This window comes from Ambystoma mexicanum, chromosome 5q (assembly GCF_040938575.1).
Source record: "Ambystoma mexicanum isolate Mex_15411 chromosome 5q, UKY_AmexF1_1, whole genome shotgun sequence".
Lineage (NCBI taxonomy): Eukaryota > Metazoa > Chordata > Amphibia > Caudata > Ambystomatidae > Ambystoma > Ambystoma mexicanum.
Genome location: NC_090933.1, coordinates 1,326,291,529 through 1,326,435,707, shown reverse-complemented (window position 1 = coordinate 1,326,435,707; position 144,179 = coordinate 1,326,291,529). Strand labels below are relative to the sequence as shown.

Below are 144,179 nucleotides of genomic sequence, written 5' to 3'. Positions count from 1 at the left end.
GGCCGTATCAGATAACCAAAAATCTGGGCCCGATGAACTATGAGGTGGAACAACCGGACCAGAAAAATAGATTTCAGAATTACCACATTAACTTGCTCAAGCTGTGGAAAGAAGGAACACTGGCTGTATCATGTGCAAAACTCTCAAATATGTCAGTCTCAGAGCAAATGGTCCCTTATAGCCGTAGTAGCCTGCAATATGTGGAAATGGGGGAACAGTTGAGTGAGACCCAAAAGACCGAATTATTGGATACCTTGAAACCGTGGGCCGAAATTTTTGCAGGAATACCAGGACGAACACATATGGCTACCCATTCAATACCCACGGAAGAAGGGAAAATTGTACGTCTCAAACCTTACAGGATTCCGGAGTCCAAACGAGGGGAAATAGCCAAAGAAATAGATAACATGCTTGAATTGGGGACCATTGTGCCATCTAAAAGCGCATGGTGTTCGCCCGTGGTCCTATACCTGAACCTGATGGTACTACCAGGTTCTGTATGGATTTTAGGCAGTTGAACGCCATATCCCAATGTGAAGCTTACCCCATGCCCAGAATTGATGAACTGATAGAAAATCTGGGGTCAGCCGCATTCCTGAGCACCCTGGATTTAGCAAAAGGATATTGGCAGATTACTAATAGCAAATGAGGCAGAATTAGCTATGACGGAAGTGGAAAACACCATGTGTCACTAGAAAGAAGATACAGAAGACTTTACTGTACTACAATCAAAACTTAACAAAGACCAGCTCACCATTTTTGAAGGAGTAACAAAAGAAATTGCACATGGTGTAGAACACGAAAATAAAGAATGTACCTGCCAAAATTACAAACCTATAGTGCTGTACATCAGTGGTGAAGCTGGTTCAGGCAAAACATTCTTAATCAAAAGCATCAGCAAGTTCCTTCAACAATTGACAAACAACAAACTGTCAGCTGTTGTAACTTCCCCCACAGATTTAGCTGCCTACAACATAGGTGGTGTCACTTTACACTGAATACGACTCCTTCCAGTAGAACACCAAAACAAATTAGACTATTACAAACTTTCTACAGAAGCTGCAATGGAACTACGCAGAGTATTAAAACAAATGAAAATGCTACTAATAGATGAGGTGAGCATGGTCTCCAACCTAATGTTGGCTTTGATTCACCTCAGATTGCAAGAAGTACTTAAAACAAACTACGAAGAACTCTTTGCAGGAAAACACATTATCGTTTTCAGAGATCTTCTACAATTGACACCAGTGAAAGCTGAACCTATTTTTAAAACCATAGGACACAAACTCTGCCATAAAACTGTTGGCAGCATAGGAAATGTCAACCTTTGGCAACATTTCCAATACAGAGAATTAACAGAAAACATGCGTCAATCTGCAGACCTCACTTACGGCAACATTTTAAAAAGTATTAGAATTGGTGTACTATCTGAAGAAGCACAAGCAATATTGAAAAACCGGCACATCCATGCACTTTATGGTGATAACTCATGTGCTACTGATGTTATGGAACAATTAGTGCACAAAAATGTCAAGTGTATGGCCTTAATGCCAACTCTTGCAAGCTGTTCCAAATTCAATGAAACAATGTTAAAAAAAGAAATGCAACCAATAATTGAAATTTGCTCGACAGACAAATTGGACATACATGGTATGACACTGCCCATGTGTGAGCAAGCCACAACAAGACTAAATACCTTAGAAAATTCAATCTCCAACACAGCTGGGTTAGAAAAAATATTAAAATTAATTGTAAAGTAATGCTTAAACGTAACCTTGACGTGGAGCAAGGACTAGTTAACCCTATTAGTGCCCATTGGAAAACACTCAGTGCCATGCTATTTTCTCTGATTCTTAGCTGTTTCATCTGAAATTGCTGTAGCTCACTAGAAATCGATTATAATACTATAGGATAACCATACATTTTTTGTTTCAGTATATTTTTCTCTATAAAATGAGCCAAAAAGCACACGTTTGTGTCACACCCTGAGGTCACATGACATGATTCAATATGGTGGACAAATATCACTGTAAAGCTGTAAAGAGTATATATCACTGACGACAAAGGTAGCAGTTTCAGAAAACTATTTTTTTCAGTAGGTAGATGGGCAAATTTCAAGTATATTATGTTTGCAGCTCAGACAAAAAACTGAAGTTTCATGTTTTATTTTATTTATTTATTTTTGGGGGCTTAGCGTAAGTGCATCCCATGAGTGTCAAATGTGAACTTTTTTTCCAATCCACAAATATAATGAAAAAAGTGAAAGGAAAAGACCAATAATTTAGAAGCATCATTAGGGAAATCAGGTTTACTTAGTAGCAATATGATGCAAAGGAAAATAAATATTCTCAGAGGTTCTGGGTAGTCTTACATACATTTCAAAATGGCCGACATTGTTCATTTCCCTTGCTGTTTTCCCTGTAAGAATCTCTATTTCAGAACTGGAACTCAATAAAGTCTAGTAAATGGTTTGTTCTGTTATGTATGTTTAGTCAGCAGACAATTTTCGAACGTGTTATATCTGTATGTGAGCCAATGGCTCACAGAGTCTTTGTATCTGACCTTTGACATTAAAATGCACTACATTCAATGTTTTTGTCATCATATCTTTGTAACCCTAGATCTGTTTGTCTTAATTGCGGTGTCTTTTGAAAGTTAATGACATGTTCTCCATAATCCATTGTCTAATATGTAGAGAGGTTATAACATTTTACCTTTGACCTCACAATAATCAAGTGCAAAGTGCTTTTTTTGTTAATTGTTATACAACCGTGGTACCAATTTTGACAAATGAGGTGTCTTTTCGAAAGTCCTGATTTGTGCTTTTTAATTTATGGATCAGAAAGGGCCTCTGGTTTTGTTATTTGACCTTTGACCTTAGAATCTCCCACCCAAAAGTGTTTTTGTTGTTGCTCTGCTACCATTTAGCACATTTATATAAAAGAGGTGTTATTGGAACAGTCATGTCTTGGAGGCATCAAGTGGATTGTAGGCGGTATGACAATTGACCTTTGACCTTAGAACGAGCACTTCCAAAGTGTTTTTAATTTCTCAGCAACCATTCATTTGATTTAGATGTGTCGGGTATCACTGCAATGGACATGGTATGTGCTACTCATCAATGGGGCAGATAGTCAAAGTGGCCTTTTTGTTTGACCTTTGACTTCAGAAAAAAGGATTGTAAATATGATGTATTTGTTATGTTTTGACAATTTTTGAACAGTTTTAGAAAAGGGTGAAGCCAACAATAACGTATTTGTATGTACTATCACATCTATTGGATACATAAGTCAAGTGGAAATTATCATTGACCTTTGACCCCTAGAACAATTATTCTCAATGCGCGTTTTGCTATTGCTTTGGAACTGGGTTCGATAGAGACAAATGTGGTGTCATCTCAAACCCATGGTACATTCTTTCGTATAAAAAGGTACAGAAGTTTGAGATGCTTTGGGATTTGACCTTTGACCTCTAAATCATTCAACTAAACTTTTTTGTTTGGCTACGATGTAGAACGTTTACACATGAGGTGTTGTTAGAATGGTCATGTACTTCGTCTTCTATGCGTCAAGTAGGGCATGCGGTGGTAGGAAATATGACCTTTGACCTTAAAATTAGCATTTGTTTCCTTGCAATGTTATTTGCTATTTCAATTAGATCAGTAGGATCACCTGAGAACAAACATTCACATTTGGTAAATAAATAATCAATTCTATCTTTGGGATCACCTGAAAACAAGTGCTTGCACATGTGGTAGATAAATACTCAATTGTGTCAGTGGGGTCGCCTGAGAACAAGTGCTTGCACATGTGGTAGATAAATACTCAATTGTGTCAGTGGGGTCGCCTGAGAACAAGTGCTTACACATGTGGAGAATAAATACTCAATTGTGTCAGTGGGGTCGCCTGAGAACAAGTGCTTACACATGTGGTAGATAAATACTCAATTGTGTCAGTGGGGTCGCCTGAGAACAAGTGCTTACACATGTGGTAGATAAATACTCAATTGTGTCAGTGGGGTCGCCTGAGAACAAGTGCTTACACATGTGGTAAATAAATACTCAATTGTGTCAGTGGGGTCGCCTGAGAACAAGTGCTTACACATGTGGTAAATAAATACTCAATTGTGTCAGTGGGGTCGCCTGAGAACAAGTGCTTGCACATGTGGTAGACAAATACTCAATTGTGTCAGTGGGGTCGCCTGAGAACAAGTGCTTACACATGTGGTAAATAAATACTCAATTGTGTCAGTGGGGTCGCCTGAGAACAAGTGCTTACACATGTGGTGAATAAATACTCAATTGTGTCAGTGGGGTCGCCTGAGAACAAGTGCTTACACATGTGGTAAATAAATACTCAATTGTGTCAGTGGGGTCGCCTGAGAACAAGTGCTTACACATGTGGTAAATAAATACTCAATTGTGTCAGTGGGGTCGCCTGAGAACAAGTGCTTACACATGTGGTAGATAAATACTCAATTGTGTCAGTGGGGTCGCCTGAGAACAAGTGCTTACACATGTGGTAAATAAATACTCAATTGTGTCAGTGGGGTCGCCTGAGAACAAGTGCTTACACATGTGGTAAATAAATAATCCATTCTGTCAGTGGGGTCACCTGAGAACAAACACATTCACATTCAGTAAATAATCAATTCTATCATTGGGCCCACCTGGAAACAAATGCATTCACTTTTGGTAAATAAATAATTGATTCTGTCAGACTAGCGTCCCCTCGATACTGGTAGCTGTTTACCTAGCTCAGGGGCATACAACCTTATGACACCAAACCTCACGTTGAGAACACCGGAGCTCGTTAACAACCTCTGAATGATCCTCAGGTCCTGTTTCTTGAGGGTCTATGGATGCGGGTGGTCCATCCCTAGTCACCGAGTCTGGCCTTGGCAGGTTTTCCTCTTGGGTTTGGGAGCCCCGTATCGGCATCCCCAAACCCTGATATTTCTCTCCATATCCCAGATTGTTCGGCGGGACCAGTATTTGTATCCTTGCTTCCATACCAGTAGCCCAAGGCTAAACCTTCAGCACTTTCATCCCCTTCCTTGTCCTCGGTACTGGCCGAAATGTCTGAGGGCCTTGGGGCTACTTCAGTGGTTGTAAGCTCTATATCTTCGGCATCTCTCTTCTCTCTTGACTTGTAGGCTACAGACGGTACAATACATGGGCCTGCGGGTTGGAGGATTTCTCCATGCAGTGGCTCCTGTTGAAGACTTCTGGTGCTCCTCTCACTTGGGAAAAAAGGAACTTCAGCAACAGTCGGATCCATTTCCACACCATCCCCATATGGGCAGGAGATGATTTCTGTGGAGGGTCTTCACATCCCTCGGGGGCCCTTCCCTTCTCAGTCTGAACACAGGCAACCATGTCAGCTGTTGCCCAATCAGATAAGGCTGCGAGTCCCAGCGATTTCCCAGTTTGTTTTGCCCTCTCTTCCCTAAATTCCTGATGAGCACCCGATCCCCGAGTTGCAGGTTGGGGAACCAGACCTTATTATCATACCTCTTTTTCTTCATTTACTCATCCAATTTGGCGTACTTGAGGATGTATGTGAGTGGGTTGTTGTCTGTTCTTACTGTGAAAGTAGCCCCATACAGGTAGTCATACAGTTTCTCAGACACAGCCCACTTCAGGGACAAAAACTCCAGCCTATGGGTGGGGTAATTCAATTCAGAGGGGTTCAGCCGGCGGCTGGCGAATGCCACGTGCCTGACAGTTCCCTGTTGCTCTTGATAAGAGTATGGCACCCAAGCCATCAGAACTGGCTTCACATGTACGATATAGGGCAGGTGCAGATCAGTGTTTGCCAGTACCGGTGCTTCAGTGAGAGTTTTCTTTTTTTAAAAGGCTTGTTCACACTTCTCACTCCAGGGCAGAACAAATTCCTCTTTAGGATGATACAGGGACATGGACTGCTTCCCCCGGATAGCCGTCTTCTTCTGTGGGGCTGGATAACCCTTAGTCAATTCCGTGAGCAGTCGGGCTATGTTGTTGAAGCCAGGCACGAACCTTCGGTAATAATTGCAGAATCCCAGGAAACTTCTCATCTCTCGCCCGGTTCTGTGGGCGGGGCCAAGTCTTGATGGCTTCCATCTTGGTGGGGTCCACACTCACTCCCTCAGCGGACACCACAAGGCTAATATACTTCACACTGGTGTGGCAAAACTGGCATTTTTCTAGGGATACTTTTAGCCCTTGCTGTTGAAGATGATCCAAAACCGTCAGCAACATTTGGTGATGTTTTTCCAGGGTCCTCCCAAACACGATCACAATGTTTAGATAAACCAGCACCTCAAGTAAGTTCATGTCTCCCCACTGTTCGTTCCATCAAGCGTTGAAAATGTGGCTGGCGCTCCCGATATCCCCTGTGGAATTCGGGTAAACTGGTAAAATCCTAACGGGCAGATGAAGACTGTCTTCTCCTTTTGGTAACATGGGAATCTGGTAATACCCACTCTGGAGATCTAAGACAGAAAACCAATTGCTCCCAACCAAACAGTCCAGGGCCTCATCCACTCGGGGGGTGATATATTGATCTGGCACATTTCTGCTGTGTAGCCGCCGGTAGTCGATGCACAGCTGCACATCTTGGTTCTCCATCAGGCCTCCAGGCAGTTCTTCACCTTCAGGAGCATCCATCACCAATCTCCTGGAGCAGTGTTGACTTTGGAGACGTACACGGCAAGGCACCATGATTGTCTGACCAGGCGGTATGTCAAGCTGACTGTGGTTAGTGGTGTTCACTTCTCCCACAGGACTGTCAGGGTGCACGACGTTCTCCATGCTTTTCTTGGCATGCTGGGTGCATTATCAGAGAATGTGCGAACTGCGGACCTGCCATCTCCATACACTTTCTGGCTAAGGTACCAAACAGGGCGGAGTTGGTCCCCATGACCAGGTTTACCTCTGGATACTGGTTCTTGGTGGTGCATACTAATGCTGGGGCGGTCAACGTGGTGCTTACTCCAGCCACCTCTTAATTTAGATGGATCTTTACGCAGATTAACCATAGATATCAGCAAGCGGCATCGCCGACTCCCATCAGATTTAACCCCTACAGCGGTTCTGACATATGTTTGCGATGATAGGGCTCATAAACAATATTGATCTGGGAGCCACTGTCCAGTAGTGCTGTAGTGCTTCGCCCCTCAATCTCAACTGGGATTGTCATGGGTGGCCCAATCAAGCCCTCAGGAATGGTTCTGGATAAATTGGCCTGAGTTCGTAGTCTGTTGCATGTCGCTGGTGACATTTTCTTGGAGTTGCAGAGCTCATGGACTAAATGAAGATGGTGAGGTGTCGGACCCTCCTGAGCCGTAATTTGGTGCTTTGTAGTACATCAGAATTTTGTGCCTGTATTGATGTATGGGAGTTATTGCCAGTGGGGCTTACTCCTGTACTCGAGGTTCTAGCTGCTCCTCGGCTACAACCACCTGAGCGTTTCCCGGCAATGCTCGTGCTGGAGTTGGTTTAAATGCAGTAAAGCGAGCAGCTACTCGGGCATAGTCTTCTTCGCACAGACGAGTAGAGTTGCTGTCATCCCCACATCGATAGCAAAATCTCCATGGTGGTAAAGTGGCTGATGATTGTGTAACATATTCTCGAGGCTCTTCATCTTGTCTAAATACTTGGTGTTCTCTTTCACGTGATGAGTGAAAAAGGTCTCTGCCTCGCTGTTGAGTTACATTCAGTTTTCCCTGGGTAGTAGCTGGGTCTGTATTTACCTCACCAGTTGTTGCAGCTCCTCAATCTGTTTCTGCTGAGAGAGGGCATAGTTGGGAGCTGGGATCTTGATTTGGACAGGATGACTCTGGGCATTGACATTGCCAGTTTCTTCTTCCAAAGCTCTTAATGACCTAAGTAGATCTTCATAAGATGGAGGTGTGTCCAGTTTTACACGCAGTCTTAGTTGGAGGATGGGTGTGTTAGCGTCTTTGGCCCCTTTTAGTATATGCTTCAAATGACACTGATTCAATTGGGAAGTCTCTATTCCTCCTCTATGGTGTGCCAGGTGCAAAATATGTTCAATCCTCACCAGGAATTCAGATATCTTCCCTGGGTTCAGTAGTGCTGAACGCTCCTTCCAGTGCATCCATTACTTGCAGGGAAGTCGGATGAGTGTGCGCAGGGACTGAACCGTCTGTAGTGCAGGTCCTCGCAACACCTCTATCACACGCCTCCTTTTTTCTTGATCTGACACTGTACAATCATGTAGCGTAAGTTGAGTGAGGTCAACCAACACTTCATACCCCTCTTCTCCTTTAGGCACCAGTTTTTTGCCTGAAAAGGGGCGCAACCGGGTGTATGCTCCATGTTCATTTATCAAGGGCAACAGTGATTGTCGCTACATAGTTACTCTAACTGCTTCAGCCACCGCAGCAGCAATAACAATGGCATCCTTGGTGGTCGTAGCTTCTGGGTGGAGAGCCCAGCCGTGGGGACCACTTGACGCTGTGCCGCCGACGACCGAAGCCGCCCGCTCCTTGCCTAAGAACATTTGAATCGAAGGACTCCCTCGTCCGCATCGTCGACCGCTTCATCCTGCCGGAGAAAGTCGAGGACGACCAACGCGCCGAGGAGAAATCCGCCGGTGGGTTTCCCGCCACCCGAAGACCACAAAGACTCGAACGACTCGACGCCCTTGCTGGGCCACAGTTCTTCACACTCTTTGCGGTCCAGAACTATTGTCACCGAGCTGCCCCGCACGCCTCTTCCTTGCAGTACGCCAACGCTCCGTTGTCGACGAGCACCGCTCGGATGGAAGCTGCCACCTCATCTACGCTGTTCTACCCCGTTCACTGTCGGACTGTCGATTCCCCGACGCCGAACGCCGAGTTCCTCTACGCCTCTCGACGCCTCTCAACGATCCGTGGCTCCTGCTTTAAAGGGAGTCACTCAAGCAGGATCTGTTGACGCCTCTTCGAAGAACGCTACTCCACCAGGTACATTGGGGGGGTAAAAACATTATAGAAGGAAATAAGACTTATAGAACAATATATGGACTGGGCTTGTGTTATATATTTATTTTACAGGTTGCCCAGGTGGGGGGATCTCCACACAGAAATGTGTCTAGTGTTAGGGGCCAGTATTCTGCCTATTGTTTCAACCATCTTGCTTTCCTTCCACTCTATTGCTGGTTTCACTTTTATTGATCTGTGTGACATTGTTACAGTATTGTTGATGCACTTTAATGAGATCTAATACAAAGGGTGGTACCACTTTAGAATTGTATATATGTGCCATTGTTGATTTTCCTGAGTACAAAGTGAGTTATTGTGATAGTGTACATAACCTTGAATATTGATTATATAAAGACTGTGTTCTAACCAAAACAGTGTGTGGACATTCCTTTGTGGATGCTTGGGGACTACACTGTACTTAAGAACCAGCCTGCATCACCTCCTGAGAAGCTAGGCCTTGATTGCTCGACCACGTTTACCAATAATAGAGAATCTTGGCTGGGGTCCTCTGTACCTCTCCTCTACCATATAGAGAGCAGAAGTACAGACCCCCCTACCAGTCTTTACAAAGGGTTCCAGGGGAGTACACATTTGTAAACTGCAGATCTTGTGGGCTGCAAAATCCTTCCACCATAATTCCACCATGACACGCATTGATTACAGTGAGGAATCATGGGAGTTGTAGTAAGATAAGTAAGATCTGCAAGGCAATATGTTGCAGATCCCTGCTCTGGGCTTAGTTACCGCCTAATTTTAAACACATTTCATACTTTTAAATGCATTCCATTTCTGTCATAAGCACCACAAACAATCATTGTGAGAGTGGACGGCCAATCTTAGACACAGCTGGGATCACGGAAGCAGGCAAAACCCCCTAAGGAGGTAATTTACACTTCTCTAACTTCAACAGTTAAAGCATCTTATTGACCAAACATGTTGGGAAGATCATTATGCACATTTTGCCCACAGAAAATATAAACGAGAATAAAAAGGTATGCACTTGCTCCTTTGATGCTATATACATATATATATATATATATATATATATATATATATATATATATATATATATATATATATATATATATATATATATATATATATTAATTTACCTACAACAACAAAAACAGAGCAATAGAGAACCAAGACCAATAGTGTTGGCAACATGTCAGGCCGCTCAAACTAGTACAGTGTAAAGTCTCCTAAAACAGGATGACTTTCCTCTTGAGAGCACAGCGTCTCAGGTCGGAAAGGGGGAGGAGCTGGTTGGTGCAGTGCTCACTCCTATGCTGCAAGGAAAACACACAAAGAATTGGTCGTCACCCACAATAAGGCTAAATTACTACCACACAAACTTATCAATAGAAGATCGCGATGTTCACACAATCCATGAGAAAACAACAAAATACAATACCAAGTTACTAGTCGGGAAGTCAATCTGAAAGCAGAAGACAGGCGAAACTAAGTCACAAAGAAACAGGATTTATGGGGAGTTTGCCAGTGCCAGGAAGGATTATTCAGAAGCAGGTCCTAGATGGAAACCAGGTCATGAAGCAAGAGAAACAGAAAGGCTTGAAAAAGCCAGAACGCTAGATTCAAGAGCTGGTCTCGGAATGAAGGTGAGTTAGGAAGCGATGAGGTATTTTAGCGCATATTTACCTGTGGTTTAAAATGGTACACAAATTCATAGTGCTCTATTGACTCCTTGGTGACCGCGAACGTGTTGTACACACCATACCCAACAACCCCAGTTTATATGAAATAAAAACACACTCTCTACAGAAGACCACCCTGCCTTTCCATCACACTCATCAAATGGGGGTGAAAGTAGGGAAAGATCCTTTTGTGAAGCTTAACCACAGCACATTGGAAGACCAGTGGGTGACTGTATATGTTGTTCTAGTCTCTAGAGGAGTATGCACACAGTAAGTAATTGTGTATGGTAAAACAAGCGAGAAACTGAGTAATTAGCCCTCAGACACCCATCAATCCCCCACACCCATTCCCACCCACCTCCCTCAACTCCCCACACCCATGCCATCCCACTTCACGCATGCCCTCCCACCTCCCTCAAACCAACACCAAACTATTTTAAGAAATTACAAATTGAAACATAGATTCTGAAAATCAAACTAAGATTACTGCGAGCAACCAGTAGATTACAGATATATTTAGAAATGCATTAATTAAAATACTGCTGAGGCCTAGTGTAGTGGTGAGCCCTGGTCTGTGGTGTTGGATGTAGAGGAGACGATGCCCGGTTCTACCTGCAAGGGGAAAAACAGCTGCAAATATTTTTCTGTGGACCAGCTGTCCAGGGGAGTGCAAGCAGCAAATGTACTGCCCCATTAGGCGCTCTGATGGGATGGTTGGATAGATGCAAACTGCATGGGCCTAATCTAGTGGCAATCCCTGGTCTACTGTGTTGGGTGTAGAGAAGACGATGCCCGAGTCCACCTGCAAAAAAAAAGACGGATGCAGAGATTTTGCCGTCAACCAGCTGCCCAGGGGAGCGCAAAGTGGGAGAACTCTCTGCCCATCAGGCACTCCGATGGGCAGGTTGGATAGATGCAAACTGCATGCCCTAATATAGTGGCAATTCCTGGTCTACTGTGTTGGGTGTAGAGAAGACGATGCCCTGGTCCACCTGCAAAAAAAAAGACGGATGCAGAGATTTTGCCGTCAACCAGCTGCCCAGGGGAGCGCAAAGTGGGAGAACTCTCTGCCCATCAGGCACTCCGATGGGCAGGTTGGATAGATGCAAAATGCATGCCCTAATATAGTGGCAATCCCTGGTCTACTGTGTTGGGTGTAGAGAAGACGATGCCCTGGTCCACCTGCAAAAAAAAGACGAATGCTGAGATTTTGCCGTCAACCAGCTGCCCTGGGGAATGCAAGTGGGGAAAAGTCACTGTGCCATCAGGCGCTCCAACGGGCATGCTGGATAGATGCAAACGGCATGGTCCTACTCTAGTGGCAAGCCCTCATGTAAATGATAATTTTACAACGAGCAGACAAACCGGAGAACATTCATCACATTCATAGAGCAAGAAGAGTGCAGGTAATAAACTCGGATTCCCAGTAAGTATACCATGCTGCATCAAAAGTCCCCACATGGTGCCCACAACGTAGGTATACCCATCTAGTCACCGACTTACCTGGGAGTTGATTTCAATGATCTTCAACTCTTGCCTGCAAATTGATCTGGTAGTGTGCGTAGACATCCGCAGCCACCATTCTCGGTGAAGTAATTCCATAAACATAGAGAGATGAAAAGTCAGTCTTACAAGAGTGGCACAATCCCTCCCCCCACCCACTTCAGCTGATTTCAGTTCTCCACACTCAGCAGGCTAACAGTTCAACCAATTGCATATACACCAACAAGGAGTCCTCACTACTCCCAAACCCTCACTTCACCCCAAACAATTACCTTACACTACACACAGCTAGAGGCCACCAATCACTTGGTAATTTTATACCTTCCAGTACACGATTAAACTTGGCAGACTTAACTTGGAGAAGGATAGATGGTGGAGGCACAACCATATTGCAAAGTGTCAAGTATACACTTGATGGAAGACAGTGGAAATGGGGCGTGCAAAAGGTTCCCTTGGGTACCTATAGCTTTCATGATCAAGTGAAAAAAAACAACATACACTTTCTGGGGCTGGTAGCCTGAAAGTAGCACCATATGTGTTATTGTATGATATCATATGGCATTTATAACACGCCTATACATAAGTGGTTAAAGGCGTGAAAGTGTGCAAAGTGTATATACACCGATTGCCCTCAGACATCAAAACAACTCTACCCTGTAAGATATTCGCAGTCTAATAAGCTGACACTTTAAGACCAATCCAGTAATGAGAATTGTTGTGGATGGAGTGAGAGGAGCAGCCTTGGCACAGGTAATAAGCCAGGACCACCTCTAAGTATTTTTAAGACGTAGGCACATTCGTCCTTCTTAGAACCGCAACATAAATGCAACAAAAATAGAAATATCCCACGAGCCGTAGCATGCCATGTATTGATCAAATAAAGCATGGGTATTCCCAGAAGATCCTCTGGTCCACCCGTTTAATTTAGTAACAGGATGCCAGCATTTAGGTTGCAAGCTGCTAGCCAGCCATAAAAAGGTAAATTGCTTCCTTCATCAACACCGTTACAGTAAGTGCTCGGAAGCCTAATTTGCATGAGCACAATCAGTGTTTTACCCATGCAATGTCCTTGATGCTGCTAACCTTTAGGTACATAACCCACCTGCCAAATGAAAGCATGGGTGGGTGCCACCATTCTAAGCCCTGTTACTGCTGAGGTTGAAGTCCTGTGAGTTGGCTCAAATATTAGCATCCCCTCACACATGACCCCTACTCCAGGGTCACTCGCAATGTCTCCACGACACAACTGGCTGGTGCAGTGTACAGATGTTCCTTATCTGGAAGAGTTGATGACTGCCCAACGGGATGGAGGCAAACCCAGTGAGGACGATCTGTGAACCCCAAACATGTAAAGTTTGAGTGGTTGACAACGTCCAATATTGGGAGAGGTTGAGCAAAGGCAATCCTTTGCTTTATGTTTTTAGTCTGCCTTCCTAAAAGGGATGGTATACCCAAACATGAGTTGACTGCACACTGCGCCACAGGCAACCAAATGCTGCACCCATAAATACAGTTGTAACACTCAACTTGAAAAACATGAGGAATCGAACACTCGATCTCAGGTTTAAAACCTGCAAGGTTGAAGGTCAAGTCATTCTTACAAACTCCACAAAGAATGCACGCAGCACTACATTCATGCACTGGTTACACTCAGCTCTGCCTAAAACATGTTATGTTATATTAACGGTACTTATATAGCGCACCGTCACCAACGGAATTGGTCCCCAGGCGCTCTGGAGGATCTGTAAATGAGAAGGTGGGATGGGTTAGTAAGGTGAAGAGGGAGTAGGATAGTGAGACGAGTGGTGTACTGTTGGCAGCTTCAACTCGGTAGACACCGGGTGCTGAGCTTTGGTGCAAGTATTGGATCGGTGTCAGTCCACGTGTGCTGTTGGTGCGACTTATGTGTTGTTGCAGTGTGGTGAAGTGCGTGCAGCGTGTTGTGCGAGAGATGGTTGTGTGAGTTTTTTTTTAAAGTATGCAGAGAGTTTGAGTTTATATTGGTTAGTGGGTTATTTGACATTTAACCTGCAAGCATTCACAGTTCTGTCTAAGGGCCTCATTACGACCCAGGCGGTAAGTTACCGCCTGGGTCGTACCTTTACCACCATGGCGTAAACTATGTTTACGCCATGGTGGTTGGCGGACTTACCGCCCCATTCCGAGGTGAGTGGGGCGGTAAGTCCCTATTTACCCATTTACCCTTCCCCATTCCCATTTTTGCCCCATAGGGCATAATGGGAGTGGGGAAGGCGTTAATTACGCCACCGTAAATTACGTTGGCGTAATTAACAACAAGGTCCCTTAGCGCCATGGATTTTAACACCTGCTAAAAGCAGGTGTTAAAACCTCCATGGCGCTAAGGGACCTCGGAATCAGGCGGTAAGGGTCGGCGCTGTTTATGCCGCCGTAAACCCCTTACCGCCTGGGTCCTAATGAGGCCCTAAGTGTAGCACCCACTGACCTACACAATTCAGTCTGAGTGTGGCACTCACCAATCTTCACAATATTATTCAGGTACCGCACAGGCCAATGTTCACAACTCTATCCAAGTGTGGGACATGCTAACATTCTCATTTCCATTTAAGTGTTGTGCTTGGTAATCTTCATTATTCCGTCTAGGTGTGGCACTCGCCAACCTTCACAATATTATCTAGATGCGGCGCAGGGCGAAGTTAGGAAATCCGTCTAGGCTAATGTTCTCAATTATAAGTGTGGCACATGCTAACATTCAGGTTCCATCTAGGTGTGGCACATGCTAACATTCACAATCCTGTCTAGATGCGACGCAGCCCCAAGTTAGGAATTACGTCTAAATGTGGCGCATGCTAACAATCAACAATCCTGTCCAGATACGGCGCTGGCCAATGTTCTCAATTCTAAGTGTGGCACATGCTAAGATTCAAGTTCCATCTAGGTGCGGCATCTAACATTCACAATCCTGTCTAGATGCGACGCAGGCTAATGTTCTCAATTCTAAGTGTGGCACATGTTAACATTCAAGTTCCATCTAGGTGTGGCATATGCTAACATTCACAATCCTGTCTAGATATGACGCAGGCTAATGTTCTCAATTCTAAGTGTGGCACATGCTAACATTCACAATCCCGTCTAGATGCGACGCAGGCTAATGTTCTCAATTCTAAGTGTGGCACATGCTAGCATTCGAGTTCCATCTAGGTGTGGCATATGCTAACATTCGCAAACCTGTCTAGATGCGACGCAGGCCCAAGTTAGGAATTACGTTTACGTGTTGCACATGCTAACATTTACAGTTTCATCCAAGTATGTTGCTTGCTAATACTCATAATCCCAGCTAGATGTGAGGCAGAGCTAGGAATTCTAACTAAGTGCGGCGCATGCCGACATTCACAATTCTAACATTTCAATTGGAGTTCTATCAAGTGTGGTGTATGCTAAGCCTTCCTAATTCCATCCAAGTCGGCAGATGCCGACATACACAAACCTATCCAGATGCGACGCAGGCCAGCGTCCACAATTCCCTCCAGGTGTGACACTTGTTAATATTGACTTATATGTTAGGATGCAGTGCAAGGCAACATTTCAAACACTGTCATGGTTGATATACGGCTGGTGGTCACACAACGTTCTAAGTATGCATGGGCTAAGTCTATGGCAGTCTATGTTATGGGAAAGGTAAGGTAGAGTGGCGGGGGCTTTCTGGTGTAGAGTAATTGCTCTACACCCCCACCATGCCACACTTACAGTTTTTGTTGGTGTCTGTTAGCTGCCGGCTTCCTTGGCTTCCCCTGCAGACACTTCTTGGAGCCACCTCTGTCGCTGCCGCCCTTTGCCTTGGGGCCCTTAGCCGCAAGGGCTGCCGGGCAGAGGGCTGCTCTGGGGTGTCCTTGATGAGGGTGCGGAGAGCCAATCAGGGCGCTTGGGAGGCGGGGAAAAGTGAGTCCAGGAAGCGGGGAGGCCCGGCAAAGACCACGCTACGGCCTCGCACTACGTGCTTTTAGAAGCACTGGGCATTATTTTTTTTTGTGCACATGGGGTGGTGCACTCATGGTGTCACAATGGTACGCTAATGATCCAATATTGTGCACATGATGTGACACTGTTCTCATGAAGAGATGACGTTGTGCTTATGATATAGTGAGGAACATGAGGAAACAAACCCTGCATGCTGCAATCCAAACCGACCCTGACAAGGCCCAGTTCTTGGAAGTGAAACACTTCATGTAGGGTGGCACATGACTATGTTAAAATAAAAATCCCAAACAAACCTTTGGGGGTGCCTGCTCCCCAAATGAAAACATGGGTGGGTGCCACCATTCAAAGCCTCGTAACTGCTGAGGTTGAAGTCCTCAGAGTGGGATCAAATACTAGCATTACCTCACACATGCCCCCTACACCAGGGTCACCTGTGAAGGCTACACGTCCGTAAAATTCCCTAACACATGTCACTTGCTCAAGGACACACCCGAATGAAGGTGGATCAGGGAATGACATCCAAAAGCACAGTTCGTCCCACCCCCAATCACCCTAATGCATGCACCGGCCTACCTGGTGCATACCCCCCACCCACAGCAGGTCTCTGCTGCCACCTTCCACCCCACTCTCCATGGCACACTGCAGTCACCACACTGGTCTTTCAGGGAATCTCTTACCTGGCTGTACTTGGACTCCTGGTCCAGGGAGTCTTCTCGAGGCCATGGAGGTGCTGCAAGTGGCTCCTGCCCAGGGTGTTCCACTCATCCGGCTTTGGACTTAGATAGGGGGAATCCTTGTTCACTGCGGGAAGAGAGACAAGACAAAGGTAAGTGGTTTAGAGGATTGGGTGAAGCCTCTAAAAGACCCCCCTGCACACTGCCACATGCTTTGGTCACCCACCCTTGCAGGTTTATCTAACCCTCGCTCTGTTGCATGCCTCTGAACTCATGCATGCATGCCCCCCAGTCAAGATTGCATGTCAGGAGAGTGATTAGAGGGGTAGGTGTAGGGGCTACAAGTCAGAACACAGCTTACTCCTGCAGCCATCCGGATTCAGTCATGACTGAGAGAGTTAACTGCTTTTAACATTAAAGCTTCACCAGAATAGCCTCATTAGAATGTTTCAAGAAGTTAGATGCCCCTGCACAAGTAGGTTTGCCCCTCCTCCCACAGTCTCTGAGGTTAGCCCTGCTCCCAACATTTGAAGGGGTTACCTCCATCTCCCCTCCTGAAATGTTTTGCAGAACAAGTAGTACTTGATTAAAAACTGCCTTGCAACATGTTTTGGATTTGATGTGGTCGTGGCAGGGGATAACTCACAGAAAGGTGCCATGATACAAGTGCTTAAAAATCGGCAAATCATTAACAAACCTACCTCACATTGATGTCAGTGGCAGGATCCCAGCCGCTTCTATACAGTTACTTGGATGGGTCGCTGGTGTGATGCAGTTGAACTCCTAAGCAGCAAAAGGGACCATCGGAGAGAATCAGAAATCATATAATTGGCAATGCTAAAAAAAGAAACAATACATTAGTCCCTTTCCCACCGCATTGTACTACTACACTAAGTGTTCTTCAAGCAATAACCCATTGTCATAACTGTTTTACAATCTTCAAAGACCACCTGGGTATAAACCACTCTCGTATGCTAGCCTAAAGGGTATTACAAACAAAAATGAAACAAACAAGCATTGGCAATGCCAACAGTTTGGGCTGTTGTGTAGGAATGGGAATGGCACTTGCAAGGCACTGCCGTAGTGGAATTAACTGACCATTGATGGTAGCAGGTGCAAAATGGTGCAGGTACCAGGGCATCTAATGGCAGTGCCTGGCAAATGCATAATACTTATACACAAGCCAACATGTTGACTTTGACAATGCTTGTTTTTAACAGAACTTCAATGAAGGACAAGCTTAAGGGAGGTGGACCAGGGGTAAAAGGGACAGGTGACACAGATGGTGGAATGATGGTGACATGGAGAGGAGGCGCAAATGACATGGAGAGGAGGCGCAAATGACACTGAGGAGAAGGGAAAGTGAAAAAGAGGTTGAACATGGGGAGGAAAGGGACAGGTAACATGGGCAGGATGAGAGGCTGTGGCATAAGGGACAAGGAACAGGGGACAAGAAGCTGAATATGTGGCAGGTGACAGGGGCAGAAGGGGCTGGTGACATGGGCAGAAGAGGCATGGGAAAACAGTGTGCTTGTGACATGGTGAGGAAGGGGCTGGCAAATAAAATGGGGACATGGGCTTAGGCCATGGGTAGGGTGAAAGGCTGGTTATAACGGGTGTGATGGAGCAGATGGCATGGGGGAAGGAAGGTAGGTTATAAGAGGGAGAAGGGGAAGGTGACAGGGAGGAGAAGGGGCAGGTGACAGAGGACGAAGCAGCAGAGGTGTATGGGAGAAGGGAATGGGCACATATCAATAGGAGAGCTGACACAGGTGAGAGAAAGGATGCTGGCATGAGAGAGAAGAGACTGGGAAAGAAGAGGCTGGAGTCATGGGGAGAAGGGATGGGTATAATGGGTGGGGGAGAAGCTGAGACACAGCGAAGAAAAAAGAGGTGACAGGAAAATGGAGAAGAAGTGGCAGGTGACAGGGGAATAAGGAGCTGATGACATGGGTGTGAGTGAAGGCTGACACATGGGAGAAGAGGCAGATGATACAGAGGGATACAAGAGGGAAGGGGCAGGTGACAGGAAGAAGGGGTACAGGGAAAAAAGGATACAGGGAATAGGGGGAGGGTGACCTGCAGAAGGAGGGTCTGGTGACAAGGGGGGATGGGTAGATGACATTGTGAGGAGCTGATGGAGCGGTATAACGGCGGTGAGGGGTGGACGGAGAGGAGCAGTGCCAAATGGGGGCTGTGAGGGACTGATGGAGAAGTGTGGGGCAGCTTGGGACTGAAGAAGATTTGCTGTGGCAAATGGGGGCAGTCAGGGACTGATGAGAGGTGTGGGGAAGCTTGGGACTCAGGGTGAGGTGCTGGGGCAAATGGTGACAGTCAGGATGTGATGGAGAGGTGCTGGGGCAGCTTGGGACTGAAGGAGAGGTGCTGGGTAGGTGGGGGCAGTCAGGGGCTGATGGACAGGTGCTAGGACAAATTAGGGAAGTCAGAGGCTGATGGAGAGGTGTGGGCAACGAGGGACTGAAAAAGAGGTGCTGGGGAAATGGGGGCAGTCAGGGGCTGATGGGGGGCAGCTTGGGACTGTAGGGGAGGTGCTGGGGCAAATGGTGGCAGTCAGAGGATGATGCAGAAGTGCTGGGGCAAATGAGGGAAGTCAGGGGCTGATGGAGAGGTGTGGGGCAGCTTGTGACTGTAGAGAGGAGCTACGACAGGTGGGTGCAGCGAGGACCTGATGGGAAGCAGCTGGGCGATGGATGTTGGGCCAGTGAGGGGCTGAGAAAATGTTGATGGAGAAGATTGGGGCACTGAGGGACAGTGAGAGACTGATGGTGTAATGCTGGGGCTGGTGGAGACAGCAAAGGCCTGATGGAAAGCTGTGCTGCAGGTGTGGGCAGTGAAGGGCTAATAGAAAAGTGTTAGGGCATGGGGAGGGCGGTAAGAGGCTTATAGCGAGGTGCAGGGGTAGGTAGACGGGCAGAGCATTGACTGCAGAAGACAAGAGAAAAGGGCATTGGGGTATTAGAAACTCAGACAGGTTTGGGCCTTATTCACAGAAGTGTTCTATAGTGGCGCAATCCCATTGACAAATGCTCTGTGAATCCGGCCCATATGTGTTCTTAGAAATCATGGTAGCAGGGGCACGGTGGTTCTAGAAAGCAGCCTGCATTGCAGTGAGATATTAAGTGATACCAAGTAGTGTGCACGTGAAAATAAACGAAAAGAAATCATGCTTCGCCAGTCGTTGCACAGATGTGCAGCATCCAGACAAACCAGCAGCATATCAGTGCAGTCTTTATCTGTAGTGCGCCTTGTGTTGCTTTCTTTCCATGGGCCTGCTCACAGTGCACCACCTTTAGGCACGGGCCATTTTGACACACCGCTGTGTCCCCAGAGCCCCCTTCGGAGCGGCAACAGTGGAGCAACAAAAATCTTGCCCCAGCTCATTTGGCGCGACGGCTATTTTGGCGCAGCGGTCCAATACTGAAATTAGCGGCTGCTCCCAAATAGCCCTTGCAGCAAATTAGACCCGTTTTGAAGAATACAAAATCAAATCCTAAGTGTGACACAAACATCAGCAGCACTTTCCGCCATAAAATATTGCAATGTGTTGTTAACTGGCAGCATCACAGTTTGCTCGAAGGAGAAAAGGGAACACGTGGAACACGTGCACAAGCAAGCTCATCCCCGGGCAGGTGAAACTAACAACTTCCAGCGTAAAATGCACAGATCTTCTCTGGCACACGTGTACTGTGCACTTCAAACGGACATCCCTGAATTTAAAAGTGGGGTGCTATAAAAACATACTTGCCAACCCTACAGATTTGGGCAGTAGGCTACTGCTTTTGAAGCAGCCCTACCGCCTACAGATTTCAGTGACAGATCCTACTGCTTTTTACAGTGGCGAGTAATTTATGTGATTCTAATGCAGGCTCGAGGACAGAGCATGCAACACATTCCTTAGTCTGTCTATACAGTGGACTGGTAGGTGATTACTTTGATTGCACTCAGACCAATCCACTGACCTGACAGCTGCGTGGCTCTGTCCTGCACTCTTGCCGGTACAACCCTTAGGTGAACCAGCAGTGAAAGCAAATGGCAGAGTGTAACACCATCACACAGCATCTACCGACAATTTGGTGTTAGCATTCAGAATCATACATTTTTAACATTTCAACATCTTTCCGTGTTGTGCTGTTTGTATGTTTTGTATTTTCCCGTGATGTCATTGTTATGGGAATTAGTATTTTTCGAACTTGAAAAATCCTACATCTTTTTGGTCACAGAATGTTGGCAAGTATGTAAAAAAAACAGGGTAGTGACACACACCGGGCAATGGATAAGAAACCCCCATAAACAGGGAGACACCCACACAACATAGAAGCAAGAACAGAGAGGACCTCGACATGTGTTTCCGACATTTATTTTTTTAAACTGCAAAATACATGTCCCTTCCAAATACTACTGACCTCTCAAGTGCACTTGTATTGCACCCCTGCTCAGGAGGCTGTCTGGGTTGTGCCTAAATGTCCTGCTGCAGCCTGCACACGTTGTTAGCAGAAGCTTTGAGCGATGCAGTGGTCAGTTCCTGCCTTTCAGATTGAAAAGCAAAGTTCACATGGGTCACATGAAAAAGCTGCAAAGGCTGCAGCCTGGGAAGTGAAATCGGCGAGAAAATAACTCAGAGATCAATTCTCAGACGGCATTTGCAGAATCGATGAAAGCGTGAAATCACTTGCCGTTGATGACATTATAAATGAATAAGTAATCTCACTTACCTAAACATGTAAAATAACGAGATGGCAGTACACACGCAGCAAAAACAATAGCGGCTCCAGTCTTGGTCTGTGCACGTGCAGGAAAGCAGGCCTGAAAGGGAGGGGCTGGGGTGCGGCTGTGAAAGGGCAAAACTATCTCTGGCCCGTTTCGGGGGAAGCAACAAAGTACTGCGAAGCCAACAAGGGTTTTCGTTGTTGTCATTAGTTTCACAGAACATGTACATTTTATTTCTGAGTGGGTCTGTGGTTTTGCAGTTGTGGAGCTGCAATAGCCCTGATCTGCAGGGACACATTTAAAATGGACACAAATGGTAGCGTCCACAGGGACCTGGAGGAGTGCTGGAACAATAGTACCTCCCACTCCCAAATACAGAATATTAATCAAAGGGGCGTGTATTTGTATTTGAGGGGCACACATTGGTTTAGGAGACGAGGAAACTGTAAAATACAACTCCCACTGAAGGGTGGTGCTTCTCTCTAATCACGGCAGAAGCAGCTTGAATGAGGCGCCCTTTGCACCTGCATTTCCCTCCCCCAATTACATATTATGTGAAATTGTGGTAGAGGGTGGGGTTATAAAGTATGCTGAACTGCTCTGCATTGGATAGGAGAGATGGGGAAAACAGAAATCTCCTCCCATTTGGAGATGAATCATTCGGCCAACGCTATCGGCCCAGCACTTAGATTAGCATGCCTGGGCCGATAGAAACGGCCCGTGGCACTTATAAGGTTAATGGGGCACTGGGTACAATTGTTGGCTTTCAAACATACCCACGTGACAACAACATTCAGTTTGTCAATATTCTCTTTGACAAACTTTCAGAAGTGAAAAGGATAGGACGCTCAACAGCTCGATTTGTTCTCTTCAAAGACATGTATGTACATAGAGAACAATTTTCTCTAACTCTTGCATATGCAGTCACTATTCATAAATCCCAAGGTCTTACCCTAGACAAAGCATTGATAGATATAGGAAACACAGTCTTTAAAGAAGGCATGAGCTACGTAGCACTATCACGCTTATGTACACTTGACAGTCTTTTTCTAATCAACTTTGATGCAAGTAAAGTGAACGCTGATATTCCTTGCATTTTAGAATACAATAGACAACGTTCACTGTACACCCCCCCATCTGAAATCATATCCTGTTCCAGAAAACGGAAAACGTTGTAAAAGAAAACTAATTCAAACAGAAATGCAACAGGATCTGACTGCAAATCCTTCAAAGAGAGTAAAAGAAGCTAATACTTCATCAATTACCACAACCAAAGAAAAACCTATTAGTGAAAGTAAATCAGGTACTTCTTCAAAGAAGAAACATAAACTTCGAAAAAAATCACTCGGACACAGAACTATCTGGTCCATTCAAATTTTCAAATGAAACTGGTGTAAGTTGCTATGCAAATGTAGCAATAAATATTCTATTTCAATTGCCACCAATTGTAAACAACATTTACTTACACAGTACAGACCAATTGTGTTTGCAAATGTTAGTCCTTCATAGAAACGCAACAAACAATCCTGACAGCACGTATAGTGTTTACGGAATAAGACAAGAATTGGACGACTCTGCTGGAATGGTGAGGTTCACTATAAACTCACAAGAAGATCCACAAGAATTTCTAATGTACTTACTACAAGTACTCGAAAACAAAAACATACCTATAAATGAAATGTTCCAGATTTCATACATGTGGAAACATACATGCACTCTATGCAACAATGTGACAAAGGAACAAATCCCTAAATAGCGATTTTTGTATGTATCCATACCTTATTGTGAATCCATGCCATTTCAGCAACTTGTACAAAATCCAAACCATGGCAGATTATGTACTATCTGCAATTCAGATAATCGCTCCACCTTACTGATACAAACACATAGTAACTACATAATACTAATGCTTCTACGTTACAATGCAGATGGTATCAAAAACAACTGCAAGCTGACTGGATTCACAAACGGTCAAGTGTCACTTGGTAAGAAAACCTTCACAACAATAGGTATAATCTACCACGCAGGAGCCACAACCAATGCAGGTCACTAGACTGCATATATATTTAAAAAATGTGGATGGTTCGAATGTATTGATAGTAGCATTACTCTAAAGCAGAGTTTACCAGCAAATCTTACAAACGCTTATTTAATCTTCTTAAAGCCAAAACTTAATAACTAATCTGTACTTCAACATTAACAAAAATGTAATTAAAATACTATAAACAGTTATAATACCCCAACAGGTATCTAACTGCCCAAGATTGTACAACAACCACACAGATAAATGAATACCACTGAATTGTAACAAAAATACAGAGTTAGAATATGCCAACAGGTATCTAACTGTTTCAAAAATAGAACATTAACCAGAAACAAAAAGTGAACACTCAAAGGAAACAAAGAAATAGTTTGTAGCATAGCAAAGAAAGTTTTATTATTTTTTTTTATGCGACAAGGATTTTTTTTTTTCCCCCAGACCCAATGATTTGAAAAACAAACACAGAAACTGAGCAAAAGGCATAGTACACTGGTTTGTAAAGTAAATATGAGGGTAAAAAAAGCTCAAATGTCTATTACACAATGTAATAAGTCTTTATAAAATACAAACACTAACGTGCTCTTTTCTTTTATCACAGAAATTGAAAAAGAATATTTTCACCAAGTACTAAAGTCACGTAAGAAATATATTGAATCTCAACAAATGAAACAGTAAGTATAATTTCACACATTTCATACCTATTCGAATCAATACGTGTGATCTATGGCTGTAATATGGTGCAGTGGCTGTGGGCAGGGCCTAGAGTCTTGGATGTATAACCTACGGCCTACGGCCTGCGGCCATGCACCCAAGACTGTAGGTCCTACCCACAACCACCGCAGCATATCACACCCATTGTGGCTTATAACTTCAGTACTTACAACTTTGGTCTTGGGCGATGCCTACGGCCATGCACCCAAGACTCTACATCCTGCCCACAACCATCACATTATATGAAACCCACACTGGCTTGTAACTTCACAGCTTATAACTTTGGTCTTGGGTGCATGGCATGCGGCCATGCACCTAAAACTCTAGGTCTGACTTATAACTTCAGTGCTTATAACTTCAGACTTATAACTTCAGTGCTTATAACTTCAGACTTGGGTGCATGGCCTCTGGCCATGCACCGAAGACTCTAGGTCCTGGACACAACCAGTGCAGTATATGAAATCCATGGTAGCTTATAACTTCAGGGCTTATAGCTTTGGTCTTGTATGCATGCCCTTTGGCTATGCATCGAAGACTGTAGGTCCTGGCCAAACCCACCACAAGATATCACACCCATTGTGGCTTATAACTTTAGTACTTCGGCCATGCACCCTACACTCTAGGCCCTGCCCACAACCACCTGATAGATATTCAATTCTATGGCTGTATCTATGGGTGTGGTATGCTGTGGTGGTTGTGGCCAGGGCCTAGAGTCTTGGGTATATGGCCTACGGCCTACGGCTATGCACCCAAGACTCTAGGCCCTGGCCACAACCACTGCAGCATATCAGAACCATGGTGGCTTATAACTCATTGTCACACCCATACAATGAACCATTTTAAATGCGGCATATACTCAATTTGCACCCAAGCCTCTAGGCCCTGCCCACAACCACCTCATAGATATTTGATTCTATGGGTGTAATGTATGGGTGTGATATGCTGTGGTGATTGTTGCCAGGGCCTAGAGTCTTGGGTGTATGGCCTACTGCCTATGGCCTGCGGCCATGCACCCAAGACTCTAGGCCCTGGCCACAACCACCGCAGCATTTCACACCCATGGTGGCTTATAAGTCATTAGCACACCCATACAATGAAACATTTTAACTGCAGCATATACTGAATTTGCACCCAGGACTCTAGGCCCTGCCCACACCTACCAGATACATATTCGATTGTTTGGGTGTGATATGCTGCGGTGGATGTTGGCAGGGCCTAGAGTCTTGGGTGTATAGCCTACGGCCTACGGCCATGCACCCAAGACTCTACGTCCTGCCTACAACCACTGCACTATATAAAAACCATGATGGCATATAACTTCAGTGCTTATAACTTTGTTCTTGGGTGCATGGCCTTTGGCCATGCACCCAAGACTCTAGGTCCTCCCCACAACCACCTGATTGATGTTCGATACTACGGGTGTATGTATTGCTATGATATGCTGCGGTGGTTGTGGCCAGGGCCTAGAGTCTTGAGTGTATGGCCATAGATATTTGAATCTATGGCCGTGCAGTATATAAAACCCATAGTAGCTTATAACTTCACTACATATAATTTTGGTCTTGCCCTCCCCACAACCACCTGATCGATATTCGATACTACGGGTATATCTATTGCTGTGATATGCTGCGGTGGTTGTGGCCAGGGCCTAGAGTCTTGGGCGTATGGCCTACGGCCTACGGCCTACGGCCATGCACCCAAGACTCTAGGCCCTGGCCACAACCACTGCAGCATATCACACCCATGGCGGCTTATAAGTCAGTACCACACCCATAGAAACAAAAAATTTAACTGCAGCATGTACTCAATATCAATATTCCCTAACACCACGCGAGTCCTTAGAACAGTTTCAATGTGCCTGCGCACAGCACGGATGGAAATATTATCCTTTCGAGACCCCTCATTTACAGTAATCACAAACATCCCGGACAGTGCGGGCATGGCAAATACATCATTAGCACCTGCCGCCTAAACAAATACAGTATTTCACACATCTCTTACTCTCTAAACCTCCCCAAGCACTCTGACACACCAAGACACTCTCCAAAACAGCATTTCACCTCTTGTCGACGACGCGCTGTCGGCGGATCCAAGATGTCGGGCGCATCCAAACAATCTGAAGCACATCACGCCTCACTGTAGCCAATCGAAGGACACGTCACGTGTCTGCGGTCATGACGCGAGCCCCTTAGCCAATCGTTATCTTGTCCGCGGAGCGAACAGGGAAGTGTGACCGCGGTGCGGACATAGATATCACTAATTTTTTGAGACATACATTTTGGTGGTTTTAAGTGAAACCACTGGACGGATTCTCAACAAATTTACAAAAGCATGCTTTTGGGACCAAGCTGCTGCTCCTGTGGCAAATTTGGTGACAATCCGTCCAGCGGTTTGGGCTGTAAGCATGCGCAAAGTTTTTGCCCCATTCAGTCAATGGGAAAAAAATACGTTTTGGGACCCCCTCTATAACTTTTCCCCCCTGGACCAAACCTCACCAAACTTTGCAAATAAATTCAGAGTGGGCCATATACCTTTTTTGCAAAGTTTGCCATGTTTTGGTGCTTCAACGTATAAGCGGACATTGCACTGACTATACTTTGCAGCAGACATGCATTTTGACAATTCTCTCTCATGCACAGTGTTATCATCCCGTGATATTTATATCCTAGTTGGAGATCAAATATATTAATGTTGCATATCTGCAGGTGGAAAAAATAAAGGACATGACGGTCTAGTGTTTGGGAATGTAGCAGACACGTAATCACGTAGCGGAAACCAGCGCGATAACAGCCGGACAACTGTGCTGGGAGTTCTAAAGGTAGACGTTCGCTGCGAGAGTGTTGCGATCAAGTTAAGGCAGTTACGGTGAATGAACTGGTCCTCGTATTCGGGTTACATTAAGGGAGTGCTTGGGTCTTGGGCCATGAGCCAATATTTGGCTTTGTTCTTGAAGACTGAGAATGAGGGTTCTAATCTAAGTGAGGTAGGTATAGAGTTGCATAGTTTGGAAGTGAGCACCGGGAAACTGGCCCCACCAGATTTTTGTAATTTGAATCTGGGTATGTTGTAAAGCACAATGTTGCAGGGTGCAGTGGAGGACAGGAAGGACCCATGAGTATGGGGGAGTGGGCAGAAATGGAGGCAGGGTGCGGGAACATACTTCCACACATTTTTTATAAACATTTTGACCACTGAATCCCTCACAATCTTTTAAGGAATAATTGGGGAATAATTAGCTGTAGGTGAGTGACAGCAAGTCACTGCTGTTTCTGTACCTCTGCGCATATGAAGGGAGAAATGCATTCTACTGTGACCCATTATGTGTTGTGCTCAAATAGTACATGCATGCACGCACAGCAGCAATATGAAGGAACTGAGCTGAATAGCTGATAAATGACTACCTTGTAATGTCGGCATGCAGCGCATGTTTAGTGACTAGAAAAGCAAGCTGACAAGAGGAAGATAGTGCCCGCACTCGCCCTTATTACCCTTTGTCTCTGCAAATGCTCCAGTGAGTAGTGTGTCAGCGGTTTGCATGTTTAACACCTCTCCGCAGGAAGCAGATCATGGAACACGTTCTGAGATGTCTTCATGCGCGTCTCATGGTCCTTTTCCTGCGCATACTTTGGGGATTCTTTCTCAGTCTCAGCATTGTTACAGAGTAATGAGCATGTGCGCATGCGTGAGCCTCGTTTGGGCTCACGCATGCACGTTTATAATAAATGCGTCCGGAACGGTAGTTGCCGCCGGGACCTCGCAAACCCCAGACGTGTCCAAGAATGAGTGAACAAGAAGGTGAAGCAGCGGCACCTGCGCAAGTGTCACGTCGACAGCATGGCACTCTGGCACTGATGCTGGAATTCTACACATCCGGTCCTCCCTCCCAAGATGGGGCCCAAGTGGCTCATATGGATCAAGAAACTGGACATGTTCTTCAGAACGACTGGGCAAGACGACGACGACGCCAAAGTGGCGACGCTGCTGTACTCAGTGGGGACCGAGGTGCTCCGCATCTATGAGTCATTGAACATTCAGGTGGTAACATATGACGCCATTAAGATTGCTCTTCAGAATCATTTCATACCGCTTTTGAATGTGGACCGATTCGTGATGTGTAGTGAAAAGCAACATGACGATGAGTCCTTGGACGATGAGTCCCTGGACCAATTCTGTGCGTGACTGCGCCAACCGCCAACTGTCAGGCACGTGTAGATGGGACAATGATGAAGCGATGATAAGAAACCAGCTAATACAAGGGTGCAATTTGAGTAAGCTGCGAAGGCAGATCTTGCAGGAGCCTGGGATGACGTTGGCTCAAATCCTAGACAATGGCAGGGTATATGAACTAGTGGAAAGCAGAAGGGCAAGAATGGACGCGGCCGTACGGCCAAGCAAAGGGGAAGAGGCTTTTGCCCTAGGAAAGGCCACTCCATCGAGGTCTCGGTGGAGCCAAAAACGTCAGGACACATCCCCCGCCCAGGGCACCCCAGCAGTGTGTCAGTACTGTGGTTACGATCTACCACACGCAGTGGACTGCCCTGCAAGGATGTGCAGAGCTGCAGCACCAGTGATGACCCACAGGGGCCCTGCGAGACCGAGCAGTGGAAATTTCAGGAGGCCACGGAGCATAGCCACGCTGGAACAAGACATGCAGAGACTCAACATAGCTGAAGAGGAAGAAGAGGACGAAGAAATATTCGAATTTACAAATTCGGGGGGCGACACACCGCTGCTAATCCAAGGGTCTTTGTCGCAGAGTTACCCATGGCCCTAAAGCGATCAAAGCCAGGTTTTATGTGACGGATGTCAGCCCACTTTTGCTCCTAAGCTGCGCAGCGTTCAAGGCCCTGAACAATGTTCATTTCACGTTAGCAGTGTACCAGTCAGACATTGAACAGCTCCTAAGCAAGTTTGGAAGCATCTTCCATGGGGTGGGCAAATTAAAAGCAAAGCCGATTCGCTTGCACATTGACGAGACTGTAAGGCCCACTGCCCACTGTAAGACTGTAAGGCTCACTGCCCTCAAGCACAGGAGGATACCCTTCCATTTGAGAACGCAAGTGGAGAAAGAGCTGCAGACTCTAATTGAGATGGACATTATCGAGAAAGTTGAAGGGCCCACGCCGTGGGTATCGCCAATTGTAGTAGCGCCAAAACCCAAGCAACCAGGTGCTGTCCGCATCTGCGTGGACATGAGGCTGCCAAATGCGGCCATAAAAAGGGAGCACCACATTACCCCAACGTTGGATGATATTGTCAGTGAGCTGCAAGGGGCCAAAGTGTTTTCAAAGTTGGACCTACGTTCCGGGTACCATCAGCTTGAACTTCACCCAGAATCACAGTACATCACGACCTTCACGACCCATGAGGGGTTATATCAATTTAAGAGACTCAGCTTTGGCGTATCCTCCGCCGCCAAAGTGTTTCAAAACACCATTAGGGGAGCACTGGCCGGCTTGCGTGGGCTCCTCAACATGAGCAACGATATTTTAGTGTTTGCGTTGTCGGAAATGGAACACATGAAGAGGCTAGAACTGACCCTGCAGAGATTGAGCAAACTTGGTCTGACGTTACACCGAAGTAAATGCAAATTCTTCAGAGACCGCATAGAATTTTTCGGATTTATCTTTCACGCAGGGGGAATATCACCCGACCCGGAAAAGGTTTGCGGCATTCGCGAGGCTGCAGCACCAGAATCACCAGCAGAAGTCTGCAGCTTCCTTGGAATGGTGAATTATTGCGGCCGATTCATCAAGGGACTAGCGTCGCTCTCTGAACCCCTCCGAGCCCTGACAAAGATTGACGTGCCATGGACATGGGACAAAAGGGAACAAAAAGCGTTCCAGGACATCAAACTGCACTGTCAGACCAAGACACCATGGCATACTTTGATCCAGCGATTGAATCGGAAATTGTGGTGGATGCCAACCCCGTAGGCACGGGGGCTATACTGCTGCAGGCAGGCGCACAAGGGAACATGTGTCCAATCGCATACGCGAGCAAGGCGCTATCTGAGACAGAGAAAAGATACTCTCAAATTGAGAGAGAAGCGCTGGCAATTTTATGGGGCTGCCGACACTTTCGCCTCTAGATCCTTGGGAAGCCTGTGGTCGTGGTCACAGACCACAAACTCCTGATCCCCATCATGGCCGGGGCGTCCTCGAAACCTCCCCCACGCATTGAACGCTGGATGCTGTCACTCATAGAATATGGGGTGAAACTTCAGTACAGGCCAGGGACAAACAACCCTGCGGTCTACCTGTCCCGCCATCCTAACAGCAGACAGGAGCAAGGCCAGGGAGAGGTTGTGGCATGGCAGGAATTAATTTACAATGTCGTGAGGTGGCCATGCCGGTTGCACTGTCGAGAGAAAGTGGCGATAGAGCATCAGACGAAGATGAAATATTCAAGGTCATCCAGTCAGCCATCAGGAGCAGGGAGTGGAAGGAGATCCTGAACAACAATGCAAGGCGAGAGGTGAGAGCGCATGGGATTTGCAAGTGCTGTGGAAGGTGAGGCACGAACTGTCGATTTCAGAGGAAGGCCTGCTCCTGCGCGGCCGACAGATAGTGATCCCATGTGCACTCGTGCCTAAGGTGCTTGAAATTGCGCATACAGGCCACCAGGGGTCCACCAAAACCAAAGCAAGGTTGAGGCCAAAAGTGTGGTTTCCAGACCTAGAAGAGAGAGTGGATGAACATGTGCAGAGAAGCCTGCCGTGTCAGGCCGCAAGTCCAGCAGAAAGGGCACCCCCCATAAATTCCATGGACCGGAGCGAACACCCGTGGGGGACAGTACACGTAGATTTTGGCTCAACAGGCAGAGGAATGTACTTCTTGGCTGTCATAGACCAGTGGTCAAGATATCCCGAAGTAAAGCTGGTAGAATCCACCGTGTGCGACAACACAATCTTAGCCCTAGAGAAAATGTTTGCGACCCACAGGTTTCCGACCGTCCTATGCTCAGACAATGGGCCACCATTTATGGGGAGTCAGTTTGCAAAGTATATGGAGGAGAGGGCAATACAACACAGAAAGGTGACAACCTTATGGGCCAGGGCGAATGGAGAATTGGAGAGATTCATGAGGACTTTAAACAAGACATTTCGGATCTCTGCAAATGGAGGGGGGAACTAAGGAGAAACTTGATTGAGTTCTTGCGTGAGTACAGAACAACCCCCCATCAGTCCACTGGGGTTTCCCCAGCGGAGGTCCTGTTCAGGCGATGCCCAAGAGGTCTCCTCCCTGAACTTGAGGGGAGAGCACCAGGAGTGATCGATGACACAAGGGTAAGACAAGAAAGAATGGCCAGGAATGAGGAGAGCGAGAGGAGACACCTACAGGAGAAGGAAGTGTCGGTGGGCGATACCGTGCTGGTGATGAACTGCCATCCCGAGGAGAAACTGTCGCTCACATACGAGCCTCAACCCTGGAGAGTGACACACGTGAGAGGTTCAATGGTAACCGCTGCCAATGGGAGAGGGGCGGTAACCAGGAACAAGTCGTTCTTCAAACAGGTGGACTCTGGTCAGGAGGAAAGGCCGCCGGAAGAGGCACCTGAGCCGGGAGCAAGGGAAGAGCCGCCAGAGGCAGAGAGAGCAGGGGAACCTGGACCCAGTGAGGACCACCGCCACTGCCGACCTTCGGGAGTAGCAGTCGGTAGCCGGCCAGACATGGTCGACAACCTCCAGCTCCATTCAAAGACTACATCATGGACTCAGGTGACTGAGACGGCCCCAGCCAGAGTTAGGCGACTCACGTTGCGTCTGTATTGTTTGGTTTCTGTTTAAAGAAAAGGAGGGATGTTACGGAGTAATGAACATGTGCGCATGCGCGAGCCTCGTTTCGGCTCACGCATGAGCATTTATAATAAATGCGTCCGGAATGACAGTTGCTGCCGGGACCTTATCGGTAGGCGTGTGTGTGATTGCGAGACAGCCCAAGGTGCTCCTACTGGTTAACAAGCATGTGCCATGGCTGATCATTAAGTATGAGCAGTTTGTTCCCTTTCCTGCCTATACTTTGGGGATTCTCTCTCAGTCCCAGCATGTGCCATGGAAGATCATTGAGCATGCGCAGTGTGTTCCTTTTCATGCGTTTACTCTGGTGCTTCTCTCTCAGCGCTCAGCACATGGTTTTGCTGTCTCAGAGCCAGGCATGTTGACACCTCTGCGTAAGACATTAATCCTTGAGCATGCGCAGTTTGATCCACGAGTCACGTGTGCCCAGCTCATCGTGCTTTTACTGCGCTTGCTTTGGGGATTGTATTTCAGCACTGCGCATGCTCCGGGAATCAGTATCTGAGCAGTGCGCATGTTTTTCTTCGGCTTTGCCGATGCAGATCTTTATCTCGGCCAATCAGCAGTCGCTCTCCGAGGTGGTCCCGAGCGGGGGATGGGCTTCATTTCGTCTTCCTGGGACATCAAATACTACGTTTTCAATGTGAAATACATCCAGCAGTGGAAGTGGGCTGGAACCAAAGAGTACGACGTTCCTTTTTTTTTTAAAGAGTACTTTCTTTTTAAATGCATCCCTACTGGCGACTCGAACTTGGGCCTTCCCGATATCAAGCCAGTGTAGCCTTGCACTGCTTTATAATCTCTCACGTGTTTGAAAGGGATAATTTATTTCAATAGACTGGGATGTAAAGCCCGGTTTGACAGGGATCTGGGTCTGCCAATGAATGCTTGTAGGATCCTGTTTAAGAGGTGTGACCAGTGAAGGGGAGGCTGCATGAAGGTGCAGGCTGAATGGGATAATGACACACTAATGTGGTCATTTAAATCCATTTTCTTCAGTTTTACTAGAACTGTTGTAAAACACAATGTTGCAGGGTGCAGTGGAGGACAGGAAGGACCCATGAGTATTGGGGAGTGGGCAGAAATGGAGACAGGGTGAGGGAACATAATCCTCTTGGTGAGAAAGCAATCCTCTTTTTTGGCCACGTGTTAAGTTGTCTCTGCTTGTTCTTCATAAACCTCCAGTTAATCCTGTCTGTGTACGTGATGGAGGATGCATTACTGGTGGGGAGAGCAGATGTCTTGTGTTTGTAGTATTTAATTAATAACGTAAGAATGTCTTCCATTTCTAGATCTACACACACTATTGTGTCATCCTACTCTGCACAACGTAAGAAGCAGAGGCACCGAAAGGTAAATAACTGCTGTAGTTTGTTTCTCTGCACAGGTTGCTCTATGCTTCTGAGATAGCCTGTCTCCCGCCCTGCGTTCCTGGACCATTCATGTCCCCATCTCTCCTGTCTTGTCTCCATTTCTCTCTGCTGCCTCATCCTGGAGGTGGTGTCCAGATCCAGGTTTAGGGTCCATGTGTGTGGCCCAGTGGACTAATACATTATCTAGAAGGATCCATGTGTGTGTCCTCATAGTCACTGGTCCACCCAGCCCTGCATCCATCCAAGATTAACAGAATGAGTACCGCTGAGTTGTGTAACAATGAACATCTGTTAGCTTCTGTCTATAACACCAAAATGCACCAGTGGGAGGCGGGGGGCTGCACTCTACAAATACACCTATTATTTTATGTTAATACATTCCCCTGTGCCTTCCTATTAATTAATAATTTGCTATTGGACCTGTATGGTGGATCACAGCACTTTGCTATAGGGGTGGAGGAGTGGAGTTCTACAAGTGAATTAAATAGGCACATTGGTAGCTACAAGTCGTGTTTGGTTGTTCTCCTTCCAGATCACCTGGGGAGCAACAGAACACCGGATATGCACTTGGACATCTATCTAGGTGTTGTTTCGTGTCTAGACATGAATGAGGGAGCATTCTGGAGTGGAATTGAGAGCATGAGGTAGAGTCGATGGAAAGGATGGTATGGAGTGCGGAAGTATGACCGACCCACCCTCCCCTTGCCTGTCCACCCGCTAGAGGGGCATCAGCAAGAGGTGACTGAAAAGGAAGCCCGATTTTCACGCTTGTGAAGGGAGGTGAGTCAAGGACAGTGACATGCTCGCTTACACGTTCAGGTGATCAGAGTATTACAGGCTCCTGAAATCATCTGTATCCCTTATTTATTAACTTATTGTCACCAGTTATTGGAAATAATGATCCACTGGCATTGTTAGACACCCAAATAGTGGAATCCTAAACAAACGGTAACTTGTTAAATTCCATTTGGCAATTTTGCACGATATTGGTGTGGTGTTGGAACCATTTTGTGCTCACCAGTTTGAATTGGTATCAGGCCCGGTTTGTGATGGCTCCAATTCCTGGTCACCCCGCTCCCACTCCTCCTCCTCACCTGATTCAGATTCCGGTTTTGCTCCGAACCTCTTTCACCATAAAGTTTTTTCTTTGCTGTGCAGATAAGGTCGGCCGCGAGAGGAAGCCACCCTGACCCTTTGAAAGGAGGTCCAGGAGGGGCACTCCTTCCGCAGCAGACCGGTCCGGGGAAAAAGCCTTACGGCATAAAAAACCCCTGTCTTGATGGATTGTAGAGGAGATCCGGAGGAATACGTATGTTCCGATGTAGGAGACCCCTGGTCGTTCCAGCAAACGTGCACAAGGCGGTGGGAGGTAAGTTGGAGGAATACAGGTAAGCAAATACGGAGAAAAAATGGGGTAGCAGGCAGAAGGAGAGAGGGGAGCACTAGGACAGAGCAGAAGCAAGTCGAAAACAGGAAGGAAAAACAAGCAAGAGCACGAGGAAAAACAGCGTGTTAACCCGAAAGCCTAAACGCGAAGGGTTGCAATGCGTCGGCTTCCGGGTTGAACGTAAGGAAAAAGGCTTGCGACGGCGTAACCAGAAAGGCTAGACCATCACACTACGGTGCATGGGAACGTGGCGGCATACTCAATGGCGGCTCATACGCCAACGGGGCCACAACCGCCAGCTTCCACGGTTTGTGACAGTATACCCCCCTCCCATACCTATACCACCAGGTTTACCCGGATGGAGTCTATGGAAGCGTCGGGTGAGAATAGGGGCATGAATGTGGGAGACAGGCTCCCAAGAATCCTCGGAACGAGGATAACCTTTCCAGGATACTAAATACTCCAGCCGGCCCCTTCTGTATCTGGAATCTACTATGGCCGATACCTCATACTCCTCTGGGGAGGATGGCACAAAATCCGGTATCCCTTTCTTACTAATAGAAGGGGTGTCTGGATCCACCGGACGAAGGAGGGAGGAATGAAAAACCGGGTGTATGCGATGCATACTCTTGGGAAGCAGCAATTTATATGACACGGGATTAACCCTCCTAGAAATCTTGAAAGGTCCCAAATACCTAGGAGATAATTTGGATGGATGGAGCCACCGAGGTAGGAACTTAGTAGATAGCCATACCCGATCCCCTTCCTTCCAATCGGGACAGGGGGTTCGAGATCGATCAGCCTGTCCCTTGTATCTCCTTCTAGACAAAAGTAAGTTCTGCTGAGCAACCTTGTGGGCTAAGGCTATGTCTGCCAAAGTGGATTCTATGGTAGGGATTGTGGAAGGGGGATTACAAACAGGAAGAATGCCACGAGGATGCATTCCGTAAGTGCAGAAAAAAGGGCCAAGGCCCGTGGCAGTATGTATGGCATTGTTATATGCGAATTCTGCTGTCGATAATAATGCAACCCAGTTGTCCTGCAAGCTATTGGTATAACACCCAAGATACTGCTCAAGGGAGGCATTGAGTCTTTCGGTTTGGCCATTAGTTTGAGGGTGGAAACCAGAGGAGAGTGCCCGCTCGATACCTAACCGCTGACATAAGGCCCCCCAGAAATGGGAAGTAAACTGGCTACCTCGATCGGATATTATTTTATCAGGCAGACCGTGTAACCTAAATATCTCCTTAAGAAATACCTCTGCCATCTCCGATGCGGATGGGACTCCTGGAAGCGGAGTGAAGTGAGCCAGTTTCGAGAAAGAATCCACCGTAACCATCAAACAAGAGAACCCTTGGGACGGAGGTAAGTCGACTATGAAGTCTGTCGAAATCTGAGACCAGGGACGAACAGGTGCCTCTGATTGCACTAGCAAGCCATAAGGTTTATGAGTGGGATTTTTACTCTTGGCACAAACCTGACAGGTGCGGCAATACCTCTTAACGTCTTGAGTGAGAGAGGGCCAGAAGAAAGAACGGGATATCAAGTCAAAAGTACCTCGTATGCCTCTATGCCCAGAAGTAACGTGGTCATGACCCCATTTCAGGATCCTTTGTTGTAAAGGCTCGGAAGGGATGCATAGCCTCCGGTCAATGAATAAAAGACCTTCAGACCATCTAACCCGTCTCCGCAGGTTGAGGGGCACCCTATTTTCCAGCTCCGGGGTGGTAACAGATCTGACATCCTGGAGGAAGGAGGCAATAACCCCCACCACCCGGTTACGGGGAAACATGTACTCTAATGGCGGAGCCAACTGAGCGGCATGTGAGTCTCGCCTGGACAACGCATCTGCTAGACTGTTTTGGGTGCCAGGAATGTACGTGATAGAAAAATCATATTGGCTGAAAAAATGGGCCCAGCGTGCCTGTCTGGAATTGACACATTCCATGTTCCTGAGCACCTGCAAGTTCTTATGGTCAGTGCGCAGTATAACCGGATGGGCACTTCCTTGTAACAGATGTCTCCATTCTTCACACGCAGTCTTAAGGGCCAACAATTCCTTTTCAATTACTGAGTAATTTCTTTGGCTTGCTGACAGGGTCTTGGAGAGATAGGCCACAGGGTGTTCTTCTCCGTCCTTAGATTGTAAGAGTACGGCTCCCAAAGCACTTGCAGAGGCATCAGCTTCAACTATAAAAGTTCGGGTCTGGTCTGGCTGATGCAGGACAGGAGCAGTACAGAACATCTTCTTTAAACTCTGGAAAGCTTGGTTGGCTTGGTCAGTCCAGACAAAGTTTCTGGAAGTTTACTCTTTCTTGAGTAAAGCTGTGATAGGTAGAACAATTCGGGAAAATTGTCTGATGAATTTCCTGTAAAAATTAGCCAGACCCAAAAACCTTTGTACATCCTTCTGGGAGGATGGAGCGGGCCATTCCAAGATGGCCGTCACCTTCCTGGGATCCATCGATATGCCTTCTTGGGAGAGGATGTAACCTAAGTAAGGAACAGAGGAGGTCTTAAAGACACACTTCTCGGGTTTGACCAGGAGGTGTTGAGATTGAAGACGAAGGAGAACAATCTTCAGATGCTGGGCATGTTCTTGGGGAGAAGACGAAAATACCAAGATGTCATCGAGGTAGACAATAGTGTTCACATACAACAGATCAGAAAACAGGCGGTCCATAAACCGTTGAAAAATCGCCGGGGTGTTGACTAACCCGAATGGCATGACTTTGTACTCAAACAAACCAAAAGGAGTTCTGAATGCGGTTTTCCATTCATCCCCTGCTCTTATGCGTAGAAGATGGTAGGCACTCCGTAGATCTAATTTCGAAAAGATGGTAGCTCCTTGAACGGCCTCCAAAATGTCGGAGATCAGGGGCATAGGATAGCGATCACGAACGGTGACCCTATTAAGGCCCCTATAATCGATACAAGGCCGTAGCTCAGATGAATCACGTTTCTGTATGAAAAAAAGAGGGGCTCCAGCTGGGGATCTTGAAGGCTGGATGAGCCCATTGGTTAGATGGGAATCCAGGTAGGTGCGTAGGACCTTCTTTTCTGTGATGGATAACGGAAACATGCGCCCGAAAGGCACTAAGGCATCTGGTACCAACTCTATGGCACAATCCTCCGGATGATGAGGGGGTAATTCCAAAATTGGATTATCTCTAAAGACTTCCCGGAAGTCAGCCAAATCAGGGGGTATACTACAAATGTCACATACTTCTTTGCGTTCGGGAGTCAGGATCTGCACAGTCTCTTTAGGTATCCGCGACAAACAATTTTGTCTACAGTATTCAGACTCAAAGGCCATAGTGTTCCGGGTCCAATCGATGGCTGGATTGTGTTTCCTAAACCAGGGGATACCCAGGATGATGGGGAAATGGGCGGCCCGGATAAGATCAAACTGTAATTGTTCCATGTGTTGAAGTATAAGTACCTTGAGAAGTTCAGTAGAGTGGGTTATGGGACCTGAAGACAAGGGTGATCCGTCTACACCTTCCACCTTTTGGATGTCTTCCCGCTTCAGCAGGGTGAGCCCTTGTTGGTGTGCCCACTGGGTGTCCATAAAAATTCCCGCGGCACCGCTATCCAAAAGTGCCATGGTATGGAGTACTGAGGTTGGAGTTTCCAGTCGGATAGCCACCACCATGAGACGCGAGTCCATGGTGTCAGTGGGCGAGGATATGGTTACCGTGACATAGGGACTTGGAGTTAGACCTCGGAGACTCGTCCCCATTAGTTCCGAGGTAGATCGTTTCCCGGTCTCCTAGGGGGTACATCCGGACTGCTACGAAGCAGGTGAGAATTTGACCCACAATACATACAGAGGCCCAACTCTCTCCGTCTTCTTCTCTCATCTGAAGTTAAGGGCGCTCGGGCCACCCCTATCTGCATTGGTTCTTCCATTTTACTTCGGGATGGCAACGTAGGCAGGGAGGAGGCACCAGGAGTGTGGGGCACGGGGGGCTTATGCTTCCTTCGTTCTACCCTTCGTTCATTCAGCCGGTAATCAATCTGGAGCACAAGAGACATCAAATCCGATAAGGTGGTAGGTCGGGCTATGCGGGCTAGTTCGTCCTTGATTTCTTCCTTGAGACCACGACGAAATATGGTATATTGAGCCCGTTCTGGCCAACCTGCTTCGGTGGCAAGTCTCTTGAAAGTTGAAATGTACGTGAGTAAATCACTAGAGCCTTGCTGAACGTCTAGGAGTTCTTCGGCTGCTACATGCGTGATTTCGGTCTGCTCAAAGGTTTGCCTAAGCCGGTTCAAAAAAGCCCCATAATCGTGGGTGACGGGATCATTGTTTAGGACTTGCGGTGTTGCCCAGGCTAGGGCATTTCCAGTCATGTTGGATACCATAAATCCGACCTTGGTATGATCAGAAGAAAAGGTCTGGGGGCGAAATGCGAAATAAATGGAGCATGCTTCCATAAATTCTTTCAACTTCTTGGGGCTCCCGTCAAATTTGCCTGAAGACAAGGTCATAGGAGATAAGTCGATCTCACGAGTCTCTCGGGTAGCGATCAGCTGTCTTAGAGCGGTGTTGTCAGCTTTAACATTCTGTAGTTCTACGTTCATAGCCTGAACTGCAGTAACAAGTTCTTGGATCTGTTCGGGGGTGGCCATTGGTACACTTTGGCGTTGCAATCTATCAGGCCCGGTTTGTGATGGCTCCAATTCCTGGTCACCCCGCTCCCACTCCTCCTCCTCACCTGATTCAGATTCCGGTTTTGCTCCGAACCTCTTTCGCCATAAAGTTTTTTCTTTGCTGTGCAGATAAGGTCGGCCGCGAGAGGAAGCCACCCTGACCCTTTGAAAGGAGGTCCAGGAGGGGCACTCCTTCCGCAGCAGACCGGTCCGGGGAAAAAGCCTTACGGCATAAAAAACCCCTGTCTTGATGGATTGTAGAGGAGATCCGGAGGAATACATATGTTCCGATGTAGGAGACCCCTGGTCGTTCCAGCAAACGTGCACAAGGCGGTGGGAGGTAAGTTGGAGGAATACAGGTAAGCAAATACGGAGAAAAAATGGGGTAGCAGGCAGAAGGAGAGAGGGGAGCACTAGGACAGAGCAGAAGCAAGTCGAAAACAGGAAGGAAAAACAAGCAAGAGCACGAGGAAAAACAGCGTGTTAATCCGAAAGCCTAAACGCGAAGGGTTGCAACGCGTCGGCTTCCGGGTTGAACGTAAGGAAAAAGGCTTGCGACGGCGTAACCAGAAAGGCTAGACCGTCACACTACGGTGCATGGGAACATGGCGGCATACTCAATGGCGGCTCATACGCCAACGGGGCCACAACCGCCAGCTTCCACGGTTTGTGACAATTGGTTCTACATTGATATTTCAGAGGTCACTTTGACACAGTTATAAGTTTTGACCCACTGGGTTTGGTGAAAGGTGCTGAATGGTGACTTTTGGCCCCTGGCAGTGGCACGCACAAATTGAATTATAGAATAGATAGCCATTGCAAATAGTGCATGGAGATCTCCGTACACATCATATTCACTTTATGTGGGATAGTGCTGATATAGGTGACACACGATTCTGGCAGCACATTTATTGTACAAGTTGTGTATCTTTTGAGTTTGTAATGTTGTAATATGTTATTTTTATTATATTTTTTTCATTATTTTATTATGTTTTCCATGTGCTGCCGATGACATGTTGATTTACCAATTCTTCTGGTAATGTATACCCCCATATTTCAACATTCTTGTTTGTTGTGTTTTCTGTATTTCATGTGTCCTGGTTTATAAATGGGGACTCTTATATGCACTGAAAAATTGTACACAATAACTGTTGAACAGAGTTTTGCCTTGAAGAAGACCGAGAGAGGTCGAAACACATGTTGGCACATCACTCTGTCATGTGATATCACAAACTGGATGTGAAGAACATTACATTTCGCAATTTTTCATTCACGTGTTATTAGTAACATATATTGCACATTGATTGTGCATGAGGGCTTTTTACTATCAAGTTGTTCTAACTAATTGTTTTGGCAGCGCATCCAAAATGTTGGAATACCCAGTGTTCTATTCGTTTTGTTAAGTGGTTTTGAGGTGCCCGCTTGTTCCCTCAGGGTGCAGCAGCCTGTCCTTTGAGTTTAAACAGGGTCAATTTTTCCAATAACAATTGCTCAAGCGCTTACAGTTACCTGGCACACCTCAGTCTTCCTGTTCTGTTTTCCTAATTTAGATCAAAAGCTCAATACCTTACAAGGGCGACTACTAAAATCTGCTCTTCATCTTTCTGCTTCCATCCCCAACTGTTATTTTTCGCCATGAGCTGGGAATAATATCACTCTCATGCAGATGAGATTGGAGAGCACTTTCTAATTACAGTAGAATTCTTGTTCCATCTGGAAATTCCCTTTATCACGACTTACACCAAATGTCAAAGTGCTGTAGTTCACATTATTTTATGGCCATTAATGCAAGGATGCTACTAACATTGGATGATATTGGGGTCAAAACGTCCGATGTACAGTTGCGTCCTGGTTAGGTTAAAAAAAAAAACGTTTTGAACGCGATTGGTCCAGGATTTTGGATTAACTCACCAAGTTTAGCACTTATAAAGAATACGCTAAGTTTACCCGAAAAAGGGATGGTGGTTGTTCTTATTTAGCAATTTTTCCATGTAACATCTCACACATGCATTTTATGCGCTTTAAAATGAATCAACTGCATACGTGGGAAAGGACATTACACTGGGGTGAACCTAAGGACAGCAGTAAAACTATGACTTGCAGATTTCCAAATTGTGTTGAACCAGAGGAAACGCTAAAACGTCTCATATTGGAATGTCCTTACTTTAGAGAATCAAGAACCACCCAGTTGAAGCGATTTGTCGATATTGACTATGTTGATTGTATGGATTCCCTGTGGAATCGGATGATGCTTGGTCAAGGGAGAGCCTTAATTGCATTAGTTGAATTCTTAAAGCTGATTGAAAATGAAATATCAATTTTGTAATCATTGGTATCTTTGTGCACTTTACATCTGGAAATACTAGTGATATGTTTTAGTATCTGTTAATGTTCCTTGTAACGTTGTGATAAAGGATGCATTCACTCAAATTATCTCATTTCACATCTGATATTCTCCATATTGTGAACGTTGTATTGTGAAGTGTGTGTGTTTTTTTTATTTATCTTAATGAACTTTACATTTTTATCTGTAAGTCATTTTGTAAAGGTTTATATTAACCACAAACAAATAAAAAAGAAAAAAAGGCTTTATGTGAAATATAGCATTAAGGGTCTTGGTTTTAGGCTAGAGCAGGGGTCTCCAACCTTTCCGTTTTCTAGAGCTACTTGTAGTGGAGGCCAACAGTGGAGAGCTACTAGCGTGCGATATCGGGTGGGGATATTTATAAACCTCTGAATTTTTACCAATATTTTTTGGGCCCAATTATTTCCTCTCTATAAACAGATGGAATAACATATGCCCTCACAATTATATTAAGAACTTCAAAAACCTCTTTGTTGCATTATTATTTATTAGTAGCTGTCTCAAAAAGACAGATATTTGTTGGACTACCACACAAATATCCTGTAATTTTTGTGCCCTTCCTTTGCGTTTTATGCAGGCTTTCTACATGCTAGGCACACTATTGTTTTCCAAATGTGCATTTCACACTTCCATAAAAAAACAAAAGTAATTTCCAAATTGTAAAAATGCTGCTTGCGTTCACTAGTTTTCTTTTAAATGTTTTTTTTGTCAGACACCACACATACTCTGTTATTTGTGTGTCCCTCTGTGTTTTAGCACAGGTTATATTTATAAAGATGTTATATGCTTGTCAAACTGGTTAATCACAAATAAATGCTTCTGTTGTGCTGACAGCAGTTTTTAGGAAATTAAACTGTGGGTTCATGGGTGCCAACTTTTGATTTTCACTACAGGGGCAGAAATATCCCCACCTCCATCCTGAATATAAGCAAGCAACCAGCCCAACCCATACCCTGGCCAAACACATTTTATAGCACTTTTTCTATGATTCCAGTGTTATGCGGATGACACTCAGCTCATTTTCAGGCTACCCTCAGCCACCTCTTCTCCCTCCCTCATCTCTGACTGCCTCTCCGCCACCCAGGAGTGATGTGCCGCCAATGATCTCTGCCTTAATGCAAGTAAGACCAAGATTCTCCTCATTGGAACACCTGCTCCCTCCTTTCCTGTCACTCTCTGGCTGGCCTCCCTTGGCCCTCCTCCTGCTCCCACCTGTGAGGCTAAAAACCTCGGGTCATCTTCGACTCCACACTCTCCTTCTCTCCTCACATCTCTGACATCTCTAAGAAGTCACACTACAAGCTGCACCTCCTCAGAGACATTCTTCCTTTCCTCTCCTTCCCCCAGGTGCTCAATGTCTCCAGAGCTCTGGTTCTCTCTAGGCTGGACTATTGTAACAGCCTCTTTCTAAATCTGCCTGCTTCTACTCTCCGCCCTCTGCAACTCATCCAGAACAGGACTGCAAGACTTGTCCTTGGCCTCAAGCCCAAGGATCGTATCCCTCCAGGACAGAAATCTCTGCACTGGCTCCCAGTGGTTGCGAGAATTAAGTTCACAACCCTCTGTATGGTCCACAAGGCCTTCTGGGGCCTGGGGCCTCAATACCTTCAGCTCTCTCTTCCAAAATATCTTCCTTCTCGAGCTCTTCTCTCATCCGCCTCCAACTCCCTCAGGTTCAGTCGCTTCTCCAAGCAACGAGTTGGTGGTAGATCTCTTTCCTCGGCTGGGGCCTCCCTCTGAAACAGCCTCCTTGTCTCCCTGAAACTTGAGAAGAATCATCTCTGGTTCCGGAAGCACCTCAAAACCTTTCTCTTTGCTTCTGCCTTTTCTCCTCCTCTCCCCTGCTGACTTCCTGGCCGATACTGAAACTGCACTGGTCACCTGCACTGGTCACCTGGCAACCCCCCTGCTCTCAAGCCCAGCCCCCCTCCCCTCAGTCACACACCTGCACTGCCTTCCTGGCAACCTCCCACACTTAGGGACTGTTTTGTACCCCAACAGTTCCACCACTAACACCTGATGTCTGCACTACCCTTGCACTTGCCACCAGCTGGCCAGATGCTACTGATTATTTATTATCCCATGTACTGCACTGTCCCCTTCCCCTCGCCCCTGCACTTTCCTCCTTCCCCCTTCCCATGCACTTGCGCGATCTGAATGACACCCGGCCTAGTAGGATCATTGTCTGTCTTCTCTCTATTTCCCCCTCCCTTGCCTCGTCGCGCCTTGAACCACTTATGATATGATATGGTACCGCATTTAGTTTTGTATATATAACATCTCAGCATCGGTCTGTCAACCTGCTGAGCTACCCTGGTAAGCTCCTACTGTACAGCATGTCTATGGTTCGCTTAATGTACTAAAAGTGGGTGTACCTGTGTCATGGAAGTGATTTAAAGTGGAAATGTACAGTGTGGAGTTTGGAAAGAAGCCACATGAAAGAAATTGCACCATTTTAAAAATATTATTTTGAACATTTCCAGGAGAGCAGCAGTGCTACTGTGATATTTTCATTGCGTGGTCACAATGATTCTGATCCTGCCCCAACCCCTCTGACATCTCTGGCAAACAAAAGCAGCTTGCTTAAGCAAGACAGTGTCAGGAGTGCACAAGCCCAACTCTGTTACTGCAGGCGGCCTGCAGAAGCGGAATGTGATACTGACATCTGTCAGGTATTTACAAGCAGCTCCATGTGGCACAGCATTCAAGCTCCCCGCCTGCAATTGGGACGTCCAGGGTTCGGATCCTGGTTAAGGAAAATAACTGCAAAAACACAGCATTGAAATATTTAACTTAAAAACGTGTTTCTTTTTCAGTATTTCCAGCGCGGGCGACTGAAGAGGCTCAGGCGAGCTACTAGTCACCCGCGATCGACCGATTGGCGACCCCTGGGCTAGAGTAACCTGACCTTGTTGTTATGGTACCAGCTGCTGCGGGGAACTTGGATATTTTGGAACCAATATATTTTGTTTTCAGGAATAATCTCTCTCTTTTACACATACCCACACTCGCCTCACTGTAAATCATATGCCGTCAATTACATGTGAAATTGGGCAGCAAAGATAGGTAACCCTACTTGTTTGCCCTTGTGAAAAATAGTATATAAAATAGTCCCAATGCACTGTTGAGGTAGGAAGGTAGAGAGAATAGTATGTTATAGATGGTCGTTCTTGTGAACAATAGTCCTCAGCAGCAGCAGAAATTAGTGTTGTATGTGGTAGAATGTATACCAGCAGACCTATATATGTAGCAGCGCTAGATTTAACTAGTGCGTTTGACTCCATAATCAGAGAAATGTTATGGACGAAAATGCTTAATTTGGGGGTTCCTCCACGAATTGTGCAATTGCTTGCGATGCTGCATCTTGACACCACTTTTCAGGTTAGAGTCACCAAAGCTGAGGCTCTTACTTCTCCAATTACTACTGCAATAGGAGTGAAGCAAGGGTGCAATCTTGCTGCAACCTTATTCAATCTTTATCTTTGTGATATGGAGCAAATATGGGATGATTACAAAATGTACCCTGCAAAATTGGCTGGCTTGAAAATACATGGGCTATGCTTTGCAGACGATATTGTCCTGTTTGATACTACCCCTTATGTGTTAGAAAACAAGTCAAATGCATTTATTGAATATGCAAGTGAGCATAACTTGGTGGCAAACTCTTTGAAGTCCCAGATTATATCTTTTATTGTGGCTTGATCACGTTTTCTAGCTTGCATTGAACAAAAACGTACCCAAAAAAATTCCAATGAACATCGAAGGATTTAAGAAAGAGTCAAAAGGATAGAAAAGTCCTTGGCTACTGTGTATGAAGAACTATGAGATGAAGTATGATTTTAAGTTATATGAAAAAGAGATAGGGAAGGTGGTGAAAACTGTCATAAATCACCAATGTATCAACTGAAAAGGATACGGTAACCAAAAAAGGATACAATTTGGTAGGGCTCTTCCGGATCCTATTTTCACACGACTTGATTGTAGGCAGGTCAAATTAGACCTTCCAAATGATACAACTCTCTGACTGGATGAAACAGGCAGAGAGATGGATCACTGGAAAAGGCGTGGGAATTGTGTAGGAAGTATGCCTAGGATAGATAAAGTATCATAAGAAACTGCCCCAATCGAATTACTAAGATAACACAGTATTAGCATTAATTCAGAACTGACCTTATGGCAAAAACTGAAGTAATCCACAAAAGTTCCTTGAAGAAAACCAGGAGTTGAACAAACGACAAAGGAAGGGAAGATTAGTAAGGGACACTTATCCCGAACGGCACGAGGCTCTCGCTAGATACCGGGTTGGTGCACCACAGGATAGCGTCCAAAGTACTGTGCACAATAACCTTCCAATAGTTCATGAAATACTTCCTTTCCCACGATGAACAAAAATTAGAATTTCACCTGTTAACTGTCACAGGTACCAAAGGTTCAAAAATAGTCCAGAAAACCACGTGCAGGATAGCACGCGATAGAATACACGCAGCCAGGCCAGCCGCGCTTGAAAACAGCGTCCGCGTGTAGATATTTAGCACGCGAACAGGATACACGGAGCTCAGGACAGCCACGTTTGCAGACAGTGTCCGCGTGGAGATTTGGCACGCGAACAGGATTCACGCAGCTCAGGACAGCCGCGTTTGCAGATAGCTTCCGCGTGGAGATTTGGCACGCGAACAGGATTCACGCAGCTCAGGACAGCCGCGCTTGCAGACAGCATCCGCGTGGAGACTTGGCATGTGAACAGGATTCACGCAGCTCAGAACAGCCGCGCTTGCAGACAGCGTCCACGTGGAGACTTGGCACGCGAACAGGATTCACGCAGCTCAGAACAGCCGTGCTTGCAGACAGCGTCCGCGTGGAGATTTGGCACGCGAACAGGATTCACGCAGCTCAAGACAGCCGCGCTTGCAGACAACGTCCGCAGGGAGACTTGGCATGCGAACAGGATACCCGCAGCTCCGGAATTAGCGTGTGTAGGAAACACGCTCAAAATAGGCCAAAGAAGTTGCTGAATTGAATGTGAGAACGCAGGTCCGGAGTTCAGCTACCAAAACGCCAAAATTGACTTAATCAGAAGCAGCGATCAGAGTTTCCACGCTGCTTATGTACGCACTGCCGTGATACACGTGACGGACCTAAGTCACGTGAATTTTAATGACGTGAAAAATGCAGACGTCGTTTTCCGGGCAATGCATCGAACAACCTCCATTTTGAGTAGAATGGTCTAGTGGTTCTATGGGCGTAACTCATTTTGTATGGAGAGGTCGTTCCTGGTCCAGAGGTATGTCCAGCAGGCATGACAGTGCCACCCCCCAAAGGAGCAGCCTCTCCCCTTTTCGAGTGGAATCGCCTTAATAAAGCTGGAGCATGAATGTTAGACAGAGGTTCCCAGGATCTATCCTCGGGACCATAACCTTTCCAATCCACCAGATAATATGGTTTCCCAGACCGTAACCTCATGTCCAGAATGTCTTGTACTTCATATTCGTCTGACCCTTTCACAGAAATAGCAACAGGCCGTATAGGCAATCTAGTAGCATCCGAGCACGGTTTGATGAGTGACACGTGGAATACAGGATGCACTCGCCACCGTTGTGGCAAAGCCAGACGGACAGCAGCCGAATTTATAACATGGAGCACTTCATATGGCCCGATGTATTTAGGCAACAATTTCTTTTTACCGGGTATCCTCAAGTTTTTTGTGGACAGCCATACCTTCATACCTGCTTTGTAGACAGGTGCAGGGATTCTATGAGCATCGGCATAGGTCTTATCTCGTTTTTTAGCTTGCTCCAATTGCTGCTTAACTTTCTTCTGTAGACTCTTAAGATCTCTAAAATTACGTCCTGCTGCAGGAGTATCCAAAGACAAACTGGAATCCAAAGGAATGGATTGTGGGTGTTGCCCATACAAAGCATAGAAAGGTGAAGTACCTATGGCACTATGATAGGAATTGTTATAGGCGAATTCTGCTGCCGGCAGAACATTGAGCCAATCTGACTGAAACTGCAGGCACAAACATCGCAGATATTGTTCCATAGTGCTATTGACTCTCTCAGTCTGTCCATCCGTTTGAGGGTGATAAGCACTAGACAATCTGTCATCAATTAGTAATGCCGAATTTAGTGCTCTCCAAAAACGTGACGCAAATTGTGAGCCCCTGTCAGTGATTATCACTGAAGGTAGACCAAAAAAACGGAATATATGCCGGATGAATAGATCAGCCAGACCAGCAGCTGTTGGTACACCAATAGAGGGGATACAAAGCGCCAATTTTGTAAAGTAGTCCACCAACACCCATATGGTATCGTAGCCTTTATTTCTTGGAAGTTCAACCACAAAATCCATTGATATCATGTCCCATGGTTTTTTGGGAACAGGTAGAGACTGGAGTAAACCCACTGGTTTGCCAGGAGTGTTCTTGCATTGACTGCATACCGAACATGTTGAAACATAATTTATAACATCTTGTGTTATAGACGGCCACCAACACCATCTTTTCAGTAACTCTAGAGTCTTCTTCTGTCCAGGATGGGCGGCAATCAAAGAATCATGACCCCAACTGAGGGCCTTGTTCTGAGTGGTACCAGTTGGTAGATAGAGTACTCCTTGTTTAAAAGGCAAACCATTGTATATCTCAATATTCAATTCCTGAATCAATTTTGGATTTAGTTTCACCCACTCCTGTAACTCGTTTTTTAGGGAAGGTTGTGCAGAACAACTACATATCACGTGATCTGCCAACAACTTAGTTTGCACCGATGATTCTTCTTTCACCTCTTCACTGATGCGAGACAAAGCATCCGACTTGACATGTTGTCTGGCAGGGCGATAAGTAATTTGAAAATCGTATTGAGCAAATAAAACATGCCATCTGGCCTGTCTAGCTGTAAGACATTTCATAGTTTTGAATGAGTGAAGATTTCTATGATCCGAATACACCACCACCTGATGTTTTGCCCCAAGAAGATGATGTTGCCATTCTTGGAAAGCATCCTTGATTGCAAGTAATTCACGCTCAGTGACAGTATAGTTTTGTTCATATGGGGTAAGTTTGCGTGAGAAGAAAGCAACTGGATGCTCCTCCTTAGTTTCTGCACAAACCTGCGAGAGTACAGCTCCTGTAGCGACACTGGAGGCGTCTGCTTCAACAATAAACTGACCATCCGGATCAGGATGTTGAAGTACAGGTGCAGTGGTAAATGCTTCCTTTAACCTCTCAAAAGTAGCTTGGGCATTCTGGTTCCAACAGAATGGAATTTTAGAACTAGTTAAAGCTGTCAATGGGGCCACTGTTTTGGAGAAAGAACGAATAAATCTGCGATAAAAATTTGCAAAACCTAGAAATGACTGTAATCACTTGACATTGTGTGGAACAGGCCAGTTCAATATGGCCTTCACTTTGGAACGACTCATTCGAACACCTTGATTGGTAATGTCGTAACCCAGAAATTCCACTTCTTGTGTATGAAAGACACATTTCTCGGCTTTAACAAAAAGTTTGTTCTCTCTCAGTCTTTGTAAGACAGCTAAGACGTGTTTAACATGTTCTGGAAAAGATGATGAATATATCAAAATGTCATCCAAGTAAATCACCACAAATTGATCCATCATATCTTTAAAAATATCGTTCATGAAGAACTGAAATGTGGCGGGAGCGTTACAAAGACCAAAAGGCATCACTAAATATTCATAAAGGCCGTACCGCGTCTTAAAAGCGGTCTTCCATTCGTCTCCTTCGCGAATGCGAACCAGATTGTAAGCACCGCGTAAATCCAATTTAGAGAAATACTTGGAAGTTCCTAATTGATCTAACAGAACATTAATCAGTGGTAAAGGGTACTAATTCTTTATGGTGATGTCGTTAATAGCCCTGTAATCAATGCAAGGCCTTAGCTCTCCTTCCTTCTTTGGAACAAAGAATAAAGGAGAAGCAGCCGGCGATTGAGATGGCCGTATAAATCCCATATCAAGAGCTTTATCGATGTATTCTTTCAAGATAACATCTTCTTTGAGAGTTAAAGAATAAACTCGACATGTAGGAATTTTAGCTCCAGGAATTAATTCAATTGGACAATTATACTGCCTATGTGGAGGCAGCTGTTCTGCCTGACCTTTGTCAAACACATCAGCAAAATCTGCATATTCACTTGGTATATGTGTACCGCTCTGATGTACCACACTAATAGTGGAAATTCCCTCAATAGAGGCCAAAATATGTGATTTATTTGACACCACCTGACTGGTAAAGCAATGTTCGTTGCAAAAAACGGAAGGATATTGGATCAATCCCGTAACCCAGTCTAAGGCGGGATTATGAAGAGTCAACCAATTAAGTCCAAGTAATATTTTGTATTGAGGAGCCGCAATGACATCGAAGACTATTTCCTCCGAATGACCATTTGATAAAGTCATCTGAATAGGTACAGTCTCCTGAGTTACCATACCGGAAATCAAGACCGATCCATCCACAGTATTAACAGTTTCAGGTTTGTTCTTGTCTATAAGGGGTATAGAACATTTCTTGGCATATGTGATATCGATGTAATTATTAGTGGCTCCAGAGTCAACCATAGCCTTGGAAATCAAGTCTTGATCATCGAAACGTAAAGTCATCTCAACAGCTATCGGTGCATGCGCTGGAAATGTAATGGAGTCCGATGTAACACTCGACACAGGGACTCCTGCTACTGTCGAGTTTTGGCATTTCCCGAAGGCTTATTTGGTCTTTTAGGACATGCCGCCAATAAATGCTCAGATGAACCGCAATACATAGATAAGTTATTTTTCCTTCGGTTCTCTCTTTCAGCTCTAGACAACCGGCCTCTCACCGCACCAATTTGCATTGGTTCAGGATCATTCGAAGAAGGTGCTAGTGTATCAGAACGAACCGGTGCATGAAGGAAAGGTTTTCTCTCTCCTTTGCGGGCATTTCTTCGGGCATCAATTTGTAAAATTAAATCAAGAAATTCTGAAAAACCTGTAGGAAACACTGGGACCGTGGACAAGGCATCTTTGAGTTCTTCTGAAAGACCCTTGTAGAAAACAGCCGTCTTCTTGTCTTCCGGCCATTGGGTTTCGGCTGTTAATTGGTTAAATCATGCAATGTAAGCCAACAGAGGTTGAGTGCCTTGTTGTAAATTCAGCAACTCCAGATCTGTGGCTGGAGTAGCGTAGCGCATATCAAAGACTTTGTTCATAGCAGCCAGAAGATCATCGCAATCGTACAACAAGGGGCTATTTGATTCCAATAAAGGATTTGCCAAAGCAGCAGCTGTACCCCCCAAATGGGAAAGAACGAATGCTGCTTTAGTAGTTAGATCAGGAAATGAATTAGGCCGGCAAAGAAAATGAAGTCGGCACTGATTAACAAAAGTCCTATAGGTTTTAGGATCACCTGTGAACATTTCCGGGGGAGCCAAGGGAAACTGTGTGGGCATAACCACTTTAAGAGTTTCTTGTGATAATGATGGTGTCGTAGTCCCAGATCCAGATGCAGTGGCTACTGGAACCCGTGCTCCCTGAGGAGTGGCATGCATGGCATCTTGCATAACATCCATTCGATGCCGTAGCATGTCCTGTGCCGTAATCATTTCATTTCTCAAGTCAGTGATTAACTGAGTCAAAACAGTTAAAGGATCCGTACCCTCCATGGCTTCTGATTCTGTCATAAATCACCAATGTATCAACTGAAAAGGATACGGTAACCAAAAAAGGATACAATTTGGTAGGGCTCTTCCGGATACTATTTTCACACGACTTGATTGTAGGCAGGTCAAATTAGACCTTCCAAATGATACAACTCTCTGACTGGATGAAACAGGCAGAGAGATGGATCACTGGAAAAGGTGTGGGAATTGTGTAGGAAGTATGCCTAGGATAGATAAAGTATCATAAGAAACTGCCCCAATCGAATTACTAAGATAACACAGTATTAGCATTAATTCAGAACTGACCTTATGGCAAAAACTGAAGTAATCCACGAAAGTTCCTTGAAGAAAACCAGGAGTTGAACAAACGACAAAGAAAGGGAAGATTAGTAAGGGAGACTTATCCCGAACGGCACGAGGCTCTCGCTAGATACCGGGTTGGTGCACCACAGGATAGCGTCCAAAGTACTGTGCACAATAACCTTCCAATAGTTCATGAAATACTTCCTTTCCCACGATGAACAAAAATTAGAATTTCACCTGTTAACTGTCACAGGTACCAAAGGTTCAAAAATAGTCCAGAAAACCACGTGCAGGATAGCACGCGATAGAATACACGCAGCCAGGCCAGCCGCGCTTGAAAACAGCGTCTGCGTGTAGATATTTAGCACGCGAACAGGATACACGCAGCTCAGGACAGCCGCGCTTACAGACAGCGTCTGCGTGGAGATTTAACACGCAAACAGGATTCACGCAGCTCAGGACAGCCGCGCTTGCAGACAGTGTCCGCGTGGAGATTTGGCACGCGAACAGGATTCACGCAGCTCAGGACAGCCACGTTTGCAGATAGCTTCCGCGTGGAGACTTGGCACGCGAACAGGATTCACGCAGCTCAGAACAGCCGCGCTTGCAGACAGCGTGCGCGTGGAGACTTGGCACGTGAACAGGATTCACGCAGCTCAGGACAGCCGCGCTTGCAGACAGCGTCCGCGTGGAGATTTGGCACGCGAACAGGATTCACGCAGCTCAGGACAGCCGCGCTTGCAGACAACGTCCGTGTGAAGATTTGGCACACGAACAGGATACCCGCAGCTCTGGAATTAGCGTGTGTAGGAAACACGCTCAAAATAGGCCAAATAAGTTGCTGAAGGGAATGCGAGAACGCAGGTCCGGAGTTCAGCTACCAAAATGCCAAAATTGACTTAATCAGAAGCAGTGATTGGAGTTTCCACGCTGCTTATGTACGCACTGCCGTGATACACGTGACGGACCTAAGTCACGTGAATTTTAACAACGTGAAAAATGCAGACGTCGTTTTCCGGGCAATGCATTGAACAACCTCCATATTGAGTAGAATGGTCTAGTGGTTCTATGGGCGTAACTCATTTTGTATGGAGAGGTCGTTCCTGGTCCAGAGGTATGTCCAGCAGGTATGACAAAAACATTAATGTACCATAAATTCCTTTTGTATGCTTTATAATCTTGGACAATATTCAAATGAGGTTTAATATCGAAAGATGTATGATATTATTTGTAGTTCATGGGTTTTAATGAATACATGTTAAATTGTGTGAAATTTATGTGATGGTATTTTTGAAAGTTTGTTTCTTTCAAATTACAAACAAAACAGGGGAATTTTTCTATTTATGGCTTTAAAAAATTGTGTTAATTGGTAACAATGTGTGAATTTATGTTTTAAAAGTTTGACAATTTATTTTTTGATATTTTGTATAAACTAAAAACAACTTTTAATTAAACAAAAGTAGTTCTCGCAAAAAGAAAAGCGTTGAGTCTCTAGAGCCCAAACATTCAATTCCAAAAGCTTCAAAATCCATGCAGACTAAAGATGTGAATATTAACCCCTCCCCTGTGGCCATAATGGGTGAAGTTGTCCTAGCTCGATGCTCGTCCTCCAGCTCTGCTCTCCAGTCAGAAGGCATTCCTTCAGCATTCACAAACAGCACTGCCTGCCTCTTCCTAGAAACTGGCTTTTTATAGTTTTAGCACAGTTGTTTACCTAAAGCCTGAAGCTTTTTTGTCTATAAAAGCTTAAAGCTTGTATATGTCTATGTCTAAAAGCCTGATGCTCTTTTCTTTCTCCATGCCCATCAGTTGTAACACCATACCTGAGGTCCTGCAGGGTCGGCGCGATTTCCCAGGGACAAGCAGATGCACAAGTGATGATAGCATACAGACTCCAAAGTGGGACTGGATAGCAGCACTGGAATGAAACAGCCCCTCCACCCAGGTCCCCCAAAAGAAATGGGTTTCTATGTGCTGAACCTTCTTGTGGCAGAAGCAACCCGTCATGTAGTCTGTAATCCCTGGTTGCGAATTGCTCTGCCTACATGGAAGAGAGAGAGAGGTAAAAGCAATGAGCGTGTAACCTAAGCTCCAACCCTTGTCGTCCCCTCCTTTCCCTGGTTTCTTTCCCCTCCCATCACTGATCTTTACCTGGTGGTTTTGCAAGGTGTTTACAGCGTGGTTTGATAGGTTATTGATGAAAAGTTCTCTGGTTGTGAACAAGCGGTCCTGCTGCAATGTTAGTGCCACTCTTCATTAGCTTTGCTATATCAGCACCCTTCCATAAGCACACTGTTACTTCACACCAAGCATTTTTTAACAGACAAAGTATTCGCGTAAATGTCAAATGCACTTCTGGCAGTCAACAGGTCTCCTGCATAGTTTTACAGATAAGAAGGTAGTGCCCAAGTGTCCAAAGCACTCCAGCACACAACAGCTCTTTCAGATATTACAATGGATTCAACTTGCATGCACATGCTGCTCCGTAGCACTTATCTGATTCTTTTCTTCTTTCAGGTCCGGAAACTGTGCAGATGGCAGGGGTTCATCCTGAAGCCAGACGGTAGTCCAACGAATGAAAAACGTCCAGGAAAAAACAAGGAGGCAACGATGTAGGAAGAAAACACGCCACCTAGACCAGGTCGCTAACAGGTAAGCATTACTCACTTGAACTGCGAACATCGAGCAGGGATGTTATGGAGAATTCTCAAAATGTGCTAATTTCCCTTACCTTGTGAGACTCCCAGCAACTCTACTGGATTTCTAGGATTTGATTTTTTTTACCTGGGAAGAGTGTGAGCCTTTTTTCCCACTCTTCCATGTATTTTGATGTGTGTTTTACTTTTATGTTCTTTGTTTATGGAGTTTTAAAACAACTCCATAGGCATCATCTTTTTCTGTGTGTCACACAGCACCTTCAGTGCAGTGACACAGGGATGTCTTTCAGACTTCCCCAGGTTTAAATACCTTCTCTGGGACTGACTACTGTCTCGTAGAGCATGTAAAGTTACATTTTCTTAACTAGTCTCTTTAAATGTACATACCCAGCACACACTATCTACCAATAGAGTGCTGGAGGGGTTGCCTAGCTTCCCCATAGTCAAAACATTCATGTAACAGTCAAATGTTAACTTTTCCTACTTCAAATGGCTGGTGGCAGTGGTTTAGATCAGCTACCGTGATTTTTCCCGACCTCTAACAACGGTAGCTAAAAATCGGGTCAGCCATGTTTTTCAATATGGCGCCCCAGACCTGTCTGTAAAAAAAACCAGACTCTGGTCATCTTTTTTCGCCATTTCTTTTAAGAAAAGTCCTTCTTGTGTTTTTCTCTGCGCACCAAACTAGGTTTGGTCCCTTTGTTCTTTGGCCTTCGGCGGGCTTCATTGCTGAAGCCCTTCTCTAGCGCCTAAGTGTCTGGGGTGGACAGGATGTGAGGGAGGTGCCCGAAACTCCCTGTGCTTAGTCTCCTAGGAGACCTGAATGCACTCTGGCGTGATTGGCCGGGTGACTGTCCGACCAGGACAGACACCCTGCTGTGTGAGTGACAGCCAGGCTAGAAAGAATGGTGGAAAACTGTTTAAAAGCAGGTCTCTGGGACTTGGAAAGCTACAGCTTTTCTTCACTAACAAGGTACTGTGCAAACGCGGCCCGGAAATCTTTTCGCCCATTGCGAAAGTTGTTTGAAACTTTCTCAACTTCGAAGGCTTGTCCTTCCCTAAACATTTGTCAAACTTTTCGCCTAGCCAAATTCTTCTAATCTCTGTGGAAAAAACTTAACCGTATACTACCAGAACTGTGCTATCCAATACAAATGGCCTCATTATGACCCAGGCGTTAACCATGGTGCTACTAGTGCCATGGTTAACGCCGGTATTTTACCAACTGCGCCATGGTGGATGGCGGAATTACCGCCCCATTCCAAGGTTGGCGGGGCGGTAATTCCCCATTTACCATGGGCCCTTCCCCATTCCCATTTTTGCCTCCATAGGGCTCAATGGAAATGGGGAAGGCGGTAATTACTGTACCGCAAATTGCGGTACCGTAATTACCACCAAGGTCTGGTCCCGTACTTAATGGCTGGTAAAACCAGCCGTTCAGGTTGGGACCCGCAAAGGGACCTCGTAATTAGGCATTAAGGGTTTAACGGCGCCGACCCCTTTTACGGTGCCGTTACCCCTTAATGCCAGGGTCGTAATGAGGCCCAAAGACTCTGAACCATTGACTTTGGCTCAGGCCTATGAGATGAATTGCTGGTTGTAGTTAATTGAAACCCTTTGCCCTGCCTATGAATGTATTTGGGCTGTCTATTCTTATAACCTTGTCTGTTTACCCCTTTTTAAAGTATCTGAAGTGCCATTTTGCTCCAACTTCAGGGGAGCTAAACTTGTTCATGTACGTACCGGTTGTATATTTGTGGTTTATTAGTGTGTGATATTGAGCTGCTCTTGCTAGTGTAATGTTTTCAAACTGACTGAGTAGATACATGTATATTCTTGTACCAAGAAACCTTGAGTAAGTGTTTGTTTGAATCACTGTATTAGTTGGTCCTTTGTGTAACTTGTTCTACTGCTCACTAAACTCTTGAGATAATCTGGCTGCTCAGCCACTGCTACCACATTACTGTGTAGTACAGGCTTGTACCAAAGGTGAACTTGTGCTTACACTTGTAGTCTTAATTGTGTGTAGTGTTCTCAAAGGGTGCTGCACATGATTTTGCCTAACAACGGATTGCAGAGTGGAATGGTCTTTTATAGGCTTTGTTTCCCAAGATGATGGGTGGCTCGGCATTCTGAAAAAAAAAGGTAGTTTGATCTCTGTGCTCAGACCGCAGCATTCCAAGACAAACTAGCACACAGAGCCCCTTTGCCTCCAGGAGTGGTATGGCTTAATACATACACAATAGGGCTTCCTTTGTGAGTAAGGAGTGTACTGTGCCTCCCCTTCCTGGTGTTTTATGTTGGCTGGGGGTCAGTGTTACGGAGAACCTGTCCCTCTTTTGCTGCTCAATCCTGACATCAGTCAACAATCTCCCTCATAGGAGCCCTAGCCCAGAAGCCTGGTAGTCCATTGTAGTCTTTCAGGACTTAATTATTGTTATCAGAACATTGGATACTATTAATGAAAACAAAAAGAACTATTGAACTATTGGAACACATACTAGACCATTGGGTTGCTGCCCAGAAGCTACACTAGCCATAGTGTACTGGTTGTTCCAAAACTACTGATTAGCCTGGCACGAAGCCCAGACTTCCACAGTAAACAGTACCGCCTAAACAGGGAGACCATCACCAAACTGCTGGCCACAATCCAGGAGGACATTGGAGCAGTATCAACATCCGCACAGCTGTGGCCCCACTGGTCAAGCTGGTTCCATGCTCCTACACTACAGCACACTGCTGGGATACATGGAGAGGCACAGAGGAGAACGGACATGGATATTGGGTGAGTACAATCAGCTCCACATATGCACAGTCAAGCACCTGACAAAAGATTGGGGGTGGGGGGTTAACACTGACGCAAAGCATGGCATGGCAAGTGAATGCACTAGCAGCACCCAACAAGCACCCACACCAACAACAGGGGATAGCAAAGGGCGCATTCACATGTTGGACACACGTGGACACACACACGCTGACGTACACATACTGCAGCAATTAAAACACAGATGACCCCATGTACCATACCACACTACAGCACCCAATAGCAGGCTAGCCAGTGCCAAAGCCATGGGCCCATGTGCATCCACCTGGGTATGTTGACACGCTGCCTCTAGAATAGTAGGGTAGGACACAAACCAACCCAGCATGTCCCATGCATGAGAGCAGCACAAAGCCACCAGGGACACACCACTGAACAACCTCCACAACGACACAGGGTGCATGTGCAGGCAAAGGAATGCATGACACCATTGATAAAGGCTGCACAGACATCACACATACACATGGCACGGGTGGTTTGAACACATGCATGCACATGATGACCATTGCCCCAATACTGCGTGAGGCTTCCCCCAAGTATGACATTGTGACTATTGTCTGTGCATCACCTCTTTCAGTTGACTGCAGATGTCCCCAGCTGGTGTGACTGATGCCCCCTGTGCATGACCCATGCACACCATACGAGACCGCCTACAACCATGGCCACAGCCGGACCATGTGTGCATTGAGCGCACCTTCAGACTCCTCAAGGCATGGCGGAGCCCTAATGTACGCCCCGGACAAGGTTGGAAAAACTGTGCTAGTGTGCGCAATGCTGCATAACATTTGCCTGAGGAGGTATATGCCACTACCCCAGACACGGACATGCCACACCCAGAGGAAGATTCAGATGAACTGCATGAGGCAGGAGGCAGGAGCCAGACCAGCCACTCAAAGGGATGACGAGAGGGATGGCAGACTTGCACGGCAGGCACTAATAGACAATGGGGGTCATTCTGAGTAGGGCGGTAAGGGTTAACGGTCACCGGTAACGAGACCGGTGCCGTTAAACCCTTACAGCCCTATTCCGAGTTCCCTTTGCGGGTTGGTACTTAACGCCTGCTTTTTGCAGGCGTTAAAAAACCAACCCGCAAAGTGACCTAGGAGCTAATTACGGCACCGTAATTTACGGTGCCATAATTAGCGCCTTCCCCATTCCCATTGAGCCCTATGGGGCAAAAATGGGAATGGGGAAGGGCCCATGGTGAATGGGGAATTACCGCCCCCGCCAACCTTGGAATGGGGCGGTAATTCCACCATTCACCATAGCGGAGTCGGAAAAATAACGGCGTCAACCAAGGCGCTAATAGCGCCTTGGTTAACGCCAGGGTCGGAATGAGGCCCAATTTCTTCTAGAGCACTACCCTGACTCAAGCCACTTCCAACACTGTGAATACATTGCACATGAACACAATCAGGAATGTCCTCTCATTTATGAAGTTGAACAGTTTTAATGAATTTTTGTGCACCAACTATCCCACCTCCCACCACCAACTCCCCAGCACTCAATCACTCTTTCTCCCCCCACCACCAACTCCACGGCATGGCCACTTGGGGCAATTGGTGTCACGTCATTGACTATGTCCGTGGCCTCTGTCACGACTCACTGTTGCCGCAAGACAACACTAGGGGTCATGACATGACATGAGGAATATGGCCAGGGTATAAGTTCCTTCAAGAATGGGAAAGGGCCCACCTGGATCCAGTCCTGGTGCCTTTGGTGCCAGGCTCATAAGAAATACTCAGGTATTTCAGCACTACACTACAGTGATCCAACATGGCTGGTAGAGAGCTGAAGAAACACCCGTATGCGTTCCAGTGTTCAGGGTGTGTCTGTATAAGCCACGCCCTTCCAGCAATCCGTGCTTTGCGTTGTTCTGCTTCCAAGCAGCAGCACGCGCTCACCGATGCTCTCCATCCAAGACCCATCTGCTCCGGACCAGCTTTCCTGCAACGCCCGCTGCTACAACCGCTATCCCTTCACCTACCTGGACCAGCTTACCTTGATCAGGAACGCCCGCTGCTATGACCACAACATCTTCAGAACCCGTATCAGCTTACCTGTGTCAGCAACACCCGATACAGCGGCCACTCCATCTTGCACATGCTTACCTGAGCCAGTTCACACTGGGAAGGCGCACCGCATCCTCGCTCAGCTGCAGTCCGATCCGGAACATGACTCTGCATCTGGTGCCTGAATGACAAAATGACAAAAGAACAAGGTTGGTTGACATGGAAACTACTCGCTAACGCTCGTAACGAAAAGGCATACTTACCACATATTGGATTCACACGTGTTGGTACCGCAACAACAGTTGTTGCACATGCTGGTACCGCCGCAACAGTTGTCACACGTGTTGGTACAGCAGCAACAGCTGTCAAAGGAAAAGGAGAAAGACATTAGTAAAATAAAGACTGGCAGAGAAAAGACTCTTAAAACACAACACGTGAAAGGAACGTGGAAGGAACAAAGACAATATAATAAAGACTTATAAGAACAATAACTAATACCTGAGAGGAGTCGCAGTGCATGAAGATCCAGTGAAGTAACTGGACAAACAGCAACCCTGCTGAGTTAAGCAGGATGGAGAGCTTGCTAATACTATAAAGAAGGTAAGAAGTATCCCGAGCAACAGAATCACCTACGGGGGCACAAGGGAGGCGGCTGCAAGGTTACAACAGTGGCTTGAACTTACCAGGAACCCTCTCATTGCAGGTATACCTTCCTCTGCTAGGGGAACAATAGTAGCCGGAAATCCCAGCGCCCCCGCGGAAACAAGGTGAGCGTAACACTCTACCCCCGGGTAATCTGGAGCAAAGGTGACGCAGGGACTGACGCCTCAGTGTACTCTGCTTCGAGTCCCCTGTTGGGGTAGTGGAACTTGAAGGGATCAAGCTAGGCCTGGGAGATGTTGGCGCGCGCACCAACTCATTGCTTAGGCGGATGGCCTATGCAAGTGCTGATACGCCTTACGTCATCTCCCTGACCCTCTGGCCAAATGCCGTCAGTGTGGCCGTACTGGAAGTTAGCACTTTCCGGTTCCTTGCGTTGTCCCGCGCAATCCTGCATGTGTCCCCGTGGATACTGTTGCGTATGGCCTGCAGGTGTGCAGAGTGAGTATGCTCAATGACCTCCATCTCCCTCTGTTTCTGCTTCATGTCCCCCAACCTCTGCAGCAACATGCTGAATGTAGGTGAAGGCTGCGCTACAGATGGGGTGCGCTATAGGCGTGGGCAGTTGCCAGGGGAGCCATATGATGGTGTGTCAGTGTCTGGCTTGCGTGTATGCATGCACCGATTGTGTGGTGGGCTCTCAGGAGTCTGTCCACGCTGTTGCCGGCATGGTGGGCTCTTATGGGGTCTGCCCACGCTGTTGCCGGCGGGGTGAGCTCTCGGGTGTAGTGAGAGGCGGCCGCCAGAGACTGCAGCCAGGGTTTGGTGGCACTTTGCATGTGTTGTGACCAGGATGCTGTCTCCCTGTGTTTCCACGGTCATTCCGCTAGGGTACGTGACCTCTGTGGCGGAGCCCATAGCTGCAGGAGTGGGTACAGCTGGGTTTACTGTTCTCCTGGTGGACTGTGGGTGGGAGGTGGGCCGGGTGCTGCTGTGATTCATTGTGTCATGGCAGGACATGCGCCTTTGCGTGGCCTGTCCGCCTCTTTGTGGGGTGATGTTGTTGGTGGTGGTGGTAGTATTGGCGGTTCCTGAGTGCCGAGACGTCCCACTCCCAGATGGGCCTGCCAACTCATCATCCTAAAATGCCTCTGGCATTGCTTGAGTGCCTGTCGGGAACATAGGAGATGTCGTCAGATTTCATTCCCCACGTGTTTTGGCATGCAAGACATTTATATATCTCTGAAAGACACAGGGGACCCTCCCCTCTGGGCTAGGGTATTAGTATTACTAATTAGCTCAGAAAAGAAGTCCAGAGGATACCATTTTTTAAACAAGATATCAAAAGGAGTTTAATATGCCTGATAAATTATTTCAAAATATGAATTAATCATGATTTAATCCGCACTACAGACATTGTTTACATAGCAGGAAAATTAAGAATATGCCCTTCAATACAATTCATGCAAATGGCAATCAATCATATACTCATTCGCCCACACACAACCGTCATACATCCATAGACAAATACCAAACAAGAATATATATATATATATATATATATATATATATGATAAAACCTGTAAAAAGTCATGGCTAGCAGTTGTTTTGTTTTTGAATTTTTAAAGTGCAATTAATGTACATGACCACTGTAATTGAAAAAGTGATCTGATTTTAGGGTGGGTCAGGTAGATGTCCAACACGACCGCATCCCCGATTTCTCTGGGACATTAATTACATGGTGCTGATTAGGACCCCCAGACAATTGGGCTGATGGGCATGGTTGGTCAGGGGTGTTCACAATGATGGGGACAGATGTGGATATGGGTGTTTGTCACATGGGCAATTGGCTGTTGCCCTTTGTGTGGGAATGGCAAGGGGGTCCGTGCTGGGCAGCTGTTGTCTGGCACGCATGCTTCTGGTCCACATTCATGCAGGCCCCCCTCACAGGTGCCACTCAAATAGGGGGCAGGGGGTTGGCTTGCTCAGTGGGTATGTACTGCATGGCACTTTGATGGGTCCCTTTGTTCCCCTCCCCACTTCTCAGACTTTCATGGCTGTTGTGGTAGTTGGTGGATGTGGTATCCACTCACTGCACAAAAAATGGGGCGAGTACCAACTGTGATGTTATTTAGTGAAAAACCAAAACAAAGTCTGTTATCCAAAACCAGGCAACAACCTTTTTTTTGGAAAAATGACTGTGGTTGACGGCAGGGTTATTTTTCAAGAGAATTAACAACTGCTGCATGTTTCACCGCCAGCAATAAACAAGGCTGCGGAGGAGGACAGAAAAGGATAGAGTTGCATTCTGAATATCCCTTCCTCCTATACTAATCTGTCCCTATGTAGCACTGGTGTATCGCCTACAAACAGGGGACAGAATAAGAAGAAAAACGATTTACTTCTAGTTGTTTGTAAAGCATTCAGCCTTGTTTTAATCATGCCCTTCAACCACTCTCTTCCACTATGTGTCTGTATTGGAAGAGACAAATAGCCAAGTAAGAAAGTAAAAAGTCGTTGCTTCAGTGATTGAGTATACAAACATCCGACTTTTCTGCCTCTCCAGGTCGGAGGGCCGTTTCTCTAATGGGAAATAGCTGCTTAAGTGTGAGTGGGCTAGTTCCCATTAGACGAGGGGACCTCTTGATCTCCTGTTGATCATCAACTTGTGCAGAATGTACTCTTTCTGATAATGTTCAAAACAACACTTTATAGCCAACCCTCACAGTGCTGTAACAAACTCCTCAGTGATCTCACAATATTTCTGTGGTCTGTTGGCAAATTAATAACAAGCAAAAATGTTATTCCCCTTCACCTCGTAAAGCTTGTCCATCTTGGCTATGCATATATAAAACTGGTTGCCCATCTTGATGCATTCAGCTAGTTTTAAGAAATTGTTGTCCAGCCCGACCTCGACAATGAAACAGTGCCTCTTTCTTTTACTCAAATAATTAGGACCATATACTGCCAACATATACTTCTGGAATCTTTCTTTCCATTTAATAACCTAGGAATAACCCAGTGCCTGGTATATTTTCCATAATCTTTAAATTAGTTTCTGTTGCTTCCCTATTTTCGTGCTCTTGTTATTTGTCACCTTGTTCACAGGGACACAGCCAGTTGTGCTACGGCATTCTCCCTTCTTTATGTGTGCAAGTAATTCTTTCAGTCACTACACTGCATGTGGGACGGGCACAGCACGGAGCACAGGGCCCGCAGTGAAGGCCTTCAGCTTGTTACATAGCTAAGCAACAGACATGTCAACTCCTTATCATGTCTAAAATTGCCAGGTAACAACTTGCAACACCGGACAATGCATCCTTGGATCACGTGTTCTGTTGTGTGCATGCACGGCTATGCTGCTAAGGTGCTTCATGTGTCTCATAGGCTCACGCACAGGCCAGATAGTCCCCAATACATGCCTGAAGAGTGAGCCACTATTCGACTGTGCAACTAACCCTGTACCTGCTCAGCCAGGGAAGCCACAATCTATGGAAAGTGCAGGCTCTATCATTGCTGGAACTCATCACCAGTTAAGGAAGTGAACCAGAACACAGCCAGTATGTGTGACTTAATTTCTTTTAAGTTCATCTTTATACTATAACAACTCTCTCTGTCCTCACCTTTACACCAACCACCGTAGAACTTGCCTTGCATTCTCTACTAGTGTTCTCTGTTCGCATTCCACACCCATAACATTCCCCCTGCTGACATTCCTAACACCGTAAGGAGTCCCCCTTTCTTCTAGAGGACTTAATCCCATGGCCACTTTCCGTATTCTAATAATACTCAACTAGTGTTGTATTGCCAAGTGTGAATAGTTCAGTTAGTCCCCCTCTAGTGCTCTATATGAGCATGGGTTGACCCTCCTAGGATTGATGACGCATTGGCCCTATTAGCCATGAAGATTTGTTTGCTCTCCTTGCCAGAAAGACCATTTGTCTGTCCTGGGCTTGAAGACTGAGATAGGCCCTTCCAGGGGCCAGAAACTGATGATGTGATGCATTCACAGGGCCAGAAACCGAAGAGAGGCCCACTCAGCTTGGTGTTGAGAGTTAAGTTGGTTTACCCAGGGTACTGCACTCGTCCTAGTCTTTCCACTACCCCTCTCTACTTTTGATGGGCTAGTTATTAGGTTAAGATGTACAACCAGGCACCAGCTAGCATACTTCTTAATGGACACAGGCCTTCTTCCACAGCATTTACCTTATTTTCATGGTCCACCTTCTGCACTTCTTCCTTCCTCCACCTTCCTTTTCTTCCTCAGTACCTCTCCCAAAATGTTCCTCTATTGGTGGCCCTCATCTTCCTACACCAATTTTGTCTGTACCTTTTAAACTGTTCTCCAAGTAATGTCCTCCTTTCTCTTGTGTCTCACCTTCCATCTCTCCTTTTCCCCCTTGCTAGTTTCCCCCCTTCACACTGCCCTCCCCTTTCCCCTCATTTGACCCATCTTCACCATCCTCTCCCGTCCACCTCAAATCTTACTCTCCTTCCACCCCCTTCGCCTTCCTTCTTCCTCTTTTACTCTGCTCTTTACTGCAACACTTGTGCCCCCACCACTTCCCTCCAGAGCCACACCAAAATGCCCTATCCCACAATCCCAACCCATACCTAGATGACCCATGCCACCCTCCAGACCCACTGTGCCCCATCTCTCCCTCCGGAAACACACCCAGGTGCCCAGTCCCTACCCCCAGACCCACACCAATGTGCTCCATCCCTCCCATCAAACCCATACCAATGTGCCCCACCCCCTCCCTCTAGAGCCACACCAAGATGCCCCATGCCACCCTCCCAACCCACACCTAGATGACCCATGCCACCCTCCAGACCCACTGAGCCCCATCTCTCCCTCCAGAAACACACCTATGTACCCCATCCCTCCCCCTAAACCGACAGCAATGTGTCACATCCCTCCCATCAAACCCACATGAATGTGCCCCCACTACCTCCCCCCAGAGCCACACCAAGATACCCCATCCTACCCTCCCAACCCACACCTAGATGGCCCATGCCACCCTCCAGACCCACTGTGCCTCATCTCTCCCTCCGGAAACACACCCAGGTGCCCAGTCCCTACCCCCAGACCCACACCAATGTGCTCCATCCCTCCCATCAAACCCATACCAATGTGCCCCACCCCCTCCCTCTAGAGCCACACCAAGATGCCCCATGCTACCCTCCCAACCCACACCTAGATGGCCCATACCACCCTCCAGACCCACTGAGCCCCATCTCTCCCTCCAGAAACACACCTATGTACCCCATCCCTCCCCCTAAACCGACACCAATGTGTCACATCCCTCCCATCAAACCCACATGAATGTGCCCCCACTACCTCCCTCCAGAGCCACACCTAGATGCCCCATCCTACTCTCCCAACCCACTCCTAGATGGCCCATACCACCCTCCAGAACCACACGCATATCCCCCCATCTCTCCCCAGACCCACACCAATGTACCCCAACCCTCCCTGCAAACCCATAGCACTGTCCCTATCCCCCCCAGATCCACACCACTATGTTTCTATCCCTCACTCCAGAACCACACCAATGTGCCCCATCCCACCAGACCTACACCAGCGTGCCCTGTCCAACCATTCAGGCCCCACCAAGATGCCCCATCCCTCCCTCTAGTCTAGACCAATATCATAATGCCCCACTAACTTAACCTCCCCTCTTTCAGAGCCGCCAGAGCGCCCACTCCGGTGGTGATAGTGCGCGGTACAAATGTCCTTTAACATTAACATTAACATCCTCCCTCCATAGCAAGATGCCCCTTTCCCTTGCAACAGATGCTCAGCCCCAGTCGACCCCTCTAAAACCACCCATCCAAACCACACCCTCATGAAAGATTAAATTACTCTATTAGTCCCCTTTGATCAGTTAAACACAATCATCCACTCCCTGTTTCCTTTCCTGTTCTCCTCAATACCTTTCATGATGAATAGCTGAACGTTATTTTTAAAATAAATGTAATTTCCCGCTTCCCTATGGAAATCTGGTGGTTTGCAGGAACGTTCACGGTATCTCGGAAGAAAATGCTAATTGTATTCGCAGCCAAGAGCACACGGATTGCAGCTGCTCCTGCCCTGCAGCCTGAGCCTTGCCCAGACAAGACGAAGTCTGACGCTCCAGGATCTCATAGAAATGTTCCCGGTATTCAAAATAAAATGCCCGCTACAAGCCAAAGGCATTCAGTGCACCTGCACCGGCAGCCGCAGCCTTCCCGCTTCCCGAATCCCGCGGCATCCCGAGCAAGAAAGTGCCCCGGAACCGCTTCTTTCTTTCTTTCTTTAAATTATCGAAAGCGTGGGTGGACCCACGCTGGTGCTTCCCCATCCTAATGGATGATGTGCACCTAACCCATCAATCATTATTTAACTTACATAAACTCACAGTTCCTCCCACCTCCCCGTCAGCCTCACAAAATCCAACAACACACTGCTCTTCTTCCTGCCACTCACCCCGTCACCTCCCAACAAAGCCTTCCCACTCAACTCAGCCACACCCAGTGCAGACATCCGAACTCTCATCAATTCTCTTTCTGCAACATGTCTCTCACATCTAAGTAGAAAATGTCCCACTGTCTCAGGCACCCCACACACCGCACAGTCCCTCGACTCTCGCTTCCCCACTTGGAAAAAACAATCATTTAGCCCCACATGCCCTATCCTCAATCGATTCAGCATCACCTCCTCCCCCCTTCTCCATTCCAGACTTCCTGCATCTACCTTCCTCGACACTTTCCAACGAACACCAAACATCCACCTGCCCTTCACCCCACTCACCCACCTCTCCTGCCACTCATCCATGACCCGTCTCACCATCACAGCCTTCACCTCGTCCACACTCAAAGGCAACCTCACATCAACCGCTTCCCTTCTCATACCCTCACCCGCCGCCCGATCCACCAACTCATTACCCAAAATGCCGCTGTGACTGGGGACCCACGCCAACTCCAGATTCATCTCCCCCACGCACACACCGATCAATCTTTCTCCTGATATCCAAAATCACATCCTTCCTATCACCATCCCCTGCCACAATCGCCTGCAACCCACTCAATGAATCTGAAAACACCACTACCTTCTCAAACCTCAACTCGCACACCCTATCAATCGCCAATGCAATTGCCACCAACTCAGCCATACAAATTGACACATTGTTCGTCAGACGCCCCACTTTATACTCCCCAGTGCTTTCCAAATAATACGCCATACCCACTCTCCCAGACACCGGATCCTTTGAACCATCCGTGAACACCTTGCATCCTTCCTTCGCTGCCACATACGCCTGACCCAAAGCTTTGATCTCACCCCGCAATCCCCGCTTCTTTGACACCACACTCGCCAACTCCAAACACACCTTAGGAGACCCCATCATCCACATCGGACATCTCACCAAATCCATATCCGTCACAGCCATCAACTCGCCCACTCCCCACTTTACCCCCTTCTCCCACATGTGAAACCCTAAAAAGTGCCCCCTTTCCTCCTCCACCGGTCCCCATAATAGTCAAACCTCCAATTATACAGCAAACATTCACGCACCGGATGAGACACACTCTTCGCACTGCACTTCACTCACCACCTCATATTCAACACATCTTTCCTCAACCCCAAAGGCATCTCCCCCACAAGTACCTGAACTGCATTCACTGGAGAGGACCTCATCACACCCGAACACACCCTAAATGCCCTCGCCGGACCCTATCCAATCGCAACTACTGACTCACTGTGAAACCGACTGCCACTTGACATCCAAAATCTAATACCTTCTCCCCGCTTCCACCACTCCTTTCGTAAGATCCGACACACTGATAGACACATTCCCCTGAACCAACTCCAGCACACTCACTATGAAGCACATAAACTCAGTTTTCGGGACAATCACCATTTCTACGCCTTTCACCTCACCCACCACTTTCTTCCTTAACACAGCCTCTTCCACCACCAACTCTTTCGCACTCACCTCACTCACTACCCGTGCCGGTTTCACCTTTGCTACAGCCTCCGCATAAGACAACCTTTCTGCCGCCCTCACCTGAACCACCTCTCTCGCCACCCTGTGACTCTCACACCCCCTATACGCGGAAGAATGCCCCCCCACAATTCACACACTTCTCCGGGGTCTCCATCTTACATTCCTTAATATCATGATCTCCACCACACCTCCCACAGTGTCTCTTATTCCTGCATACTCTCGCCACATGACCAAACTGTTGACATTTATAACATCTCAAAGGCAACGCTACATAAACTTTCACACGGAACCTCTGATATCCCAACTCCACCACTTCCGGACACTCCGTCCTTGCAAACCTCACTGCCACAGTCGTAGACACCACATCCCCATGTGCATCTCTCCTCCCCATCCTCCATGCTTCCACCACCCCCACATCCGCCAATTCCTTTTCCACCTGAGACATATTCACAGACACTGGCACTCCATACAGCACTCCCTTACACGACATACCACTTTGGTCAATCACTCGCACTGCATGCCTACCCAGACAACGCACCTCCAGAATCTTAGCCTTGCTACCAGCATCCGTCCCCTCCACCAACAATCGGCCCCCAGCCACCACTAGCACCCAAGTAACATCCCCCACAGCCGCCTCCACCCATCTAGCAATTTCCAACGGATTCACCCCCAGAAACGTCTTCTCTCGACTCTCAGGCTTCAACACCACCTTCCATACACTGTCACACTGCATCCTCTCTTCCCCAGACACACCGCTCCCTGAGGCTTCCAGCCCCTCCAAAGCGCACTTTCCCTGAAACCCCGACCCAGAATTGCCCCGGACCATCCCCCCTCCATCATCCCTCCGTGGAGACCTGCTGCGATGCTGCCCCTTACTTCCCTCCTTCTCCCCCTCCATAGGAATAGGTTTAACTGTCGGCTTCCTCCCCCTCTTTGCCTCTTCCTCCACCCCCCCCTTCTTTCCATCCTTCCCTTTCCCCTTACCCATCTTACCACCTCCTCCAAGCACACTCGCTCCTTGCATCCGTCTCGAGAGTCCGCTCCTCCTCCTCAAGCCCAGCACCCTCCACCCAGTCACTGCTCCGCCCTGCCTGGGTCCGCCTTCTCTGAGTGTCTCCTCTCGCAATCTCTATCCGCTCACATGAGGAGTGTGCACCTCACTTCCGGTCAGAGCACGATCTACTTCTCATCAGAGAAACGAACCACAATTAGTGCGTAGGTCATAGCTCCGCCCGAGAGCCCTGCCACTCTTGCCGCTAAGTTCCACACAGTAAGAAAGGAGGTCCCGGAACAGCTTCATCGCCGCAGCGGAAATCACACGGATGACGTCAGAGGTCACGTGATGAAGAGGGGGCGGGCCGTTGCTAGGGTCCTTTTCTCGGATGCGAACTAGTCGCTACCATTTGGATCATTCGAAGAAGAAGGAGGAGAAGGAGAAGGCCTCAGTCTCTCTGCTGTTCCCAGAGCGTTGCCGCTTCTGGCGGATTGTGCAAGGTTTCCTGCTCCGGGATGTGGCGTAGGAGGTCGAGGTTCAGAGGAAGAGGATGAGGGAACAGGTAGGTAGGTAAGGGGGCGTGGGGGTTCTGCACTGGGAGTAAGACGGGCTGCGTCGGAGTAACCGGTTTAGGGAGGCGGCGGGTGGTTGGGGGTAAAGGTGTGCATGCGCCGCCGCCGCACGGGGGGGGGTTAGATTGTGGGGCCTTGTTAGTTTAGGACGGGAGGGTACAGGGAGGGCCGTGCTGCTAGGAAGGGCCGGTGGACAAGGGAAGGGGGGTGGGCTGCCAGTGCCACACTTGGGAATGCATCGCATGCGGGTAAGTGTGGCGTGGCACACAGTCTGCGGTACAGGGAGGGCCGCGCTGCTGGGGGGGGGCCGGAGGACAAGGGAAGGGGAGTGGGCTGCCAGTGCCACACTTGGGAATGCATCGCATGCGGGTAAGTGTGGCGTGGCACACAGTCTGCGGTACAGGGAGGGCCGCGCTGCTGGGGGGGCCGGAGGACAAGGGAAGGGGAGTGGGCTGCCAGTGCCACACTTGGGAATGCATCGCATGCGGGTAAGTGTGGCGTGGCACACAGTGTGCGGTACAGGGAGGGCCACGCTGCTAGGAAGGGCCGGAGGACAAGGGAAGGGGAGTGGGCTGCCAGTGCCAGTCTTGGGAATGCATCGCATGCTGGTAAGTATGGCGTGGCACACACATACCTGCCTAACCTCCGGAATTTTTCCAGAGACTCTGGAATTTTAAGCATTTCTCCGGGTCTCCGGAAAAGTCCCGTGAATCTCAGTAATTTTGAGATTCTTGGGTCCCGTCATATTCTCCACCTGATTGGCTGCCGCCAGTAGCCAATCGGTTGGAGAAGTGGCCGGGACCCGGAAACGGCGCTCAATGCGAACCCCGACCCCTGTAATAATAGTGCTTGCAATCCATATAATTGGATTGAAAGCAGTATTATTACGGCGGCGGTGCCACGTTCATTTTGCTTACCAAAATCATTCATTCAATGCTATAGTAAGCAAAATGAAGGCGGCGCTGCAGCAGGAATAATGCTCTGATTACTTACCGGTAATCTTCATTACTCCTAGTCCTACTCTTCCTCGTCACAGTACTAACTTCATGAGGCACCCGCCTCCGACACAGGACCTTCTTCTATTTCTTTTACTCCCTATAACTCCTCCCCCACATCCACGTCACTCAGTTTCATATTACCAAGCCGGAGCATGGGACCTTCCCCGCAGGGAGGGTGAGGAGGGTTGTCAGTACTGTGACGAGGAAGAGTAGGACTAGGAGTAATGAAGATTACCAGTAAGCAATCAGAGCATTACCTCCACGTCCACACTTCCTCGTCCGAGTACTAACTTCATGAGGTATACCAAAGCAGCAACGGGGAAAAGGTCCCAATGAGACACAGAGTCAAAAACAGTGCAGCAAAACACACCCACAATAACTCTAAATCACATCCCCACAGAAAAATCTCCAACCACGAAGGAACCAACCCCCGAGTGGGAGCAACTCAACCCATAGCGGTTGATGAAAATGCTTAGACCAGCCAAGGCGGCAGCCATACAAATCTCTTGCAGAGAAAAAAAAAAAAAAAACCTCCTTGCATCGGCCCAGGAAGCCGCCAAACCCCTGGCGGACCGCCCCTGATCGTAAGCAGGTACAGGCAGGCCAGAAGCCACACAGGCCCTGGAGACCACAACCCGGAACCACCGGAAAATGTAAACCACAGATGCGTTATGCCCAGCCCCAGCCAGACCACAAGCAATCAGAAGACTATCAGATTGGTGGAAAAAGCAAACCAATCCAAACACTCCGACACGTCCCGCCGGATATCAATGTTAAGCCGAGCCACCTCCTCAGGCGTTCTTGGATCATGAAAGAAGTCAGGGAGAACCAGACCCTGAGAGGTGTGAAAAACCGAGAGAAACTTCGGACCACTGAGTCTGGCAGCACCCTCAGGAAAGGAGCGTGACATAAGAGAACCCCAATCTCCCCAAGCCTACGGGCAGAAGTGAGGGCAATAAGAAAGCAGATTTCAGTGTAAGATGTTTGATATCAATCTCGGAAAAGGGCTCAAAAGGAGGCCCGTGAAGGAACCGTAATACAAGAGGGAGATCCCAAGGGGGAAGCCCTTTATCAGCACAAGGACGGGAAGAAGAAAAAACCCTGGATCAACTTCCCCACCAACACCTCCCCATCCAAGTGACCATCAGAGTCCCCCAAAAGCAATTTCATGGAGGCCCACTGAGAGCGAAGCCTGAAAAAAAACTGCCAGGCCCCTGTCAAAACCCCTCCTGGAGGAACCGAAGGATAGCAGAGAGGCCAGAACGCAGGGGAGGGAACCCAGACCGCCCATACCAGTCTCGGAAATGGCCCCAATGTCTGCCGAACACCTTCAGAGTGGAGGGTCCAAGAGCATCCATTATGGACTCAACTACAGGAACTGAAAACCCCTGAAATCAACCCAGACTGAGAAATAGCCACACTGCCCATTGCATCCGGTGGACTTCCAACCGCAGATCCCCTTGAAGGGGACACGGCCACCTCGGAACCAGCCAAGGTTCCTAGAACCGAAGCTTCAACAGAGAGGGGAGCCAACTCCGGTGGGACCAGAACGGAGCTAACAACAACACAGTCACCCTGGACACTCTGATGCGCCAAACCACCTGGGGCAGAAGGGGAATAGGCGGAAACGCATAAAGGAAAAACCCCAAGGCCACTGTACAGAGAGAGCGTCCATCCCCCAATCCCCTCGGCCCGAAACCGAGAGCAGAAGAGGGGAACTTCTGCCGAGGCCGGGGATGCAAACAGGTCTAGAACCAGGGACCCTAATCTGACACAGGTCACCGCAAAGACCTGGGCCAACAGGACCAGTTCCGCAGAGGAGTGAAAACCGGCGTCTGAGAAGATCCGCTTGAACATTGTCCACCCTTCTGATACGTGAGGCCACGAGAGACACCAGATGAGATTCCTCCCAGGCGCCTAGCAACGCTGCCAGAGCATTCAATGAGCGGCCGGAACCCCTTTTGCAGTTGACATATGCCAAGGCCGTCGTATCGTCAGATCGGATCAAAAACCGCCGACCGTCCAGCAACTCATCGCAGTACACCAGAGCTTGGACAATAGCACAACTCTTGGCAATTGGACGATCGCCGACTCTCCCCAGATCTCACAACCCTTGAGCTGAGAGGACCCCCAATGTAGACCCTATCCGCTGGCGTCGGTAGTAAGAGAGGCCACAGGAGGAAGGACCATGCACACCTCAGCCTGCAGACTTCAAACCCCCGCCACCACAGCCGGGAGACTAGCAGCGCTGGGGACACTGAAAACAAAACTACGAAAGCTGAGATGTCGGGAGCCAGTGGGAGAGAGTATAAGACACCAGGGGACGTAACCGAAGACGGGCTCAAGGAACCGGAAAAAAACACACAAGACGCCACATGCCCCGTAACTTCAGCAACAGGTGAGCCGAGACATACTGCCTTCTGAGAACCCAGTCCAGAACAGCCAGCAAGCGCCCCCCCCCCTGCACAACATCCAGAGTACGCTCTCCCCAGACGTCCGGACAAGCAGTGCAGGGGCTTGAGACCCATAAGGCGGTGACACATCCTAGAAGGCAGAGTGAACAGGGAGAGGAACGGGCAAGACGGTAACCCACAACAACCATTCGGAGAGAACGGATCCCATGGCCAACCACTTGGACCGAGAGCTGGGCACCAAAGTCCTAACCATGCAAACCTGGACAGGCTGAGACAGGAACAGCAACTGATACCCCCCCTCCGGAAGGAGCCCATTACCCAGGAAGCTGAACCCCACCGGTCCCATACACCTCCGAGAAGATAGAGACGAGGAGCCAGGGAAAAACCGCCAGTCACTGCACTTGCACCAGAGGAAATTCACAGGACGTTGAAGCAGGCCTGCGCCACAATATAACAGCATGCTTGTCAGCCCACAAAAAGATCCTACTTATCAAAAGGAAGATACAGGACAGCCCAGACGTCCAGCAGACCATGGCCCCCTCAGCCGACAGAGGAGCCACCACGCTGGCGTCAAAATGGCAGAGTACTGTCACAAAAGCGGGGCAAAGCAAACCATCCCGGGTAGCAGACATCAAAGGCAACCCCCCACCTGGGGTATGCCTACACTGGAAAAACCCACTGAAGTGACATCCCCCTTCACCGGCACCAGAGCTCTGAGAACCCCTCCAAGCACAGACACGTGCCACCATGTGCCATATCACTTCCCACAAGTCTGAGAGGAGGCGTGAAAGCAACACGTCGGCACCGGAGGACCTAGGCCCTAAAAGAAGAGACACTGGGAACCCTCTGCATGGCCATTACTTCCATGATGCATTTTCTATAATTCCATGCCTGACAAGGGAAAAGAAAATCATCTCCTTTGACCTTCCCTCGCGCAGTTCAGAGGAAGAGGACAGGACAAGGAGTCTGAGTCCATAGCTAGCACAGACCCAAACACACCACTAACTCGCCACATGACTAAGAGGTGGCTTGAGCCCTGTATCTAGTAGCTGGTAGCCCCATGCCCTAAATTGTTCCAATGCGTCGGTCTAGGAAGGATGAAGGGCCGAGTCAGCACCACAGAGACTCGAACCCGAAGTGTAGACTATACCAGGCCGGTACCCTTCCGGCCGCTTGCAGACGTGTCCAAATCTGCGCCGTTTTCACAGGCTGCACGCAAAGAATGCAGCCAACATCCGGTGCATCCTGGGCTGTGTGTGTCTGAGGAGCGGGTGGTATGTGACATGCCTGCGACAGAACAGAGCCCCCGCACATTCAAATACTCTCTGCCACAGTCACCCCACGACAAGAAGCAGACAGTCCTCACAACAAAATGGAATACTTAGCCCATACTGCCAAGTGCTTGCCATCATTTCCAATAAAGATGTGTACACAAAGCACGAGGAAACGGCATGCTGAAGGAGTCAAGATGGCCATACCAGCAGGAGAGGGGAAAAATATCAAGCACAGTCCTCCCCTCTCCTTACCTTCCCCCGGGCCGTGCAGGACCCGGGACACAATGCTCACGCTGCGGTCCGGAGCCCAGCAAAGAACCGAGCGAGGCAATCCAGCTCAACTGTGACCACAAGCCCCGCAGGTGGCCCAGGAGCAGCGCTGCACCCGAGGGAGCCGAGGGCCCCGCCACACAGCCCCCCCCAGGGGGCCAGCAATCGGTGCTCCCCAGTGGTCCGCACCGGGAAGAAAAGTCCAACCTGCCGGAGGCAGGAAAAATTAAACTGAGTGACGTGTATGTGGGGGAGGAGTTATAGGGAGTTAAAGAAATAGAAGAAGGTCCTGTGTCGGAGGCGGGTGCCTCATGAAGTTAGTACTGGGACGAGGAAGAGTGGACGTGGAGGTAATGCTGCTTTCAATCCAGTGACATGGATTGAAAGCAGCATTATTGCGGCGGCGGCGCCTTCAGTTTGCTTACTATAGCATTGAATGAATGATTTTCAGTGCTATAGTAAACAAACAAGCCGCCGCAAAAATGGTGCTTTCAATCCAATGACATGGATTGAAAGCACTATTGTGAAGGCGGCAGCACTGCCTTCATTTTGCTTACTATAGCATTGAATTAATTATTTTCAATGCTATAGTAAGCAAACTGAAGCCTACAACAACCGAGTTTACCTGTTGGACGTATGGGCGGAGCCATGTGCAAATGGGCAGAGTCTTGTGTGGCTGTGGGCGGGGCATAAATCTCAGGAATTTTGATTTTCAAATGTAGGTAGGTATGGGCACACAGTGTGCGGTACAAGGAGGGCCGCGCTGCTAGGAAGGGCCGGAGGACAAGGGAAGGGGAGTGGGCTGCCAGTGACACACTTGGGAATGCATCGCATGCGGGTAAGTGTGGCGTGGCACACAGTGTGCGGTACAGGGAGGGCCGCGCTGCTAGGAAGGGCCGGAGGACAAGGGAAGGGGAGTGGGCTGCCAGTGGCACACTTGGGAATGCATCGCATGCGGTCAAGTGTGGCGTGGCACACAGTGTGCGGTACAGGGAGGGCCGCGCTGCTAGGAAGGGCCGGAGGACAAGGGAAGGGGAGTGGGCTGCCAGTGCCACACTTGGGAATGCATCGCATGCGGGTAAGTGTGGCGTGGCACACAGTGTGCGGTACAGGGAGGGCCGCGCTGCTGGGGGGGGAGGTTGTGAATACCGTGGGCCACCTCGGGTGGGTGGGGAATGGCGAGCGATGGGGCGAGGGTTATGAGGGCGCTTGGAGGGGGGTAAGAGGAGAGGGTGCTGGATGCCTTCTGCCCTGCACGCGCACGAGGCACGCACACCCACCTGGGAACAGCCGAGTGCATGAATGGGGAATGCTGCTCTTGGAAGATGCATGTGACTGCCTCGCCCAATGGGGGTCGCCAACACGGCCGGAGGGATCGATGCACCCAATGTTGGGGGTCAGCAGGAAATGTATTCTCTCAGAGTGGGTGCATAGATGCGTTTGCTAGCAGTGGCCCTGGTGGAAATGGGGGGCTTTCCGGTGGATGCCGTGCTTTGGTGCGTGTGTTTACTCCGCAATGCAATGGTTATAGCTACCACCATGCATAGCAAATGCGCGCACGCTACGGGGTACAGCTCGTATGTGGCATATCGCTCGCTGTCTATGGGCTCCACAAACTAGGGTCAGGGCTTAGGAACTCGCGGGCACCCGCGCGCATTAGGGTACGAAGTGGCTGGGGGTGGGCATTAACACGCAGCCTGGTAATGACCGGTTCTGTGGAGGGGATTAGGAATGGCGGTTGCAGCATTAGGTTGGGGGGAAGGGGCGCCAAGGACTGCTGGGCGGTGTTGTATCTGGCCCTAAGGGCCCACACACGCATGCAGACACGGACACACAAGAATACGCAGGACGTGATGCTGCTTGCTCCGCGTCCCGGCAGGAACTGCCGCACGGGCGCACTTTATTAAACTACACATGCGCGGGACCATAACGAGGCCCGCGCATGCGCCCCAACACAACTGGGACGTCACATCCCTTTTTAACTTTAACCAAAACAAAGTAAACAGTTGGACGTGCCTCCCCCTGCATGCCGGGTATCCGGGGCGGCCATATGACTACTTGAGTCTCACCTTGCCTCGTTCAGTTCAGTCACGTGAGTCCAGGACATAGTCCTTGAGATGCACGGGCAATCGCCGATCACGGCGGGTAGGGTACCTTGGTGAGGTGGGAGGCGGAAGAGGAGCATCGGGTTCCGGTCTCGATGTTTCCTTGCCCTGCCCCCTCTTCGGCTCTCCTGGCGGACCCGGCTGCCCGCTCTCCAGATCTTCTGCGGGCCAGCCTGCCCTGCTCTTTCCTCTAATGGCCCATTTTCTGCCGGTCTTTCAATGCGTTTGAAGAACGACCGGTTGCGCGTGACTGTCCCTCGGTCGCAGGCTGCCGTCACCATGGTGCCCTTGACGTGCGTTACCTTCCACGGGCGCGGCTCGAAGGGCAGGGACAACTTACCCTCGGGGTGCCTGTTCCGGACCAACACTGCGTCACCCACTCGCACCTCCTTTTCTTGCAGACCCCTCCTTTCACTTTCTTTATCGTTGCGCCTTGCCCGTTCGTCCCGGACACCATCATTGTCTATTACTCCAGGCAGCCGGCCATCCTCCTCCGGCAACATTCCCCTTGGGCATCGCCCAAATAGTGCCTCGGCTGGGGCCACTCTCGTGGACTGGTGGGGCGTCGTACGGTATTCCCTGATAAACTCCACGAGCTTCCTCTCCAAGTCTTCACCGCCGCATGTGGAGATCCTCAGGACCTTGTTGAGTGTCCTCATCATTCTCTCGGCCTCCCCGTTGGCCCGCGGCCAGAGCGGGGACACCCTGCGATGCCGGATCCCCCTTTCACGGAGGTAAGTCGCGAATTGGCTGCCGGTGAACGGTGGCCCATTGTCCGAGCACAGGAGGTCTGGGAATCCATGGGTGGCAAACATTTTGTCTAGTGCCTTCGTTGCAAACTCTGTCGCCGTCGAGTGTACCACCTCCACCTCGGGGTACCTGGACCATTGGTCCACTGCCACCAGAAAGTACATTCCCCGACCAGTCGAGCCAAAATCCACATGGACAGTTTGCCACGGTCGGCAACTACGCTCCATCGACCTTATCGGCGGAGCTCTGTCACCCGGGGCCGCTGCTTGACATGCGATACACCTCCTCACGAATCTCTCCACTCGCCCCTCCAGGTCCGGGAACCATACTTTGTTTCTCAGCCGAGCCTTCATTTTGACAATCCCTTGATGTCCGATATGGGCAAGTTGAGGATCCTTGACCGCAGAGCCCGCGGGATGACAATTTGTCGCCCTCGAAGTATGAGTCCATCGTCCGCGACTGAGAGTTCATCCCTCACCTTCCAAAGCGCTCGGAGGTCGCTCTGGGCCTCCGCATGACGTCGGGAGTTATCCTGTAGCACTTCCCTCCACTCGCCGCTCCTCAGCCGTTCTTTACAATGGTGAACACTTCGTCCTTGGAGCATTCCGTTGCCATCTCCAGCCTTGATATTGCCATTGGCAGGGAACCTTCCACCACCTGACACAACAACCCGTGGCACTCATTCGCTCCAATGTCAGTGACAGCGTTCTCCTTGTTGGGATGGCGCGACAGGTAGTCGGCCGGGTTGTTCGTGCCTGGTCGGTATACGAGTTTCACCCCGTACTCCATCAGGGCCAGCATCCACCTCTCGATCCTGGGGGGCGGCTTGGAAGACCCTCCTGCCAGAATGGGCAGGAGCGGCTTGTGGTCCGTTACCACCACTACAGGTTTGCCCAGTATGTACAACCGGAAATGGCGACAGCCCCACAGGATGGCTAGCGCTTCCCGTTCAATCTGTGAGTATCTCATTTCTGTGTCCGAAAAGGCCTTACTTGCATATGCGATGGGGCGCATGTCCCCACGTGCGTCAGGTTGCATTAGCACCGCCCCCACTCCCACCGGACTGGCGTCAACCACCACCTCTGACTCCACTTTGGGGTTGAAGTAGGCCATAGTGTCTCCATCCGATAGGGCATTCTTCAGCGTCTGGAATGCCTCCTGCTCATTGGTCCCCCATTTCCACTCAGCGTCGTTCCTCGTTAGCACTCTGAGAGGTCCTGCGAGCGACGCTAGCCCCTTGATGAAGCGCCCACAATAAGTTACCATCCCCAAGAAACTCCTCACTTCCGTAGGTGACTGGGGGGCGGGGGCTTCCTTGATGTCCTTCACTTTGGCTGGGTCGGGCGACACACCGGCTGCGTGGAAAATGAACCCGAAGAAGCCAATCCGGTCCTTGAAGAACTCACATTTTTGTCGATGAAGGGTGAGCCCTAAGTTCTTCAATCTCAGGAGCGTTTCTTCCAACCTCTTCATGTGCTCCCGTTCAGAGTCCGCGAAGACTAAAATGTCGTCGCTCATGTTCAGCACCCCTTTAAGGCCAGCCAACGCTCCTCTAATGGTGTTCTGGAAAACTTCGGCGGCTGATGAGATGCCGAAGCTCAACCGTTTGAAATGGAAGAGGCCGTCATGCGTCGTAAAAGTAGTTATGAACCTAGAGTCCGGGTGCAGTTCGAGCTGGTGGTAGCCCGCTCGTAGGTCTAACTTCGAGAACACTCTCGCCCCCTGAAGCTCGCCGATGATGTCATCCAGAGTGGGTGTTAGGTGCCGCTCCCTCTTAATAGCGGCGTTTGGGAGGCGCATGTCCACGCAGATTCTCACTGCCCCAGGTTGCTTTGGCTTGGGGGCCACCACTATCGGGGACACCCAGGGCGTCGGCCCCTCCACTCTCTCAATAATGTCCATCTCCACTAGTGATCGGAGTTCCTCCTCCACCTTCTCCCGCAGGTGAAACGGGATCCTGCGGTGCTTGAGGGCCGTCGGTCTGATGGACTCGTCGATATGCAGGCGCACGGGGGGTGCTTTGAGTTTACCAATGCCTTCGAAGATGCTCGAGAACCTGTCCAATAGTGTCTCAATGTCTATTTGGTATACACCATACGCAAAATGAACCAGGTTGAGGGCCTCCGATGCCGCGCAGCTGAGAAGTGAGTGAGGGCTCACGTCTGTGACAAAGAATTTGGCCTTGATGCTACTACCCCCTTTCGACACAGGAGACACAAACACACCCTTGAGTGGTAGCGGGGTGTCTCCTCCAAAAGTAAATATCTTTGCCGTGGACATGTCTAGTGGCGGCGGGCCCGGAAGTTTCTGGTAGTCCTCCTCTGCCAGCACACACACAGAAGCGCTGGTGTCTATTAGTATCTGGGTCGGCACACCCAATATGTCCACAACGCACCTGGGCTGCCTCCTCCTTTTGTTCCCCGAGGCAATGTTAGAGATGAAGAAAACCTCTTCTTCGTCCTCTTCCTCTTCTTCCTCTTCCTCCGCGAGCTGTAACTTCCGTATCTCCTGTTCGAGGGCAGCAATGCTGCGCTGCCTTCTGAATCCGCCGCCTCTCGCTCTCGCGGGGCCTATCTGGGTGGGTACAGGGGCCGGTGCGCGGCACATTCGAGCATAGTGCCCCAGACCATTGCACCGCCCGCACGATCTCGTCTTGGCGGGGCACTCCTCCACGTGAGGTAAGTCATATCCGCACTCCGGACAAATCGACCCAGGCGTGGACTGATGCCCTTTCTCCGATGCCTTCGAGGTCCACTTCTCTTTCACCTTCGTTCTCTTGGAAACAGCAAAGGCCTCCTCCCTCGCGTTCGGCCTGACCGCTGCGTCCATACTCGCACCTCTGGATTCCGCTAGCTCGTACGTCCTCCCACTGTCAAGTATCTGCTGCAGTGACCATCCTGGCTCCCTCAGTACTTGACGTCGCAATTTGCCCGAGCTGCAGCCCTGGAGCACCTGGTTCCTTATCATCAGCTCGTCGTTGTCCCAGCGACACGTGCTGGCTATCAATCTCGGTCTGGCACAGAATTGATCGAGAGATTCTTCCTCCCTTTGCCTCTCTCTGCAGAAAAGGAACCTTTCGTAGTCGACATTGGACTGCGGGATGAAATGGTTTTCCAGCGCAGTCTTGACCGTGTCATATGTGACCGCCGGCAGGGCAAATGACTCATAGATGCGCATAATGTCCAGGCCAGCCGAATACAGAAGGGTCGCCCTTTTTGCGTCGTCATTCGAAGTCCCCGTCGCAGTAAAGTACATTTCCAACTTCTTGACCCATAGGAGCCACCTGGGGCCCAGCTTGGACGGGGCCCTGACATGTCAAACTCCTGCATGGGCAGCAGCGATCCCTGTTGTGTCCTCACCACTCTTTTCGCCACTTCTGCTTCATCCTCGCTGCTAGTCATCTTCACAGGTCGCACAGGCCCCTCTCGGTGTGATAGAGGACGCTAACCTGGCTGATGCGCTCTTCAGCACCTCTTGCGCTGTGTCCAGTCACTGGCCTCGTGTCCGGCTTTTTTTTTGTTTTTTTTGGATTGTCCCCAGGTTGCTGGGAACAATCAAGAGTTCCAAAAATTTCCTTCGTGGCAGCGCACGAGCACCTGTGTAGGCCGCTACTGCCTCGAGGCGACAAATGTTCTCGCTCGATCCGTGTCGTTCACTCTCGTGCCGACGACGTGTGTCATATGCCCACGTCCGTAGGGCGAGCGCTGTGGCGCCGATCCCATCCTCGTCGCCAGTTGTTGTATCTGGCCCTAAGGGCCCACACACGCATGCAGACACGGACACACAAGAATACACAGGACGCGATGCTGCTTGCTCCGCGTCCCGGCGGGAACTGCCGCACGGGCGCACTTTATTAAACTACGCATGCGCGGGACCATAACGAGGCCCGCGCATGCGCCCCAACACAACTGGGACGTCACATCCGGCACGGTGCTCGTTGGCCCCGAAGTGGCCTTGGTCATTTGGTCGGGGGGGGGCAGCTCGGACGACGATGGGACGCAAATAGGAGTGACGGGTACCTTAAGGGAGGCTGGGGAGACGCAGGGCAGCGAATGGTCAGGACGCAGCAGCAAAGAGGCCAAGCCAGGTATGGGCAGAGGGGCGGGAAGGTACTGGAGAGTCGGAATGAAGGGGAGTGTGAATGCATCGGGAAGGACAGGCACACAGAGGTAGGGCCGCCTGAGGTAGGGCCAGGCAACTTAGGGTTCTGCGTGTCAGCATGCGACAGCGCTTCATTGGTGGGCTCCATTGTGTTGGGCAAAGGGGCATGGCAAGGGCTCTACACTAGAGCACCCGCCCGCCCAAAATCACAAGGTTCGAGCGACGGGAGAGGGGGTGTGGCCCAGGGTGCTGCGCTGGGGAGTTTCCAAGGGGGGGGGGCGGAGAGGAGAGAGCTATGGAGTGGAAAGAAGGCCTACATGCTCAGGAGACACTGGTAAGGGAACTCCAGGAGAGTAGGCATCAGGATCGAGACCGGGCAGCTGGTTACGGGGAGGTGCTCCACTAGACTGGGGGGGGGGGATTAGGCCTCAGGATCGAGACCGGGCAGCTGGTTACAGGGAGGTGCTCCACTAGACTGGGGGGGGGGGATTAGGCCTCAGGATCAAGACCGGGCAGTTGGTTACGGGGAGGTGCTCCACTAGACTGGGGGGGGGGGATTAGGCCTCAGGATCGAGACCGGGCAGCTGGTTACGGGGAGGTGCTCCACTAGACTGGGGGGGGGGATTAGGCCTCAGGATCGAGACCGGGCAGCTGGTTACGGGGAGGTGCTCCACTAGACTGGGGGGGGGGGAGTCGGCCTCAGGATCGAGACCGGGCAGCTGGTTACGGGGAGGTGCTCCACTAGACTGGTGGGGGGGGGGATTAGGCCTCAGGATCGAGACCGGGCAGCTGGTTACGGGGAGGGACTCCACTAGACTGGTGGGGGGGGGATTAGGCCTCAGGATCGAGACCGGGCAGCTGGTTACGGGGAGGTGCTCCACTAGACTGGTGGGGGGGGATTAGGCTTCAGGATCGAGACCAGGCAGCTGGTTACGGGAGGTGTTCCACTAGACTGGGGGGGGGGGATTAGGCCTCAGGATCGAGACCGGGCAGCTGGTTACGGGGAGGTGCTCCACTAGACTGGGAGGGGGGGGGATTAGGCCTCAGGATCGAGACCGGGCAGCTGGTTACGGGGAGGTGCTCCACTAGACTGGGGGGGGGGATTAGGCCTCAGGATCGAGACCGGGCAGCTGGTTACGGGAGGTGTTCCACTAGACTGGGGGGGGGGATTAGGCCTCAGGATCGAGACCGGGCAGCTGGTTACGGGAGGTGCTCCACTAGACTGGGGGGGGGGGGGAGTAGGCCTCAGGATCGAGACCGGGCAGCTGGTTACGGGAGGTGCTCCACTAGACTGGGGGGGGGGGAGAGTAGGCCTCAGGATCGAGAACGGGCAGCTGGTTACGGGGAGGTGCTCCACTAGACTGGGGGGGGGGAGTAGGCCTCTGGATCGAGACCGGGCAGCTGGTTATGGGAGGTGCTCCACTAGACTGGGGGGGGGGGAGGGGGGGGGAGAGTAGGCCTCAGGATCGAGACCGGGCAGCTGGTTACGGGGAGGTGCTCCACTAGACTGGGGGTGGGGGGAAGTAGGCCTCAGGATTGAGACCGGGCAGCTGGTTATGGGGAGGTGCTCCACTAGACTGGGGGGGGGGGAGTAGGCCTCAGGAATGCTGGAGTGCTTCTGCGCTGGTGGCTGGAGCTGCTTCTTGCTCTCTGTGGCTAATTCAGTGCATTATGTTTTGATGCTCCGTGAAGAACACAGGGCGGTGTGGGGAACCGCTTTAATGCACACATCGATGGTGGAGTCACAGGGCATGCCGAGCTGGGGGGTTCCTGGGCACTGGGACGCGAGTGTCCGACGGGGGCTGAGAATTATATCCATATATATGTTGTCAGAAAGGGGTGCCACGCTGCAGCTTATAATGTGTATAGGAGGAACGATGGGGCAGCTCGCGGGGGGCTTCCAATGTCAGAATTGAAATAGGCATCGTGCAGTGCGGGCAGGGGGTTCCAGTAATGTACCCCAGTGCGGGCAGGGGGTTCCAGTTCATAATGATGAAATGATATGTACCCCAGTGCGGGCAGGGGGTTCCAGTTCATAATGATGAAATGATACGTACCCCAGTGCGGGCAGGGGGTTCCAGTTCATAATGATGAAATGATATGTACCCCAGTGTGGGCAGGGGGTTCCAGTTCATAATGATGAGATTAAATGTACCGCAGTGCGGGCAGGGGGTTCCAGTTCATAATGAGATGCAATGTACCGCAGTGCGGGCAGGGGGTTCCAGTAATGTACCCCAGTGCGGGCAGGGGGTTCCAGTTCATAATGATGAGATGAAATGTACCCCAGTGCGGGCAGGGGGTTCCAGTAATGTACCCCAGTGTGGGCAGGGGGTTCCAGTTCATAATGAGATGCAATGTACCCCAGTGTGGGCAGGGGGTTCCAGTTCATAATGATGAAATGTACCCCAGTGCGGGCAGGGGGTTCCAGTAATGTACCCCAGTGCGGGCAGGGGGTTCCAGTTCATAATGATGAAATGATATGTACCCCAGTGCGGGCAGGGGGTTCTAGTTCATAATGATGAGATGAAATGTACCCTAGTGCAGGCAGGGGGTTCCAGTTCATAATGATGAGATGCAATGTACCCCAGTGCAGGCAGGGGGTTCCAGTAATGTACCCCAATGCGGGCAGGGGGTTCCAGTAATGTACCCCAGTGCGGGCAGGGGGTTCCAGTTCATAATGATGAGATGAAATGTACCGCAGTGCGGGCAGGGGGTTCCAGTAATGTACCCCAATGCGGGCAGGGGGTTCCAGTAATGTACCCCAGTGCGGGCAGGGGGTTCCAGTTCATAATGAGATGCAATGTACCCCAGTGTGGGCAGGGGGTTCCAGTTCATAATGATGAGATGAAATGTACCGCAGTGCAGGTAGGGGGTTCCAGTAATGTACCCCAGTGCGGGCAGGGGGTTCCAGTAATGTACCCCAGTGCGGGCAGGGGGTTCCAGTTCATAATGAGATGCAATGTACCCCAGTGTGGGCAGGGGGTTCCAGTTCATAATGATGAAATGTACCCCAGTGCGGGCAGGGGGTTCCAGTAATGTACCCCAGTGTGGGCAGGGGGTTCCAGTTCATAATGATGAGATGAAATGTACCCCAGTGCGGGCAGGGGGTTCCAGTAATGTACCACAATGCGGGCAGGGGGTTCCAGTTCATGATGAAATGTACCCCAGTGCGGGCAGGTGGTTCCAGTTCATAATGATGAGATGAAATGTACAGCAGTGCGGGCAGGGGGTTCCAGTTCATAATGATGAAATGTACCCCAGTGCGGGCAGGGGGTTCCAGTTCATAATGAGATGCAATGTACCGCAGTGCGGGCAGGGGGTTCCAGTAATGTACCCCAGTGCGGGCACGGGGTTCCAGTTCATAATGAGATGCAATGTACCGCAGTGCGGGCAGGGGGTTCCAGTAATGTACCCCAGGGCGGGCAGGGGGTTCCAGTTCATAATGATGAGATGAAATGTACCCCAGTGCGGGCAGGGGGTTCCAGTTCATAATGAGATGCAATGTACCCCAGTGCGGGTGGGGGGTTCCAGTTCATAATGAGATGCAATGTACCCCAGTGCGGGCAGGGGTTTCCAGTAATGTACCCCAGTGCGGGCGGGGGGTTCCAGTTCATAGTGAGATGCAATGTACCCCAGTGCGGGCAGGGGGGGTTCCAGTTCATAATAATGAGATGCAATGTACCGCAGTGCGGGCAGGGGGTTCCAGTTCATAATGAGATGCAATGTACCGCAGTGTGGGCAGGGGGGGGTTCCAGTAATGTACCCCAGTGCGGGGAGGGGGTTCCAGTTCATAATGATGAAATGTACCCCAGTGCGGGCAGGGGGTTCCAGTTCATAATGTTGAGATGAAATGTACCCCAGTGCGGGCAGGGGGTTCCAGTTCATAATGAGATGCAATGTACCCCAGTGCGGGCTGGGGGGTTCCAGTAATGTACCCCAGTGCGGGGAGGGGGTTCCAGTTCATAATGATGAAATGTACCCCAGTGCGGGCAGGGGGTTCCAGTTCATAATGATGAGATGAAATGAACCCCAGTGCGGGCAGGGGGTTCCAGTAATGTACCCCAGTGCGGGGAGGGGGTTCCAGTTCATAATGATGAAATGTACCCCAGTGCGGGCAGGGGGTTCCAGTTCGGGCAGGGGGTTCCAGTTCATAATGATGAGATGAAATGTACCCCAGTGCGGGCAGGGGGTTCCAGTTCATAATGAGATGCAATGTACCGCAGTGCGGGCAGGTGGTTCCAGTTCATAATGATGAGATGAAATGTACCCCAGTGCGGGCGGGGGGTTCCATTTCATAATGATGAGATGCAATGTACCCCAGTGCGAGCAGGTGGTTCCAGTTCATAATGATGAAATGTACCCCAGTGCGGGCGGGGGTTCCAGTTCATAATGATGAGATGAAATGTACCCCAGTGCGGGCAGGGGGTTCCAGTTCATAATGAGATGCAATGTACCGCAGTGCAGGCAGGGGGTTCCAGTTCATAATGAGATGCAATGTAACGCAGTGCGGGCAGGGGGTTCCAGTTCATAATGATGAGATGAAATGTACCCCAGTGTGGGTAGGGGGTTCCAGTAATGTACCCCAATGCGGGCAGGGGGTTCCAGTTCATAATGATGAGATGAAATGTACCCCAGTGCGGGCAGGGGGTTCCAGTTCATAATGATGAAATGTACCGCAGTGCGGGCAGGTGGTTCCAGTTCATAATGAGATGCAATGTACCCCAGTGCGGGCAGGGGGTTCCAGTTCATAATGATGAAATGATATGTACCCCAGTGCGGGCAGGGGGTTCCAGTTCATAATGATGAGATGAAATGTACCCCAGTGCGGGCAGGGGGTTCCAGTTCATAATGAGATGCAATGTACCCCAGTGTGGGCAGGGGGTTCCAGTTCATAATGAGATGCAATGTACCGCAGTGCGGGCAGGGGGTTCCAGTAATGTACCCCAGTGTGGGCAGGGGGTTCCAGTTCATAATGATGAGATGAAATGTACCCCAGTGCGGGCAGGGGGTTCCAGTAATGTACCACAATGCGGGCAGGGGGTTCCAGTTCATGATGAAATGTACCCCAGTGCGGGCAGGTGGTTCCAGTTCATAATGAGATGCAATGTACCGCAGTGCGGGCAGGGGGTTCCAGTAATGTACCCCAGTGCGGGCACGGGGTTCCAGTTCATAATGAGATGCAATGTACCGCAGTGCGGGCAGGGGGTTCCAGTAATGTACCCCAGGGCGGGCAGGGGGTTCCAGTTCATAATGATGAGATGAAATGTACCCCAGTGCGGGCAGGGGGTTCCAGTTCATAATGAGATGCAATGTACCCCAGTGCGGGTGGGGGGTTCCAGTTCATAATGAGATGCAATGTACCCCAGTGCGGGCAGGGGGTTCCAGTAATGTACCCCAGTGCGGGCGGGGGGTTCCAGTTCATAGTGAGATGCAATGTACCCCAGTGCGGGCAGGGGGAGTTCCAGTTCATAATAATGAGATGCAATGTACCGCAGTGCGGGCAGGGGGTTCCAGTTCATAATGAGATGCAATGTACCGCAGTGTGGGCAGGGGGGGGTTCCAGTAATGTACCCCAGTGCGGGGAGGGGGTTCCAGTTCATAATGTTGAGATGAAATGTACCCCAGTGCGGGCAGGGGGTTCCAGTTCATAATGAGATGCAATGTACCCCAGTGCGGGCTGGGGGGTTCCAGTAATGTACCCCAGTGCGGGGAGGGGGTTCCAGTTCATAATGATGAAATGTACCCCAGTGCGGGCAGGGGGTTCCAGTTCATAATGATGAGATGAAATGTACCCCAGTGCGGGCAGGGGGTTCCAGTAATGTACCCCAGTGCGGGGAGGGGGTTCCAGTTCATAATGATGAAATGTACCCCAGTGCGGGCAGGGGGTTCCAGTTCGGGCAGGGGGTTCCAGTTCATAATGATGAGATGAAATGTACCCCAGTGCGGGCAGGGGGTTCCAGTTCATAATGAGATGCAATGTACCGCAGTGCGGGCAGGTGGTTCCAGTTCATAATGATGAGATGAAATGTACCCCAGTGCGGGCGGGGGGTTCCATTTCATAATGATGAGATGCAATGTACCCCAGTGCGAGCAGGTGGTTCCAGTTCATAATGATGAAATGTACCCCAGTGCGGGCGGGGGTTCCAGTTCATAATGATGAGATGAAATGTACCCCAGTGCGGGCAGGGGGTTCCAGTTCATAATGAGATGCAATGTACCGCAGTGCAGGCAGGGGGTTCCAGTTCATAATGAGATGCAATGTAACGCAGTGCGGGCAGGGGGTTCCAGTTCATAATGATGAGATGAAATGTACCCCAGTGTGGGTAGGGGGTTCCAGTAATGTACCCCAATGCGGGCAGGGGGTTCCAGTTCATAATGATGAGATGAAATGTACCCCAGTGCGGGCAGGGGGTTCCAGTTCATAATGATGAAATGTACCGCAGTGCGGGCAGGTGGTTCCAGTTCATAATGAGATGCAATGTACCCCAGTGCGGGCAGGGGGATCCAGTTCATAATGATGAAATGATATGTACCCCAGTGCGGGCAGGGGGTTCCAGTTCATAATGATGAAATGATATGTACCCCAGTGCGGGCAGGGGGTTCTAGTTCATAATGATGAGATGAAATGTACTGCAGTGCGGGCAGGGGGTTCCAGTTCATAATGAGATGCAATGTACCGCAGTGCGGGCAGGGGGTTCCAGTAATGTACCCCAGTGCGGGCAGGGGGTTCCAGTTCATAATGATGAGATGAAATGTACCCCAGTGCGGGCAGGGGGTTCCAGTAATGTACCCCAGTGCGGGCAGGGGGTTCCAGTTCATAATGAGATGCAATGTACCCCAGTGTGGGCAGGGGGTTCCAGTTCATAATGATGAAATGTACCCCAGTGCGGGCAGGGGGTTCCAGTAATGTACCCCAGTGCGGGCAGGGGGTTCCAGTTCATAATGATGAGATGAAATGTACCCCAGTGCGGGCAGGGGGTTCCAGTTCATAATGAGATGCAATGTACCCCAGTGCGGGCAGGGGGTTCCAGTAATGTACCCCAGTGCGGGCAGGGGGTTCCAGTTCATAATGATGAGATGAAATGTACCGCAGTGCGGGCAGGGGGTTCCAGTAATGTACCCCAATGCGGGCAGGGGGTTCCAGTAATGTACCCCAGTGCGGGCAGGGGGTTCCAGTTCATAATGAGATGCAATGTACCCCAGTGTGGGCAGGGGGTTCCAGTTCATAATGATGAGATGAAATGTACCCCAGTGTGGGCAGGGGGTTCCAGTTCATAATGATGAGATGAAATGTACCGCAGTGAAGGTAGGGGGTTCCAGTAATGTACCCCAGTGCGGGCAGGGGGTTCCAGTAATGTACCCCAGTGCGGGCAGGGGGTTCCAGTTCATAATGAGATGCAATGTACCCCAGTGTGGGCAGGGGGTTCCAGTTCATAATGATGAAATGTACCCCAGTGCGGGCAGGGGGTTCCAGTAATGTACCCCAGTGCGGGCAGGGGGTTCCAGTTCATAATGATGAGATGAAATGTACCCCAGTGCGGGCAGGGGGTTCCAGTAATGTACCCCAATGCGGGAAGGGGGTTCCAGTTCATGATGAAATGTACCCCAGTGCGGGCAGGTGGTTCCAGTTCATAATGATGAGATGAAATGTACAGCAGTGCGGGCAGGGGGTTCCAGTTCATAATGATGAAATGTACCCCAGTGCGGGCAGGGGGTTCCAGTTCATAATGAGATGCAATGTACCGCAGTGCGGGCAGGGGGTTCCAGTAATGTACCCCAGTGCGGGCAGGGGGTTCCAGTTCATAATGAGATGCAATGTACCGCAGTGCGGGCAGGGGGTTCCAGTAATGTACCCCAGGGCGGGCAGGGGGTTCCAGTTCATAATGATGAGATGAAATGTACCCCAGTGCGGGCAGGGGGTTCCAGTTCATAATGAGATGCAATGTACCCCAGTGCGGGTGGGGGGGTTCCAGTTCATAATGAGATGCAAGGTACCCCAGTGCGGGCAGGGGGTTCCAGTAATGTACCCCAGTGCGGGCGGGGGGTTCCAGTTCATAATGAGATGCAATGTACCCCAGTGCGGGCAGGGGGGGTTCCAGTTCATAATAATGAGATGCAATGTACCGCAGTGCGGGCAGGGGGTTCCAGTTCATAATGAGATGCAATGTACCGCAGTGTGGGCAGGGGGGGTTCCAGTAATGTACCCCAGTGCGGGGAGGGGGTTCCAGTTCATAATGATGAAATGTACCCCAGTGCGGGCAGGGGGTTCCAGTTCATAATGTTGAGATGAAATGTACCCCAGTGCGGGCAGGGGGTTCCAGTTCATAATGAGATGCAATGTACCCCAGTGCGGGCTGGGGGTTCCAGTAATGTACCCCAGTGCGGGGAGGGGGTTCCAGTTCATAATGATGAAATGTACCCCAGTGCGGGCAGGGGGTTCCAGTTCATAATGATGAGATGAAATGTACCCCAGTGCGGGCAGGGGGTTCCAGTAATGTACCCCAGTGCGGGGAGGGGGTTCCAGTTCATAATGATGAAATGTACCCCAGTGCGGGCAGGGGGTTCCAGTGCGGGCAGGGGGTTCCAGTTCATAATGAGATGCAGTATACCGCAGTGCGGGCAGGTAGTTCCAGTTCATAATGATGAGATGAAATGTACCCCAGTGCGGGCGGGGGGTTCCATTTCATAATGATGAGATGCAATGTACCCCAGTGCGAGCAGGTGGTTCCAGTTCATAATGATTAAATGTACCCCAGTGCGGGCGGGGGTTCCAGTTCATAATGATGAGATGAAATGTACCCCAGTGCGGGCGGGGGGTTCCATTTCATAATGATGAGATGCAATGTACCCCAGTGCGAGCGGTGGTTCCAGTTCATAATGATTAAATGTACCCCAGTGCAGGCGGGGGTTCCAGTTCATAATGATGAGATGAAATGTACCCCAGTGCGGGCAGGGGGTTCCAGTTCATAATGAGATGCAATGTACCGCAGTGCAGGCAGGGGGTTCCAGTTCATAATGAGATGCAATGTAACGCAGTGCGGGCAGGGGGTTCCAGTTCATTATGATGAGATGAAATGTACCCCAGTGTGGGTAGGGGGTTCCAGTAATGTACCCCAATGCGGGCAGGGGGTTCCAGTTCATAATGATGAGATGAAATGTACCCCAGTGCGGGCAGGGGGTTCCAGTTCATAATGATGAAATGTACCGCAGTGCGGGCAGGTGGTTCCAGTTCATAATGAGATGCAATGTACCGCAGTGCGGGCAGGGGGTTCCAGTTCATAATGATGAGATGAAATGTACCCCAGTGCGGGCGGGGGGGTTCCAGTAATGTACCCCAGTGCGGGCAGGGGGTTCCAGTTCATAATGATGAGATGAAATGTACCCCAGTGCGGGCGGGGGGTTCCAGTTCATAATGGTGAAATGTACCCCAGTGCGGGCGGGGGGTTCCAGTAATGTACCCCAGTGCGGGCAGGGGGTTCCAGTAATGTACCCCAGTGCGGGGAGGGGGTTCCAGTTCATAATGGTGAAATGTACCCCAGTGCAGGTAGGGGGTTCCAGTAATGTACCCCAATGCGGGCAGGGGGTTCCAGTTCATAATGAGATGCAATGTACCCCAGTGCGGGCAGGGGGTTCCAGTAATGTACCCCAGTGCGGGCGGGGGGTTCCAGTTCATAGTGAGATGCAATGTACCCCAGTGCGGGCAGGGGGGGTTCCAGTTCATAATAATGAGATGCAATGTACCGCAGTGCGGGCAGGGGGTTCCAGTTCATAATGAGATGCAATGTACCGCAGTGTGGGCAGGGGGGGGTTCCAGTAATGTACCCCAGTGCGGGGAGGGGGTTCCAGTTCATAATGTTGAGATGAAATGTACCCCAGTGCGGGCAGGGGGTTCCAGTTCATAATGAGATGCAATGTACCCCAGTGCGGGCTGGGGGGTTCCAGTAATGTACCCCAGTGCGGGGAGGGGGTTCCAGTTCATAATGATGAAATGTACCCCAGTGCGGGCAGGGGGTTCCAGTTCATAATGATGAGATGAAATGTACCCCAGTGCGGGCAGGGGGTTCCAGTAATGTACCCCAGTGCGGGGAGGGGGTTCCAGTTCATAATGATGAAATGTACCCCAGTGCGGGCAGGGGGTTCCAGTTCGGGCAGGGGGTTCCAGTTCATAATGATGAGATGAAATGTACCCCAGTGCGGGCAGGGGGTTCCAGTTCATAATGAGATGCAATGTACCGCAGTGCGGGCAGGTGGTTCCAGTTCATAATGATGAGATGAAATGTACCCCAGTGCGGGCGGGGGGTTCCATTTCATAATGATGAGATGCAATGTACCCCAGTGCGAGCAGGTGGTTCCAGTTCATAATGATGAAATGTACCCCAGTGCGGGCGGGGGTTCCAGTTCATAATGATGAGATGAAATGTACCCCAGTGCGGGCAGGGGGTTCCAGTTCATAATGAGATGCAATGTACCGCAGTGCAGGCAGGGGGTTCCAGTTCATAATGAGATGCAATGTAACGCAGTGCGGGCAGGGGGTTCCAGTTCATAATGATGAGATGAAATGTACCCCAGTGTGGGTAGGGGGTTCCAGTAATGTACCCCAATGCGGGCAGGGGGTTCCAGTTCATAATGATGAGATGAAATGTACCCCAGTGCGGGCAGGGGGTTCCAGTTCATAATGATGAAATGTACCGCAGTGCGGGCAGGTGGTTCCAGTTCATAATGAGATGCAATGTACCCCAGTGCGGGCAGGGGGATCCAGTTCATAATGATGAAATGATATGTACCCCAGTGCGGGCAGGGGGTTCCAGTTCATAATGATGAAATGATATGTACCCCAGTGCGGGCAGGGGGTTCTAGTTCATAATGATGAGATGAAATGTACTGCAGTGCGGGCAGGGGGTTCCAGTTCATAATGAGATGCAATGTACCGCAGTGCGGGCAGGGGGTTCCAGTAATGTACCCCAGTGCGGGCAGGGGGTTCCAGTTCATAATGATGAGATGAAATGTACCCCAGTGCGGGCAGGGGGTTCCAGTAATGTACCCCAGTGCGGGCAGGGGGTTCCAGTTCATAATGAGATGCAATGTACCCCAGTGCGGGCAGGGGGTTCCAGTAATGTACCCCAGTGCGGGCAGGGGGTTCCAGTTCATAATGATGAGATGAAATGTACCGCAGTGCGGGCAGGGGGTTCCAGTAATGTACCCCAATGCGGGCAGGGGGTTCCAGTAATGTACCCCAGTGCGGGCAGGGGGTTCCAGTTCATAATGAGATGCAATGTACCCCAGTGTGGGCAGGGGGTTCCAGTTCATAATGATGAGATGAAATGTACCCCAGTGTGGGCAGGGGGTTCCAGTTCATAATGATGAGATGAAATGTACCGCAGTGAAGGTAGGGGGTTCCAGTAATGTACCCCAGTGCGGGCAGGGGGTTCCAGTAATGTACCCCAGTGCGGGCAGGGGGTTCCAGTTCATAATGAGATGCAATGTACCCCAGTGTGGGCAGGGGGTTCCAGTTCATAATGATGAAATGTACCCCAGTGCGGGCAGGGGGTTCCAGTAATGTACCCCAGTGCGGGCAGGGGGTTCCAGTTCATAATGATGAGATGAAATGTACCCCAGTGCGGGCAGGGGGTTCCAGTAATGTACCCCAATGCGGGAAGGGGGTTCCAGTTCATGATGAAATGTACCCCAGTGCGGGCAGGTGGTTCCAGTTCATAATGATGAGATGAAATGTACAGCAGTGCGGGCAGGGGGTTCCAGTTCATAATGATGAAATGTACCCCAGTGCGGGCAGGGGGTTCCAGTTCATAATGAGATGCAATGTACCGCAGTGCGGGCAGGGGGTTCCAGTAATGTACCCCAGTGCGGGCAGGGGGTTCCAGTTCATAATGAGATGCAATGTACCGCAGTGCGGGCAGGGGGTTCCAGTAATGTACCCCAGGGCGGGCAGGGGGTTCCAGTTCATAATGATGAGATGAAATGTACCCCAGTGCGGGCAGGGGGTTCCAGTTCATAATGAGATGCAATGTACCCCAGTGCGGGTGGGGGGGTTCCAGTTCATAATGAGATGCAAGGTACCCCAGTGCGGGCAGGGGGTTCCAGTAATGTACCCCAGTGCGGGCGGGGGGTTCCAGTTCATAATGAGATGCAATGTACCCCAGTGCGGGCAGGGGGGGTTCCAGTTCATAATAATGAGATGCAATGTACCGCAGTGCGGGCAGGGGGTTCCAGTTCATAATGAGATGCAATGTACCGCAGTGTGGGCAGGGGGGGTTCCAGTAATGTACCCCAGTGCGGGGAGGGGGTTCCAGTTCATAATGATGAAATGTACCCCAGTGCGGGCAGGGGGTTCCAGTTCATAATGTTGAGATGAAATGTACCCCAGTGCGGGCAGGGGGTTCCAGTTCATAATGAGATGCAATGTACCCCAGTGCGGGCTGGGGGTTCCAGTAATGTACCCCAGTGCGGGGAGGGGGTTCCAGTTCATAATGATGAAATGTACCCCAGTGCGGGCAGGGGGTTCCAGTTCATAATGATGAGATGAAATGTACCCCAGTGCGGGCAGGGGGTTCCAGTAATGTACCCCAGTGCGGGGAGGGGGTTCCAGTTCATAATGATGAAATGTACCCCAGTGCGGGCAGGGGGTTCCAGTGCGGGCAGGGGGTTCCAGTTCATAATGAGATGCAGTATACCGCAGTGCGGGCAGGTAGTTCCAGTTCATAATGATGAGATGAAATGTACCCCAGTGCGGGCGGGGGGTTCCATTTCATAATGATGAGATGCAATGTACCCCAGTGCGAGCAGGTGGTTCCAGTTCATAATGATTAAATGTACCCCAGTGCGGGCGGGGGTTCCAGTTCATAATGATGAGATGAAATGTACCCCAGTGCGGGCGGGGGGTTCCATTTCATAATGATGAGATGCAATGTACCCCAGTGCGAGCGGTGGTTCCAGTTCATAATGATTAAATGTACCCCAGTGCAGGCGGGGGTTCCAGTTCATAATGATGAGATGAAATGTACCCCAGTGCGGCAGGGGGTTCCAGTTCATAATGAGATGCAATGTACCGCAGTGCAGGCAGGGGGTTCCAGTTCATAATGAGATGCAATGTAACGCAGTGCGGGCAGGGGGTTCCAGTTCATTATGATGAGATGAAATGTACCCCAGTGTGGGTAGGGGGTTCCAGTAATGTACCCCAATGCGGGCAGGGGGTTCCAGTTCATAATGATGAGATGAAATGTACCCCAGTGCGGGCAGGGGGTTCCAGTTCATAATGATGAAATGTACCGCAGTGCGGGCAGGTGGTTCCAGTTCATAATGAGATGCAATGTACCGCAGTGCGGGCAGGGGGTTCCAGTTCATAATGATGAGATGAAATGTACCCCAGTGCGGGCGGGGGGGTTCCAGTAATGTACCCCAGTGCGGGCAGGGGGTTCCAGTTCATAATGATGAGATGAAATGTACCCCAGTGCGGGCGGGGGGTTCCAGTTCATAATGGTGAAATGTACCCCAGTGCGGGCGGGGGGTTCCAGTAATGTACCCCAGTGCGGGCAGGGGGTTCCAGTAATGTACCCCAGTGCGGGGAGGGGGTTCCAGTTCATAATGGTGAAATGTACCCCAGTGCAGGTAGGGGGTTCCAGTAATGTACCCCAATGCGGGCAGGGGGTTCCAGTTCATAATGAGATGCAATGTACCCCAGTGTGGGCAGGGGGTTCCAGTTCATAATGAGATGAAATGTACCGCAGTGCAGGCAGGGGGTTCCAGTAATGTACCCCAGTGCGGGCAGGGGGTTCCAGTTCATAATGAGATGCAATGTACCGCAGTACGGGCAGGGGGTTCCAGTTCATAATGATGAGATGAAATGTACCCCAGTGCGGGCGGGGGGTTCCAGTAATGTACCCCAGTGCGGGCAGGGGGTTCCAGTTCATAATGATGAGATGAAATGTACCCCAGTGCGGGCGGGGGGGTTCCAGTTCATAATGGTGAAATGCATCCCAGTGCGGGCGGGGGGTTCCAGTAATGTACCCCAGTGCGGGCAGGGGGTTCCAGTAATGTACCCCAGTGCGGGGAGGGGGTTCCAGTTCATAATGATGAAATGTACCCCAGCGCGGGCAGGGGGTTCCAGTTCATAATGATGAGATGAAATGTACCCCAGTGCGGGCAGGGAGTTCCAGTAATGTACCCCAGTGCGTGCTGGGGGTTCCAGTTCATAATGATGAAATGTACCCCAGCGCGGGCGGGGGTTCCAGTTCATAATGATGAGATGAAATGTACCCCAGTGCGGGCAGGTGGTTCCAGTTCATAATGAGATGCAATGTACCGCAGTGTTGGCAGGGGGTTCCAGATCATAATGATGAGATGAAATGTACCCCAGTGCGGGAAGGGGGTTCCAGTTCATAATGATGAGATGAAATGTACCCCAGTGCGGGCAGGGGGTTCCAGTAATGTACCCCAATGCGGGCACGGGGTTCCAGTTCATAATGATGAAATGTACCGCAGTACGAGCAGGTGGTTCCAGTTCATAATGATGAGATGAAATGTACCCCAGTGTGGGCAGGGGGTTCCAGTTCATAATGATTAAATGAAATGTACCGCAGTGCGGGCAGGGGGTTCCAGTAATGTACCCCAGTGCGGGCGGGGGTTCCAGTTCATAATGAGATGCAATGTACCGCAGTGCGGGCAGGTGGTTCCAGTTCATAATGATGAGATGAAATGTACCGCAGTGCGGGGTAGGGGTGGGAGTATGGTTTGAGTCGGGGGCGGTGCAGGCGACGTGTGTACGATTCTATCCACTATGGATCACGTGTGGTTTCAGTGGGTTTCAATTGTAATTTACTTTCATGGCGTTGTCGGTTACAGTTAAAAATGGTTAGAAAAATAAATAAATAAAAAAACGCGGGGGATGGGCTGCAACTATGGTTTATTTACATATCGTTGGGGTCTTTCAATCATGGTCTTATAAAATAAGCCATAGCAAAGTGTGATGTGCACTCTGGATCTCGGAGTGCTTCAGATCGCACGGGCACGTGCGGTAGAAAGTAGTTTAAAGAGTTTGAAGTTTATAACGATGCTGGCATTAGACCAAAAAGGAAGCACCATCTTTATAGAGGGAACTTACAAATGGACCAAATATTAGTAGAGTATCATTCTGAACAATTCATCAATTTCACAACGTTCACAGGAGTCACCTACTAAAAGCCATAACTACCTAGAGGACCACCGAGGGGACAGAGCCAATTCACCATGGGCCTTGCACGTTCAAACCTCAGCGCTGCTTACAATGATACCAATGCGTACTGCCCATTTTGTAGCCAACTCCCTGTTAAACCCTTTCCCTCAGTTCTTGTGCGTATCCTGGACCTCGAGCGGTTTGTAGCCCCCCCTATGCCCACCCCCGCGCTACGATGGACTATAGCCAGGTGCCCTCATTGCATGCCTGTAATGGCCTTTAGCATTTTTGCGCAACCAGGACACCATTTGCACAGATAACACCGTATTAAATTTACTGAGTTGCAGGTGCAAGCCTAGAGGGCAGGTTTCTGGTGCTTTAGTTGGGAAGTGTGGGAGAGGACGTGAATATGTCGCCTGAAGAGGCAGCAATTGGCAGCAGTTTAACATTGGTGCCAGATGGGAGCTTAACACACTCACATAACAAACAAGCAAATAAATAAATAAAAACAATTGCTGGACCATTACAGATGCAGGGGGTGCAACGTTGTACTGGGACGACGGTATGTTTTACATTTTGTATAGGTTGAGCCCTGGGGCAGCGCGTGGGGGGGGGCCCAAGGCTGGAATTAGAATATTGGTGCTTTGAACAGGGGCAACGGCGGCGGTGCATTGAGGGGGCTCCAGTTTCAACTAAAACACAGCATGTTTACATTCAGGAAAGGAAAAGTACTGCGGGCCGCGTGTTGGGTGGCATGATGGCTCGTGGTTTGGACCCGCCGGGCAGTGCAGGCAATAGGTTTAATGCATTGCCTGGTTAGAATGGTGGCAAACACGGTGGGGGAGGTGGCAGGTGGGTTCACGGGAGGCGCGCGCCACTTTATTATCAGATCTCATTAAAGTGCATCAACTATACTCTGGTCAAATGTCACACAGATCAAGGAATAAGATTAACCAACAATTGATAGAGGCGGAGAGCATTTGGTTAGAACAACTGGCAGAATATGGTACGCCTACAGATGCCCATGAGAGCGTACAAGAGTCAAATGCCATCAGTTAGGTTCTTGCATGCTTAGCTTTGGCTAAACAGAACATTTTGGGTTTGGGCGCAAGGGCAAACCCCCCCGCTCTGGAAGGGGAACGATATGGAGCGTCACAGGTGCAATCTCCGGCCCAGGCTTTAGAAGCGGTATGCACAATAGCGCAGAGCAAGCTATGGGGAAGGTAGGGTGCGCAGGCTGTATCCCCCTCTCCCTGTTGCGGGGGGAGGGGTGCTCTAGCGGGCATGTGAAGGAGGGGCAAAGGGGGGGACGCTAGGAGGGGCAGATTCTGCGCAAGGAAAGGAGTGGGTGAAGGTAAGAGCGTACACGGGAGGGGGAGGATGGAAGAATTTGACAGGATCCCCAGCAAGAAGAAAGGATAAGAAAAAGGTAAAATTTGAAATTAAAATAATAGTAATCCATTGCTTAAATAAATTAAAGAAATAATCTAAATGCTTACAATTGAGGGCTCTCGTGGAGGGATCACAACGGCCAAGAAAGGCCCAACACGCCCTCCCCACCCCTGGTGGACGGGGGGGGCCTCCAACAAAATAACCACGCGGTCAAGGGAAGACCTTTTTTCCAATACGCCGCTGTCAGGACAGTTGGCCCTCCTGCAATGGAGTACAAACTAATGGATCGGTAACCGGCAAGGAACGCCATCACGCAAGGGTGACGGTCGGGGGCGGTGATCCCAAGCACAAATCATCACGCCACCGGTGGAATCCGGAGGGCATGCTTGCTGGTTGCGAATGGAACGAATGAGGGTAGAAGAACATTGTGCTGGGTCTATAGCGGGGGTCTTGGGCAGCACAGGCGCCCAGGTGCCTGAGGGGGAACTCACTGCTGCCGGTTGCCCGCAGTGAGTCATGGCAGAGCCACCAGTCGCGTGAATAGGTGTCTGTTGGACACGCCCAGCGGATGTTACATGGTCTTCCCGTTAGAAAGTACTGGCGGATACCACAAGGGGAACTGCACATCCATCAGCTTAGAATGAACGGCACCCAGGAGTATTAGACTCAGGGAAGGCCCCTATAAAAGGGGAGGGATAGGGGGCTGGGAAGACTTTCCAACTCCAAACACTGATGGGAAAAGAAAAAGGAGAGTAACAACAAATGCAAGGGGAGGGGAAGGAATGAAAGAATTTTAGTTCAAACAGGGTCAGAAGGAGGATGAAAAAGTTGGGAGGGGGACTGGGAACGATGGGTCAGCTGGGGGGGGGTTAGGAGAACTGGGGCAGTTACAAGGGACTGTTTAGGGAGAACTCTGGGTAATGCCTGGGGGGGGGGACTTGGCAGCTTGGGGGTAGTGGCCTAAGAGGAGCAGGAGGGGAGAGCTGGCGAGGACATTTCAAGCGTGGATATGGGGAATAGGATGGGGAAGGAATGACTCTGGGCTCTGGGGGGTATGTAGCAATGCTAGGGGGGGCTCTTGGGAACAGGAGGGCGTTTAGGGGAAGGAGGGGCCTGCGGGGGGGGGCAAAAGCGGTCAGAAAGAGAGACCTCCAAGGAAATGGGGAAGAGAGGGAAGCTTGGAGAAGGGAAGCATGAGGAGGGGAAAGGGGAAGTATTGGAAGGATCCTAAGAAAGAAGAACATGAAACAAGGGAAAAGGAAAATGCACTTAAATAGAAAAATGGGAAAGAAATGAAAAATAAAAATAAAAGAAAAATGGCCAAAGGGTAGTGAGGGATGGATAAGGAGGGACGGGGCCCGTAAGGACCGGAAGGGGCAGGGGGGGTTAGGCTGCTATTCCTCAGCGCAGAATTCTGAGGGTAGCGGCGAAACGGAACACCTGTCAGTTAACTCCTAACTTCATGTATGTTAATAAAATTTGCTGCAGCAATTTTACTTCCACTCAGACAACTGGTCATGCCTCTCATTTGGGGGCTGCAAGGGGGGGGGGGTTCACAGGGAGGAGGGTAGCGGGTAGGTAATGGGGGGACATAAAAGGGGGTGTGTGTGAACTGCTGGTGTAGCCGTGCCCCCACTGAGGGTGTCAGCGCTAAGAAAAACCAAAGCTGTACGCCCCCAAGCACAGGCAGCAGTGTCAATTGCACAGAAAAGGTGTACAGATTATGCATAAGCAACGCACATTTCCAACTCAAAAACAGAGAAAAACAAATGCGCAGCACGTTCAAACAAATACAGGAAGCGCAGGATTTCATGTAGAAGTGTTAGAACTAGGCTCGGCTTTGTGTGTAATGAGAATGCAAGTAATGCTTTGATTTTCGCAGCCAGCTCGAAATGATAAATCAGTGAACAGCGTGACTAAAAGAGAAAACAAGAAACTTTACCTTTCTGTATTCAGGGTTCCATGTGATATTTTCGTGGCAAAAATATCGCGATGCAAAAATATCAAAAATAACCCATGGTCCCTACGGGGGACACCCCCGCAACCCCTGCTGGCGATATTTTCGCCACCAAAAATATCGCCTACGGCCGTTCCCGACAACCATATGTACGGCGATATTTTTGGTGGCGAAAATATTACCTGATACCGTTTTCAGTAGGAACGTCACAAAAAAAAGGCTGAGTTTAAGTCCTCGAGCGTGATTGCCCAGACGAACTAGCACTCAAAAAATAAAAAACCTAAAGTGTTTATCAGGGCACGGACAAAAAAGGAAATTATCACAAAGCCTGTGCACCCCGCACACCCAAACAGAACACTTAGGTGCACTGTGGCTGCGCGTGCACAGAGTTGAAGTAGGGTTTCTGTGAGTGGGTGGGCAGAGCAGCAGACAGCACGGAAATTAAAGAAGCAGTGGAGTTAGGGGTTGGAAAAACAACAAAGTTCACGTAAGAGTGAACAAAGTAAGAACAAAGATTTACTTCAGAGCAACAAAGTCCATATGCTGCTGTTTATAGTCCATGTTACGGCAGCCTGGGAATCTTCCTCTTAGGCATGCAGCGTGGAGCCAGGTCCAAAGTAGCCAATAGTGAGTCCAGCACAACAGCACACTTAGGTAGACAAGCATTTAACAATGGGTGAACATGCCCGGGCTTTGTCTAGCAGAAAAGTCAACAATAGAATAAAGAGCCACATGTTGGAAACCATTTAGTGTGCAGACCATTCCTGCACGGATCTGAAATATGTTGGAGCAGCAGAACTATGTTTTGTGGTCTGTGGATATGTTTGTAGTCTGGGAAAAGTGGTGGGTGAGTTGAATGGGTGATTATGGGAGAGCGGTGTTGTGTGTTTATGGGTATAAGAAGATAAGTGAGGTGTGAGTGTTGAAGGGACAACATAGATCTGGAGGTAAGCATTGATAGGTTGAGCTGAGGGGTGCAATAGGGTGAGTGTGATGGATGAGCATGTGGTTGAAGGATGAGCTGGTCATTAGCGTGCGTGCACTGCAATGTGAAGATCCTAAATACAAGACATGATGCACAAACAGCTGCATTTTACAATATCTGCGCATTTGGAGCAATAGAAGCGGTACAAGCAATTATCATAAGGAGAAGAGGCTCTGGGATTAACTAGCAAGAGGCTTCTGGCATTAACTAGCGAGAGGCTTCTGGCATTAAGTAGCGAGAGGCTCTGGGATTAACTAGCAAGTAAAGGCAACACAGCAGTAAAGAGCTGGAGGCTGTAACATGACGTGAGAGGCCCAGCAGGGGCAACACGGGATGCACAGGAGCAATAGTGCATGATGCATGCACGCCCTGCAACATGAAGGAACTGAGCTGAATAGCTGACACATGAATACCTTGTAAGGTCGGCCTGCAGATGCAGGTTTAGGGACTAGAATTACATCAAGATGACAAGAGGGAGATAGTGCCCTCCCTCGCCCATGTTATCCTTTTCTCTGCGCATGCGCTAGTGACTCGTGTCTCAACGCTCTGCATGTTTAACATCTGTGCGCAGGAAATATATCATTGAATATGTTCTGAAATGTCCGCATGCGTGTCTCATGATGCTTTTCCTGCACATACTTTGGTGCTTCTCTCTCATCGCTCAGCATGTGTTATTGCTGTCTCAGCGCTCGGCATGTTTACACCTCTGCAGTAGATTCGTACCCTTGAGCATGCGCAGTGTGTTCCATGGTCTATATATGCTCAGGTCATCATGTGTTTACTGCGCATGCTCTGGGGATCAGTATCTCAGCTCTGCGCATGTCTGTTCTTCGGGTTTGCAGATCAATAGTCCGTGCAATTTGCAGTCATTCTTCGAGGTCCCGAGAGGTGCACAGGGTCCATTGTGTTTTTCTGGGAACTCAAATATTACGCTTTCAAATGTGAAATACATCCAGCGTTGAAAGTAGGCAGGAACTAAAGAGTACGACGTTCCCTTACATTGTGGGCTAACCCGTCATGCTTCCCTTATGGTAGTGGGTAGTTCCCATCCGAGAAACGGACCATAGCAACGGCCCGCCCACTATTCTCCACGTGACTTAATACGGTGGTGGCTGGTTCCCATTAGAGAAACGGACCTTAGCAATGGCCCGCCTGCTCTTCTTCACGTGACCCTTACGTCATCGTTGTGCTTTTCCAGGACCAATGAAGGAAGCGCTTCCGGGGCAGAGGTTGGATCCACTTAGGGACGTGGTGCCGAATTCATGTTGCAGGCTGCAGGGGCGGCGCGCGCCTTTGCACGTCATCACACAGGCGCAGGGAGAGGAGCCGTGCAGGCAGCAGGGGCGGCGCGCGCGTTTGCACGTCATCAGGTGCGGGGAGGGGAGCCGCGCGGAGCCCCTGCTGCCTGCACGGCTCCTCTCCCTGCGCCTGTGTGATGACGTGCAAAGGCGCGCGCCGCCCCTGCAGCCTGCAACATGAATTCGGCACCACGTCCCTAAGTGGATCCAACCTCTGACACTCTCAGTACAGGGAGCGGCTCCTGCGGCGGTGCAGATCTGGAGGAAGGAGGTGGGGGAGCAGGTGCGACGCGTTAGGGGCGGGGGGCTACGGGAGTTGCGGCCGTTCTTGCACAGGCGCCATGTGTTGTTGCTGGCGGGGGCTGTGTGTCCGTTGCTGGGGCCGATATGAGTGGGCAGGGGTATACTCCGGAGGGGGTAGGGGTGCAAGATGGGGTAAGGCCTGCTCCTGGGAGGGCGGAAGCAAGCGGGCTCTGGGGTCTGCAGGGGTTCCTACTGGTGGGGGTGCAAGATGGCCTATGGCCTGCTCCTGGGAGGGTGATGCAAGGGGACCCTGGGCTCTGCAGTGGTTGCTGCGCCTAGGAGGGGTGATACATTGGGAGGCCAGGGTACCCTGGGCTCTGCAGGGGTTCCTGGCGGTGCAAGATGGTGTAAGGCCTGCGCCTGGGAGGGTGATGCATTGCGTAGTAAGGGTACCCTTGGGTCTGCAGGGGTTCCTGGTGGTGGGGGTGCAAGATGGCCTAAGGCCTGCATCTGGGAGGGTGATGCATTGGGAGGCAAGGGTACCCTGGGGTCTGCAGGGGTTCCTGGTGGTGGGGGTGCAAGATGGCGTAAGGCCTGCGTCTGGAAGGGTGATGCATTGGGCGGCCAGGGGTAAGCTGGGGTCTGCAGGGGTTCCTGGTGGTGGGGGTGCAAGATGGCGTAAGGCCTGCGTCTGGAAGGGTGATGCATTGGGAGACAAGGGTACCCTGGCGTCTGCAGGGGTTCCTGGGGGTGGGAGTGCAAGATGGGGGTAAGGCCTGCTCCTGGGAGGGTAATGCAGTGGGAGGCAAGGGTACCCGCGGGTCTGCAGGGGTAATGCAGTGGGAGGCAAGGGTACCCGCGGGTCTGCAGGGGGGATGCATTGGGAGACAAGGGTACCCGCGGGTCTGCAGGGGTGATGCATTGTGAGGCAAGGGTACACTGGGGTCTGCAGGAGCTGCTGTGCCTGGGAGGGTGATGCATTGGGAGGCAAGGGTACCCAGGGGGCTGCTGTGCCTGGGAGGGGTGACACATTGGGTAGTAAGGGTACCCTGGGGTCTGCAGAGGTGATGCATTGTGAGGCAAGGGTACACTGGGGTCTGCAGGAGCTGCTGTGCTTGGGAGGCAAGGGTACCCTGGGGGCTGCTGTGCCTGGGAGGGGTGACACATTGGGTAGTAAGGGTGCCCTTGAGTTTTCAGGGGTTGGTGGTGGTGTATCTGACAAGGGGTCCCTTAGGACTGGAGGGGGGAGCCCAAGTGGGAAGAAAAGTGGCAAGGGGGATGGTGGGAAAGGAAAATTTGCTGCGGGTGGTGGTTGCCAGTCTCTAGTGAGGGTTTGGTGGGAGCTGGTGTTGATGGTGGGAGGAGAAAGGGGGGGTTGCATGAGGATGTCAGGGGGGTGCTGCTTTGTAGTAGACCCCCATCCTCCCCTGTGGATCGGAGGGTGGAGGGCAGTGTGTGGGTGGGTGTGAGGCTGCAGTTGAATCCATGGGGGCAGAGTTGGCCCTTTTGTGATGTCAGAGTGGGTCTGGAAAGGGATTGGTGCTGTGCAGTCTGTCCAGGTCATCAGTGGGGGGCGTTTGTTGGTTAAGGGTGTGGGTGAGCTGACCAGGAACAAGGCATTGGATTTGGGAAGTCTTGGGAGACATCCTGTTTCTGTGTTGGAACAGGGTGGTGCAGTGTGTAAGGGAGTGATTTATGGTGTACCTCCTTTGTGTGCATGACAGGGACATGGAGTTTGTTGCAGGAGTTGGGGGGTTTGGAGGTGTGACGGTTGGGCAGGAAAGATCCTGATGGGGGTATCATTTCTACGACTGTGGCTATTCGGTTTAGGGGGAGTGAGGTGCCGGAGCATGTGTTTTTGGGGTTTCAGCGGTTTCTGGTGAAGCCTTATGTCCCCGCCCCACCTTAGGTGCTATAAATGTCAGGAGTATGGTCCCGTGGTGCGATCTTTTTGGACGGAGAGAAGGTGTGGTAAGTGTGGTGGTCCCCATGATATTAAGGATTGTGTCTCTGTATGTACACCAAAGTATTGCAATTGTGGTAGGGATCATGTTGATTATTATAGGGGGTGTGTTGCACAGGTGGAGGCCTGTAAGGTTGTGAGCACTAAGGTGAGTCGTAACATCAGCTGCAGCAGTTCAGAAGGTGCAGGCGGAGCAGGTGGTTGTGGTGGGTAGTGGTGAAGCGACTGGAGGTGGGGGAGGTTCAGTCTTTGGAGGTTGAGGGGGTGTCACTATCAGAATGGAGGATTTGTTGTGTTTTATTATCGTAACAATTAATGATGGCTGAGTGTCAGTCGATCTGACGGGTTATAAGCTGTGATGAAGGCAGCGAAGATACGTTTAAGGATGTACATAGGATGATGAGTGGTGGTATTTTTGTTCTCCCTTGTCGCGCTCTGGAACACTTGTGTATGAGCGCGATACAAATAAAATATCAATATAAAAGTGGACCATAGTTGCGAAATGCAAGTAATTCCTTTTGCGGCAGGCTGTTTGAATAGTACCCAATTGGGTGGGGGGGAGGGGTTGTTGATCAAATGTAATGCAAATTGTGTGCAATTTAAAGAATATTTATTCAGCAACAATGTTAAAAACTACCAGTTGCACAGTGAAGCAACTCATCAAAGTGGCACGCTTGGACTGGAAAAACTCCCACACTAGCAGTTCTTGACTCGCAATGTTATAAAACCGGTTTCATTTGTATAGCAGTGATATTGGGTAGGAGTTACTTATCTGTGGGGTGTAGTTTGGGAGTGGCGCGCATGCAGAGCGCAGGGGGTGCATAGTAGTGTTTCGCCCTGGGCACCAACTGGACTAGTAAATGTCCTGGGTGGATGGGCTCCTTTTAATCTCCCTGGGACCTCAAATGCTACGTTTTTAAATGTGAAATATGTCTTATGGAATCTTTGGGGAATCATTTGCTGTGGGTGAGAGACCAGCGACTATTCACTCCTCTTTTAGTGAGAAAGTGATCATCTGTTTTGGCCAAGTGTTATTTACGTTGTCTCTGCTTGTTCTTCATAAACCTCCAGTTAATCCTGTCTTCTGTGTTTGTGATGGACGGTGCATTCCTGGCGGGGAGAGAACAGAAGCTCCTCATTGGATGTTTCGATTATATATCATTATAGGATGTCTTGCGTTTGTAGTCTTTAATAACGTAATAATGTCTTCCATTTCTAGATCTAAACACAATATTGCGTTATCCTACTCTGCAAAACGTAAGACGCACAGGCACCAAAAGGTAAATAGCTGCTGTAGTTTTTATCTGCACAGGTTGTCCTATGCTTCTGAGATAGCCGGTCTCCCACCCTGCGTTCCTGTACCCTTTATGTCTCCTTCTCTCCTGTCTTGTCTCCATTCCTGCCTCTTCCTGAAACTGGTGTCCAGATCCAAGTTTAGCATCCAGGTCTGTGGCTCAGTGGACTAGTGCATACTCTGGTAGGATCCATGGTTGTGTGATCTCATAGTCACTAGTTTGAATCCTGCAGGTCCACCCAGCCCTTCATCCATCCAAGATTGACAGAATGAGCCTCTGAATTTTGTAACAATGAAAATCTGTTACCTTCTGTCTAGGACACCAAAATACATTAGTGTGTGTGGGGGAGCTGGGTACACTCTACAAATACACATAGTATGTTATGTTAATCCTTTCCTCTGTGCCGTCCTATTAAACTCAATTGGTAATTCGCTATTGGACCTGTATGGTGGATCTCGGCACCTTTCTATAGGGGGTGGAGGAGTGGAATTTATAAAAGTGAGTTAAATAAGCACATTGGTAGCTACACCTAGTGTTGGTTGTCCTCTTTGCTGATCACCTGGGGAGCAAAGGATTGATGGTAAAGCCTTAATCGGGAGGGGCTGAATGAAACAGAACACCAGATCTGCACTTTGGTGGGTGTATTTTTTGTTTCTAGGAATGAATGAGTGAGCGTTCTGGAGGGGAATTGAGGGCATGCGGTAGAGTCAATGGAAAGGATGGTATGGAGTGCAGAAGTATCACAGACACACATGCTCCCCTTGCCTGCCCACCCGCTAGAGCAGTCGCAACATGAGGTGATTGAAACGGTCACCCTCGTGATTGTTAAGGAAGGTGAGTCAAGGACAGTGACATGCCCACTTGCACACGTTCGTGAACGGTTAGCAAGTCGGGTGACCCGAGTATTGCAGGCTCCTCAAATCATCTGCATCCCTTATTTATTCACTTATTGTCGCCAGTTGTGGGATAAAATGACCAACTGGCATTGTTAGGTGTTGGGATCCCCTATTGGCTAGCAGCCCGTGTGCATTCCTGATGACCCACTTTGAAGTACTCTCCCACAAATTAATCTGGGAGGGAAGCTCCAAGATGTGGCTCCATCAACTGGACCTAGGACTTCATCAAGTCCTCGCAGCTCACACCCTGCAGATACTGTTCCAAACAGTAGCACGATTCAGTCATGACACGTGCATAGCTCTGCATGACGTGCTATGTGAGGGATCTAACATCCTGATATTGCACCATCATGGCAGGAGGGGTGCGGGATGGACCTCATCCGTTAAGGCCTCAATCACTGATGTGACAAAGCCTTTATGTGAAATATAGCATTAAGAGTCGTGGTTTTAGGCCACAGTAACCTGACGTATGTGTTATATGGTACCACCTGCGGGGGTTTTCAGAAATAATCTCTTGCTCATACCCACACTCGCCTCACTGTAAAATCTTGATGTAGTAAATTACATGAAAGTGGGCAGCGTAAACCGTAATAATGAAAAAAAATCAGGGTGGGAGATCAAAACAGCAAGATTTTGTATTAATTTATTTAATCTCAAAAGAATAGCATACTGGTAAGTATTTACTTTTTTTCACAAAAAGACAGCGAACAGACAGGTTTTGCACTTTATCAATGGGGGTACTTCTGAGTACCAATCTCTTCAATATTGAGGTTATTTTCCTCGTATTAGTGCACATTCTCTAGCGAACAAATGGACATTTCAATATAAACGTGAGTAGGTGCTGCCCAGGACTACTAGTGGTCCATGGGGTTTGAAAAACATAACACACAACAATATGTACAAACAGAAAAATGAGACAAGGCGTGTCACAGATCGACACTGTAGTGTTTCGGCCAACTGTATCGGTTGATTCAGGATAGGGGTGAAGGGTGACTCTGTCCGTATGGTATCTGTCAGAGTATAATAAAGATGTGAAAAGGCTGTTATGATCTCTGTGATGTGTAATTTATACTTTTTAATACTTGTTAGTGGCTGGTTGGTGCCGAACAAATACACTAGATCGTGTATTCATGTAGAGCTCACCGTCAAGCAAAGGTGCAGCGGTAGAGCTTCTACAAATGGTCCCTCAGTGTTTCATGGTGGAGACTGGTGTAGCGGTGTACTGAATACACTGCTTTAGAGAAACGAGAGTGTAAGAATCACTCTGGAAATCCTGGGCACAATAAGTTGGCCAGGATGTGGCAGCGCCTGTGAGTGGCAAGCAGAATCCCCAGGTCTGAGAGAGAAAGGATTGAAAAATAACATGTACTCCGTCAATTTAAAATAAATGAAACATGTCAAAACAAGGGTGATACTGAGTGTTGGAGCATGCGTGATGACAGGGAAATACAATGTGCCGGGAGGCATGCCTCAAGTAATAAACTGCGTGTAGTTATCACATAGGAGTGGGTGAGCCATCAGGCGGTGGGATTGGGGCACAGTACCGGGTTATTTGTGCGCAGCGTATATGTGCAGTGCATGCGTTCATGTCTGTGCCCGTGATGTAGTGGGGACGTGGACGTTAAAAACAACTTTTCAAGCGTCTGACACTCACTAGGTGATACCTACGAGATTGAACGTGCATGGCATTTGGAGGCCATGCTCAATGGGGTGTATGCAGCAGATGGATCGTGCATAAATCCGTGTCCATACCCGTGGGGTAATAAGGGCGTGAAGGGACCTCTGTGATTAAACTTACTTGTAAGATCCGTGAGCGTCTGACTCTCACTGCATATGCAGCAGTGTGTACTGAGAGTTGCCCTGGAGATAAGTCCCGATGCTGTATGGTATGCCCCGCCCCCAGGCCGACGCCGCCAATAGTGGTGGGCCAATGGGGACAGGGGTGTGCGCGTGACGTGGCGCACAGCTCAAGAGAAAGTGAAAGTGAGTCTGATTGGCTAAAGGTACATGCAGCTTGGCCAATAATCAATGGACTCAAGATGGGGATTGTCCCGACTTAATTATGTTGGAAAAATGTGGTCGCAAGGTGCACGAAAAACGGCGCCTAATGCCTGAAGCATGATGGGAATTGTAGTCTTGCACGAGCAAGCGTCCATGTCAGGATTTGTGCAAAAAGTCTGTTATTAGAGCCGCTGGGAGGCAGCAGATGAATGCCCACACCTGAGCTCTGTTTCTATGTGAGGCTATGTGTATAACTCTCGGTACTGGAAAAGGTGGCATGATTTGCAAGATACAATAAATGACTGGTAAGAACAGTTCGATGATGTACTGAATGCAACTGCGGAAAATATATCTATTATGTTGCACAACTGAGTTAAAAATGTAACAGCAATGATCATATCCATGTGCATAACATCCAACGGAATTGGACCCAAGCAACATTTGATCCATGAGAAGTAATGACGTAGTCTAAGTCGAATGTGTAAGGCACCAGATGCGTTTTACAGAGAGAACTTTTTCAGACATTGTGTTGGATGCTATTGTTTGTGGAATACAATATAGTACTGTTTCATAATTTCATGCAGGTGCAATGGGTGGCTGGTTTTGACAATTCGATTAGGTACTAGATACAAGTTTCATCAAAGAGGTGTGTCTGTACACAACTAAATTAATTGTGTGGTATCAATGATAAAATCCATGTGCAATAAATCCAACAAAATAAGACCCACGCAGCATTTGTTCTGTGAAACGTAATTACGTGGTCTGTCACAGATCTCGAGCACCAGATGCATTTTTACAAACAAAAACAATACGGTCGCATAATTTCATACAGGTATATACATGGCATGGTACTGATTTGTGTACATCAAAGAAAGATGTGTTCCAGGTTTTCAGTAGAATAGACTATGGGCTACAAAGGCGATATGTTTGGGCAAGGTCATGACCTATGACTGAAGCTACAAAAGTCTATGCTGCTGTGTACTTGCTAATGTAAAATGATGGTGGGGCGTTGGTAAAGGTGAGAAATGCCCGTGTGGTATGGTACCTGGCAAACAATCTCATGTGCCAGGTGTGCTGGGTTAATTCCAAAAGTGCTTCCATTCGACTGTGATATTCAGTCCATTTTTCGCACTGTCTAATCTATGTACCCATTTTTGTTCCAATTTTGTTAGGGATAGATTGATATCTCCACCTCGTTTTTGTGGGGTCAGTTGCTGTACAATTGCCCATGTAAATTGCTCATTGGTGTGTCCTTTCTTGGTGAAGGGTTTCACAAGTGGTTTATCAGCCACCGTATTTTTGATGCATGATTTGTGTTCATTAATCCGTTGTTTGATGGGCCTGATTGTTTTGCCGATGTAGATTAGGTCACACGGACAACTGATGACCTAGATGACGAATTTGCTTTCGCAGTTGGTGTGATTTGTTTAGAGTCCAGTAAAAATCCTTATAGGTGAATGTTGTGCTGGATTTTGTGTATCTACAGGCCACACATCGACCGCAGCTGAAGTGTCCAACCACAGGTGGTTAATCCCATAATGGTTGCATTTCTTTTTCCGGTTTGAAGGTGTGTATCAGTGTGCCTCGTAGGTTTTTGTTCTTTTTGAACGCAAAAAGTTTTTTTTTTTTTTGCCAGGGTCCCCTCATTTTTGATGAGATACCAATGTTTATTGATGGAGGCTTTGGTGAGATTACTAATGGGATTGAAGGTGGTGACACAGACTGTCCTGTCGATGGGATTTTTAACATTGGGGGTAACACAGATGGTGCGGTCTGTGTTTGCTGTTCTCATTTTAGCCATTCTTATCGATTTTTCTTGGGTACCCTCTCTCTGTGAGACGTATTTGTAGCTGTTTGGCATGGTACTCAAATCTCTCTTTTTCGGTGCAGTTTCTGCGTACGCGAAGGAATTGGCCGTACGACAAGTTGTATTTAAGTCCTTCTGGATGGTAGCTTGTAAAATGCAGGAGGCTGTTCCTGTCTGTAGTTTTCCTGAAAAGTTCGGTCTTGAGGTTGTTTCCAGAGCGATATGTGTGTAGGTCCAAGAAATTGATTGTCTGAAAGTCCCATTCCAGGGTACATTTTTATATGTTGGTTCCGTAGATTGAGCCATTGATGGAAGGCTACAAGTTGTTCCTCGCTGCCTTGCCAGATGAGGAGGGCATCATCTATACCATACAGCATCGGGGCTTATCTCCAGGGCAACTTTCAGTACACACTGCCGCATACGCAAAATATATACTGAAGTAGTATTGAGCCGCCTGGATTAGTGATGATCTTATTGGTCACCATCAGTCAGGTTTCTGCAGTACCCTAAGCACTGTGGATCAAAGCTTGAGGTTACGCTTAATATGTGACAAGTATGCTGTATTAAGGAACATCAATGTGTATTCCATCTTTGTAGTCCTTCGTACAGCTTTTGATACTGTGCCAAGGAGCAGCCTGGGGAAGTTTTACGTAGTTTAGACAGCCCATCGCATTTGCTTGCGGCCTTTCAGATACTTTATTCAGGTAACGCGGCTATGGTGTGCTGGGGCACTGATGGGAGCACACCGCAACCCTCTTGCATTGAGAAGGGAGTCCGCCAGGGTTGTGTGCTGGGTCACAAGCTCTTGTGCATTCTCATCAATGTGATTAATGCTTATTTGGTGTCTGCATGTAATGATGCCCCAAAACTGACTGCTGATAACAGTCCTTCTCTCTCTTAAACAGATGGGCGCCAAGAAACAATTTGAGCTATTCAGGGATTTCCGTGGGGGAAATGGCCTAGCCATCAATGCCGCACAAACTAGGAGCATGGTCTTCAGTGTTGGGGAAAAGAAGAAACCGAGACCCCTAAGGTTAGTACTGGGAGAGGGTTGCATAGATCGGGTTGACCACTATGATTATCTCGGCTTGAAGGTGGCGTTGTCCTGCTGTTGGGATCTGCACATGGCCACGGCGAGGGGCTCATTGCCTACATACAGTGGGGTCCTCTAGAGCTTCTCGAGCAACTTTGGCAATGTTGCTGTCCTACAAAGCCAAAGCAAGGCAGGCACGATCTATGGAGCGGAGCAGTGGTGGCAGACAAACTGTTCACTACTAACTACAATTGAAAATAAATATCTGACGAACATGCTGGGTTTCCATTTGGCTACCCCGAATATACCGGTTTGGTTTGAAACAGGGATCCAAAGTCTACATGCCGACAGCAGCCAATTTATTACTGAGTTTGCTTGTGGTCAAATGAACTGTTAGTTAAGTATAGGGAGGCCGTGAAAGATGTTTTGACGCAGGCTGGGGTTGCGGCTCTGCCGTGGGTCGTACATATTAAGGTAGAAATGAGAGTACCGGGCTTGAGGGAGCTTTGGTGCATTCCCTCAGCTATGACTGGTGCAGTCCAGAGAGGTGAAATCAGCGATGTGGAGGAATTTTGAATGCAACTTTGTTGCTGAAGCCGAAGGTTCAACTGCTTTGCTGCGCTACTGTAATATGAAGCAGAATATGGGTTATGCGGGCCTTGCTGTGCTACTGTAATATGAAGCAGAATATGGGTTATGCAGGCCTTGCTGCGCTACTGTAATATGAAGCAGAATATGGGTTAATCAGGCCTTGCTGCGCTACTGTAATATGAAGCAGAATATGGGTTATGCAGGCCTTTCTGCGCTACTGTAATATGAAGCACAATATGGGTTATGCGGGCCTTTCTGCGCTACTGTAATATAAAGCAGAATATGGGTTATGCAGGCCTTGCTGCGCTACTGTAATATGAAGCAGAATATGGGTTATGCAGGCCTTTCTGCGCTACTGTAATATGAAGCACAATATGGGTTATGCAGGCCTTTCTGCGCTACTGTAATATGAAGCAGAATATGGGTTATGCAGGCCTTGCTGCGCTACTGTAATATGGAGCAGAATATGGGTTATGCGGGCCTTGCTCCGCTACTGTAATATGGAGCAGAATATGGGTTATGCGGTCTTGCTCCGCTACTGTAATATGAAGCACAATATGGGTTATGAAGTGTATTTGGGTTTTGTAAACGCCAAATATGAAAGATCATTGTATGCTACATTTCTAATGGGGCCTCAACCAATCACTAGCCTCTAATAAGTGGGACCATTCTGTTTTTTCGACTTGAAACCCCCCAACCCCTCCCCCCCTTGTGTGTTTGCATTTGTGATTTCTGCTCTGATTCTAGCGATGTGCCTGTAGTTTTCTCAACAAGTAAATATCTTGTGTGGGCATTGAGACTGAGAAGGAAAAGACCATGTTGATTATATCTGGGGAAAATTTACTGTACTAATGATCACCATTGCCAGAGGTGTTTTCCTCTGTGTGTTTTTGATCTGCACTATTGGCGGTTTCATGCCTTGGTATGAATGGGTATGCATACATCTAAAGAGTACTTCTTGAATTTTTGACATGATTCACTACATTTTATATTCACTATATGTCCGCCATCAAACACTCCACTGACATCTGCCTCCTTCTTGAAGACATTGACCTCGACATTCTCACACTTACTGAAACATGGTTCAATGCCAGCTTGGTCACTGCTTTTGACTCTTCTCCCTGATGGCTACGAGATCATTTCCAAGCCATGACGTACCCGTGCTGGCGGTGGGGTTGCCCCTTATCCCTGAGTGGGTTCCTTCCTCCCTCCTACCCACTCAGCTCTACTCTTCCTTTGAAAGCTTGGTTTGCAAGTCATCTTTCCCCCCTCCTCTATGACCATTTCCACGGTCTACGGGCCCCCTGGTGCTACCACCCTGTGCCTCCTCTGAATGGGCTGATTTCTGCTACTCTCTCCTCTAAGCTCCATTCTTCAGCAACTTCAACATCCACTTGTACTCTGCTTTCACAGTGTCCACTCTCTTCCTTGACCTCTTCACCTCGCTCTCCCTCTTTATTTTCCCTTCGGGTCCAAACCACACAGCAGGACACTCATCCACTCTGATCTTTCCCGCACCACTGATCGCACCTCTTTCCTTGTCAGACCACTCTCTCCTCCCTTCTTACCTGGGTCCCCTCGGCCCTTTAACCGCACCTCCTCCAGCCCAGCCAATATCATTCACAAACATCTGTCCGTTTAAACAATTGTCAGGTGCTGTCTTCACATCCAACTTCATCCCCCTCTGCCCCCACCCAGACTCTACCTCTGACTCTGCTCTCAGCATCCTCCATCTGGCCATTACTAACACTCTGGACATTCTTGCCCCAGTCATGAGGATCCGCCTGAAACCTGCTTCCCAAGCGCAATACCTGGTATGACTCCGAACTTGCAGCCCTGAAACGTAAGTGCAGAGCTGCGGAACTGAAGTGGCAAACTTCGGGGGTTCACCCTCTGACAAACTGTCTTGTCGCCTGCTCCAAAGACGATAAAGATTACCTGTGCCAAGAAAAGGACCCACATCCAGGCATGGGTATCTGGTGCATCCAACAACACGGCTGAACTCTTTAAAATCTGCAGGGAACTAGCCAAGCCTTCTGCAGTCTCCTCCTTCTCTCTTTCGTCCCAAGGACCTCTGCAATGCACTGGTCACACACTTCACCACTAAAACTCTGGACATCCTGAGCACCCTTGCTACCCTCTCCTCCAGCCTCTCTCACTCTTGCTACTGGTAATTTCCCCTCCTCCCTTGTGCACCCACTCCTGAAAACAAACTTCAGCAGATCCCTACCTGTCCAGCCAACTACCACCCATTTCTGTCACCCCTTGCTTGGGAAACTCCTTGAGAAGCTGGCCTTTCCCTAACTTACCTCACATACTCAACTTGTTGGCGGTCTCCACAACCATCAATCTGGATTCCGAGCATCCAGAAACTGCTCTTCTTAACACCTGTGAAGAGCTGCTCCCATCTCTGGATACTCTCTCCTCTGCCTTTGACACAGTCGACCACTCCATCCTCATAAAACTGCTCCATGAAACCCTTCATATCTTGGAGCAGGCACTGGACTGGCTGACCTCCTTCCTAACTGATTGTTCGTCCAAGTTAATCTGGGCACCTGCTCTTCACCTATCTCCACCTGTGGTGTCCCCCAGGGCTCCAGTCTCTCCCCCCCATGGCTTTTTTTTAGCATTTAACTTTCTCAGCTGGCACTCCGCATTGCCTCCTTCTCCCCCAGATTCCAGTATTACACCGATGGCGCACAATTCTTTTTCCAACTTCCTGCTGACCCTCTTGCAGACTGCCTATCTGCCACCCAGTCCTGGTGCACTTCCAACAATCTCTGCCTCAATGACAGCAAGACTGGCCATCCTTTATGGGCTCTCCCCCTTCTTCCTCTGAAGCCGCAAACCTTGGAGTTCTCTTTAACTCCTCTTTCCTTTCTCCCGCACATTCAGGACATTGCGAAGAAGTTCAACTTTCAACTCGTCCTTCTCAAAGGAATTCTCCCATTTCTCACTTTCCCACAAAAGCTCAATGTTACCAAAGCTCTGGTTCTCTCTAGGCTAGACTACTGCAACAGCCTTCTCTTGAATCTACCCTCATCCTCTCTATGACCCCTGCAGCTAATCCAGAATAGGGCAGCAAGGTTTATCCTTGACCTCAAGCCCAGGGACCGCATTGCTCCTTCCCTAAAAACTTCACTGGCTAGGAGTTGCTGCAAAGATCAAGTCCAAATCCCTCTGTATCATCCAATACGGATGTCTGGGGCCACGCTATCTACAACTTGCTCTTACTAAATTCTCACCCTCTAGACCTCTACATTCCTCTGGTACTAACTATCTGCGTGTCACGCGTTTAGCTAAACGGAGGGCCGCAGGCAAATCTCTTTCCTCAGTTGGCTCCCTCTTATTTAATAGCCCCCCCTTCTTCTTGAGCCGGATCTCCTCAAATTCCGGAAGCTCCTCAAGACTTTCCTTTTCACCTCGTCCATCCCTTCTTCCCTCCTCTGCTAATATCAGTCGCTGTGATTGGTGTTCGGGGCCCTGGCCTTCCACACCCAATCGCCTCCGCCACTGCCTGCGCGCTGCACATGCCTTGACACTTAACCGCCTTTGCCACTGTAGGCTTGCACTTTTACACCTGCTGCTCATTCACAGGCACTTCAGCACTTACCCCCCTCCCCCACTCTACCCCTCTCCTCTCTGCACTTGCACGCTCTGAATGCTCACAAGGCCTAGTAGGTTTGTCTTTATCTTCCAGTGTATTGTTTTCTATCCCATGTTACCTCCCTGGTGCCGTGTGGGCGGTTAGAAACACAATTTACTTGTTGTACAAGCACCTAACAAATGCACAATGAATACAAAATAAACCAATGCTCTGCAATAGGGTTTAATATTTATGAATGTTGAAATGCATTGTATTTTTATTATATTCTTTTTACAATTTGTATTGTATGTGCTTTTATGACATTGCATGTCAAAATAAAGCTTTTATGGTGATGATTGATTAAATCTCCTATATTTGCTTTTATTCAACCTGATCACCTTGATCTCTGTGTACTTTATAGGAGTATTGCGCTTAATGCCCCGATTGGCCTTTCCCATCTCCCTCTTTGCGTCTCTGACTTCCTTATGAAAGTAGTACTGAGTAGTGACTTTGGATGATATTATAAAGCTACCCTTTTGTATTGCTGCCACTGTTTCTCTTAACCGATCTTCTGTCACGTCCACCGATAGGCTGCCAAACTGATCCCCAGTCAGTGGTGCTAAGATTGCTGACAAGATTGTGTACTTTCTGCAAGTTTCTGTGCGACCAGCTAATCCTATTTCCACCACAATGTATGTCGAGGTCCCTGTTAGGACTGATTTTCTATACTCTGGCCTGGTTGATGAATGTATAGAATGCCAACCTATATTGTGACAGACAACTCTGGGGAGCTGTAGCCAAACCAGTTCAGGTAGCACATGCTAAGTTATTCCAAGGTGGTGAGCTTGTAAACGGTCCACAAGGAGTTCACACAATGGGAATCACAAATACACTTAGGCAGGATGTATAAAAATACAATTATTTATTGGCCAAAACACACTATAGAAAAATGACTACTAGCAAAATAGATGCATATATACATTGACTTATCAGAGGGCATAATATGCATAACCCCTGCAAAGGAAAGGTAAGGTTATATTTATGAACTCAAGGTCCACAGAGAATGTTCCTCAACTAAAAATGGCCAGCCCTAAATTGTCTGGGGTCTTTTGCCCAATAGTTCAGGTCAAGTTCCACAGCATCTTTGAGGCAGGAGAAAATGCAGATAGGGTCTCTGGGGTCCAGTGAAGGTTTCTAATTGTCAGAGTACAAGTTAAACTAGCTAACAGAAGTAGCCCCAACTTTCAGAAGTCTTGCGCAAGCAATGGCAACGCCAATAGTGTTAGAAAAAAGGTTTATTATAAGTTCATAGTCTTATAAAGGGAGTATAGGGGTAGGTAAGAAGCTCTGTAACTTACCCTCGTACTCCCGATTCTTCCCCAGACTTGGCAGGGCAAAGGAAGAGGGCCTGAGGTTGCTTTTCCCACCGAAGTCGCAGTCCTCGATTCGCAGGGGTTGCAGGTTCTAGCTGATCTCTGGTTGGTGTCTTTCACTGTTGCAAGGACTCTTGAATGAAGAATGTATTTAAACGCAATGTGGGACCCCTCTCAGGACTGGACTCGAGTCAGGTAAGTGATTTCGGACGGTGGTCAGCACAGCGACACAAAGGGACTCCCCTTGATGCTAGAACGCCAAGATTACGCAAAGGCGGGTCTTGTAGGGCCAGCTGATGATCCCCCAAAGTTCCAAGTCGAGAAACAGAACAGTGACAGCGGGAGCACAGTAGCCCAAACTCTGGTCAGCTACATGATGGTTCAGGGGCACCTCCGGAGACTTTTCTCTGCAGGGCACTGAGCAGACATCATGAATGGATGTTCCCTCCACTCCCAGGATCGCAGCTCCTTCGCAGGACTGCTGAAGATCTTCAGCATGACAGCGCTCCTCCGGGACAGCAGCATAAGTTGGTAGACAGGCCTCCTTCCGACGGGTCTCCGGTTTCTTCGCAGGTCTCAGTTGGATAGAAGTCTTGCCTCCTTCAGGTTTCTCCGGGATCTCTGTAGAGTTGATGCAGGAGTTTCATTCTTATCCTAAAAGCCAGGTAAGAGCAGCTGCCCTCACTAGCCAAAGACGGAAGTAGCCCACACACCCTTCCAGTGGTCCAATCAGGACCACTGGCTGCAACACTCATACATATGACTCGGACACAGTGAAACCAGTTTGTGGATTGGGGCCATACAGTCCTACAGTCCCAGCCCACGTCCTGCCAGCAAACCAGTAGCCCGCCAAAAGCTTCTGCTTCCCGGGCACTGGAAGTGCTTAGGATTTCCCTGGCCTCACAGACCAGGAAGAAGGCTAAAGAACTAGATGGCCAAAGGACAAGCGAAAAACCATGTGGCACGGCCATGTTTGTACACAGCCACAGTTAGTAGCCAAACGTGGTAAGGCTAAAACGAAAAGTCCAACAAAGTGGGGAAAAAGTCACTGCTGCCACCATTCCTTTTAGCACACCTAGAGTAACCAAAAATCCTCTGTTAGTTTAGGGCAAAACCAAAAAGTGTACCCCATTGCACTGCAGTGTAATCTGAATTGTACAAAAGTTAACCACAAGTGATAAAGTAACCAAAAGTAGTAACACTGTAACACGACTATGGGAAACGATGGGCCTCATTACGAGGAAGGAGGTAACCACGCCGCTTTTTGCGGCATCGTCTACCTCCATTCCGGGTACCGGGTCCAGGTTCCCTGAATGGGGAAGTACTGGGCCATTCCACCCTTGGAGGGCCTGGTATTTCCCCAGTCAGGGAACCCGGACCTGGTACATCCCCACCCCCCCACTCCCATTTGAGCCCCCAAAGGGCTCAATGGGAATGGGGATCATGCTAACAACGGGGCCGTTAATGACAGGCCCATTGTTAGCATGCTGGGCGGCGTCCTTAGCGGGTTCCATGAGCAGTCCTCGTAATAGGGCGGTAAGGGGTTAACGGCTCCGGCACCTACACCGGCGCCGCTAACCCCTTACCGCCCTCCTCCTAATGAGGCACAACGTTTTCCAGTACCAACAGCCTGAAGGACATGCCTGTTTCCCAATGACATATGAGCGAAAGCCAGTGCAGTAAAGCTTAAGGCTTCACTGCACTGCAAAAAGAGTAAGTGAGCATCAAAAATAAAGCAAAAGGTTTGGGGGTTCCATAAAGATGTAAGGAAAGGTACAGTACAGAGAAATATTTCCCAACAGTCTCCAACCATCTCCTGTTTGCTAACCTCTCCCCAATCCCTCAATAATTAGATTGAGGATACAGTGATCACTATGCTCGCTCTTGGTGATTGTTAAACCTTATACAAGAGGCAATACATTGTGGCTAACAAAGACGTAGTGGAGTGTCACAGTTTTTCCGGTCAGACTCTGTGGGCTCAGCCATTCATGGTAAACCCTCCAATCATACACATAAGCCCTCTAGCGTGGAGCCTTTGCCTGTTAAGGTACGTAGACCAGTGGCCTTTAATTTGAAGAATGTTTTGTAGTGAGTCAAGAGTCTTTAAAGCCAACAGATGAGTATATTGTTCCAGTGAAGTGTGGGAGATTAAGCGTCCTTTCCCAATCTGATCACACTAGTGCAGTGGTCTTCAAACTTTTTCATACTTACCCCCTTCCCACCCCCACTTTCAGTAAACCTATTGTTTCTGGCACCCCACCTACAAGTCCTCCCCCCCCTTCCTTTGGTGGGGCCTAAAGGATGTCCAGGGGGGCCCATGCTCTTTACAATGTAAGCAGATGTTCCACTGCTTATATTTTCCATTAAAAGCAATCACCTTAATCCTTTAAAAAAGGCTAGAACTACACCAATCATGATAGGGCAAGGAAGAGGTAGGGTGACTACCTTCCGCCCCTGAATCCCTGTTATGGGTGTGTGCGCAGTATAATTAATATGCAAGCTTGTCCCCCTTATTCCAATTAAGCTAAGAACCACCACTAGGGTTTCTAAATTCACTGGGATCCCTTAATTCGGTTGCAGAGGGTCCAGGTGTCGTGGATGCAGTGGTCACTTTCAGTCCCTGGATTGTGTCCCGCTAAGTGGCGGTTCCTAGGACTGATTAACAACACGAATGGGAGGGGATTGTCGGACATGGGGATGGTACACGTCCGCTTTCTCTCTGCCTCACCTTTGCTGATGTCCCAACTGCTGCGCATACTGGCTACCTGGCCACCCACTGATATTACGGGTTCAGGCTCCTGCATGATCAGTGGCTCCTGCATGATCAGTTGCCTGTGCACTACCTCCGGGCTACCCAGCCACTTAAGGGACTGTATCTGCAACCCTACAGTCTCTTGACCACCTGCACATATGGGCCACTTTCTGGCAGCACTTACTAGTTACTTGCACTCTTCTTCCCTCGCCCCCCGCCCCCCTTCGCACTTCTCCTGCTCCCTTCCCCCTGCACTTGCACGTTCTGAATGACACTAGGCCTAGTAAGATTGTTGTTTTGTCCTCCCTGCCTTGGCTTTTCGTGCCTAGAAACACTTGTGTACAGGTGCGTTATAAATGACTTATCATATTAGAAAAGGCTGCTCTGCTAATCAATTATTTAAAACTAATTTATACTTTGCGGTTAGGAAAGAGGGTTATTATCAGATGAGAGAATCTTGTCTCAGTCCTGAGGACAAAATAGTAAAAAGAAGCCAGTAAACAAGAGAAGTGAAAAGAATATATAAAAGGGCATTGCCCAAACCAGTTGGGGGAACACACAGAGAATGGAAACGAGTCCCCCTAGGAGGAACAGGATAAAAGAGGAGGGAGTTTTAGACCGTCAATTCATAACTAGGAAAGCCTGATAAGGGGTCAAGATACCCCTCTTAGGCAGAAACCTGTGCAGTTCCCTTGGGGGCCACTGCAAAATATTTAAGACTACAGGTGGTTGGCAGTAAACCCAATTGGTAGCAGTCTGTACTACCCAGATTGACCTGGTAGCTGTGGCTGAGCAGCCAGACTTCTCTCAAGATGAGTTAGGCAGTATACAGAGCATACACAATAGGGCGAATGAACACAATAGTACAAGCAAACACTGACCAGAGCTTGGTGTAAAAGAGATATAATTATTTATTTAAGTCACATCTAGTAAAACACACTGGCACTAATATCAAGCAGTTCAAAAACAAAGTCACTAAAGAATATACACTCCCTTAAACGGTCATTAGACCAGTCTTAAGAAAAGCACCACTTATTTTCAGACAGCGGTGAGCGCTTAACGCAGATGGCACCCTAATACTTCAGTTTTAAAAGGGAGAGAAAGGCAAAGCATAGAATGAAACAAGTCCCAACACTTTCAGGCGAACACAGTACGAGGAAAAGGCAGGATTAAACCGTGAAGTTAAAGTTCAAAAGCAGGACCCACTTTAGGAGGGTCAGTGTGAAATGTGTCCAAGATCATACGGTTAATAAGTGCAAAAAAGTCTCGAGAGGTTCAGAAAGGAGTTGGACCAAAGAAAGGGGACCAGTTGGATGGTCAAGCGGCCAGCACAGTCCAGAAGGTTAAGGATTTACTGACACATTGTAGCAATCTATAGCAAGGGCGGCCTGGCGGACACGGTACCTTAAAATGGTGAGAACGCTCCAGCGGTGGTAGTTGTTCCTGGCAGTGGATGCAAGTCGGGGCTTCGTCTGGGGGGAGAGAGGATCTCGACGTGGAGGAGAGCCGGAGTCTGTTGCACTGCCAGTGAAGAAACCAGCCGCAGAGTTCCCAAGCAAAAAGGACCGGTCCTGCAATTCGCAGGTCAGAGGTAAGTGGCTATCCAGTTGCCGGGGTGCGGAGCACAGGCAATTCGACCACTCGACGTCCTGGGTTGCGAAAAAGGAGTGGAAACTGGTTGTGCCCACCAGTCAAGGGAAGAAGACTCTCCAGCAGGGAGATCTCCTCTGTCGTTGGGAAGTGGTGAGTCTGTTCAGCAGGGCTCCACCGGTGGTGTCTTCGTTGCAGGTCGGCTCAGCTTCTCCCTTCTTCGGATTTTCAGGTCCTGTGGCGACTTCTGAAGTTCCAGTCCCCAAAGCCCTGCTTTTATGCAGCATACCCCCATTCACGCAGCCTAGCTGTCAATCAAACATGCTAAGTGGTGAGCCGGGCAGCTCACCACTTGGGCCAATCACACAAGAGTGCGACTTGAGTTGCCGAGGCTACTCAGTCCAGGGTGCCTAAACCCCTTCCCACACCCCCTGTGGTACCCAGATAGAGTGGCACCACTTTGGAGGGCTTCTGTGGAGAAGCCCGCCAAAAGTGGAACACAGAGCTCAACCTTGGTTTCAGGATTACAGCGGCGAACACTATCGCCATTTTAGAATCGAGTTCTGGCAAAAAATACCAACCGGTGAATTAATAATTAAATAAACCGGCGGTATGTTCGAGGCTGTATTAATTATATATTAAAAAGTGGTAGCCTCGAACAATGGGAAAATCCCATAGGAATATATTTGCGGTCGAATATAAAAAGTAGTATCCACTGCCACCAGCCAAAACTCTCTCAGTGGGACGGGACAGTACCCCCTCGAACAACAGATGCAGGGGCAATCAAATTGCCCCTACCAGTACGTCCACTATAAGATGGTTTGTACTGGTTATGTTAATAATTTGGGTCTAGTAAAGCCAATGGTGACTTTACATGCCCTGGGAGACAGTAGTCAGTCCCAGGGTATGGAGTCTGTTTGGGGGTCGCTACGACACCCCTGTGTTACTGCACGGAAGGTGCTGTGTAACACATATCACAAAAACACATGAGACCCTATGGAGTAAAAGACCCCATAGCCCATAAAACACATACAAAGTCAAAGGAATACCTCAAATCATGTCCAAGAGTGGGAAGAAAAGAGTCTCACTCTTGGCAGGAGAAAAAAAAAACTCCAGAAATCCAGCAAAGCTGCTGGGGGACTTAATAGGTTAGGAAATTCAGCCTAAACAGAGAATTCTCCCTAACAACCTCAACTCGCGAAAGCCTGATATTAGAGACTGGGAAGTGTCTACAAGGGACGACAAGAATGTGAGGAACCACTGCCAGAGAAAACATTCTAAATATAGGACCACAGAAAGCACAAAAACTAAGAACTGATCTCAGAGACGATTCAAGGAGACTATGTCAAGAAATATCTGTACCACAGAGAAAAGGTATAAATAAAGAGACCATCTGAAGAGAAGACCAGGCAAATATAAGAAACTCTCCTGGCCTATTTAAATTCATTGGATATAGTGGCAGGGGCAGATAGTTTGGAAGGAGGACACGTTTACTTTGGACTTCGGACAGCTGACTAGCACGTTCCTTTAGATGGGTAGAGTGTTCCCTCTAGCAATAGGGAAAGATATTTATTAATGTCCTCCGTGTGTCCGACTCCTTCTTCCGACCCACCACACAACTCAGTAGTTATGGTTATGCTGGGTACCATATTTCACTATGTAGTGCCAATTAACCTTAAGTATAGCGCTAGCAACTCTGTAACATAACCGGTGTATTTATAAAGCTCACGTTCACCCCCGTATGGGCATCTTGGCGCTAATAGCAGTTGTTTATTGTTACCCAACTTAATGGTACTCCTATCGACCTCGGAAGGAAGAAGGGCTGAGGGAACCTGCCAGGATTCGAACCTGTGACCATGAGGTCAAACGAAGGCCCCTGTAGTGGATGCATTAATCCACTGAGCCACAGACCTGGCTGTTCTGGTTACGTCGGGGTATCATATTTCCCTATGTAGTTTCATCTAACTGTAAGGATAGCGGTAGCAAATCAGTAGCTCTGGATATTGTTTATTTGTAATGCGCCTATACACAAGTGTCTCGAGGTGCAACAAGGTTGGGGGGTGGGGTGGAAAAGTGATCTTACTAGGCCATGTGACATTGAGATCATGCAAGTGCAGTAACCAGAAGTGCAGGAGGAGGGGCAAAGTGCTGGAACAGGGCAGTTGGGCCTGTGACGAGGACAGGTCCGGGGAAGAGAAGGGGAACAAAGCTAAGTGCAATGGAGAGGGAAGGAATGGCTCAAGGCCATCCAGTCATGTGCAGATGCAGGCGGACGCGGGGGGGGACCAGGGAGGGAGGGTGTGGTGGGTCCGGGGAGAACAAGGGCATGGGTGGACTGGACAAGGGGGAGGGGGGGCGCTAGTGCCCTGTAAGACTCTGAAGTAACCAGGGCAGAGGGGTAAAATTGGCAGGGGAGAGGAGAAAAGGGAAGGACTTGAGTCACTGTGGTAGGGGAGTAGGAGAGGGAGGGAAGAAAAGGAGGGTCTTGAGAAGCTTCCGGAACTTAAGGAGATCCAGCTCATGAGGCCATTCCAGCGTAAGCCACCTGTGGAGGAGAGCTCTTTCCCCTTACTCTCTGCTTGGAGAAACATCTGATCTGCGGATAGTTGGAGCTCAGTGACCGAAGGGCTCTAGCAGGTAGGTATTTCGAGAGAGTGTTGGATGTAGTGGGGTCACAGGCCCCAGAAAGCCTCGTGGAACATGCAGGGTTCCATGTGATATTTTCGCGGCAAAAATATCGCAATGCTAAAATATCGCCGCATTTTTGCCGTGAAAATAACACATGGACCCTGCGGGGGGCACCCCCGCAACCCCCGCTGGCGATATTTTCACCACCAAAAATATCGCCTATGGCCTTTCCCGACGACCATATGTACGGCGATATTTTTGGTGGCGAAAATGTTACCTGATACCACATGCAGAGGGTCTTGAATTTAATCCTTGCAGCAACTGGGAGCCAGTGGAAGTGCTTCGGTTCGCGCAAGAAAAAATGGCTTATTCCTGACCCCTCAAGGCCATCCCTTTTCTCGCATCGTCCCCCGCCTCTCAGCAATGGCAACCATGACTAGTTAAGGGTGAGAGGCGTCCAAACGTGGGAAGGAGTGTCAAGGCTCCAGCAAGGAAAACTCGTGCCAAATTGTGCAATACCTGATAATGATTTGAGTGCCTTCCATTTGAATTGACCGCCTGTTGTCTTTAACTTTCCATTGGATACCAATACCTGTAAAAAGAATTGTACTCCCCAAAAGCTGTTGGCTTTTCTGTACTTCTCCCGATGCGGTTGGAACACCAAGAAGGTCACCTTGCCCTTTTATAGCACGCCCTCCGTCGCGTCTCGTGCAACGATCATCTTTGACTATTCAATAGTTGTACAACTGAAGAAAACCTTAAAGGTTTAGCACCTCATTAGCAAACTATGCATACCACTTTAATTATTGACTAGCTCTCTCCTCTAAGAAAAATAACTTCTCTTTCTTTACCTATATTGAACAATCATTTTGTGAAAACCGACCATCTTATTTCCCTTTTATTACTAAAGGAGGGTGACAAGATGATTGCATGTTATCTGTACACCCCTTCTTAGTTTTGGGTATTAGCTGGTGCTAGAAGCCAAATGTTTTGCCTTAGAAGATCGATAAGAGGGAGATCAGATAGGAGTGAAGGACACACAGCTTGTCTGTGTTTGGCAATTTAATGACTCAATTGACTGCCTATTGCCAGGCCAATCTCTATGGCCATTCCCACTCACTACCTACCCTTCCCCACCCAAAACACATCCTTCTGAAACCTATTTGAATTAGCTCTGTCTAGCAGCAACATCAAACGTTATGCTGTGTATGTAGGGCCTGCCATTGTTATTTTGTATCTGAGAATGGTTCAATTGCAGCTGTAAAGGAACCTTTGGTGTAATAAAGATACCATCACTGCGTGTGCCTTCAGCTGCTCGATTTTATAAGCAATATGTCTCCTCACATCTGTTCCTTGCATTGAAGTTTTATTAAAAAAGCACTGGCAAAGCCAACACTTTTGGCTTGTGTATAGGATAGACATTTGGCACACACTGACATCATATGGCCAGGTACTCGCACCATTTTCTAGCCGTTATCATCTTATTCCCAGCTACTGGTAAATGCTGAGCCCTTGTCCATACAAAAGCCATAACGAATGGTTTTGCCAATGCTTGTTTTTGTCCTGATGAAGGTCCCCTACTACAGTCCATTGATTTGCAGTGAAGTCTATTATTTCTATTTATAAGGGTATATAGCGCTTTAATCCAAAGCGCTTTACATTATTACAACAGGATTACAAAAAAGAATGAAATAGAAGCATATTTACAAACGTGAAACAAACCAATGAAACAATATGTAGAGCAATTTACCTGGGTAGTAGAAAGGTGAAGGGAGGGGTGAAGGGAAGAGAAGAGGGAGTAAAGATGGGGAATATAGATGAAGTTTCAAGGGGATAGGAGGAGACATAAGAGGGAAAGGAGAGGGTGGGAAAGGTGGGTAGGAGGGAGAATAGGGATCCAAGAGAGAAGTGAAGGAGGTCAGGGCGGGGGATGGAGAAGAGATTTCGGGCAGGCACGGATTTAATCGTGCCAAGAGATTTCCAACTGTTTATGCTAAACAGTTGGCACGATGATGCACACATGGGTTCCTGTGGTATTTGAATGATATGAAGTGTTGCGATTTTGTTTACATCGTTTTGTTGTAAAATAAAATATGTAATTTTGTAATAGAGGTTTGCTGACATATTGGGCATTATTTGATTAACCTTAAGTTTGTGTGTTTTTGAGAAAGTTAGGGTTGATCCAGCTCATCCTAGAATGATGGATTAAAGGAGGCTTTCGGGCCCTCTCTGTTAAAGAAAGACCATTGAATCATTCAGGATAAATGCAGGTGTCTTGACTTTGTGTTTTACAAGTGGTTGGTGGACCTGTGGCGTCGAGGTACTTCGATCTTTGTTCTGAGTTTACCTTTTCTAGTGCATATCAATTAAAATGGATGATTTTAACAAAACACTGAGGTAATGTGGGTGTTTAGGTTATAGGAAATGTGTATTATCTTGCGTATTTCTAACATAAACACACAACAGTAATAGATTGTGTAATAACCAGACAATTTGGGCTTAGCTAACAATTAGCCAACGGAGAAAGATTTGCTTATAACAAATGTATGGAGTCCATTTGCATAGAATACATTAATTTGAGACCAACATTAATGTGATTTGCTTCACAGATGTCACCCCACTTTGGTTCTTAGTTTCTCAAGTAACGTTGGTGCTCGCCACTTATTGTATACTATGATAGCTTTGCATATACACTGTCTTAGACTATATGCTTGCCAAAATGGCATCTCATGTGAGCCTACACAGACGCCCAAACCTTCCAACACTACCCAGCAGGGGAATGTCAGAAAGGCAAGTGGACATGGATCATCTGGTCTGGAGAGGTGTATGCCTCGTTCCTCATGCATGCAGAGTAGAAGGGCTGTGGAAGGCAACAGCACAATACAACACCTGTGAGGCCAAGGAGAGAATGAATGAGCAATCCATATCTAGGCTTTCCAGAGATCTCCCACCAACCCGTTGCTCAGGCTTCCTGCAGGTTTGCCCCTACCATGATGGGATGGTCCAATGGGCAGACGTCCTGGGAAAAGGAAGCATTGACGATCAGGCACTAGAGTACAGAGAGATGGGCATCGCTGAAGGCAGCAGCAAGGTGCTGTTTAATAGACCAAGCACTGGCGGGCAAAGTTATTCACAGTATCACAGCAGGCTGGTGCCATATTAATGATGCAGGGAGTCAAATGGTCCGGGCCATGCGCAGCCTTTACTCCTGCTAGAATTACATTGCCAACTTGTGGTAGTGTTCAGCTGTAGTTTCCTGACCGCCCAGCTGAGAGCAGTTCACCAACTTGTGAAACAATGCAAGGATCTGGGAAAACCTGTGCATTACATTTGTGGTAGAGGAAGATGATAAAGATATGTCTTGTGAATGAATCAATGGTCTTTGCTATGTTGGGAGGGGACTGGGTCAAGGGCAGGAATCTGGCTCATTCTGCTTCTTAGTAAAGAACCTGAATTATGGAGTTTTTTATTAGTTTCCACTAAGCGAGTTCAGAAGCATGCATGTAGAGACTAGGATGGAGGGTGTTGAGGTACAGCAGGGCATTCTACTTTTTATTGCAATCGCTTATTATAGTACGTTGTGGCCAGATAAATGGATCAACATTCGGGGAGCCCAGAAATTGGATTTTAAGGGTACTCAAGATTGATATGCGCCACACAAGGATATGGTTAGGCCAAGATTGTTAAATATTGTCGGCCTTGACAGCCTAAAAAAAGGGTGTTGCTTCTGGAGGGTGGGTAAACTCGCACAGCCTAAGGTGGTGGCTACACAGATGACGCACCTGAGAACAGATTAGGGGGAGCTTGTCGTCTAAGGATTATCCACTCAAAACATGGAGCATTCCCAAAAAATGATTTAATCGTGTCATCTCAAACTGGTGTTTGTCTCCCATACTGGAACGCTCAAAGGTTCTCGCATATACTGTGGTGGTAGTGTTAATGACTCCAATCAAGCAGTCCCACTAAGTCAGTGCCTTGTCTGGGATTGCTCAAGGGAAGCCCTTAATTATATATTTTTATAGCAAGTTATACTCTGGATGATAAACCCTTGTATATCACCCCTCTCTTAGAATCCCCCTGACCCCACTGAGCCAAGAAGTAGGTTTGTTTTGCAGTTTAAAAGATTTATTGGAAAATTAAATATCTATATATCGCACTTTTAGAAATTAATATTTGATAGCACACTTGTGAATATGATGTTGATCAACAATGGGTAATGTTACAATTGGACACTGTTTCCAATCAGTGAGGAGTCAGTATAGGAAGGATAAGATGGCGGAAAAATACTTTTATGGTTCCAAGGAAAACAATGAGGGAAAAATGCAGTACATAAATAAACTGATATGGTTTCCCAAGAGATAATATGTTCACTTTTCCCCTTGTGGCGATTCACTCCCCCCTCCCCCCCCTATTCAAATTAAGGAGATGGAAGTAACACACACAGTCTTCAGGAATACAATCACAGTACAATACGAATTCAGCCCCCCCCCCCCCCCCCACCTTTAGCAAGCTTTATAGCACCAGGGATGATTTTGAAACACAGGCAAAATACTTTCAGGTGATTTGCAAGGAAGTGAAATATGCTAAAGATGATTTTAATTCCCTGTAGAGGTTCAGGGTGAGTGAGAGATGCTTTGAAGGAGTTCAGGTCCACACTACAATGATTAATGAGGGATTATCAGGTTGGAAACGGATTTCAGGGAAGGAAGCAAAAAGACGGCTGTTTTGACAGGAGCTAATTTATCAATTCGCAGCAAAATGTCAAATCGCGGCAAATTTAGTTGCGTGCGTCAAGCGTAATTACGGAGAAAGTATAAGGAGTAGAAAGAGGTTCTAGGCTCGTTGGAAAGCTCAGAATCTTAGCTTTACGATGAAAGTTTAATCACGCTCCTACGATGAACGGATCAAAAGTTAGAGATTTTTGTGGAGGTAGTTTCTCGAAATGAAAGTAAGATTCAAATGACAAATGACACTTTTGCAGGTTTGAGATCACAGAAGGGAACACAAGATTTCTATGCAGTTTGGACAGGTTAAAATAGTTTGAATTAGATTATTTTAACTAAGAGATGGGTTCTACACAGTTCTGGCTGAGTACTCGCACTATAATTTAAAATAGGAATGGGCCTCGTCACGGATCTGGTCAACAGGTTTTTTTCACTCGCCACGGACGGTCTCTGCCTGGTTTTCCTTACAGCTCTCTGGGTCAGCTCTGCTCTGCACTCTGGTCTGGGTCTCTGGTTCTGATCAGGTCTTTGGGTCCAGATACAGCTCTGCTTCCAGGTTCAGATATGATTCTGGCCCAGGGTCCTGGCCAGAATCAAACAGCTCTGGAAGCAGAGCTGCTTGAATAATTTTCAAAAGATTTTGAGGCCTGCTGAAAATGGATTCAACTGATGGTTGAGGCCTCAATGCTACAAGTTCTGAAGTCTGGATTCTAAGTTCTAGATATGGTCCTTTTGGATATTGTCTGGTCCGGCAGAGCGCTTCATAAGGAAGTTGAGAGTGAGTCCCTTGCCTGTCCAAAGCAGTCTCTTTTTATGTGTTTTGAAAATGGGTGTGTGCGTGGCATAACTAAGCCGGCCCTTTGCAACTTATCATTGGCCAGTTCTCCTCTCTCCCTTGATTGGGGAAACTGAGTTGTGAGTCAGAGTGATGAGGTAGGTTTATGGTCAGAGGATCCTCCCCTTGTCAAATTGCACACACATCTATTTTTGATCCAAATACACATTTATCTATGTACCCTTTTTCTAATATTATATGTCCAGTTAACATATTTTCTGTAGCACCAAACCATCCAATCCCTGTCTTTGTAAGATGTTGTGTCCACTTTTGACAGAATTCTGCCCTTTTCATCCAGATAACGACCTCTAAACTTTTCCAGATTTTACACAAATGTGCACAAGGGATATGGGTTTCAGATGCTAAAGTGTCAGATTTTTAACATTCATACATTTGGAGTAACAACCTTATTTCTGCTACTACTCGCTAGAACATAACACAGGGTCCCAACACCTTTTAAAATGTGCACAGAAAAATCTCAAGAATAATGGTATTAATTATATAATTTTGACAAGTCCGTAATATGAATTATCCATCTTTTTAAAATTATGCCCTGGCCCAGAGGGGTGTGGTTTGGTTCTCAAAGCACATGGGGAAGCTTCTGTCTGTCCCCGCCTCCAGCTCAGGTGGCTCCCAGAGGCACTGCCCCTCCCATTTCCTTCCAGGAGGAAGCCGTTTACGACCCCCCTAATATAACATTTGCCTGAGCCCAGGACAGTGCATTGTTTAGTTTCCTGCTGTCCCCAAGTGCCACTCCCCTAATTCAATCAGAGAGGTGTCATCTCCTTTTGGCAGGGGCAACAGAATGCAGCCAGGCCTGGGAACACAGCTGCTGATCAAGTTTCAACTCCTGTCGGGGTAGTTGTCAGGCAGAATTCAATCTCTTTGAACTTTAAGACTCTTTTTAATCAAGGCACAGTTCTGCAAGACAGCTCTCCTGTCGGAGTTTAGACCACTAGCGCTGGCTTGTGGAAATTGTCGGTACTGCAACTATTTTTTTAGGAGTTGTCTTGAATTTGACAGGAGAATTTTGCTATTGTTTTGATGGGCATCCTTACAGTAGAGTGGTGATGTGGAACACCCCACAAGAGGTTGAATCTTGAGAGTGGTCTTGTGCCCATGATTTTAGCAACTTTTTGACATCAATAAAAACGGATTTTTGAACAAAAGTCTCCTGTATTAGCTATCTTGCAATGTTCGAAATGGACATTTTGAGCTTGCACTTCAGAAAAACAGAGGTGATTTCAAGGCGCTTTTGATCTAACAGGCCCTGCTAGTCTTTTGATTTAGTTTTGTTGTGGGATAGAATGATGGGCGGCGACAGCTCATCCCCACATCTACCCAGTCTATTGATTTAGTTTTGTTTTGGGATAGAATGATGGGCGGCGACAGCTCATCCCCACATCTATCCAGTCCAATAATTCGACATGGGTCAAAACCCTTGACAATAGCTACCTACACACGACACACACTACCTGCACCAGACACACACTACCTGCAGGTCTGACAAACGGGTGGACAGTTGGGGTGACTATGCATACTATTCACACGTACATACATCTTATTCCAGGGTTGCTGCCACATGGGTTGCAAGAGATGCAGGCTTTGGAATTATCATCCCTTTTAGGTCATGGATCTGTGGGATTATGTTGAGCAGATTCCCCTGGAGTAGGTAGAGTAGAATTTCCACAGTAGATCAGCGGGAATAATGTGTGTAATCCCTAAATGGTGGCATCAATTTGTGGATATCAATGGTGATGGGGCAACATCCCCATTAGTTACCAGGGATGTGATGGAAGCAGTTTTTGGTCACAGCACAGAGGGTACAAGGGCATGCTGAGATTGGACCTAAGGTGACAAAAAGGGGTCTGGGTCAGGTTAGGGGAGCCTGGTAAGTAACGGACCGATTTACACCCACTCCTTAACAGTAAAACAGAGTGTGTACGACCTCCTGAAAACGGCACTGTTGTATTTTGAACAGGGAAACGGAAGTGGGATCCCTCTGGCCAATTAAATTTAGTACTTGGCAAGGGGGCATTTATATTAAATAAATTAGGAAGGCAAATGGGGTGATATTGTGGAGTTCAGAGTCTTTTTCATACACTTTTTATTCTTTTGGTCTCGGACACAAACTCCAAATCCATCCCTCATCTCCAGTTTATCTAGGTTTCAAGTCAATGTTTTGAATGTAGTTGCAGCATGGCCTGTGCCATTCTCACCATGGGAAGAGATTGGCGCATTCCCTTTTAAATCACGATTCTGTCCTTGTTTCCTCGATTGTGCTGTTGGGTTATATTATTCATGTTTGGGCCAATACACAAGTCATCAGTGATTACGTAATGGACTGGTCAAGCAGGCGTCCGATTGGTGGCAAACGCCTGCTTTTTATCATTTGTTTATGGAAAATGGGAGCTTCCATGTACTAATTTAGTCATTTCTGAATAAATATATAAAATATGCATTTAAAATGTTTGTTCACCAAGCCTGTGTTTTTCCCTAGTGTTTTGGATGCAAAACATTTCTAAATAAAAATGAATTTTATTTTCCTGCTGCATGTTACCTCTGTTCCACTAAATGTTCCCATTGGAGCACCACTTCTCTGCCACCTATTAGGGTGCCTTTCCCCAATAGATTGCACTTGAAAGTCAAATAAGTTACTACGTGAGGTGTTCACATCACTACTACTGAGTAGAGTCTTATTAAATATGCTCCCTGCGATTGTGAAAGTATTGAAACTAATAATGTGCTTCTCCTTTTATGTTAATAGGTGACTGCCCCAGAAAAGCAAAAGCAGTGATTGTTCAATTCTCTGGACTATCGCGGTGAAAAGCCTCATTCTTGGAATATGCCATTTCCAAGCATCTTAGAAATGCGCACATTTGGGGTCAAGTTGCCTTTTCAGAGTAAATAGGAACTGGGCTGCGAAGCCTGTTGATACATGATGGCTTCCATCCATGCAGCCACTTCGTGGTAACATCCAGTAACCAAGCATGTTCATTCTGTAAATCCTGGGGAGAGGTATATCTAGCATGAAAATGGCAACTTGTTATGTGCAGTAAGAAAAGTTTTTTTCATTTGAGCTCTGAATTTGGAAAAGGTTAATTGAAAAGGCTTCTCTTAAGGAGAAGGCACCTGACAAAATAAACTGGCAAGACACGTTACACGTGCACAAAATGTGGGAACAATTGCCATCTCTAGAGCATACTTACTGCCCACATGAGGACATAGGTATAAAACCTTATCAGTGCACTAAATTTGATAACTGTATCATGCAAATGGACGTCCGTATCAGCCACCAGCAAATGAATAAAGGTGAGAAACCTTATGAGTGCATTCAATGTCAGAAAGGGTTTTCTACAAAGGGGGAGCTTGCTATCCACCAGAGAACACATACAGGTGAGAAGCCTTATGAGTGCACTGAATGTGGAAAAGGGTTTGCTAAGAAAGGAAAACTTATTAGGCACCATAGAACACATACAGGTGAGAAACCTTATGAGTGCATTGAATGTGGGAAAGGGATATCTTACTAGCCACCAGAGAACACATACAGGTGAGAAGCCTTATGAGTGCACTGAATGTGGACATGGGTTTGCTCAGAAAGTACATCTTATTAATCACCAGATAAAACATACAGGTGAGAATCCTTATGAGTGCACTGAATGTGGAAAAGGGTTTGCTCAGAAAGGAAAACTTATTAGGCACCATAGAACACATACAGGTGAGAAACCTTATGAGTGCATTGAATGTGGGAAAGGGTTTGCTACAAAGGGATATCTTACTAGCCACCAGAGAACACATACAGGTGAGAAACCTTATGAGTGCACTGAATGTGGAAAAGGGTTTGCTCAGAAGGGACATCTTACTATCCACAAGAGAAAACATACGGGTGTGAAACCTTATGAGTGCACTGAATGTGGGAAAGGGTTTGCTACAAAGCAAGAGCTTACTATCCACCACCAGAGAACACATACAGGTGAGAAACCTTATGTGTGCACTGAATGTGGGAAAGGGTTTGCTACAAAGGGATATCTTACTATCCACCAGAGAACACATACAGGTGAGAAACCTTATGAGTGCACTGAATGTGGAAAAGGGTTTGCTGAGAAAGGACATCTTATTAGGCACCTGAGAACACATACAGGTGAGAAGCCTTATGAGTGCATTGAATGTGGGAAAGGGTTTGCTACAAAGCAAGACCTTACTGTCCACCAGAGAACGCATACAGGTGAGAAGCCTTATGGGTGCACTGAATGTGGGAAAGGGTTTGCTACAAAGGGATATCTTACTATCCACCAGAGAACACATACAGGTGAGAATCCTTATGAGTGCACTGAATGTGGAAAAGGGTTTGCTACAAAGCAAGAACTTACTGTCCACCAGAGAACGCATACAGGTGAGAAGCCTTATGGGTGCACTGAATGTGGGAAAGGGTTTGCTACAAAGGGAGTTCTTAGTAAGCACCAGAGAACACATACAGGTGAGAATCCTTATGAGTGCACTGAATGTGGAAAAGGGTTTGCTGAGAAAGGAAAACTTATTTGCCACCAGAGAACACATACAGGTGAGAAGCCTTATGAGTGCATTGAATGTGGGAAAGGGTTTGCTTGGAAGGCACATCTTATTAGCCACCAGAGAACACATGCAGGTAAAAAAAATGCCTAACTGCATTGAGTGTGGGAACTGGTTTAGTCCTAAGGTACGTCTTATTTACCAGCACTGAATCAAAAATTGTCAAATTTGTATACTCCCTTTTTGCAGCGATTCTTAATGGCCCCTCTTCAACTTTTCTCTTTCATGCAAATGCTTGGTAACTCTGCTGTGTAGTAGAATAGGGCCTCATTACGAGGTTGGCGGTAGCCGTGCCTGTATTACGAGTTGAATGGGCCGGTAATTGCCATTCGCGGGTGGCAGTGGTACCGCACTCCCCATTCCCCTTCTGCCCCAAAGGGCAAAATGGAGATGGGGATCATGGATGCACCGGCACCGTTAATAACAGGGCCGGTGCAGCTGCAGGTTTTGCTCGTGGGTGCCGCACAGCCCGCCAGGTCAGACCTGGTGGGGTGTCAGGCACCCGCGAGTAAAACTCTCACTTTGGTGGTACGGTGTGAACAGTGCCGGTGCCATACTGGCACTGTTAACACTGTACCGCCAAAGTTATAATGAGGCCCATAGTCTTGATTCTAAAATAAATGGTTGTGTCTCTAATTTATAACATTGTTCATGTGCTTACCAATACATACTAATGACTATGAATGGAGCTGGATATCTGGTCTCTGGTGTGCTCACCTTTAATCATGAATGAGGAAAAAGGAACAAAGGTCATGGGGGTGTGGTGTGGCTCCACTACTTACACTGGCCTCAATGTATTTTCTGGTGCAAAATGCATAGAGGCACAGAGCCGTGCCAAGCTCCCTGATGGCAGAAATGTTTCTAGAGAACAGCTGCACTGGGATATGGATATCATAAATGAGTAAACTGTGGCAGGAAGGAATCCATTAGAAATGCCTCTACGGAATTACATTTGTACACCCCCATAAAGTAATTTTACTAGCAACATCAACACATAGGGATTAAAATACTGCAAATTTCAATTATTTGGAGCCCTCCTGACTAATAAAAATGGAGAAGGCTATATTCTCACATGGCAATTAGACTAAGCTTGGTACAACACATGTGCGCAAAGACTGTTTTGCAAAGGGAAAACATGGATAATGGCATTCATAAAACTGGACTCTACAATATTACTCAAACCCATTTCCAAGAAATGCATGCCTCACCAGGCATGCCATCCTTGCTGAATGCTGCAGTGTTTCCACTGTTTGTAGCATGGTCTACAGTTTTCTATTCTCCTCAGGGTCCCCTTTACTGTATTACACTATTGCCTATCTCTGTTGGAGCATTTAGGATTAGTAGATGATTCCCTAGCCTGGGATCGACATGTGGGGGTGTGAGGGTGCATGCCCACTATTAAAGCACTAACTTAAAAGAAATTGGTTTGATGAGCAGGGCACAGAGAAGATGTCAAATTATGTGGACATGTATTTTAGAAAAGTGTCATTTTGTGAATAGAGTAGAAAGGGCAAATGTAATAGAAATATGCACTGTGTTGTGAGACAATAAAAGTCATGCAAATTTGGAAATGAAATGGTGCCTTTCTGTCTGAAATGAGAGCTATGGGTGTAATGATATCACAGCTGTTCTCTAAATTCCAAGAAGGAATAGTGGACATAAATGTTTATAAAATAAAGCTGGTCTTGGATAAACTGACATGTCTAATGTAAAAGTCTCCCACCGGGATTCATACACTGAGTGAAATGCTGATGAAATGAATATTGAGCTTCAGCCAATATGTCACTGTGTTCATATTAAAAATAAATTGTTAGGAACTCAATTGGTGTTAATCTTTTTCCCTGACTTTTTGTGTAAACTGCCTTCTGAAACAGGTGATTCATTTGTTTTAATTAGTGGGACCACCTCTATTCCAGATTTATGCTGGAATGTATTTATTTTATTTTTGGATTTGTAGAGCGCGCTACAGCCCACAGGCATTGAGGCGCTATAAGGACATGTAAGAGAGCTTGCTTGAGGCTTACAGGAGTGCAGCCCATGGAGAAATGCGTAATACAATTTGCTTGGCTACAGGCTAATACTTTACAGAACAAACAGTAAATGAGCGACAGGAAGAACACAGATAGAAGAATGCATAGCATGATGGGATGGGCCATTCAGACAAATAGCCTGGTTTTGAAGCAGCATGAAAATCAATCATCCTGATTGGGGCTGGGAGGGTGTTCCAAAATGTTGCAGCCATGGTTGGGAAACTGGAACCCCCAGCACATGCTCTACGTGTGGGAGGTGCAGTGATACGATTGGCATAGGCAGAACTAGATGCTCTGGAGGAGGTCTGTTTGGTGATCCTGTGTGCTAAGTACGGGGGTGCCAGGCCATGAAGTCATTTATGTGTGAGGGCCACTGTTTTGAAGACCATCCTTTCCTTGACAGGTAGCCAGTGTACCTGCCTCCTGACCTCAGAAATGTGATCCCTGCTTGAGATGCCTGTTGCGGCCCTTAAGGCATTGTTCTGAGCTATTTGGAGTTTAGCCAGATTCTTCTGGGATGTCCCAACAAAGAGGGCATTGCAATAGTCCAGCCTTGAACCAATGATGGCCCTTGTGATGGTGATGCAGTTCTGTTGGGAGAAGAAGGGCCTTATTGCATAGGTCAGTTTAGAGTGATAGGCTGTGGAGGATGCAATGGCATTGACCTGCCTATCCATGGTCAGGCTAGGTTCGAGATACATGCCCACAGTCTTGATTTCTTGAGACACTGTGATGGGAATGTTTGTCTTAAACTTTCTTGTCATTACCATGGAGGGAGTGGGTAGTGACAGATGAGGTGGGGTAAGGGGGTGGGAAAGAGGTGATCAAGTAGGGAGCTGCTCGTGACTGAAGGGGTGGGGTAACATGAAGGAGGTGGTAATGGTTTCAGTGGATGGGTGGGAAAGAGGTGAACGTGGTGGGAGGTGGTAGTGATGGAGGAGGTGGGGTAGGGAGGAGGTGGTGCTTGTGTTCAAATCTGCAGGGTGTGCCCTTCCACACCTTACCCTTTATCGGCATTAAAGAAAACATGGAGGAAATAAAGATAAGTGTTTACAAATCAATGGATTGATACAAAATTGTGAATTAAACCCACATTCTACATTTGCTGTTTTTGTATAAACATTTGCTAGCATGACCTGCCACTTTTCTTACAACAAATGCGATGGATGAACTTTCTTTTGCATAGAATTGTGATAACTGCGGAGTATACTGCGACACAAGTTAGCATAGCTCTCAACCATTTGTGTTGCAAAGGCGGGTGAACACCCGATTTTGTTTTTTGGCGGGTGAGACGCCCATTGGAATTAATGGGCGTACAAGAGGCGTGGCGGGTGAGTCAGCCCTTTTCAAGGCGGGTGACACCTGCCAAAAGTGTGAGAGTTGAGAGCTGAGTTGGACAGGATTTTGGCTGAAGACTTTTTGTGTTGGGGAAAGGCCTCGCTGTCCCTGCACTAGTAGAGTTTCCCTACCTAAACTCAAAACTAAGGAACTGTCGGTGCCAGAAGTTCAAAACAAAACCATCCTGTGTGGAAGTACTATTCTGACCCCCGCACTCTAAACAAATGAATTCTAAGGTGAAAAGGATGAATTCTGAGGTGAAAAAGATAATGTGCCTCAATATGACTCTGGCGGTAGCCGGCTGGCGCCGGAGTCATTTTTTTTCTGCCCGGAAATAAAATATTCCCCATTACCATCGAGTCCCATAGGACTCAATGGGAATGGGGAGGACGGTAGCACCAGCACCATTAATAACGGAGAGACAGCCAGGGCTGTAATGCCCCAGTGATTCCCCATTGCCAGGCGCCGGAAAAAAAATATGGCATAGGGGAGGCCAACGTGAAGTTTCAAAGTGGTCATACGAGGGTCAAGCTAAATCCCTTGTACAGTCGAAAGTCTTTGACACGTTGTGAAAACTAAGTGAACACTGATAATTGGCAAACGTGAACCTGACTGAGGGATGCCTGCGAATTGGGGTAAATGGTAATATACCCGTGAACATTGTGATAACAAGTATGATCCCGACTGAGGGATGCCCACAGTGAGTTAATGGTCTGAGCCTGATCGAGGGGGGGGCTAATGTTGATTAAAGGATCAGAGCCCGGCTGAGGGGGATCCAAGGTGAAGAATAGTCGCACCATGTGAAGATTAACAGAAGGAACTTTTGTTTTGTGTCTATAACTATCAGGCCCTCTAAAGCAAGAGACTTTGCATGAACGCGACTTTGGTACAGAAGGCCCTTATATTGTGGAAAGGAATTGTAAGCTTGTGCCGGAGAACCCCTAAAGTGTGCTGTGCTCAAGAGTCCCGCCTTGTCCCATGCTAAAAACGTGGGGAAGGGAGACCCCAGCTTTAGCATCCTGACTTATAATTTTGTGAACACTCTTTTTTTTTTCTTTTTCTTGTGAACACTATCCCACACTATTTTGTAGCATAGCGGTAAGGATGGGCAATATTTTAATTTAGTATAGGCCTTTTTTATGTGACTAGGCTCCACTAGGACTGTATTGTTAATGTTTGATGGTTGTAGTTTACTCCCAACTTAGATTTAGGTTTAGTTTAGGGGTTTATTTCACCCCTTTTTGCAGTTTAATAAACACCCTTGAACTGTGATCACTTGTGTCTGTCTTACTTTGAACCCATGCCTTCCTTACAGGACACAGGTGTGCGCTTGCTGCCACTAGAGCGCTGCCTGTGCTCGTGGATACCTGTGCTCTGCATTACTCTGCTCCTCTTCCTCATCCCAGTGTTGTGGGAATAGTGGTGCCTTCCTTGCAGGACTCAGGTTTGCACTTGCTGCCACTAGAGAGCTTCCTGTGCTCGTGGATTCCTGTGCTCTGCATTACTCTGCTCCTCTTCCTCATCCCAGTGTTGTGGGAATAGTGGTGCCTTCCTGAATGCACTGTATGAATGTTTGCAATGGGTTTTAAAGGAAACTAGGTTTGGAAGAAGAGTAGGTGCAGTTGGAAAAAGTGTTTTGTAATTTTACAAGGCCATTTAGAGTTTGAGAGTTGGCCTTCTGGGTGTAACAAGATTTGTACTACTCTCCATGGCGCAAAGAGGGAAGGTGTTACAATAGGCTATGGGGAATTGGAGATGTATCTTCAGAAAGGAAATGGGGAAACCATGTCTCACCCGATGACACCATAACCATCTCCTGGAGGCTATCTCCGCCATGTGATCCTCCCTCATATAACCGCCCCCAGGGTCAGGTTCAGGTAGTGACAGCTGTCCCCTGGCCACATGTGAGGAGGTCACAGCCGGTAGAGGAGCTCATTTTCAGGCTGCCCTCGGCCTCCTCTTCCCCTTCCCTCATCTCTGTCTTTCTGCTATCCATGAATGGTGTGCCGCCAACAACATCTGCCTTAATGCCAGTAAGACTGAGATTCTACTCATCAGCACACCCACTCACTCCTTCCCTGCAGCTCTCTGGCCGGCCTCTCTTGGCCCTCTTCCTGCTCCTACCTGCAAGGCAAAAAAACCTCGGGGTCATCTTCGACTCCACACTCTCTTTCTCTCCTCACATATCTGACGTCTCTTAAGAAGTAACACTACCAGCTACACATCTTCAGAGGTATCCTTCCTTTCCTCTCCTTCCCCCCAGAGGCTCACTGTCTCTAGAGCCCTGGTTGTCTCGAAGCTGGACTACTGTAACAGCCTCTATCTAAATCTGCCTGCCTCTACTCTCCGCCCTCTGCAACTCATCCAGAACAGGACTGTGAGACTTGTCCTTGGCCTCAAGCCCAGGGACCGTATCTCTCCAGGACTGAAATCACTACACTGGCTCCCAGTGGCTGCGAGGATTAAGTTCAAAACCCTCTGCATTGTCCACAAGGCCTTCTGGGCCTTGGGCCAAAATACCTCCAACTCTCTCTTCCTAAATATCTTCCTTCTCGAGCTCTTCGCTCATCTGCCTCCAACTCCCTCAGGGTCAGCCGCTTCTCCAAGCAACGAGTTGGGGGTAGATCTCTCTGCAGCAGGGGCCTCCCTCTGGAACAGCCTTCCTGCCTCCCTGAAACTTGAGGAGAACCATCTCCGGTTCCGGAAGCACCTCAAAACCTTCCTCTTTGCCTCCGCTTTCTCTCCCCATCTCCCCTGCTAACATCACTGAATCTGCACCAAATCTGCAACTGGGCCACTCACCGATCTCGGTCCTTGGCCCGGCCACTCTTCCCTGCACTGCCTCCCTGGCAACCCCTGCACTGCGGGACTGTCTCTGTATACCTTCAGCCCCTCCTCCCGGCACTTACCTTGCACTTGCCACCAGCTGACCCTTATTATTTATCTTGTATTCTACTAACCCTGTTCTGCACTTTCCCCTCTCCCTTTCCCCTTGCACTTTTTCCCTTCCCCTCTACCCTTGCACTTGCGTGATCTGAATGACACCTGGCCTAGTAGGATTGTTGTCTGTCTCCCCTTGTTACCCCCACCCCCCTGCCTCGTCGCGCCTTGAAACACTTGTGTATAGGCCCGTTACAAATGCCATATCATATCATGATACCATCAGATAATCACAATCCCATGCTTTTTTGCATGGTATTGTGATTCCTTTGCTTTTTTTGCACGAGATTGTGATTCCTCTGGTGTTTTTTGCACAGGAGTCTGCATTACCTCCATATAGACACCCACGAGCATGTACACCCCAGCACCTACTCCACTGCCCTCTTCCTTCCTGCACTTGCACGGTCTGAATATTCACAAGGCATCGTGGGTTCGACCGTTCCTTCCCCACTATATTTATATTTGTGTTTATAATGTACTTCAATCCCATGTCCCCCGCCCCTCTTGCCGCGTTTAATACACAGACTTTTCTGTATAAGCGCCTAACAAGCAAACAATACATAAAATGAAATAGCAGTTCCTTGTCCCAGTGCTTTCTCATGAAAGGTGCTCCACATGCTGATAGAACTCATACCAAGAAAATGTTTCAACCTCCTGCCTCATTCAGTGCATAAAAACATTGCGCCCAGCCAGAATCCACCTGTTTTCCTATTGGAGTCAGAAAGGTCATTATGGGTTCCTAGTCATGGGGAATGTGAACCTGTTATGGTGGAGGGAAAGAGGCGAGAATTTGAGGAAATGTGCTGGTGGTGATGACATGAGTTTTGGAGAAATTGAGTATCGGGTGGTAAATTGTCGCACACGGGAATTTTAGACAGATAATCAGTGCTGTGGGAAGAACGCTCTGGTTAAAGGTGGGAAAGAGAAAAGTATTTGGATAAGAGCTGGTAAGGGATCCCACAGCAGGAGATGTGCTTGCTTAGGAGCTGGATGTAAAGAGGAACTTGTAGAGGTCAAAGAACACACATACTTGAGGAACTCCTCTGATAGAGGGGGTCAAGAGGATGTTGTGGCATGCAAGGAGGAGAAAAACGGGCATTTCAGTAAGTAGGTAGCAATGCAGGCTTGTACGCTGCCCTGCAAGATGTGGTGCAACAGTCAAAAAGGACGAAGTTGACAACAGTACAGAAGGCATCAGAAATCCGAGAGAGTGGTGAGGAGGTTTGAAGCATGGGCGAGTGCTGTTTCACTGTGAAATTCAAATGGGATTTGGGTGTTAAGGTGAGGGTGCTGCTGAGTCCATGCATCCCAATTTATGACGATGCAGCTGAGCACCATGTGCTCATGAAATCTTAAATAGTTCAGAAGTGAGACATGACGTGTTAAACCGTGTTTATGGCATCAACTGTTCAGTATTTACTCTTATACTCTGCCGCCCCCCAACTAACCCCCCGATCAGAAGTAGTGACGGAGTAGAACAACAGGCAACCTATTGTAGGTTAGGAAGATTGCAGTGAACCGGAAGATGTTGAACATGTGAGAGCAGTATGTGCAAGGCAGGGGTGTCAGCACCTTAACCGTTCCTGGGTGATAATGGATTGAAAGAATCATGGGAAGTGTCAACAGACCAAATGACGAGTGCTGTTCCAGCTAAGGTAGTTGGGGTAAAAAAGAGACTGGCGAAAATTGGAAGGGTGTGTGTAAGTGTGTTGGGGAGAGTGTCACTGATTTTTTAATAGAGTAGTAGTAGTAGATGACAGTCACGAGGAGATGGGAGTAGAGCACAGCCAATTGGGGTGGCAAGAATGGACTGGGGGACCTTGATAAGTTGCAAGTCTGGGAGCAGAGGGCGTAACATGATTTCATAATATGTGGCAGTACCTAACAACATACAAGCTGCATTTATCATACCGACTGTACCATGGCTCTTCATAGCTGTGAACAAATTACTCGTGATCTGCATGAGTACAGGGATGAATACCGGCTAAACTGTCTACCCGGACCGACATTGCTACTAAACCAGCAGTGATCCAAATCCTAAGGGTGAAAGGGGCAGCGCCTTATAGGTACCTCACCTTCACCTCTTTTGCTAACGTGGGCTGAGGACAGGCTTTATCTTCAGGAGGGGTGTGAGCTGATAAAGTTGCAACACAAACAATAGTACGATGGTGTCTAAATAAATAAATGAATGTCAATCAAGGCTCTGAAAATAGGAACTTTAGTAACAATGATCAATGGACACAACCAATTAAACCAGTTAGAACAGGGAGTGCTACGAGTGTGTTTACTGTTACTGGAGCTCTACCCTGACAGTCTAAACAGGAGTCTTTCTACAGTCTCCATCTGTGTGAAGGCGGAGCAACCACGCTAAAACCTGCAGCTACAGTGAACTCCTGTTGCACCCTTTTCCTCGAGAAAACTATACTCACACTTTTATCCACAGACACCGAAAAGCCCCATTTACCACACCACTACACCATTCGCACTATCGCAGCTTGCAGCCGACGCTGCACCAACAACAAACTCTGCCCTCTTACGCATACCACACCATCATCTGCGAAGAAATTCACCTGACAACTGATTCCCGCCAAAGCCCGAATCAACCTATCCACCATCACATTAAACAGCATCGCACTAATCACACTCCCCTGCGGCGTCCCATTCTCCATCTTCCAAACTTCAGACAGCACCCCCCTCACTCTCACCTGAAAGGACCTATCAGCCAAAAACGCCCTAATCCACCGAAACATTCTCCCCTTCACACCCATCTCCAAAAGTCTCACCAACAACCCACTCTTCCACACCATATCATACACCTTCTCCAAATCCAAAAAGAACGCTCCCACCAACTCCCCATCACACAATGCCTCCTCCACACCAATCACTAACCTCACTAACGGATCAGCCACCGACCGATTCCTCCTGAACCCACTCTGAAAATCACTCAAACACCCATTCGACTCCAAATAAAACCCCAATCGCTCAACCACCATCCGTTCCATAACCTTACACAGCACAACTCGAAACCCAACTCCCGACCTGACCTGGCATCCTGCCTCCTTAACATAGAACTCTGAATGACCCAAAGCCACCTCTTGTTAAACCCCTCCAAAATGGAAATCATGGTTTGCGGCAACTCCGATCTTCTTCCGCACCCACTACCCTGGCCACCCGCCATGGGCAACTCACCGACACCCTCCAACTCAGTGAAAAATCTTGGATGCACCCTGGACTCTGACCTAACACTCTCTCGCCAAGTCAACAATGTCTCAAAGTCCTGCCACTACCACCTTAAAACCCTTAGGCGCACCTTTCCATATCTCTCATTTCCCAACAGACTCTCTGCGGTCCAATCAATCGTTATATCGAGACTGGACTACGCAAACCCCCTATACCTCGGAATCCATGCCTACCAACTGAATGAACTCCAAAGGGCACAAAACGCGGCGGCCAAAATGCTACTTGCGCTTGGTCCAAGAGACCACGTCTCCCCAGCCCTTAAGACACTGCACTGGCTTCCTGTAGCCCGTAGAGTAGCTTTCAAAACCTTATGCCTCTCCCATCGAGCACTGCATAAAACTGGACCTCAATATCTTCAAGACAAGCTAATACCTTATCATCCCACTCGCACCCTAAGATCAAGCTCAGCCGGCCTCCTAGTAATTCCTAAGACAAACTCAGTCAGGTTAGGTGGATCAACATTCTCAGCCCTGGCCCCCAACCCTGTGGAACTCGCTCCCTTCCCACATCCGCCTAACTGAGGATTTAGCGTCCTTCCGCAAACTACTGAAAATCTGGCTCTACCCCTAAAAGCAACCGGTTTTCAAAACTAACAGCATCACAATAACACCGACCCAACA

General features: G+C 48.4%; 1 protein-coding gene across 11 annotated transcripts; it reads left to right on the top strand.

Annotated features, from left to right (window-relative positions):
- The first annotated feature begins 32,563 nt into the window (after positions 1–32,563).
- On the top strand, positions 32,564–135,833 carry LOC138498527 (zinc finger protein 432-like). 11 transcript variants are annotated; one of them, XM_069622304.1, is made up of 7 exons: positions 32,582–32,721; positions 33,330–33,390; positions 53,581–53,833; positions 54,289–54,423; positions 105,551–105,611; positions 111,236–111,363; positions 132,210–135,833. In XM_069622304.1, exon 7 carries the CDS (start codon positions 132,767–132,769, stop codon positions 134,102–134,104), a length of 1,338 nt encoding a protein of 445 aa, XP_069478405.1. In that variant the 5' UTR covers positions 32,582–32,721; positions 33,330–33,390; positions 53,581–53,833; positions 54,289–54,423; positions 105,551–105,611; positions 111,236–111,363; positions 132,210–132,766; the 3' UTR covers positions 134,105–135,833. The 11 variants fall into 11 exon arrangements, with proteins under 11 accessions (XP_069478412.1, XP_069478405.1, XP_069478404.1 ...); XM_069622303.1 differs by lacking the exon at positions 53,581–53,833; XM_069622305.1 differs by lacking the exons at positions 53,581–53,833; positions 105,551–105,611.
- Positions 135,834–144,179: the final 8,346 nt, after the last annotated feature.

Excerpts from the sequence above, each read along its gene's own strand:
- LOC138498527 (XM_069622311.1), top strand. The coding sequence starts at position 132,767 with ATGAGTGCATTCAATGTCAGAAAGGGTTTTCTACAAAGGGGGAGCTTG.